A 102,360-nucleotide genomic window follows, 5' to 3' on the forward strand; every position below is an offset into this window, starting at 1 on the left:
TGCACACTCCCTCAAAACTTGAGATATCTGTGGTATTGTGTTGTGTGACAAACTGCACATTTTAAAGTGGTCTTTTATTATCCCCGGCATAAGGTGCAACTGTGTCATAATCATGCTGTTTAATCAGCTTCTTGATATGCCACACCTGTCCGGTGGATGGATTATCTTGGCAAAGGAGAAATGCTCACTAACAGGGATGTAAACATTTGAGGAAAATAAGCTTTTTATGCATAAAGAACATTTCTGGGATATTTTATTTCAGTTCATGAAACATGGGACCAACACTTTACATGTTGCGTTTATATTTTTGTTCAGTATATCTGGATTTCGCCTATCAGATAGGATTAAAGGCATAGAAATAGAATGAATAGAACAGGAGTCCCCATTCAAGTAAATTATTTGTCCGTTCTGTTCATCATTTTTTAATGCATTTATTCCTCTAGATAGACAACTTTTGAAAAACTGTGCCAAAACACAACTGACACTAGTCAACCAAAATGGTTTCAACCATCACACTGAATACCTTGTAACTCCAAACTAAGCCGCTAGAAGAAGCTATTGTGAGTCTGTGGCACTTTTTGGTAGATCGCTATATGACAATAAAAATCAATCTACCTAAGTGATGTTTGTTTCAATTAATTAAGGTCTTATCAACATTTTTATTATGAAACTAGTTAATTTATTATTCAAATCAAAGTTTTGGTCACATACAGTACACAGATTTGCAGATGCTATTTCAGGTGCAGCGAATTGCTTGTGTTCCTAATTTTTTTTAAAATTTTTTACCTTTATTTAAACAGGCAAGTCAGTTAAGAACACATTCTTATTTTCAATGACGGCCTGGGAACAGTGGGTTAACTGCCTGTTCAGGGGCAGAACGACAGACTTGTACCTTGTCAGCTCAGGGGTTTGAACTCGCAACCTTCCGGTTACTAGTCCAACGCTCTAACCACTAGGCTACGCTGCCGCCCAATTGTGTTGTATTATTGAATGAAACTAAGGAGATGCACTCAAACTTTGTGATTTAACTTACGTTATGTTAACTACATTACTTTAGTTGACTGCTTTGAGCAAAACTTGAATATAATCTAACCTAATTCTAGAAGCCTATTGTTTGTGTATGATTTTTATTTATTGTTCACTTGTTTTTCAACAATGTCAGGTACAGGCAGGGATGAATGGGGTAAGACACAGGGTAAGAAATAATTTGAACATCACATGTATAAATTCCCACTGTGACCATGATAAAATGCAATGTGAATTGTGATGTACTACTGAATGAAACTGAGGAGATGCACTCAGACCAGCCTTAGTGATTTAACTTACGTTAACTACATTACTTTAGTTGGCTGCTTTGAGCAAAACCTCTATCTAATATAACCTATTCTGGGAGCCTAGTGTGTGTATGAACTATGTGGAATAATTTTGGACCATTGGCTTCCCTGAAAACAGGTACTGGCAAGAGGAGCAATACGAGTCTGTCAGAGGTCATCATGCTGATGTTGGCTTTGGTGGTTCACACAATGAAGAAGCAGGTGTCCTGTCCAGTGATGTGGAACTGACCTTCGACCAGTAAAAAAAAATCATCTTCACGGAGGCTGTAAGACCCTTTCTCCTCGAAATAGAAATTCTTCGACTTGACTGCCTCTTCAAATGGTAAGGTCCTTTGCACCATAGGGATACTTGACCTCCACCACGGCTGTGGTGCCCAACAGACCATCCAGTGAGGCACCCAGGATCCCAGATCTCGTGAACCAAAGCCCTAACTCCTGCACACCCATCCCTGTAGCCATTTTCCTTGATGCCTCACTGGATGGTCTGGTGCCCTCCTCGTCATTATCTGTGCCCCACTATACAGACACCCCATCCAACGACTGATCTGAGGACCCTTTTTAGCAACGAAGGAGTAACACGCTTGGCCCTAACCACTGCTCCATAATTGCTGGCTGTCAACCTCCCACTTCTCATGGTGTGCCAGTTGGGGGTTGGTGCGCGGTCCAACTGTTGCCTGCCATATAGCCTTCTGTGCTCCACCAACAGCTCTATCCCAGCCAGGATGCCTGCATACTCCAGGTGCCCTTGTTTCTAACAATGTCTGGTACAGACAGGGATGACAGAGAGGGTAGCGGTTTTTCTGGTTCAGGTTCAAAGATCATTTGAAGTGTTTGTAATATGCTCTGTGAAAAATGAATGGTGGAAAGACGATTGGAACCATTTCCGTGTTTTACCACTAAGTTTTCAAAGCACATCAAATTGTATTTGTCACATGAACATGGTTAGCAGATGTCAATGCGAGTGTAGGGAAATGCTTGTGCTTCTAGTTCCGACCATGCAGTAATATCTAACAATTTCGCAACACCTACCTTATACACAAGTGTAAAGGAATTCATAAGATTATGTACGTACAAATATATGAATGAGCGAAGGCCGAACGGCATAGGCAAAATGCAGTAGATGGTATAGAGTACAGTATACAGTGGGGCAAAAAAGTATTTAGTCAGCCACCAATTGTGCAAGGTTTCCCACTTAAAAAGATGAGAGGCCTGTAATGTTCATCATAGGTACACTTCAACTATGACAGACAAAATTAGGAGGAAAAAATCCAGAAAATCACATTGTAGGATTTTTTATGAATTTATTTGCAAATTATGGTGGAAAATAAGTATTTGGTCAATAACAAAAGTTTATCTCAATACTTTGTTGTTGGCAATGACAGAGGTCAAATGTTTTCTGTAAGTCTTCACAAGGTTTTCACACACTGTTGCTGGTATTTTGGCCCATTCCTCCATGCGGATCTCCTCTAGAGCAGTGATGTTTTGGGGCTGTTGCTGGGCAACATGGACTTTCAACTCCCTCCAAAGATTTTCTATTGGGTTGAGATCTGGAGACTGGCAAGGCCACTCCAGGACCTTGAAATGCTTCTTACGAAGCCACTCCTTCGTTGCCCGGGTGGTGTGTTTGGGATCATTCTCATGCTGAAAGATCCAGCCACGTTTTATCTTCAATGCCCTTGCTGATGGAAGGAGGTTTTCACTCAATCTCACGAAAGAATGAATGGGGCCATGTATCCTTTACACAGATCAGTCGTCCTGGTCCCTTTGCAGAAAAATAGCCCCAAAGCATGATGGTTCCACCGCCATGCTTCACAGTAGGTATGGTGTTCTTTGGATGAAACTCAGCATTCTTTGTCCACCAAACACGACGAGTTGAGTTTTTTGGTTTCATCTGACCATATGACATTTTCCCAATCTTCTTCTGGATCATCCAAATGCTCTCTAGCAAACTTCAGACGGGCCTGGACATGTACTGGCTTAAGCAGGGGGACACGTCTGGCACTGCAGGATTTGAGTCCCTGGCGGCGTAGTGTGTTACTGATGGTAGGCTTTGTTACTTTGGTCCCAGCTCTCTGCAGGTCATTCACTAGGTCCCCCCGTGTGGTTCTGGGATTTTTGCTCACCGTTCTTGTGATCATTTTGACCCCACGGGGTGAGATCTTGCGTGGAGCCCCAGATGGAGGGAGATTATCAGTGGTCTTGTATGTCTTCCATTTCCTACTAATTGCTCCCACAATTGATTTCTTCAAACCAAGCTCCTTACCTATTGCAGATTCAGTCTTCCCAGCCTGTTGCAGGTCTTCAATTTTGTTTCTGGTGTCCTTTGACAGCTCTTTGGTCTTGGCCATAGTGGAGTTTGGAGTGTGATTGTTTGAGGTTGTGGACAGGTGTCTTTTATACTGATAACAAGTTCAAACAGGTGCCATTAATACAGGTAACGAGTGGAAGACAGAGGAGCCTCTTAAAGAAGAAGTTACAGGTCTGTGAGAGCCAAAAATATTGCTTGTTTGTAGGTGACCAAATACTTATTTTCCACCATAATTTGCAAATAAATTCATTAAAAATCCTACAATGTAATTTTCTGGATTTTTTTTCTCATTTTGTCTGTCATAGTTGAAGTGTACCTATGATGTAAATTACAGGCCTCTCTCATCTTTTTAAGTGGGAGAACATGCACAATTGGTGGCTGACTAAATACTTTTTTGCCCCACTGTATACATAGATGAGTAATGTAGGGTATGTAAACATTATATAAAGTGGCATTGTTTAAAGTGGCCAGTGATACATTTATTACATCCAATTTTTAATTATTAAAGTGGCTAGATATTTGAGTCAGTATGTTGGCAGCAGCCACTCAATGTTAGTGATGGCTGTTTAACAGTCTGATGGCCTTGAGATATAAGCTGTTTTTCAGTCTCTCGGTCCCAGCTTTGATGCACCTGTACTGACCTCGTCTTCTGGATGATAGCGGAGTGAACAGGCAGTGGCTCGGGTGGTTGTTGTCCTTGATGATCTTTTTGGCCTTTCTGTGACACCGGGTAGTGTAGGTGTCCTGGAGGGCAGGTAGTTTGCCCCCGGTGATGTGTTGTGCAGACCTCACTATCCTCTGGAGAGCCTACGGTTGTGCGCGGAGCAGTTGCCGTACCAGGCGGCGATACAGCCTGACAGGATGCTCTCGATTGTGCATCTGTAAAAGTTTTATAGTTATTATGCCGCATCCGCTGTGGCGGACTTTAATATTACTCAGCTGCGACTCAAACTTTGCATATGTTTCTGATTAATAAACAAATCCATGTTGGTGGGTGGTACCAATCAAATAAAACCCAGCCTTCAATTAAACATAGGCGAAAAATGATTTATACGTAATTTCATAAGACACGTCATTGGCACAATTTTGCATGAAGCAGGTAGTTCGGTTTTGCCATATCATACTTTTACTAAAACGCTAACTTGTTGACTTACATCATTGTGCAACATCATGGGTAAACTCTGGTCATCTTTCAACTCGAAAAAGTGGATTTCTAATGTTGTGGGCGTTTAATCTCTCCCAGTTTATATGTCCCACTCTTTCTGAATTCACCCTATATTGAAATCTAAAACCACAAGATCTCTTTGTTTCTGGGTACTACTGATCATTTATTTCCTTAGATTGTGAGGATTGTTCCTCCAAATAAAATTATTAAGAATCGCATCTAAATCCTTTACAAGTCAAGTGATAATGAAAGATAATCAACTGAAAAGGTTTGATTTGAGTGTTTACACGGGTCTTTTGACCAAACACATGCAATATTTTCACGTTTGCGCTTTTCAGAGATTATCTTATTTGTTAAAATACCAATTAGTGAAAAAAAATGGTCTGCCTGTATGAACGCAGCCTTTAAAACAGTGACGTCAGACATCGCACCAATGATTTATATTTCCACTTGATGATTTATAAGGGGCACTGTTTTGAAGCCCCTGCGCCTCCATCTTGGCACTCCCTCACTGTCGTAAAACACATTTTGGAGCTATAGAAATGCATTTATTAATGTCTCAATTCCTTTCTGCCACGTTTTATTATATTAAAGACCCCTTAATGCATACTTTTAAATTATATAATGTGAGCTAAACATAAACATAAAACCTGAAAAAATATATAAAAACCTTTTCCATAATGTATAATTATTAGAGACTACTAATGTTACGGTCGTCCCCAATACAACAAAATAAAAACTTAATGTAATTTTGTAAATACATGTGACACTTAATTGAAATACTGTGGAATTTCATTCATTCTTAGGAGGACTGCGCCTACAGGGTAGAGCCAATATGGCCGACCGGTGGCTTCAAGAGCCTGTCAATGGCCAATACATAGCATCGGCAATCCAGGGGTTATATACATAATTGCATCAAACTCGACTCAAACCAAATATTAACCTTAACCACACTGCTAATCTTATGCCTAACCCTAACCTTAAATTAAGACAATTTTTTGTGTTCATTAATTTTGACTGCCAATTTGTAGTTTGTGGCTGTGGTAACTAGTGGAAACCCCACAACAAGGGCATCGCTAGGAAACTACGGCACGTAGGGGCGGGTTCCAGATTTTTTTTTTATGACAGTACATAAGCAGGTAGAAGGAACATTTTTAGGTCAATGTTTCGGTGGGTTCATTGAGGTATAATAAGAACGGGTAGGTTACCGGGAGTTTAGTGCATATTATCCTGCATGTGAATTGATGGTAAATCGGGGCATTAGTTGTGATATGTCAGGCAGTCGTCGAATGAGGTATCATCTGATGCCTACAGTAAGATAGCGCACGTTGTAGGCTAAAGCTAGTATACCAATATAATTGTGTTTCATAAGGGAATTGAGTTGTCCAGATTGCCTGTAGCCTATTTGGTTTAGACATTTTACTCGTGCGCCTATTATATATTTCCTGCTATAGGCTTTGTTCATAATATTCAGTATTATCGTACTGATTTATTCTATTATAAAGGTTCTCGTTACATTTAGCCTATTGATTAAGCTGAAACTTCGACTGTTATCTGTTAGTAAGTGGCATAGTAGCCCATGACTTAATTGAAATTGTTGGTGAGAGTCAAGACTATTACACTTTTACAATGGGAGTGGGATCCGAAAAGACATCATCCACCACCAAGGGAGTCTACAAAGAGGAGACTGATATTGCTTTGAAAGCACCCTTAAACGTGAATGCAATGTTATCAAAGAAAGTGGGGCACGCGACAGCAGAAAGAGCCACCTGGGGTCGCCGCCTTGAGTTCGTCCTCGCGTCAGTGGGATACGCGGTGGGACTTGGGAACGTGTGGCGCTTTCCATACCTCTGCTACAGGAGCGGTGGAGGTAAGCATGTATATGTGGAAGTATACATCCAGAAAGATTTTTCGGTTTGTTTAATTTAAAAACGAGTGTAATTACTGAGCACAGTCACATGAAGTTTGCATTCCTGTTTGTTGCATTTTTTTATTGCAACATACACATGATAAGTGCAGTAAAATGTGTTGTTTTACGGTGTCAGCCATAGTAGTATAGAACCCATGGAGCAAATTACGGTTAAGTGCCTTGCTCAAGGGCACATCAACAGACTTTTCACTTTGTAGCATCGGGGCATTCAAACTGGCGACCTTTCGGTTACTGGACCAACATTCTAACTGCTAGTCTACCTGCCAACAGGTATGATCTATCTGTGATGTAGCCTACATAAACTTTACTTGTGGTGTATGTGCCTTTTGGTTGAACAAAAGCCTTACTAATTACAAAAAAGGAGAAGCTTTTTCACTCTGCAATAACAAGGTTGCTTTCAGAATAAAGATAATGTGTTCATTTATGTTGGATGTTTGTTTCTTGAAGATGTATGACATTTTGCTTACTTGCTGATTTTAATCTTACTTACTGATTTTAATCTTATTTGCATGCCTTTTATAGAATATAGGATTGAGCCAAATGATGCCATATGGATCCTGTTTTTAATAAAATGTTGAAACTTGGATCTCAGGGATTCTGTCTGCCACATCCTCTGAAATACACCACAAAGGAAGACTTTCAGGTTGAGATTAACGTCAAGATGTTATGAATATAAACTGGACTTCTTGAACGAGCCAGGAGCCACACCACTAGTTTTTCTGGGACTGTCTTGGAGTGGGCTAAGTGGGGAGAGGAAAACTGGCAGAGGTTTTAAACTCTTGTTTGTATTGGTCTATTAACGAATTATCACGAGGCAGGCAAAAACTCTATCCCAAACTCTATCTTTTCGAACAGCTCTTACACTAAAATTATATGATAATTTTCACAGTGTTATTCAAACCACATAGATGGAAATATATATATATATCATAGGAAAATTACATTTTTGACTGCACTGGTCCTTTATTGTTGCATCATCATCATCATCATGACTTTGCATTGCCTTGGCTTACAGCACAGCTGAGATCTAGGCATGTGTGACTCAGAAAAACATCAGACCTCCCCAAACAATAGACATGGATGATTATGTGTTCTGTTGTATTTCCTCGTTAGACTTGCCTGGTTCAACACAGGTTAAATCAAATAAATACAAATAGTTTACTTCTTCTCCTGCTTTTCCACGGACCTCACTGTATAACAGAAATGTGCTACCTTGACAGATACCATCACACTGGTTTGCTCAGGCACTTAGAAGGCACTAAATTAATCTGGCATACATTCACATCCCTGGTTTATGTAGCAGACATAAATTGGATGTATAATCTCATGGGGGAATTGCCTCTTGGTCTAATGGTCAAGATGTATGTTTCTCCTGTGAGGAACCAGGGTTCAAATCCTGTCTGTAACAACTACAATAAGGGGTCTGCATCTCATTCCCTCACCCAAGAGCTTAAAACAAGTATAAGGACATTTCTAGTTGTAGTTTAGGGAATTAAGACTGTCTTGATTTTAATACAGTAAGACACACCATGTGTTGCCTATTCATCCTCCTTGGTGTTAAGCTATCTATCATGGTAATTACCATATATGACCGTTTCCTGGGCTAGCAGTCCAGACCTCTATCTAGTTACTGAGATAGGGTGGATCTGCTCTGTAAACGGAGATGCTGTATTGGTGGTAGTAGTAGACAATAGTTGATGGTGCACTGCCTGGGTCGAGTTTCAATTGAATTGAACCAACATTGAGAGTTCATTGTTTATTGGGCCCCAGGCCTTGAAAAATACAAAATTCAACTGATTGAAAGTATAAGGGGATATCAGTGAGAAATGCCGTGGTCAAGGCTTCGACGGCGCCAGTGCAATGAGTGGAGCTTACTCAGGTGTTCAAAAACGCATATCATGGGCCTCCTTTGCTCTGACATGCACTGCCAACTGTGGGACCTTATATAGATTGGTGGGTGCCTTTCCAAATCATGTCCAATCAACTGAATTTACCACAGGTGTATTCCAAGTTGTAGAAACATCTCAAGGATGATCAATGGAAACAGGATGTATCAGAGCTCAAATTTGAGATTCATAGCAAAGGGTCTGAATACTTAAGGTATTTGTTTTTATTTTTGTATAAATTTGCAAAAATGTCTAAACCTGTTTTTACTTTGTCATTATGAGGTACTGTGTGTAGATTGATGAGGGGGAAAAAAATAATTGAATCCATTTTAGAATAAGGCTGTAAGGTAACAATGTGGATAAAGAGAAGGGGTCTTTATACTTTCCAAAGCCGCTGTATCTTGGCACGCATCATTCAAGACTAAGTTTAAGTTGTGTGCAGCGCAATTGACCTACAGGCCGTAGTGAAAACATTTGCACACAAAAAAAGGAGGACTTCAGGAGACCGGGGAGTCTCTTGTTGGATTTAATTGAATTTACCTTGAATATTGCAGCCCATTTGTGTAGGCTATTAGTCAGACAAAAGCCGCCGAGTTCAACAATAAATAATGGCTGAATTTATCCTTGTAATGGTTTTCTGTATGTGAAGGAGAGGCCTTGAGAAATACAAAAGTCAGACCAAAATGTGGCGTGGCTATTGCGATCCATGTTTAAATGAAACAAAGTAAACACGAATCAAATACAAAAACAATAAACGTAACACGAAAACCGAAACAGCCTTATACTGGTGCAAAGTAACACAGACAGTAACAAGGACAATCACCCACAAAACCCAACACCAAACAGGCTACCTAAATATGGTTCCTAATCAGAGACAATGACGAACACCTGCCTCTGATTGAGAACCATATCAGGCCAAACATAGAACTAGACAAACTAGACGTGTAACATAGAATGCCCACTCAGCTCACACCCTGACCGACCAAAACATAGAAACATACAAAGCAAACTATGGTCAGGGTGTGACAGTACCCCCCCCCCCCCCCCAAGGTGCGGACTCCGGCCGCAAAACCTCAACCTATTGGGGAGGGTCTGGGTGGACATCTGTCCGCGGTGGCGGTTCTGGTGCTGGACGTGGCCCCCACTTCACCGTAGTCTTAGTCCCCCACCTTGTCCGCTTCCGTGGCCTCCTAGCCACGGCGACCCTATTTAATGACACTGGACTGAGTGGCAGCTCGGGACAGAGGGGCAGCTCGGGACAGAGGGGCGGCTCGGGACAGAGGGGCGGCTCTGGCGCCTCTGGACAGAGGGGCGGCTCTGGCGCCTCTGGACAGAGGGGCGGCTCTGGCGCCTCTGGACAGAGGGGCGGCTCTGGCGCCTCTGGACAGAGGGGCGGCTCTGGCGCCTCTGGACAGAGGGGCGGCTCTGGCGCCTCTGGACAGAGGGGCGGCTCTGGCGCCTCAGACTCCGGCAGCAGCGCCGGACAGGTGGGAGGATCCGGCAGCAGCGCCGGACAGGTGGGAGGCTCCGGCAGCAGCGCCGGACAGGCGGGAGGCTCTCGGGCTTCCGTCCGCACCGCCGTGCTTGCGTCGCCAACCTCATTCTCCTGTAACCTTCTGCGTACTGCTCCATCGAATCCCAGGCGGGCTCCGGCAATCTCCCTAGTTCGATTGCCCACCTGTCTAGTTCCTCCCAAGTAGTATAGTCCATATTCTCCAAGTGGTGCAGCCTCTCCCACTGCTGCTCCTGCTGCTGCTCGTTACCGCGCCGCTTGGTCCTGTTGTGGTGGGTGATTCTGTAACGGTTTTCTGTATGTGAAGGAGAATGCGGCGTGGCTATTGCGATCCATGTGTAATGAAACAAAGTAAACACGAATCAAATACAAAAACAATAAACGTAACACGAAAACCGAAACAGCCTAATACTGGTGAAAAGTAACACAGAGACAAGACAGTAACAAGGACAATCACCCACAAAACCCAACACCAAACAGGCTACCTAAATATGGTTCCCAATCAGAGACAATGACGAACACCTGCCTCTGATTGAGAACCATATCAGGCCAAACATAGAACTAGACAAACTAGACATGTAACATAGAATGCCCACTCAGCTCACACCCTGACCAACCAAAACATAGAAACATACAAAGCAAACTATGGTCAGGGTGTGACAATCCTCAAGCCGACTACTTTTTTTTCTCGTTTTTTGGTTATGTGTTTCATGTGTCGTTTAAAAAAAGTGTATAAATAGCAGCGAAATACAGTATATAGCTATAGATTGTACACTGCAGAATGAAACAATCCCCACTAAGCTAGTGATTTTAGGGCGGACTGACTGTATTATTTGGCATTAATAGACTGGTTTCACGCACAACAACTTCCTATACAAGCTGGGAGGTAGCGTGAGGACGGCTCATGTCATGCAGGTTCAAGTAGCCTATACAGGACAGTTGTATATTAAAATTAAAATATATATTGGTAGCTGTTTATTATGTTGCATCAGACATTTATTTTACAATCAGCAATGTTTGAATTTCCAACATGTTATTGCCACCAGCCAACAATTTGTGACACTGTATAGCTTTGTGAAATGTTAGGCTTAACAAACTCCGGCCTTGCGGGGGTCCAGAAAAACTGCAAATTAAACAAGACATTTATTGTTTGTCTTGAACACTTCTTGTGTTACTAATCTATTTGGCTCCATATCTCCCTTCGTTTAGGTGCCTTTCTCATTCCTTACTTTCTCATGCTGTTTCTGTGTGGCATCCCCCTTCTCTTCATGGAGTTTGCTATTGGGCAGTACACCCGTCTGGGACCGGTGCATGCTCTAGCCACAATCTGCCCCTTGTTCAAAGGTGAGTATTATCCACAGGCCTATGGTTCCCAAGCCTTACATGTTTAGCCTTTATCCGCCATTTTCTGTTGGTTTTAGCCAACCTGGAAGAGTCCAGCAAAGAGACAATGATATTTTAATGAGCGCATATGTACAGTAGGCCTACTTGGCACGGGTAAAGGGATTAACATGTGGAGGTTCAGGTTGCTCCTTTGTTCAAAAGGGGAAGGGTTTAATAAACTGTTATCAGGTTCCGGTGTTACTCGACAATGTCATATGACTCAAAATTGGTTTTAAACAATAGTCTACATCTTTGTTGACATGTTATTAATTATTTAGACATTACACATGAATAGCCTATTGGGTTTATACTAGGTGTTCACAGAATAAAATAATAATAGAAGGATTTCTGCAATTAACTGCCACTCATAAGTATTTACACTATACCACCCATGCAATCATTTTGCACCATTACGTTCACCCTTAAGTGTTCTTCACTAATTCACTTTTTCTTTCAAAAACAAGGTGCACCCTGTTGTTTAGCTTTAATTTAAGCTCTCCTTCCCATGTTAGAGACTCCTGACCATGTGCCACAAGTTATAAAAGGAATGGCCTTTGTACAAACAGTCCTTTACAAATAAGATTGTTTCTTAAAAGCTGTGCTTGTTCACAGCTTGTTTTTTTGTTGTTGTTTTTTTCATCTGTCACATGTTCAGTTTCATACCTACTGTTCATGGATAACACTTCATGTGTCATACATAAGCTTTCCAGTACACGTAGTGCCTGATGGATTATTTTTAAATGAACTATTTCCAAATATCATTATTAGTATGGACAAAGCCTAAATCATTGTTGTAACTTGTTATGGAGGTTTATCACACATCATAATGTTATACGTTTTTATTTTGTTGTTAACGTTGATCTGAAAGGTTTATTGATGCCACTAGAAATGAAACGTTACCAATCATGTACAAAGTAATATGTAACAGACCCATCCTTATAGACCAACTAAGGAGAAATGTGATGAATTGTATCAAGTAATTCTTTAAAGTTTCAGTTTATTTTGGTTAGATGGGTTTGCACCTGTTATTTTCTGGAGTGAATAAAATCATCCTTCTTAACCTCATGTTCAATGTTTGATGTCTCAGGCCCCTCTGAAAAGAACATGTGCAAATGTGACGCAATACAGAGGAAAATCCACATTTGTGAGTTTTTTTTTTTTATCCGTGACAATTAACTGTTGGCCAGTCTTCTTTCCATCTAGTTAAATAGTACACTCACATGATGTTTGCCCCATTTTGGCTTCACTTCACAGTGAAAGGAGTGATCCTACAATGTGGGCCTAATTAGTTCAAAAGGAAACCTGTCGTGTGTGTGTACTTATGCCCAGTTTGGTTTGGTATTATAAGGGGATGTGCTGATAAACAGGAATCCAAGTGCACAGGTTAAAAAACATAGAATTAACCTTCCCACTGGGCCACAAACTGCCCAAACTATACGTTGACAAACTTAGATTGCACATCACTATACAAATTAAGTGGAAAATAAATTGGATTTGAAAAAAGTAATCAACTGTTTTGAGGGTGACATTTTAACCACAGGATTATGTCATCATGGTAATCATGTTTCTACAAAGACAAACCTTTTATAAAATATGTTGAATCTGTACCTTAAAACAATGTACTGGAGAATTGATTTGTCTACAGCTACCCTCTGGTCTCTTATCAAGGGTTTTAACCAAGCCCTGCTTCGCTATGATATTTTTCACTGACTATTACCAATGTGCTATTTTTACAAGGAGTAGGTCTAACAGAGCAAATTAATCATCAATGATGCCATTTAGGCCTATATAACCTTTTCAAAGTCATCAACAGCTATTGTTTGAATTCAACGCAGAATTCAACAAACAAAAGGCCTGTAATTATACTGGCGAAATGTAATTATATTTAGGGCTCGATTCAATCTAAATATCAGGTATCACTGAAGCGTTACAGATTTCCCAATTTTCAATTTCCAATAGAGCCTACTTACAGTGTCTTCAGAAAGTATTCATACCCCTTGACTTATTCCACATTTTTTTCTTACAGCCAAATTCTTCATGCTCTGTCAAATTGATTATTGATCATAGCTAGACAACCATTTTCAGGTCTTGCTGTAGATTTAAGTCAGAACTGTAACTCAGCCACTCAGGAACATTCACTGTCTTCTTGGTAAGCAGCTCCTGTGTAGATTTGGCCTTGTATTTTGGGTTTCCAGTGTCTGGAATTTGGTTTCTTTTTTTTATCCTGAAAAATTATTACAAGCATGCCCATAACGTGATGCAACCACCACTATGCTTGAAAATATGGAGAGTGGTCCTCAGTAATGTGTTGTATTGGATTTGCCCCCAAACATAACACTTTGTATTCAGGACAAAAAGTCAATTGCTTTGCCACATTTCTTTGCCGTATTACAATATTGCCTTGTTGCAAACAGGATGCTTGTTTTTGAATATTTTTATTCTGTACAGGAGTACCTACAATGTTGTTCCATCCTCAGTTTTCTCCCTCATGGTGAAATCCCTGAGCGGTTTCCTTTCTCTCCGGCAATTGAGTTAGGAAGGATGCCTGTATCTTTTGTAGTGACTGGGTGTAATGATACGCCATCCAAAATGTAATGAATAACTTCACCATCCTCAAAGGGATATTCATTGTCTGCTTTTTAATTTATTTATTTTTAAAACATCTACCAATAGGTGCCCTTCTCTGCAAGGCATTTGATAACTTCTGTGGTCTTTATGATTGAATCAGTTTTTGACATTCACTGCTTGACTGAGGGACCTTACAATTATCTGTATGTGTGAGGTACAGAGATGAGGTAGTCATTAAAAATCATTTTAAACACTATATTTGCTCAGAGTGAGTCCATACAACTTATTATGTGACTTGTTAAGCACATTTTTACTCCTGAACTTTATGCTTTCCATAATAAAGTGATTGAAAACTTATTTACTCAGGACATTTCAGCTTTTAATTTTGAATTAATTTGTATACATTTTGAAAAACATGATTCCACTTTGACGTTATGTATGTATGTAGGCCAGTGACCCCCAAAAAATCTAAATGTAATCCATTTTAAATTCAGGCTGTAACTCTTGAAAATGTGGATAAAGAAAAGGGATGTGAATACTTTCTGAAGGCCCTGAATGCAGCGTTTTCTGTGAATGTGGTCTCCGCTAACGAGGGAACATAACCTTTCAATTCCAATCAACTGAAGTTCAGCATTACAGCGTGATGATGCGTTGGTTGAGAGTTTTGGTTGAGATGGAGACGTGAATCCAACATATCAGTTATTAATTTGTACACTAACTGGAATTAAAGCCAGACTAAGTCAGTGGCACTATCCAAGCATAAGATATTAAAGCCAGATTAAGTCATTAAGTCAATGGAACTATCCAAGCAGAAAATACTTCTCCTTCAAATGTTGATATTTGGTTGGGTTGACGACCAAACCCAATTCAATATCACTTTTAAAATACAATAAATAGCCCATATCAAGTTAGATATGTTAGAGTCACGTCTCCAACTCAACCAAAAATACAAGTTAAAGAATGGGATTAAGCCAGTGACTTAATATTTGGTTGCGTTGTCAACCAAACACAGTTCAATATTACATTTGTAATACAGTAGATACCCTAAAGTTAATCTTAATGTAACGTTCAACCTTTTAAAATGAGTAACACATCCACGGCCACATTTTGAGTTTACTGTAACTGTATACATTTCTTATGTAATCATAAAGCATGCATGTTCAAGATAGCATGCATGTTCAAGATAGCATGCATGTTCAAGATAGCATGCATGTTCAAGATAGCATGCATGTTCAAGATAGCATGCATGTTCAAGATAGCATGCATGTTCAAGATAGCATGCAAAAGTCTGGGGAGATGGTTGCACCATATACTTTTAATGTAGACCAGTGATAACACAATCTGTTATGTAAATAAACAAAATATTCTCATTTTAACCTGGTTGTGCTTTTAAATGGTTGAAAGCGCATTGATAGGGTGACAACTAAACCAAAAATCTGACATTGTTTTTCCATTGGAATTTGGTTGTGCTTTTTAGATTGTTAAAAGCATAGTGATAACACATTGGAAATTCAACTGACTTTTGGTTGTCTTTTTGAGTGGGTGAATATACACTACCGTTCAAAAGTTTGGGATCACTTAGAAATGTCCTTGTTTTTGAAAGAAAATACAATTTCTTTTGTCCATTTAAAATAACATCAAATTGATCATAAATACAGTGTAAACATTGTGAATGTTGGAAAAGGCTGATTTAAAATATATATATATTTAATGGAATATCTACATAGGCGTACAGATGCCCATTATCAGCAACCATCACTCCTGTGTTCCAATGGCACGTTGATAAACCTGGATTATCTTAAACATTTTAAAATGCTAATTGATCATTAGAATCCTTTTGCAATTATGTTAGCACAGCTAAAAACTGTTGTGCTGATATAAAAAAGTTGAGTATCTGGAGCATCAGCATTTGTGGGTTTGATTACAGGCTCAAAATGGGAAGAAACAGAGACCTTTATTCTGAAACTCAGTCTATTCTTGTTCTGAGAAATAAAGGCTATTCCATGCGAGAAATTGCCAAGAAACTGAAGGTCTCGTACAATGCTGTGTACTTCTCCCTTCACAGAACAGCGCAAACTGGCGCTAACTAGAATAGAAAGAGTGGGAGGCCCCGGTGCACAACTGAACAAGAGGACAAGTACATTAGAGTGTCTGTCTAGTTTGAGAAACAGACGTCTCACAAGTCCTCAACTGGCATCTTCATTAAATAGTACCCACAAAATACCAGTCTCAATGTCAACAGTGAAGAGGTGACTCCGGGATGCTGGCCTTCTAGGCAGAGTTGAAAAGAAAAAGCCATCTCAGACTGGCCAATAAAAATAAAAGATTAAGATGGGCAAAAGAACACAGACACTGGACAGAGGAACTCTGTGGTCAAAAAAATGTATTTTCTTTCAAAAACAAGGACATTTCTAAGTGACCCCAAACTTTTGAACGGTAATCTAGGTTGCAATCTCATTGATCAACGTCTCAACCAAATATTACCCAATTATCCACTTTGAAATGACATATTGTGCCCAATGGATTGTCCTTAAATTCAGGTTAAGAAGTTGGGATGGAAGTTCATGTTTGATATATCAACAGTACATTTTATGGCATTGGCATCAGTATCATCACTTATTAGAACAATGTCAATAGAAGTAACAACAATGCAGTGGTTTTCTTAGAGGGGTAAGTCATTTAAACATATTGCACAAAAGACCGCTCAAAAGCAGTTTCCTGTTTAGGGTGACAATGTACAAACAAATAAGACCAACCACAAATTGTTTCAGATTAATAAACACAATTGTATTAATAGTGAATAATAATTAAGCACTACATTTTCAGGTTATACTGTAGTTCCATTACACTTTGAACTATTTGTCATGATATACATTTCACGGTGCATCTTCTGACCATTTAGAATTGTTCATGCAAGTTTGTGGCAAATTACATTTTTCTGTTTCCTTGACACATCCACGCTGTGTTATCCAACCTAATCGCTGAATGTGTATTAACATTATTTTATTGTATTATTATTTTATGAGCTGACAAACTGTTATTAATGGTAATTACGCGTGCCATGTTTTCCATATTTCTTACACTTGCTTCATAGCAGATAATTGAAGTGAAGTGTTTGTATGTGTTCATAGTAGTTATAGTAGGTTGGCTTCTGTCAAACTATCTTTCACCTCTCTTTGATTGATTGAATAGGGGGGTGGGACTTCCACCATGATTTGAGGGGTCCGTGTCCAGTTGTAATTAAATGAGACGCAAGTGGTTTCACCCATGATTTGGGAGGTTGGTAATTAGGTTTTGTTATGTTTAATTAAGACTATAATTAGGTTTGTGTGGGTGTTGTCTGTGATTTAATGTCTGTTTATATCATCTGACGTAATGTTAGGTAGAACTTGACCTGGGAGTCATGATTTATGACTCCAGATGTCAAATCTGGGGTTAGGGACTAATTTCTATAGAAGGATGTTTGTACTCACAAAAAGATAGTTACACATATTAACATATGTAACATTTAAAATATTATTACATTTGTAAGATCATTGAAGATCTCATGCCCATATGAATATAATTCTATCCACTGACGCTGCAGACAACAGTTTTCAACAAGTTACGTTGGTGATGAAAAATGTCTGATGTTCAAAGATCTACATCATCACACGGGATACAGTAGATCACCCGCATAAGCCTTTGCGAGGGTTAAATCTGCATAAACATAGTTGATTCTGGGTGGTAGATGTAGATGAGTCTGGGTGGTAGATGTAAGTAGGGAGAAACGGGGTGACAGGTTAAAGTGGATATTGTCTGATGGCACCAATTTGATAACCTTAAAGTCTGGTTTCACAGAATTGATTGATATTAATATTTAATATATTATTTGATCAGATTTTTAAGATGACAAAGGATCTCTCACACACACAATTATATCCACTGATGTTGCATCCATCCATTTTCTAGAATTATGGTTTACATTTTTACATCCCATACACTAATACTAGTAGAGGGGGGGGGGGGTAGATCAGCTTTAATTTTGCAGATTGTTGTTACGTCCATCGTCGGAATGAGACCAATGCGCAGCGTGGAAAGTGTACATCTTACTTTATTTTAGATGAACACCCAAAACCAACAAAAGATCAATGAACGTAAAGTTCTGCAGGGCTATACAGCAACTGTGCAAAAAAAACAAGATCCCACAAACTCAGGTGGAAAACAGGCTGCCTAAATATGATTCCCAATCAGAGACAATGATAGACAGCTGACTCTGATTGGGAACCAAACCCGGCCAACAAAGAAATAGAAAACTACAATGCCCACCCATATCACACCCTAACCTAACCTAACCAAATAGAGAAATAAACAGGCTCTCTAAGATCAGGGCGTGACAATTGTGGCTACACACACACACACACACACACACACACACACACACACACACACACACACACACACACACACACACACACACACACACACACACACACACACACACACACACACACACACACACACACACACACACACACACACACACACACACACACACACACACACACAGGTTGGAGTCATTAACTAGTTTTTCAACCACTCCACAAATTTCTTGTTCACAAACTATAGTTTTGGTCAGTTAGGACATCTACTTTGTGCACAACACTTAATTTGTTACGACAAACAATTGTTTGCAGACAGATTATTTCACTTATAACTCACTGTATCACAATTCCAGTAGGTCAGACGTTTACATACACTAAATTGACTGTGCCTTTAAACAGCTTGGGAAATTATGTCATGGCTTTAGAAGCTTCTGATAGGCTAATTGACATCATTTGAGTCAATTGGAGGTGTACCTGTGAATGTATTTCAAGGCCTACCTTCAAACTCATTGCCTCTTTGCTTGACATCATGGGAAAATGAAAAGAAATCAGCCAAGAAATCAGCCAAAATTGTAGACCTCCACATTTCTGGTTCATCTTTGGGAGCAATTTCCAAATGCCTGAAGGTACCACGTTCATCTGTACAAACAATAGTACGCAAGTATAAACACCATGTGACCACCCAGCCATCATACCACTCAGGAAAAAGACGCATTCTGTCTCCTAGAGATGAACGTACTTTGGTGCAAAAAGTGCACATCAATCCCAGAACAACAAGGACATTATGAAGATGCTGGAGGAAATGGGTACAAAAGTATCTATATCCACAGTAAAACGAGTCCTATATCGCCATAACCTGAAAGGCCCCTCAGCAAGGAAGAAGCCACTGCTCCAAAACCACCATAAAATGCCAGGTTACAATTTGCAACTGCATATGGAGACAAAAATTTTACTTTTTGGAGAAATGTCCTCTGGTCTGATGAAACAAAAATAGAACTGCTTGGCCATAATGACCATTGTTATGTTTGGAGGAAAAGGGGGAGGATTGCAAGCCGTAGAACACCATCCCAACCGTGAAGCAAGGGGGTGGCAGCATCATGTTGTGGGGGTGCTTTGCTGCAGGAGGGACTGGTGCACTTCACAAAATAGATGGCGTCATGAGGAAGAAAATTATGTGTATATGTTGAAGCAACATCTCAAGACATCGCAAATGGGTCTTCTAAATGGACAATGACCCCAAGCATACTTCCAAAGTTGGCTTAAGGCTTAAGGACAACAAAATCAAGGTATTGGAGTGGCCATCACAAAGCCCTGATCTCAATCCCATATAAAATGTGTGGGCAGAACTGAAAATGTGTGTGTCAGCAAGGAGGCCTACATACTGACTCAGTTACACCAGCTCTGTCAGGAGGAATGGGCCAAAATTCACCCAACTTATTGTGGGAAGCTTGTGGAAGGCTACCCGAAACGTTTGACCCAAGTTAAACAATTTAAAGGCAATGCTACCAAATACTAATTGAGTGTATGTAAACTTCTGACCCACTGGGAATGTGATGAAAGAAATAAAAGCTTAAATAAATCATTCTATCTACTATTATTCTGACATTTCACATTCTTCAAATAAAGTGGTGAACCTAACTGACCTAAGACAGGGAATTTTTACTAGGATTAAATATCAGGAATTGTGAAGTATTTTAGCCAAATACATTTAAACTCACTTTATGTAAACTTCCGACTTCAACTATATACATTTGATGTATATATATATATTTATTTATTTTAAATAGCTAATACTTCGATAGCCATAATAAATAGATTTTCTGACAGTGGACATCCTTGTTTTACTCCACTAGACAGTTGTTAATACTTTCTGAGAAGCAGCCATTATTTACTATTTTACATCTAGGGTTACTATACAAAAATTTAACCCATTGTATAAGAGATTGTCCAGGCGTTTATATATAAATTCCAGTCATACTTTATCAAAGGCCTTTTCAAGGTTGGCTATGAATACCAGACCTGGTTTCTCAAAAGTGTTCTATTGTTTTTAGTACTTGTCTTATATTATCTCCAATGTATCGTCCATGTTAAAAGCTGTCTGATTAGGATAAATAATATCTGACAATACCTTTTTTAATTCTTTGTGCTATGCATTTTGCTAGAATTTTGGCATCACAACACTTAAGTGTAAGGGGTCCCCAGTTTTTAGGTGGACTGAATCTTTATATTTAGAACCTGGGTCATGTTTCAGTAATAGTACAATCAGACCTTCTTGCTGAGTATCTGATAATCTACCATTTTTATTGGAGTAGTAATAACATCTTAATAATGGTAGTTTGAGTACATTGAAAAATAGTTGTTATGCCTCAACTGGTATACCATCAAGCCCTGGAGTTTTCCCGGACTATAAGACTTTAATTGCATCTAGAAGTTCCTCCTCTGTAATTAGGCCTTCACATGAGTCTTTACCTTCAGTCCAATATATGTTCTAACACTGTATCCAAACCGGCCACGCACCATTGTGCCCAAATTGATTTTTGTCCCCACACACCAAACACGATCACGACACGCAGGTAGAAATATCAAAACAAACTCTGAACCAATTGTTATTTTGGGGAAGGGTCGAAAAGCATTAAACATTTTTGGCAATTTAGTTGGCTATCTTGCAGTTGCTAGCTAATTTGTCCTATTAAGATAGCATGCTGTTTCTAGATAATTAGTTCTGGGATATAAATGTTGAGTTGTTATTTTACATGAAATGCACAAGGTCCTCTACTCCGACAATTAATCCACACATGAAACGGTCAACCGAATCGTTTCAAGTCAACTCTCCTCCTTCCAGGCTTTTCTTCTTTGGACTTTATATGGCAATTGGCATCTAACTTTCATAGTTACCACGACAACTGACCAAACTCAGTTCATCTTTCAATCACCCACGTGGGTATAACCAATGAGGAGATGGCATGTGGGTATCTGCTTCTATTAACCAATGAGGAGATGGGAGAGGCAGAACTTGCACCGCCTTCAGCGTCACAAATAGAACTGACTTCTACTTAAGCGCTTGGCAACGCAGACGCTCGTTGGCGCGTGTGAGCAGTGTTGATTCAATAATTGAATAACATGTAACATGCGATGGGAGCGGTATGGTCAGCATGTTAAGGTAAGCTTTAGTGTAGCTTAACTTCTTCCAGCATGAAGTACAGTACCAGTCAAAAGTTTGGACACACCTACTCATTCAATGGTTTTTCTTTATTTTTACTATTTTCTACATTGTAGAATAATAGTGCCGACATCAAAACTATGAAATAACACATATGGAATCAAGTAGTAACCCCAAAAGTGTCATAGTTTTGATGTCCTCACTATTATTTTACAAAAAAATAAAGAGGAAAAACCTTGAATGAGTAGGTGTGTCCAAACTTTTGACTGGTACTGTAATTGGTAGCTTGGTAAAATATATGTTCAGAGTACTTTTCTCCTAACACTGACTATATACAGTATATAACATGACTATCTTACAGACCTTCTCAAAGGCCCTCAACTTAGCATACCTACCTACATACCTAATTGTCTGCTGATGGTTGATGGGCCCCCAAATTGTATTCAAACTGGTTGGGTATATTTAAGCCCTAGGGCATTCACACTTAGCCCATTGGGCAATCAACAAGCAGTTGTCTGAATTTCACAGAGCCTTTGAAGTTAAACAGAAAAGGAACACTGACGCAATATTATTAATGTAACTTATTTATAAAACTGATATGATATCCACATCATATCAAAACATTTTTTACATATCAATATAGATTTTCCATCCCCATCACTAGTACATTTAAATCTTCACACAAATGGTTGTTGCTAATGTGGTAAAAAAGTAATGTTCATGATGTCATTATGTCTTCTGGTAAAAACTACTGCCATCTAAAGGGGTGGTACACCAACATTTTTACATTTACTTAATTTTATTAACAAAGTGATTCATCCATTGATCCCGAGAGACTATGACCAAAAATATGGCTGTTTTCATTATTTACTTACCTTTGGCCAGCATTAGCATCGCTGCTAGTGAAACAATAAGCGTGGTAGGGCCAATGGCAGGATGCTTCAAAAAGCATGCTCAAATCCTCAGTGTCACTTCAGGTCAAATGTTATAGCAACCCAAATACCATATCAAGTTGCACATATAGAATATTGGAGGACATTATAGGAAGTCTGGTAAAATATTTTTTTTTCAATATGTGTACATTCAGAGAATTGTTTCTCTGTATTACCATTCTAACGTATTCATAGCACTAACAGACTTTTATGAGCTGGTTTGACTGGAACTAAATGTATATGTAAAGTAATCTTTTGTTGTTGTACACGGTCATATGATACATGGTATAGAAAAGTACAATCTTAGAAGAGTCACTGATAAAGGTCCCCCTCTACTTCTGGTGGTATGGATTATTCATGTATCATGTCTCCAGAAAATAATATTTTCTCAAATGACTATAAACAGAATTAGGTGTTTTTGGTTGGTGTCAAAATGACCCCAAATGACTTGATTTGATACAGAAACACTAAACAATGATTTATATTTGTTATGAACAAGCAAAAACTTGTTTTTGATTAATCATTATGGGGTATTGTAATTGACTTAACTAGATCTAGATTGAAAAGTGGTTCACTACAATCCAAACTACTTTGACAAATTATGACATCTAAGTCTGAAATGTCATAGACTACAAATAGCAAGAACAGATCACTCTGGAGTCCAGTGTAAATTAAGCAGCTCTGATGCCGAAAGATAAAGGACATTCTTTCCTACTTCACCTACTTCACACATTTTATTTTAGCGACAGAAAAAATAGTGTGTAGCTTCAATAGTTATCTACACCGCTACGTGGGGGAAAAGTCATTAACTACTGAAAACACTACCAAAATTTGAATTTAGTTCAACTACCACCAAGCTACTGCAAACTGTATTTAAATGAGTAATATCAGAGTATGGGATGTAAAATAATCCTTAATTCATGAAAACAGATGTATGCAGCATCCAGTGGATACAGTTGTATGAGAGGGCCTGTCTTATTTTAAGGCAACAGTAAATCAACAATGTTTATGCAGATTTAACCCTTGCAAAGGTTTCTTGGGGTGACTGTACTGTATCCCGTGAGTGAAAAGACAATTCCAAAAAGTACCCCAACCTCCCATATACCAATGTCTCTCCAATTTTTCACCCTACCTCTGTTGGGATAAGTGGTCTATTCACTTGAAGGTTGACAGGGAGCCCTGCGGGATTAAGCCCTGTCAATTAATCACTGGCAGGACTGAGTTCCTAACATAAGCTTCACTGATGGCAATGTGAAAGCTGTGATGGTCTTTGAATATCTGACATTTTCCATCACCAATGTAACTTCTTGAAAACTGTTGTCTGCAGCATCCGTGGATATATATATTCATATATATATACATATATATATCCATACATATATAATATATTATATTCATATGTGCAAGAGATCTTCAATGATCTTACACATTTATTATAATAGTATTTTACATGTTACATATGATAATAGTACCTGACCTGGGAGTCGTGTGCAAATACCCTTCTATAAAAAATCTGTCCTTAATCCCAGATTTGACATCTGTGGTCATAAATCACGATTCCCGGGTCAGGTATTACCTGACATTATGCCATATGATATGAAAAGACATCAAAAGACATCAATCATAGACAACACCCACACAAACCTAATTCACACTAACTTATAGTCTTAATTAACATAACTAAACCTAATTACCAACCCCTTCCAAATCCGTCACCCACAAACCGGATGTTTATACAATGGTTGAAACCCCTTGGTTATCTCATTTCATTTACCTAATTTGATTACCTCTGGACATGCCCGCCTCATAAATAATGTCGGGCGTCCTGCCTCCTCATCAATCAAAAAGGTTTGAAAGATAGTTTGTCAGAAGCCACCCTACAATAACTACTGTTCATCATGGTAAAAAAAAATGAATTACAGAGATTCCCTAGGTTCTGATTCTGTGAAAGCACTCATTTGGCATTTTGCTGGACTGTGGTAGTAGGAACACATTATCCTGAGAACTGCCTGTGCCGTCTGCTTGTTTAATCAATTATGTGTATTGTATTGAATAAAACATCTGTCACAAAACCAAATGATTTCAGATGCTGTGTTGATGGCTGAGACCTTGTACAATTTACATTGTAGTGCCTGAATTAGTTTCTCAAATTCGTTGGCCCATGCTTTCTGGAAGAATTGTTTTGATCAAAATCTACTACGAAACAGTTGGGGCTACGTTTTTGAGTTGACACATGTTAAAATTACTAAAGGAGTGAAACGGTGTACATTCTGAACATATAAAAGTAGCAAATTCTAATCTTAATTTGGAATCAAATATGGGTGATTCAACATGTGTTCTTGATATTCACAGATTCACAACATATTGTTTTTATCAGAAAAAAACCTGACACATTTACTTTTGAAACATCAAATAAGCTTATAGGTTCAAAATCAGTGGCTCGAAACAAATCCCTTCAAAGTCCTCAGTGTTTTGAGAGAAGATGTTGTATTTCTAGTGTCAACTGCAGGGTACTACTTTCCATCTAAGTTAAAGATTTCAAACTTTCTGCCTGGATCTCGTTCTGCAGTCCAGTAGGGACACTGTTAGATAATACAACTTTCACTATTTAGAGAGTTGAATATTTTTCAAATCATACTGAAGAATTCTGATTGGTTAAATACAAATGCCTTTGAACACCAAATGGCCTCTGACTCTGGTAGTCTGGAAGATTGCACTATTTTTGACCATGGAATGTGTGGATCTTCAGGACACAAGCGGTCACCTAATGCTCCCTCAATGTACAAGGCCCAGCCATCAACAGCCTTTGATTATCTTGGGTTTGAATCAATGAGGTATTCTGTCACCTGTTCTAACTTCAGACTTTTCTCCATAGTTTTTATCTCCTCAAAAACAGAGATAGTCTACCCGGTCAAAACTTTTGGGTCCGTCCCTTGATTTATCGCTCATTTCAGCCTGGTAATGGCTCTGTGCTAAGCGAAGGCCAAAAGCAGGTAGTTCTTTCTGAATATATCTTTTTAATTTATATTACTATGCCACCACATAGTAACTGTGATATTTCTGTCATCAGTTCTCCCAATCAATTCCCCACAAACTTCTCCTCTGCTCAACCAACACAATTTTCACTCTGGACTTATGCCTACAGTATACTTACTCAGTAGTATATGAATGTATCATTGTAAAATCCTCTACCCCATTCCTCTCCTGACCCACCATTGTACCTTTTATCTGTGGGTTGTGTTTGTAATGTTATTTTGTAATTCCATAGAGTAATATACAATTTGTCACTTTTGTGGTTGAGATTGGATACAGAATGCAGCATATTCCTGTTGACCCCTAATGTGATTATTTTCCACATCCTATTCCACATGGCCTTATGGATTTTATCATACACCAAACTCATATTCTCACATTCTATACAACTACGTCTCTCCAGTTTCACAGCAGCTCAAACTGAGCTGACAGTTCTTCCTTTGCTAAATGCTTTCCTATGTCTAAACATCCACTGGTTTGTGCACACATGTTGTATTTTATTTGTTAGACCAAGATTTGCTTTGTTTTATTTATACTTTGAGTGGCCTCACGTGTACTGTATGTTTTGGCTGATTATCTCCTTGGTATCCTGGTGTCCCTGAGATGTGTCTTGTAATTCCTCAGAGAGTTTGTCTAAGAAGGCATGACCAAAATTAGATTAATAGTAATACATAGATGAATCTGAAGGTATACATTATTTGAGAATTAATTTGAGTTCTTTCCCAGAATAACAAGACAAACACAAGTTCTTTATACATTCTAGATACTTTTGTGTATATAGTGTATGTGTACACCCGTTCAAATGAGTGGATTCGGCAGAGTGGATTTCAGCCACACCAGTTGCTGATAGATGTATACTATTGATCACACCGCCATGCAATCTCCATAGACAAACATTGGCAGTAGAAGGCCTTTACTAAAGAGCTCAGTGACGTTCAACGTGCACCATCATATGATGCCACCTTTCCAACAAGTCCGTTTGTCAAATTTCTGTCCTACTGCAGCTGCCCTGGTCAACTGTTAGTGCTGTTATTGTGAAGTGGAAATGTCTAGAAGAAACAACGGCTCAGCCATGAAGTTGTAGGCCACACAAACTCACAGAATGGGACCGCCGAGTGCTGAGGCGTGTAAAAATCGTCTGTCCTCTGTTGCAACACTCACTACAGAGTTTCAAACTGTCTCTTGAAGCAATGTCAGCACAATAACTTGTTTGTTAGGAGCTTCATGAAATGAGTTTCCATGGCCGAGCAGCTGCACAAAAGCCTAAAATCACCATACGCAATGCCAAGCGTCGGCTGAAGTGGTGTAAAGCTCACCGTCATTGTACACTGGTGCAGTAGAAGCGCGTTCTCTGGAGTGATGAATCACACCACCATCTGGCAGTCTGACCCCAATGCATAGTGCCAACTGTGAAGTTTAGTGGAGGAGGAATAATGGTCTGGTGCTGTTATTAGTTTCAGTGAAGAGAAATCTAAACTTTACAGCATACAATGACATTCTAGACAATTCTGTGCTTCCAAGTTTTTGGCAACAGTTTGGGGAATGCCCTTTCCTGTTTCAGCATGACAATGAGGTCCATACAGAAATGGGTTGTTGAGATCGATGTGAAAGAACTTGACTGGCCTGCATAGAGCCCTGACCTCAACCCCATCGAACACCTTTGGGATGAATTGGAACACCGACTGTGAGCCAGGCCTAATCGGCCAACATCAATGCCCCGACCTTAATAATGCTCTTGTGGCTGACTGGAAACAAGTCCCCGCAGAAATGCTCCAACATCTAGTGGAAAGCCTTCCCAAAAGAGTGGAAGCTGTTATAGTACAAAAGGGGGGACCAACTCCATATTAATGCCCATGATTTTAGAATGGGATGTTCGATGAGCAGCTGTCCACATACTTTTGGTCATGTAGTGTATAATAACTCTAATCAAGATATTTACAATCATAATGAGAGGGATCATGAAAAGGTAGGAAATATATTGAGGTCTCTTGTCTTTCATTCTATCTTAATATTTAAAGATGTGATAGTCTGTTGTCCTTGGCTCTGGTTAGGCCGTATGGAGGTTAACAAAGGAAAGATGGCAGTGTGTCCTCATTTGTCCTGAGTTGAGGAGTTCCCTGGTGGTGGTTTCTTGCTCCTTTCCTCTGAGTTTGGATGGTTCCTCATGGACCGCTCTTTGGGTTTTGTCCCTGCTTGTTCTACCTGATGGCTCTTCCTTTGAGTTGCAGAGGCTGTGCTCTAAATGGTCTTCTCCTTCTTTCTTTGAAGAAGGTTAGCTTAAATGAAAACTCCATCTGAGACTGTTTAGTGCATGGGCTGTTCCGTCCCAATTTCTATAAATGTACTTTTCCTAAATTATCAGTTTACCAGTTCTTGCCATTTTAAGGCGAAGGTCCTTCCTTGTGGTCAGCCTACTGAAGATGAAGGTCCAGCAGGATAAGAGGCTAAAAGTGGGAGACAGCAGTGTCTTTTTTGTAGTCCTGTGAGGTCACATGGTATTTACCTAGGTGTGAAGGGCCATTTTTCTGACCCTTGTCTTAGACAGAGAGTGCGCTTGGAGGAAGGAACTCAGTAGTCCATAACAGTTCAACATTCTAGACAGACAGTAAAAGTATGTTTAGGGCTCCCGAGTGGTGCAGCGGTCTAAGGCACCACATCTCAGGTCTAGAAACGTCACTACAGACACCCTGGTTCGTATCCAGGCTGTATCACAACCAGCCGTGATTGGGAGTTCCATACGGCAGCGCACAATTGGCCCACCATTGTCTGGGTTTGACCGGTGTAGGCCGTCATTGTAATTAAGAATTTGGTCTTAACTGACTTGCCTAGTTAAATAAAATGTTCAACATATGACATTAAAATGACATGTTGCTACAATGGCATGAAAATGCACGTTTAAAAAATGCACTCTTAATTCAATCTGGTGGAACCTGTTCTTCTTCAACACAATCAGATGACCTATGTGCCTATTTTGTTGTTGGGCATGTCAGGTGAAATCACCAAGACTTAGCAGTTTTGCAGGTGCAGTAGCAGAATCTACACAGGGAGACTTGGGTCATGAAAAGGTTAACATTAACACAAAGGGTTAACATTTGAATAATAGGTGTACAAGTAGCATTGCATCAGAAGAGCCTTTGTGTTTCTCAAATCGTAAACTCAGCCAATTGGTTTTCCTTGCTGGCAATATCATCCCACAATATTGTTGCAATCTTGCTGTAGTGAAAGATAGAGATCGGCTACTGGACTAAAGAATTTGTTGGCTTTTGAGGTTCCCTAGCTTAGTAAAGATTAGTAAACTGAGAATGTATTTGACCTGATTTTACTTAGTTATTTCTTAACAAAATAATGATAACCGTAACTGTACATTTGGAGATCAACCCCTGATCCCTTACAATTCACAATATTATTGTTTTGCAGTACATACAATTAAGCAATTCTTCTTCAAATATTCCAATGCTTTTGACCACTCCCACGGAATTCTTCCTCGTCTGCAGTATAGCGGCGCTGGGTTGTTATTGAACACTGTAGATGAAACTCCTTTTGACAGGGAGAACGCAAACACCATTACGCCACTCTGGGTGTGTTAGGATGAGCAAATAAATTAGCGTGAAGGGAAAGAGCAAACTCGGGGATGAATGACAAAAGAAGAAGCTTATGGTGTACCACGTGTAGTTGTTCCAACTGATCCGGGAGATCAGTGGGGTTAGATTGGGCTCCATCATTGTGTTGATATAGGTGTTTTCCAGCCCACCCCTCCATATTGCCAGCAGCATTCCATAATTCTTTCTCTGCTAACAATGCCAAAATATTTTGTTTTCTTTTGTGAGGCACCAAACATGACCTGACCTTACTCAAGATGGCGCCGTACTGGATGTCCGCCTTTTTGCAAGCTCCGACCCAAATTTGACTTTATTTTCTCTAAATGTATCCACCATCATTTCTTTCAATAACTTTGAACATCAAATCGGCAGTTACCTCAATTCCGGCTTCAACTTTGACTTCGACTCATCTGCCCCGGGCTCTTTCTGTAATTCCAACACAATGTTCGGGTTACCCAAGAGGAAATGCTGGCATTACAGAGGCAAGAGACATCCTGGAGAGATTAAGGTGAAGGGGAAACCGGCCACCTCTTCCCTGCATTTTTTTACTGGCCTAAAATGGATGACCTCAGATCGCGGATTAGCAACCAATGGGACTCTAGAAACTGCAATATTCTCTGCGTTTCTGAAATGTGGCTCTCGGACAAGATGCTATCCAACTCAATGGATTCTCCATTAACCGTGCGGACAGGACAGTGGAGTAAGGGAAATCAAGAGGGGGAGGGGTTTGCCTCTTCATCAACAACAACTGGTTTGCTGACTCGAGCGCGGTAGAAAAGTCGACCCATTGTTCACCTGTCATGGAATACCAGATGGTCAAATGCCAACCCTTCTACCTCCTAGGGGATTTTCAGCTGTTATTGTGACTGTTGCATACATTCCACTTCGGGACAAGAAAATAACAAGCTGGCACTTAACAAACTGTATGAGGCTACAAGCCGGAAAACGTACCTCCATAGGCTGCTTTTCTGGTTGCCGGTGATATTAATTATGCGTCATTAAGACACGTGATACCCAACATCCATCAACACATCTCCTTCACCACTAGGGGAGATAAAGACTTAGACCACTGTTATTCTACCCACAAGCAAGCATACAAGGCCCTTCCTCATCCGCAATTCGGAAAATCAGATCATGTATCCGTACTGTTTCCTGTTTACAAGCAGAATCTCAAACAGGAAGTACTCGTGACTCGTTCCATTGACAAATTATCACCCAGAATCAGAGGTTATGCTACAGTACTGATTTGTTAGGGCTGATTGGAATATGTTTTGAGACTCCACAGATAGCATCAACAAGCTAACCACCTCCGTCACCAGCTTCATTAGGAAATGCATCGACCATGTTGCTTCCCCAATCGAAAGCCCTGGATTAACACTGGGATGACACTAAACTGGGGCGGCAGGTAGCTTAGTGGTTAGAGCGTTGGACTTGGAACCAAAAGGTTGCAAGATCGAATCCCCGAGCTGACAAGGTAAAAATCGGTCGTTCTGCCCCTGAACAAGGCAGTTAACCCACTGTTCCTAGGCCGTCATTGAAAATAAGAATTTGTTCTTAACTGACTTGCCTAGTTAAATAAAGGAAAAATAAAGTACATGGCTATCACAGACAACCCTGAGGCTATGGCTGAGGACTGGAATAAGTACAAGAAAAACCGCTATGACCTCCGCAGATTCATCAAACGAGCGAAAGGACAATAGAGGGAAATTGGAATCATAGTACACAGGCTCTGATGCCCGCCACGTGGCAGGGGCTACATTACGGATTACAAAGGAAGACCCAGCCTTGACCTGCCCAAATATGCCTCTCCACCAGACAAACTCGATGCATTTTATGCACGCTTTGACAATGACAACATCTGGTGTCCCAATGGACTAGGTGATCTCGCCGACGTGAGTAAGGTCTTTAATCAGGTCAACACCCGTTTAGGCCGTGGAGCCCAACGGTACCCCAGTGTGGGTCCTCAGAGCATGTGCAGAACAGCTGGCAGGCATATTCTCTGTCATTTTTCTCTCCTTGTCCCAGTTTGTAATCCCCACATGTTTTAAGATGACCACCATCATTCCTGTTCCCAAGAACTCTTCAGGCTTCATGCCACAATGATTACTGCCCTGTAGCACTCAAATCTGTAATCATGAAGTGCTTTGAGAGGCTGGTTATGTCACACATCAACTCCATCTCAGACACCCTAGATCCTCTCCAATGTTCATACCGCCCCAACAGATCCATAGATGATGTAATCTCAACTGCACTTCAAACGGCCTTCACCCACCATATAATATGAATAATGTACCTATGTGAGAATGCTGTTCATTGACTACAGCTCAGGGTTCCAACACCATTGTCCCCTCCAAACTCGTCACCAAGTTTAGGACCCTGGGACTGGACACTTCCCTCTGCAACATGGATCCTGGACTTCCTGACGGTGGTAGTGTAGGCCTGATCACCAGCGATGAGACAGCCTACAGGGAAGAGGTCAGTGACCTGGCAGTGGTGTGCCGGAACAACAACCATTTTTCCCTCAACGTTTGTAAGACCATGGAGCTGATCATGGTCTACAGGAAACGATGGGGTGAGCATGCCCCCATCCATATCGATGGGGCTGAGGTGGAGTGGGTCGAGGACTTCAAGTTCCTCTGTGTCAAAATCCCTGAGGACTTAATGGTCCACACACACATCCGCACAGTCATGAAGATTGTGCGACAGCGCCTCTTCCCCCTCAGGAGGTTGAAGAAGTTTGGCATGGGCCCTCAAATCGTCAAGTTCTACAGCTATATCATTGAGAGCATCTTGGCTGGCTACATTGCTACTTGGTATGGCAATAGCAGCGCCCTCGATTGCATGGTACTACAGAGGGTGGTGTGGACAGCCCACTACATCCAGGACCTCTATATCAGTAGATGTGAAAGGAAGGCCTGGGAAAATCGTTAAATAGACCAGCCACCGCACGGCAGCGGTACCGGTGCATCAAGTCTGACACCAACAGGCTCCTGAACAGTTCCTGTCTCCAAGCCAGATGCTAGTGGTCCTTCTGTAGCTCAGTTGGTAGAGCATGGCGCTTGTAACGCCAGGGTAGTGGGTTCGATTCCCGGGACCACCCATACGTAGAATGTATGCACACATGACTGTAAGTCGCTTTGGATAAAAGCGTCTGCTAAATGGCATATATTATTATTATTATATTACTAAAAAAGCTAGCCAGATGTCTACATGGACTATCAGAGTTGACCATTGTGTTTTTTATTTGATTTATGTTTTTGCACTGTCTCTATACACACTCACAGGGCCCTACATACACTCACAGGACCCTACATACACTCACAGGGCCCTACATACACTCACAGGGCCCTACATACACTCACAGGACCCTACGCACACTGACACTCCAACACACATACACTCTATGCACATACATTCATACTGACCCTACACCAGGGGTTCCCAAACTTTTTGGGCCCACGACCCCATGTTGATATCTGACAATTCTCGGAAGCCCAACAATGTGAAAAAAAAATGTAATTAACAGCCAATGTTTACTTTTTTATTCAATTGAAAAACATTCTAACAGTATTTCTGGTTGTCTTCTCAACTCACCATCACATAATACATTAAAAGTAAGTAGTTGACCGTCAATTGCAAATTAGTCTGACATAATGTATCTTATCTCACCACCTCTAATGAGATGGGTGTGCTTGATGCATGTCACGTCAGAGCTTCTCAAAGTCAGGGTGCGTGGTCGACAGTGCGCGCCTCATCTCTGCTGTCACATCCAACCTGGATCGATATTTGGTTTTAATGCAGACGAGAGCTCTGAATACAGCTTCACACAGATATGAGCTGACAAAGGCTACCATGGGTTTTATGGTGCTTTCAAGACAACTGGGAAAAATACGAGGTCAAATCATGACGTCCGTGATCTTTAGGTCGGAAAGTCTGAGCTTTAAAAAGAGGCCCGAGTCTGAATTCTGAGTTTGATGACCTTTTCAAAACGTTTTTTCCCACTCAGAGCTTGCATTTTTTTTAGTTTGGCAGGGTATTATTCCCTTTGAGTCAGGAATCAAAACTCCTCTTTAGTGACCTGTGAATGCATTCAGTCACATCACTTACTGGCATGTCAACTGAGCCAGGATCACAGTCAAACGGATTGGGAAGTATGTTATTTTTAGTATTACATTGTTATTGATTACTGCATTGTTGGGGTTAGAGCATTTCACTGTACTGGTCCACATGACATTAAAACTTGAAACCTCACAGATTTGTTTGTAAAGATTCAGTACTTCTTGGAGTACATTTTATGTATATTCTGTAATGCAGAGTCCCAGTGGAAAGATTTATGAACAGTATACACAGTCATTAAGACACTACTGCTAAAGTGTTGTCTCCACATATTTTAGGACTTTTTAAAATCAAAACTATTCAGAGAAGAGAAACTCAACACAGTTTCTGACAGTTAAGCCCAGCTTTCGGTGATGTCTTGTGAAAAATTGCACAATGTTTGGTTATTCAGTGTTCAACTGAGAGACACTTGACCCAGCACAGCAGGGGACCCAGGTCAAGTCCGGGTAGTGAACCTGAACTGCTTTAATCGTTAGGTCTGAAGAGCTCAGTGACTTTCAATGTGGCACTGTCATAGGATGCCACATTTCCAACAAGTCAGTCACATTTCTGCCCTTCTAGAGCTGCCCCAGTCGTCTGTGAGTGCTGTTATTGTGAAGTGGAATTGTCTAGGAGCAGCAACGACTCAGCCACGAAGTGGTGGGCCACAAATGCTCACAGAACAGGACCTACGAGTACTGAAGCGCGTAACGTGTAAAACCGTCTGTCCTCTGTTGCAACACTCACTACCGAGTTCCAAATGGCCTCTGGAAGCAACTTCAGCACAATAACTGTTCGTTGGGAGCTTCATGAAATGGATTTCCATGGCCGAGCAGCCTCACACAATGTAGTGTGTGTATGTACAGTTGAAGTCGGAAGTTTGCATACACCTTAGCCAAATACATTTAAACTCAGATTTTAACAATTCCTGACATTTAATCCTAGTAAAAAGTCCCTGTCTCAGGTCAGTTAGCATCACTACTTTATTTTAAAAATGTGAAATGTCAGAATAATAGTAGAGTGATTTATTTAAGTTTTTATTTCTTTCATCACATTCCCAATGGATCAGAAGTTTACATACACTCAATTAGTATTTGGTAGTATTGCCTTTAAATAGTTTAACTTGGGCCAAATGTTTCGGGTAGCCTTCCACAAGCTTCCCACAATAAGTTGGGTGAATTTTGGCCCATTCCTCCTGACAGAGCTGGTGTGATTGAGTTAAGTTTGTAGGCCTCCTTACTCGCTCACGCTTTTTTTCAGTTCTGCCCACACATTTTCTATGGGATTGAGGTCAGGGCTTTGTGATGGCCACTCCAATACCTTAAACGACCCATTTGCGACCAATCTTTAACGTCATGACTAATGTCTTGAGATGTTGCTTCAATATATCCATATCATTTTCCTACCTCATGATGCCATCTATTTTGTGAAGTGCACCAGTCCCTCCTGCAGCAAAGCACCCTCACAACATGATGCTGCCACCCCGTGCTTCATGGTTGGGATGGTGTTCTTCAACTTGCAAGCCTCCCCCTTTTTCCTCCAAACAAAACGATGGTTGTTATGGCCAAACAGTTCTATTTTTGTTTCATCAGACCAGAGGACATTTCTCCAAAAAGTACGATCTTTGTCCCCATGTGCAGTTGCAAACTGTAGTCTGGCTTTATTATGGCGGTTTTGGAGCAGTGGCTTCTTCCTTGCTGAGGGGCCTTTCAGGTTATGCCGATGTAGGACTCGTTTTACTGTGGATATAGATACTTTTGTACCTGTTTCCACCAGCATCTTCACAAGGTCCTTTGCTGTTGTTCTGGGATTGACTTGCACTTCTCGCACCAAAGTACATTCACCTCTAGGAGACAGAACGCTTCTCCTTCCTGAGCGGTATGATGGCTGCGTGGTCCCATGGTGTTTATACTTGCGTACTATTGTTTATTTATATAGATATATCTCTATTGTGTTTTAAATGTGTATATATATATATATATGTTGTCCTGTTGTTGAAGGACTGTGTCGCAAATGAAATCCCAACTCAATATATCCACAGATGCCAAAAGGCCTGGAACAAGATGTCAATATATGACTCTTCTTTAGTTCCCACAAAATACTGGAATTATTCTAAGTTAGGAACTGCTGGCCTACAGTATTTAGTTGTGACCCAGTTATGGCCAATGTTGCGTTCTCTTCCCACCTCTGGTTTTCATGGTTTGCATGGTTTTGAATGGGTCCCGTTACTGAACCTTTTTTTTATATTAGAGAAAGCTGGGATGGGCTGTCAAATTCATTCCATGTAGGGCCTAGTGTCGGCTGTTTTTGTTGTGGTTTTTCCCTTTCATTTAAGACCTAGACCTCCAGGTGAGTGGAGTTCTTTACTAATTGTAGCAACATGCATGTCTAAAATCCTATCATAGCAGCTATTAATCTTTCTTGGAACCTCACATTCTTGCTGGATGAATTTATCCTAGTACCACACGAACTGGAAGTGTACCACCTTTTGTACAGTATCTTTAAAAAAAAACTTTGTCCACAGCTAATTGTTAATGGGAACACTACCATTGTTGTTTACCCAGGCCTACCTTTACAGATCCACATACAGTTCAGTACACTGCCGAAGGAGGTCCATACACAAGAGACACCAGAGGAGAAAGCAGCTACTGCTGCTTGGCCATCACCACTGTAGGACAGGTATCTTACTTTGTCCTCTTTGCCCTCCCTTTCGCTCTACAGGTGTGGGCATTGCCACAGTCGTGATCTCCTTTGTGCTCTGCACCTACTACAACGTTCTTATGAGCTGGGCACTCTACTACTTCTTCAACTCATTCCGAGCCATCTTCCCCTGGCAGTCCTGCAACAACACCTGGAATGCCGTGGGTAACTGCTCCAGCGGTTTTCCTGGAAACGCCACCCACCTGCAATCAGCCAGTCAGCAGTACTTTGAGTAAGCACTGACCAACTGGGCACAAACTGGTTGAATTGACGTTGTTTCATTGTAATTTGTCAACGTATTGCCATGGAATCTGTTTTAAAATACATTGTAATTAACGTTAACTGTTGTTTTGAGGGTAAAATTTAAACCACAGGATTATGTCCTAATGGTAACCCATTTTCAACATTGACAAACCTTTGTATTAAATATGTTGAATTTGTCCCTTTGAAACAAACAACGTCAGATCTTCAAACCTTATATCCACTATCAAAAAAACAAACATTAGGCTGGGCAGCACCTCCTACTGAAGAGTTGATCTACAGCTGTTCATTTGGTCTCCCATCCAGGGTTTTAACCCAGCCCAGCCATGCTTATCTTTTATATCTGTCACTGACTACTACCAATGTGCTATTGTGAGAATGATTATTGAGTGACCTCTTAGCAGCAGTGAATAAATGTAATTATTATCAGTCATTCCAGAAGGGTAGGTTTAACAGAGCAAATGAAATGGAACCATAGTTTATAAGTCATATCAACAATGATACTATTTAAGCCTATATAGCATTTGCAAAGTCATCAGCAGCTATTGTTAAACAAAGAAAAAACAAATATGGCCTACGGTTTCAAGCTTTTCTCGACGTCAAATGTAATCTTCAAGTGAATCATTAATATGATGGATTCACATCTCAACCAACAGCCTAAGTTAAAGAACTTTATTTAAAGTGCATTTAAAGTTGGATTAGATTTAGTCCTATTCTTAAACTTCAATATTTTTTGTTGTTGTTGAGATGGAGACGGGAATCCAACAAATAAATGATTAATTTGTAGACAAACTGGATATTGGTTTGTGTTTGGTTGTCAACACAACCAAATATCAACATTTGAAGGAGATGTATTTTCTGCTTGGATAGTTCCATCTGTGCCATTGACTGTCTGTCTTTTTAATTCCAGTTTGTCTATAAATAAATAATTGATATGTTGGATTCATGTCACCATTTCAACCCAAAAAAATCTAAGTCAAAGAATAGTACTACTAAATATAACTTTAAATGCACATTAAATAAAGTTTGATGGAATTTAGTCCTATTCTTTAACTTTGGTTATTGTTTGAGATGAAGATATGAATCCAACATATAAATTATCAAATTCCAGTTTGACTATAAATTAATATCACCTTTGCAATACAGTTAATTGCCTATTAACTTTACGTCTCCAACTAAACCAAAATGAAAAGTTAAAGAATAAGATTAAACCAGTGACTGAGAACTTTTCAAGCGATAGATGTTCTTTAAATGTTAACATTTGGATTCATTGTCAACCAAACACAATTCAATAATATTTTTGTAATGCAGTAAATAGTGTAAAGTTAGGGCTATCTTACAAACTAATGTAACAGTAGTTATTCAACCTGAGTAACACATCCATGGCCACATTTTGAGATTAGCCTAATGTAACTATAAATGTATTTTTATGTGATCATAGAAAACGTGCATGTTCAAGCATGCAAAGATAGCAGAATCTTGAACAGCATTGATCACTTGCACTATGTACTTTGTCATGTGGTTGTGATATTAGATGAAGCACAGTGATGACACATTAAGTTATTGTGTTAATTCAAAATATCTGACATTGTATTCCCATTTGATCTTTGTTGTTGCTTTTTAATGGTTGAAAGCGCAGCCATAACACATTTAGATGATCACTAAACCAAAAATCAGACATTGTTTTTCCATTGGAATTTGGTTGTACTTTTAGATGGTTGAAAACACATTGGGAATTCAACAAACTTCTGGCTGTCTTTTTGAGTTGGTTAATAAGGGTTGAAATCTCATGGGAATCTTAATTTAATGTTTTTTTTAATTGACGTAGTGGTAGGACCTGAAAGTCGCAGACATGGGTAGGGCTCAGGACTTGTGGTTATTGTTATAGCTTGTTTTTATCGCAGCGGGTTTGTACTCTCTTTGGGTAATCATATGGTGAGAAAAGTAATGAAAACCCCAAGTTGGATGTGAATTGGAGCAGGAGGACAGATTACTGTAAAGTCATGGATTTTGTGTTATTGAATGATAACAGTATGATAAGCTATGAAGGTTTCTTTAGCTTTGTTTCCCATCCTGACCCTTCCTTCCTCTCTCAGTCACAGGGTTCTGGAGATAACCAATGGTATTGAGGATGCAGGAGGACTACGCTGGGAGCTGTTTGGCATCCTCATCCTGGCCTGGGTCATAGTCTACTTGTGCATCTTCAAAGGCGTCAAATCAACTGGCAAGGTCAGAGTGCATTCTCTTCCCTCACAACAGAAGCTGCTTATTGTTAGTCCTCCTCAGAGTAGTACACTCTTTGAAGAAAGTTGCTATCTAGAACCTAAAAGGGTTATTTGTTTGTTTCCATAGGATAACCCTTGTTGGTTCCATTTAGAACCCTTTTGGGTTCCATATAGAACCCTTTCCACAGAGAGTTCTACATGGAATCCAAAATGGTTCTACCTGGAACCCAAAAGGATTTTACCCGGAACCAAGAAGGGTTCTCCTTTGGGACAGCCGAATAACCTTTTTGGAACCCTTTTTTCTAAGAGTGTAGAGTATTTCGATGTAGTAATTTGTGGTATAGGTTAACTGAAGTGTATAGCTGTTGGTTCATTTGAAATGGTTGCACTCACCAGTGATACTCTTAGTCCTTAAATGTAAATGTCTCGTTAGTGTGGAATCATTATACATGTTTAAGGGTTTTCCATTACCTTGGGTGGCCTACATTGTGGTGGGAGTGGGAGGAGCACTGATGGTTGTCAAATATCATGTTTCTTTTCCTGGAGTTTAGAGGTGACAGAATCTGTTCCACCTCTGTTGTTTCATACATTTTCTTTTACATTTTGATCAAAAATATTAATGTGTTAACTCCAAACTGTCTATTCGATCAACTAACATATAAACTACATGACCAAAAGTATGTGGAACTTCTTATTCCAGAATTATGGGCATTACTATGGAGTTGGTCCCCCCTTTGCTGCTATAAATGCCTACACTCTTCTGGGAAGGCATTCCATGAGACATTGGAACATTGCTGCGGGGACTTGCTTCCATTCAGAGTCGGCATTCCAATTCATCCCAACGGTGTTCGATGGGGTTTAGGTCAGGGCTCTGTGCAGGCCAGTCAAGTTCTTCCACACTGCTCTCGACAAGCCATGTCTGGACCTTGCTTGTCATTGCTGAAATAGGAAAGGGCCTTCCCCAAACTGTTGCCACAAAGTTGAAAGCACAGAATCGACTAGAATGTCATTGAATGCAGTTGCATTAAGATTTCCCTTCACTGGAACTAAGGGGCCTAGCACGAACCATGAAAAACAGCCCCAGACCACTATTCCTTCTCCACCAAACTTTGCAGTTGGCACTATGCATTGGGGCATGTAGCATTCTCCTGGCATCCGCCAAACCCAGATTCGTCAGTCGGACTGCAAGTTGGTGATGCGTGATTCATCACTCCAGAGAATGCCTTTCCACTGCTCCAGAGTCCAATGGTGGCGAGTTTACACCACTCCAGCCAACACTTGGCATCGCGCACGGTGATCTTAGGCTTGTGTGCGGCTGCTCTGCCATTGAAACACTTTTCGTGAAGCTTCCGATTAACAGTTTTTGTGCTGATGTTGCTTCCAGAAGCAGTTTGCAACTGGATAGTGAGGGTTGCAACCGAGGACAGACGATTGCTGCTTTGTTGCTCCTAGACGTTTCCACTTCACAATAACAGCACTTAAAGTTGACCGGGTCAGCTCTAGCAGGGCAGAAATTAGAGAAACTGATTTGTTGGAAAGGTAGCACCGTCATAGGATGCCACGTTGAAAGTCACTGAGCTCTTCAGTAAGGCCATTCTATTGCCAATGCTTGTCTAAAATGTTGTGCAAATGGTGTGCCCGAAATAGCCGAATCCACAAATTTGAAGGGGTGTCCACATACTTTTGTGTATATATAGTGTACCTCTGACAGACATTCATATTCCACAAGGCATGCAACTAAAGGTCTCTTCATAGCCCCTAAAGCCAAAATGAATTAAAGGCAAAGCATGGAACTCCTTGCCATCTGAAATCTGAGTAAGCAAGCTGCAAAAGTAGCTTTAAAAAACAAATAAACCACCACATCACAGCACAACACCTCTGACCTAAATAGCTGTAGCATCCCCCTCCCGAGCACAGCTGGTGTTTGGGTTAAAGATAAGATATGCCCTTGGCATCAGGATATCAGGGCCTACTCAGAGAAAGCAATTGTAAGCAAAGCCTCAGTGTAAGGGCGTCCTGCTCCATATTATCAGATTACTGATGTTAGTCAGTAGAGAATTGATATATTTAGTATTTATTTTTTCCACAAATTGAGTGCACTGGGGCTTTATTATTCCGGTATGATAAGGCAATAATAGTCGTAAGTAGCACATGGAGAATAAATGATCTATTACCTGTATATTAATGTTATGTATTGTCATTTTATATAGTTCTGTCCTTCAGCTGTAATTGTCTATTAATGTTATGTATTTTGTCATGTTATATGTTTTGTGTGGAGCCCAGGAAGAGTAGCTGCAGCTTGGTTGTAGCTTATGTGGATCCTAATAAAATAAGAAATAAATACAATGCATTTAATCTAATATTATACTTAATTAATATGTTTTCTTCTCACTCTCTGTGATTTAGGTTGTTTATTTCACAGCCACGTTCCCATACTTTATTCTGTTCGCCTTGCTCATCAACAATGTCCAGCTTCCCGGGGCCAAGGATGGGATGCTCTACTTCCTGAAGCCTAAGTGGAGCAAGCTGCTTGAAGTTCAGGTCTGACATACTGTAGGAGAGGATCAATGAGGATTAAGGGGTGGTTTCCCGGACATACATTAAGCCTACTACACTCTTAGAAAAAAGGGTTCTTCGGCTGTCCCCATAGGATAACCTTTTTTATGTTCCATGTCAAAACCTCTGTGGAAACAAAAAGGGTTCTTCAAAGGGTTCTCCTATGGGGACAGCCGAAGAACCCTTTTAGGTTCTAGATAGAAAAAAAAGTGCTAAGACAACATTGTCTTGGACAACATTGAAAAATTATTTTAGTCCAGGATTTGGCTTAATCTGTTACTGGGAAACCACCTAGAAGTGTATTTGTGTTCTTGTTTTACAGTATGAGTAAAGAAATTGTGTCCCTCTCTCACCTTTATCCACTCACCTCTGCCATTCTGCAGGTGTGGGTTAACGCTGCAGCCCAGGTATTCAACTCCATTGGAATTGGATTTGGCTCCATGATCTCCATGGCCAGTTACAACAAGTTCAACAATAACATCCTTAGGTTAGACATGCAGTCTCCTATACCAACCACTACAGTACCACTTTGTCTTTACCATGATTGTCTGCAGATCCACAGTGTAATTCTATAGTTAAAAAATAATAACTGCCTCTCAGTAGTGGTGCGTGGGTAAAATCACTGGGGAAGCCAATTTTAGGAATAAAAGCCATATTACAACCTATGTGTTTTGATAATTGCGTTGTTTGCTCTATAACATGTTAGTTCATATGCCTTGACAATGTGATATTTTGGCCTAGGCCGAAACAATAAGAAGACACATTGGCAGAATAAATTTAACCACACCTTTGTTTCATCACAAAACCGGAGAGCAACATCTGTCCGGTGAAGTCCACAAAACATATTGCACGTAACAAACAGCTACATAACCTACAGCATGGTCAATCAACTTAATGTTTCTGACATTTTTGGACTACTAAACAACTATTGATTTAGAACATTGGAGAGTTACCGCAAGTCACAAAGAAAACAGGAGCGGCCTCCACTATTCCAGCACCATTTCAATATCATTAAATCCCCTATGTTTAGTCTAATAAATACAGTGACAACTAAAAGATTCCAAAAACGATTTAGTCCATTCAACGTAAGCTAAATATCATGTGGCTGTCCATGGTACTGATTTGTGTGTGTGTGTGTGTGCATGCGTAAGTAGAAAAAACATGTTGACTCAACCTACTTGTAGAGAAACGCCAATGCCATCCTCCTCTCTCATGTTGCTGAAACGGTTTTTAACGCTGTCATACAGTACACGCTTTTAGTTTGTGTTGTCCTAAGGTACCTGGCTAAAATACTTGCTAGTTAACATTAGCCTACTACATCTAGCTACATATTGAACTTCCATCCTCTCAAGCCAGAGGCACAATGTATGAATTTATGGTTGGATCAGAATCGTTGTTATAATTATTGGCCAGTACGGAGAATTACGTAAGTAAAACCACAAGTCCAAATCTCCGTTCATGGCTAATTTAGTAAAAGGACAATTTTACCTAGCTAGCTAGCCACCGGAGGACAACAATACAACGTAAAGCATCAATTCAAATTTTTTTGTTGTCAAATTACATTTGGCGCGAAGCCAAATCCTTCCCTTGATACTTTTCTTTTGTGCGCCAGGACTATTCACAGTTGATCTCACTCAGTTTGGCTCAACGCTGAATGGCTATTGTATAAAGGAAAATATCAACGGAGGCCAAATGCTCGCTGGCTTCCCTTGAATTCAATGCTACGGCGGCATCAATATCATACTAATTTTGACCAGATACTACACATACAGAGACCGAGGAAAGCTGTTTCGCTCGCTCGGATGCTTTCTCCGGTGAGATACATTCAGCCTCTTGTGAATTGAGAGAAAATTATGAAACACAGAGACGAAATATACATTTATTTTATTTTTCATTTGAAAAAAAGTCCATTTTTGGGGGAAGCCTGATTTTCCCTTGGCAACCACGAAGATGTCCCACTGCTGCCTCTCATGGTGACTAAGAGTAGTTAACTGTGTCTTCTCAATAAGTCCCACCATATTTTGTACATCCACAGATCCGTTAATACATTCCCGAATTGTGACCTTAAAAATGTGCCATTGTACACTGTAGTGCTGTTTCCCATGATTGGTATCAATAAAAAATGTAAACACAAAAGATCCCTGTGTGAGCATGTAATGTTATCAATGTCTAAAACCCCTCCATACATTCTTCTAAGGGAGGCACTGCTGCTACTCCTTTTAAAGTCATATCTAGTTCAAATCAGTGTTATTCTATCTTAGTTCTGTGAGAATAGCTAAATAGACGTAGCATGTGCGATGAGGATGTTGTTTTGCAGACTGAAATGGTATTTCAGAATTGAGAACACTATTAGCTTTGACGAAGGCGTAAAGCCTCAGTGGAACTGGTTGTTACACAAGTGCTTGGTTACTCCTCAGAAGCAACCAACCATGTTGCTTGTCCCTGGCCAGTTACTGTAGTTACTCACCACAGACTGTTCTTCAAACCAAATGGCTAGTTTTAGCCCTCAGAGCTAAGTGTTCTCCTTAGAGATCCACTTGACTCTGAGAAATCCCATCAGTCTGACTGTTGTGTTTGTTTTCTTGTCCTCCCCTAGGGACACATTGATTGTCTCTTTAGCTAACTCGGCCACCAGTATCCTGGCTGGCTTTGTGATATTCTCAGCAATCGGCTACATGGCTCATGTCCACAACCTCCCAGTGGACAACATCGCCACAGATGGTAAGTACTTCCTGTTTAAGTGGGACTTCTTTGATTGCTGTTCATCCATCTACTTCAGTGGAGGCTCCTCAGAGGAGGAAGGGGAGGACCGTACTCCACAGTGAATTTCATTAAAAATATATATTTTTAAAACATTTAAAAAGTTATCCTTTTTAGATAAAACTGTACTAAATATATTCACGTCACCAAATAATTGACTAAAACACACTGTTTTGCAAATAAGGTCGACAGTAGCCTCCAAAGCACTCTGTAGGGTAGCACCATGGTGTAGCCAGAGGACAGCTAGCTTCCCTCCTCTGGGTACATTGACTTCAATACAAAACCTAGGAGGCTCATGGTTCTCACCCCCTTCCATAGACTTGCACAGTAATTATGACAACCTCAGGTTGGAGAATGTCCTCCGATCAGAGCTCTTGCAGCATGAACTGACATGTTGTCCACCCAATCAAAGGATCAGAGAATGAATCTAGTACTGAAAGCATACATTACAGCTAGCAGTGCAGTGCATAAAATGTGGTGAGTATTTGACTCAAAGAGAGAGCAAGACAATAGTTGAACATTCATAGGTTGTAGCATCCTCATGATGGGTATAGGGAAAATGTTAGTATCATGTGGTACCCTAAACCTATCGTTGTTACATTGAACTGAGTTAATGGAATATGAATGACAATCATCCACATGCTGTAATAGAAATAAAGCCATGCTCATTAAAATAAAAGTCCTCCCTCATGTAAAACTGCACTGACTGCCACTGATCAACTGATATGACTTTTATTTCCAGAGTAGCTATTACATGTCTAATTGATGGGTTATCTCCTAAAACTTCCTCTCATGGTCCAGGGCATCATGATTCATCACATTTATTTCAGCACTAAGTTTGTAAATACCTTGAATAGTGTTAATTTGTAATAGTCAATAGGTATTGATTGACCAAACAACTCCTCCCATCATTGACAGATGTTTAGTGGGTATAAATGGAAGGAGGTCAAACATGACCCATGTCACTTTGAAGTATACACATATTGTGAACTCCTGGGAATGATACCCATAGAAGTCAAATTGAGTTCAGAACCAACACCTTCCTTCATTTATTAGTCCCTGGAAAACTTTGGAGTTGAGTGTTGCCTCCATCCCATGGGGATAAACAAGCACACAGAGTAGAATACAAAGGGATTCATTCACAAGGATGCACTTCTCTCTGGGATGCCGGAGTGGAAAACTACAGCGTTTGGAGTGGGTGTTTATGTAGAGGCAGACAGAGTCCTCCCTCCCTACCCAGCAGGCAGACGGACAGACAGACGGACAGAGCTCAGAGGCCTGGGCCAGGCAGCATCAGACTGGTTGCATCCCACTAATCTTGTTCACTTCCCTTGGTGGATTTAAAAGAAATGACTGGTACATGGAAATCGCTCCCTCCAGCCAATGACAACACCAATCTAATAGTTTTACATTTTTGTGGAGAAAGAGATTACTTGGACCCACTCACTGAGTGTACCTGGGTGACCAGTTAGCATGCCAGTGTGACCCCACTGTTTGAATCAACGTTGTTTCCATGTCATTTCAATGAAATGTACATTGAACCAACGTGGAATAGACATTGAATTGACCTCTATGACCGGTGGGAAAGCTTCACCTGGGTTTCCAAAGTAATTGATATCATGATGACTCATCTAAAGATGTTTAAATCAACAGAACAGTTCTTCTATTCTCAGTCCTATCCTAAGCTGTGGCTACCTGGGATTGGGTGAAGCTCCAAAAATAAACACAACGTTTTGGAACTATAAAACAAATCTGCAAAACACAGACACATTAGTGTCACTTCTGTCTTGTGGAGTGGGTTGTTTTTTCCCTAGTAAATTGAGAACATGACGCAGTCCGGAAATTAGCCTTATTGAAGTCTTGCTTTGCCTCTTTTTAGTTCTCTCTTTCATTCTCTCCTTTTCTCACTGCAAGTGATTATTACTGTCTGTTGTAACATTCCTTCACTCTGCAGTCCAACTCCTCCCAAACCATCTCAAGTGGGTTGAGGTTGGGTGATTGTGGAGGCCAGGTCATCTGATGCAGAACCATCACTCTCCTTCTTGGTCAAATAGCCCTTACACAGCCTGGAGGTGGGTTGGGTCCTTGTCCTGTTGAAAAACAAATGATAGTCTCACTAAGCCCAAACCAGATGGGATGGCGTATCGCTGCAGAATGATGTGGTAGCCATGCTAGTTAAGTGTGCCTTGAATTCTAAATAAATCACTGATAGTGTCACCAGCAGAGCACCATCACACCTCCTCTTCCATGGTTCACGGTGGGAACCACACATCCAGCGATCATCCGTTCACCTACTCTGCGTCTCACAAAGACAGAGGTTGGAAACAAAAATGTCACATTTGGACTCATCAGACTAAAGGACAGAATTCCACTGGTCTAAAGTACATTGTTTCTTGGCCCAAGAAAGTCTCTTCTTCTTATTGGTGTTCTTTAGTAGTGTTTTTTTTGTTGCAGCAATTCAAACATGAAGGCCTGATTCAAGTCTCCTCTGAATAGTTGATGTTGAGATGTCTGTTACTTGAACTCTGAAGCATTTATTTGGGCTGCAATTTCTGAGGCTAGTAACTCTAATGAACTTATCCTCTGCAGCAGAGGTAACTCTGGGTCTTCCTTTCCTGTGGCGGTCCTCATGAGAGTCAGTTTCATCATAGTGCTTGATGGTTTTTGCGACTGCACTTGAAGAAACTTTCAAAGTTCTTCAAAATTTCCAAATTGACTGTCTTAAAGTAACGATGGACTGTCATTTCACTTTGCTTATTTGAGCTGTTCTTGCCATAATATGGACTTGGACTTTTACCAAATAGGGCCATCTTCTGTATATCACCCCTACCTTGTCACAACACAACTGATTGGCTCAAACGCATTAAGAAGGAAAGAAATTCCACAAATGAACTTTTAACAAGGCACACCTGTTAACTGAAATGCGTTCCAGGTGACTACCTCATGAAGCTAATTGAGAGATTGCCAAGTGTGTAAAGCTGTCATCAAAGCAAAGGGTGGCTATTTGAAGAATCTAAAATATAAAATATAATTTAATTTAACACTTTTATGGTTACTACATGATATATTGACTACACTATGTGTTATCAAATAGTTTTGATGTCTTCACTATTATTCTACAATGTAGAAAATAGTAAAAATAAAGAAAAACCCTTGAATGAGTAGGTGTTCTAAAACTTTTGACCGGTAGAGAGAGAGAGAGAGAGTGTGTGTGTGTGTGTGTGTGTGTGTGTGTGTGTGTGTGTGTGTGTGTGTGTGTGTGTGTGTGTGTGTGTGTGTGTGTGTGTGTGTGTGTGTGTGTGTGTGTGTGTGTGTGTGTGTGTGTGTATATATATGTGTATATATATATATGTGTATATATATGTATATATATGTATGTGTATATATATGTATGTGTATATATATGTGTATATATATGTATGTGTATATATATGTATATATATATGTATGTGTATATATATGTATGTGTATGTGTATATATATGTATATATATGTATGTGTATGTATGTGTATATATATGTATATATATGTATGTATGTGTATATATGTATGTATGTGTATATATATATGTATGTGTATATATATGTATATATATATGTATGTGTATATATATGTATGTGTATATATATGTATGTGTATATATATATGTATATATACAGTGCCTTGCGAAAGTATTCGGCCCCCTTGAACTTTGCGACCTTTTGCCACATTTCAGGCTTCAAACATAAAGATATAAAACTGCATTTTTTTTGTGAAGAATCAACAACAAGTGGGACACAATCATGAAGTGGAACGACATTTATTGGATATTTCAAACTTTTTTAACAAATCAAAAACAAAAAAATTGGCCGTGCAAAATTATTCAGCCCCCTTAAGTTAATACTTTGTAGCGCCACCTTTTGCTGCGATTACAGCTGTAAGTCGCTTGGGGTATGTCTCTATCAGTTTTGCACATCGAGAGACTGACATTTTTTCCCATTCCTCCTTGCAAAACAGCTCGAGCTCAGTGAGGTTGGATGGAGAGCATTTGTGAACAGCAGTTTTCAGTTCTTTCCACAGATTCTCGATTGGATTCAGGTCTGGACTTTGACTTGGCCATTCTAACACCTGGATATGTTTATTTTTGAACCATTCCATTGTAGATTTTGCTTTATGTTTTGGATCATTGTCTTGTTGGAAGACAAATCTCCGTCCCAGTCTCAGGTCTTTTGCAGACTCAATCAGGTTTTCTTCCAGAATGGTCCTGTATTTGGCTCCATCCATCTTCCCATCAATTTTAACCATCTCCCCTGTCCCTGCTGAAGAAAAGCAGGCCCAAACCATGATGCTGCCACCACCATGTTTCACAGTGGGGATGGTGTGTTCAGGGTGATGAGCTGTGTTGCTTTTACGCCAAACATAACGTTTTGCATTGTTGCCAAAAAGTTAAATTTTGGTTTCATCTGACCAGAGCACCTTCTTCCACATGTTTGGTGTGTCTCCCAGGTGGCTTGTGGCATACTTTAAACAACACTTTTTATGGATATCTTTAAGAAATGGCTTTCTTCTTGCCACTCTTCCATAAAGGCCAGATTTTTGCAATATACGACTGATTGTTGTCCTATGGACAGAGTCTCCCACCTCAGCTGTAGATCTCTGCGGTTCATCCAGAGTGATCATGGGCCTCTTGGCTGCATCTCTGATCAGTCTTCTCCTTGTATGAGCTGAAAGTTTAGAGGTTCCAGGTCTTGGTAGATTTGCAGTGGTCTGATACTCCTTCCATTTCAATATTATCGCTTGCACAGTGCTCCTTGGGATGTTTAAAGCTTGGGAAATCTGTTTGTATCCAAATCCGGCTTTAAACTTCTTCACAACAGTATCTCGGACCTGCCTGGTGTGTTCCTTGTTCTTCATGATGCTCTCTGCGCTTTTAACGGACCTCTGAGACTATCACAGTGCAGGTGCATTTATACGGAGACTTGATTACACACAGGTGGATTGTATTTATCATCATTAGTCATTTAGGTCAACATTGGATCATTCAGAGATCCTCACTGAACTTCTGGAGAGAGTTTGTTGCACTGAAAGTAAAGGGGCTGAATAATTTTGCACGCCCAATTTTTCAGTTTTTGATTTGTTAAAAAAGTTTGAAATATCCAATAAATGTCGTTCCACTTCATGATTGTGTCCCACTTGTTGTTGATTCTTCACAAAAAAATACAGTTTTATATCTTTATGTTTGAAGCCTGAAATGTGGCAAAAGGTCGCAAAGTTCAAGGGGGCCAAATACTTTCGCAAGACACTGTATGTATGTATATGTATATGTTTATATATATGTATATGTATGTATATGTATATATATATGTATATGTATATATATGTATATGTATATATATATATGTATATATGTATGTATGTATGTATATGTATATGTATATATATATATATATGTATATGTGTATATATGTATATGTATATATGTATATATATCTGTATATATATATGTATATATATGTATGTATATGTATATATATATGTATGTATATATATATATATGTATATGTATGTATATATGTATATATATACACATATGTGTATGTATATATATATATATATATATATATATATATATATATATATATATATATATATATATATATATATATATATATATATATATATATATATATATATATATATATATATATATATATATATATATATATATATATATATATATATATATATATATATATATAATGTGTATATATATATATTTTTTTTTTTTACACACACAATACTCCATAAAGACAAAGCCAAATCAAATTGACGGTGCCATGTTGAAAGTATCTGTTTATTAAAAATAAAACATTTACCCTTTACTCATGACTTTGTTGTCAGCGATTACTACCTTGAGTCTTCTTGGGTATGACGCCAAAAGCTTGGCACACCTGTACTTGGGGAGTTTGTCCAGTTCTTCTCTGCAGATCCTCTCAAGCTCTGTCAGGTTGGATGGGGAGTGTAGCTGCACAGACATTTTCATGTCTCTCCAGCGATCAGGTTCAAGTCCGGGCTCTGGCTGGGCCACTCAAGGACATTCAGAGACTTGTCCTGAAGCCACCACTGCATTGTCTTGGCTGTGTTCTTACGGTCGTTGTCTTGTTGGAAGGTGAACCTTCGCCCCAGTCTGAGGTCCTGAGCACTCTGGAGCAGGTTTTCATCAAGGATCTCTCTGTACTTTGCACCGTTCATCTTTCTCAGTCTTTCCTAGTCTCCCAGTCCCTGTCGCTGAAAAACATCACCACAGTATTGAGCTGCCACCACCATGCTTCACCGTTCAGGTTTCCTCCAGGCGTGAACCTTGGCATTCAGGCCAAAGAGTTCAATCTTGGTTTCATCAGACCAGATAATCTTGTAGAGAATCTTATTTCTCATGGCCTGAGAGTCTTTAGGTGCCTTTTGGCAAACAAGCGGGCTGTCATGGCTTCCGTCTGGCTACTCTACCATAAAGGCCTGATTTGTGGAGTGCTGCAAAGATGGTTGTCCTTCTGGAAGGTTCTCCCATCCTCACAGAGGAACTCTGGAGCTCTGTCAGAGTGGTCACTTCCCTGACCAAGGCCCTTCTCCCCCGATTGCTCAGTTTTGGGCCAGGCGGCCAGCTCAAGGAAGAGTCTTGGTGGTTCCAAACTGACATTGTCAACTGTGGGATATTAAATAGAGAGGTGTGTGCCTTTTCAAATGATGTCCAATCAATTGAATTTACCACAGGTGGAGTCCAATGAAGTTGTAGAAACACCTCAAGGAGGATAAATTGAAACAGGATGCACCTGAGCTCAATTTAGAGTCTCATAACAAAGGGTCTGAATACTTATGTAAATAATTTATTTCTGTATTTTCCGAATTCACTGTAGATAGATCTATCTAATTGAAATGAATGATGAATTAAACTTGGGTTATCTTAAGGTGAACTTCAGGTGAAACAGCAAAACGTGTAATTGTTCACACGGTGAATTAGGACCTTTGGAGAAAGTAAAGTAGGGATTAACCAGTGTGCCTGCCAGGCACTGCTTATGAGCACCTGCTCAGGCTTGGCTCAGTCCCACATATAGTCTCAGATACCGGCTTTGAAACACACAATTGTCTCACTGCTGACTGACAATTCTACACCGACTGACATCTGGTGTATGGAAATTCAAGAGCTTGGGACTCTAAGGTTCTATTTGCAAAAAGAGGATTTTTGACATAATTGGCTTTAAAGTTCCAAACCCTCACTAGTTTGAGTGATGTCAGCAATTTTTGATCATGTATTCGTTTGAACGTAACAACATAAATTGGGCTATTTAGAGTACTAAATAGGTAAAGAACATGGAATAGAACAAGGCTATGTCAACAACTCAATTTTGACAAAAATGCAGAGAACCTTAGTCCCTAGCTCTCAAATTATTGACTTGATAGTTTGTTCTGTGACTGTGAAGTAATGGCTGTATACAGTCAGGTGATTGTGAGGTGTTCAGGACATTCTATATGATCTGGCTCGGTTTCATTCCCTTCATGATTGTATGAAGAGCACTTCTGTGCTCTAATGTTTTTTGTTAGGTCAAGTTACGGATGTGGTCAACTGCATGAATTATTGAAGTGTTTTGAGGGTGGAAAAGGTGACCCATGTACCTTGTTTTATTATTGAATGCTTTGACTTCCTTGTTTAAGTTGAGAATAACCACTGGTGTCATTTATCTCTAAAATGTTCTCAACAAAGTACCATTCTATGGTATGTTTGTGTTTTCGTGCCACAGGTCCTGGCTTGGTGTTTGTGGTGTATCCAGAGGTCTTCTCCACTATGCCTCTGCCACAGTTGTGGGCTCCTCTGTTCTTCTTCATGCTTCTCTGCCTGGGACTGGACAGCCAGGTTAGACACATACAACATTTTAGCTCATGAACAATTACAATACCTTTTTAAAATTTTGATTCATGGTAGGAGAGAGTGAGACAGAGGAGGGAAGCAAGGAAGTGTAGAAATGCCTGACCAGGGAATTTAACCCTGACCGCGCATGTACTCTTTAGTTGGCAGTGTTACCACTCAACCAAATTCTGGTACAGGCGGTGCTTGTGCAGTTTTAATTTATTTTTTAATAGCAAATAGAGAACAGAATCCACAGGAACCAATTCTACCTCTAAACTGAGTGAGAGAGCGATCAACATTTGCTGTATTTACATCACACTACCCAAAAACAGTCCCCAGTTTCAAATCCAGATCTCCGTGTAAATGTCCACTGTGCTGTACTGTGCCCTGCAGTTTGCCATGGTGGAGGTGGCGGTGACGTCCATAATAGATGGCTTCGGCCCTAAGGTGCTGCGTGTCCTGAAGAGACAGGAGGTCATTGTTCTGGCCGTCTGTGTTATGGGCTTCCTTCTAGGCATTCCTCACATCACTAAGGTAAGGTAATCCTGTCAGATATAATTACTATTCATGGGGTAATCCCCACCCCTCCTCCTCTCTATTTCTGTGACGTAGACTGTATGAACATGATTGGACCTGTTAACAGTGCCTTCGGGGAGTATTCAGACCCCTTGACTTTTTCCACATTTTGCTACTTTACAGCCTTATTTTAAAATGGATTAAATGACCCCCCCCCCTCATCAATCTGCACACAAGACCCCATAATGACAAAGCAAAAATAGGTCTTTAGAAATGTTTGCAAATGTATTACAAATAAAAAACTATAACATTTACATAAGTATTCAGACCCTTTACTCAGTACTTTGTTGAAGCATCTTTGGCAGCGATTACATCCTCAAGTCTTCTTCGGTATGATGCTGCAGCTTGGCACACCTATATTTGGGTAGATTGTCCTATTCATCTCTGCAGATCCTCTCAAGCTCTCCGGTTGGAAGGGAAGCGTCACTGCACAGATATTTTCAGCTCTCCAGAGATGTTCCATTGGGTTCAAGTCCGGGCTCTGGCTGGGCCACTCAAGGACATTCAGAGACTTGTCCTGAAGCGACTCCTGCGTTGGCTGTGTGCATAGGGTCGTTGTCCTGTTGGAAGGTGAACCTTCGCCCCAGTCTGACGTCCTGAGCAGATTTTCATTAAGGATCAAATCAAATCAAATGTATTTATATAGCCCTTCGTACATCAGCTGATATCTCAAAGTGCTGTACAGAAACCCAGCCTAAAACCCCAAACGGCAAGCAATGCAGGTGTAGAAGCACGGTGGCTAGGAAAAACTCCCTAGAAAGGCCAAAACCTAGGAAGAAACCTAGAGAGGAACCAGGCTATGTGGGGTGGCCAGTCCTCTTCTGGCTGTGCCGGGTGGAGATTATAACAGAACATGGCCAAGATGTTAAAATGTTCATAAATTACCAGCATGGTCGAATAATAATAAGGCAGAAGAGTTGAAACTGGAGCAGCAGCACGGTCAGGTGGACTGGGGACAGCAAGGAGTCATCATGGCAGGTAGTCCTGGGGCATGGTCCTAGGGCTCAGGTCCTCAGAGAGAGAGAAAGAAAGAGAGAATTAGAGAGAGGATATGTGGGGTGGCCAGTCCTCTTCTGGCTGTGCCGGGTGGAGATTATAACAGAACATGGCCAAGATGTTAAAATGTTCATAAATTACCAGCATGGTCGAATAATAATAAGGCAGAACAGTTGAAACTGGAGCAGCAGCACGGCCAGGTGGACTGGGGACAGCAAGGAGTCATCATGTCAGGTAGTCCTGGGACATGGTCCTAGGGCTCAGGTCCTCCGAGAGAGAGAAAGAAAGAGAGAAGGAGAGAATTAGAGAACGCACACTTAGATTCACACAGGACACCGAATAGGACAGGAGAAGTGCTCCAGATATAACAAACTGACCCTAGCCCCCCGACACATAAACTACTGCAGCATAAATACTGGAGGCTGAGACAGGAGGGATCAGGAGACCACAGGATCTCTCTGAACTTTGCTTTGTTCATCTTTCCCTCGATCCTGACTAGTCTCCCAGTCCCTGCCGCTGAAAAACATCCCCACAGCATGAGGCTGCCACCACCATGCTTCACCGTAGGGATGGTGCCAGGTTTCCTCCAAACGTGACGCTTTGCATTCAGGCCAAAGAGTGCAGCTTTTGACATTATCGATCATAGTCTGCTGCTGTAAAAACGTATGTGTTATGGCTTTACACCCCTTGCTATAATGTGGATAATGAGTTACTTGTCTAACAGAACACAGAGGGTGTTCTTGAATGGAAGCCCCTCAGATATAATCCAGTTAGAATCAGGAATTCCCCAGGGTAGCTGTTTAGGCCCCTTGCTTTTTTCAATTCTTACTAACGGCATGCCACTGACACTGGCTTTACTCAAAGTATGTATGCGGATGACTCAACACTATACACGTCAGCTACTACAGCGACTGAAATGACTGCAACACTCAACAAAGAGCTGCAGTTAGTTTCAGAGTGGGTGGCAAGGAATAAGTTAGCCCTAAATATTTCTAAAACTAAAAGCATTGTATTTGGAGCAAAACACTCACTAAACCCTAAACCTCAACTAAATATTGTAATAAATAATGTGGAAAATGAGCAAGTTGAGATGGCTTGGAGTAACCCTAGATTGTTAACTATCATGGTCAAAACATATTAATGCAGTAGTAGCTAAGATGGGGAGAAGTCTGTCTATAAGGCGATGCTCTGCCTTAACACTATCAACAAGGCAGGTTCTACAGGCCCTGGTTTTGTCGCACCTTGACTACTATTCAGTCATGTGGTCAGGTGCCACTTTTTTGGCTCAGATTGGCAATTGGCCCAGAACAGGGCAGCACAGCTGGCCCTTGGATGTACACAGAGAGCTAATATTAATAATATGCATGTCTATCTCTCCTGGCTGAAAGTGGAGGAGAGATTGACTTCATCACTACTTTTATTTATGAGAGCTATTGACATGTTGAATGCACTGAGCTGTCTGTCTAAACAACTGGCACACAGCTTGGACACCCATGCATAACCCACAAGACATGTCACGAGGTCTCTTCACAGTTCCCAAGTCCAGAACAGACTATGGAGGCACACAGTACTACATAGAGCCATGACTACATGGAACTCTATTCCACATCAAGTAACTGACGCAAACAGTAAAATAAGATTTAAAAAAACAGATAAAAAAACACCTTATGGAACAGCGGGGACTGTGAAGTAACGCTGGCGCACACACACACACACACACACACACACACACACACACACACACACACAAACAATAACATACGCACTATACATACACATGGATTTAGTACTGAAGATATGTGGTAGTGGTGGAGTAGGGGCCTTTGGGCACACGGTGTGTTGTGAAATCTGTGAATGTATTGTAATGTTTTTAAAAATGGTATAAATTGCCTTAATTTTGCTGGAACCCAGGATGAGTTGCTGCTGCTTTGGCAGCAGCTAATGGGGATCCATAATAAATACAAATACAAATACCTGAGCTCAATTTCGAGTCTTATAGCAAAGGGTCTGAATACTTAATAAACAGAAATACCTTATTTACTTATGTTTCATACTTTTGCAAAAATGTCTAAAAATCAGTTTTCGCGTTGTCATTATGGGGTATTGTATCTAGATTGCTGAGGAAATGTTTTTATTTAATCCATTTTAGAATAAGGCTGTAATGTAACAAAGTGTGGAAAAAGTCAAGGGGTCTGAATAATTTCCGAAGGCACTGTATTTAAGTTTTTATCCGTACACGACCAAAGCGACTCTGTCTCCACAGGGGGGCATGTATGTGTTCCAGCTGATGGACCACTACACTGCTGTGGTGTCGCTCATGTTCCTGTCCTTCTTTGAAGTCATCGCTGTCTGCTGGGTTTTCGGTAATACCCAGCCCCTTCTCTACCCTTATTGATGACATTCAACAGCCTCGAAAGGATTTAGGTCTTACAGTATTTGATTACACGTAACATCCTGATTATGAGTTAGATCTTACAGGACTTTATTTATACAAGAAAAATACACTATATATACAAATGTATGTGGGTACCCCTTCAAATGTGTGGATTCTGCTATTTCATCCACACCTGCTGACCGGTGTATAAAATCGAGCACATAGCCATACAATTGTTAGATACAAATATTGGCAGTAGTATGGCCTTAGTGAAGAGCTCAGTGATTTTAAATGTGGTACCATCATAGTCTGACAACTTTCCAACAAGTCAGTTCGTCAACGTCTCAGCCACGAAATGGGAAAACACGCATGCTCCCAGAACTAGACCGGCGAGTGCTGAAGCGCGTAAAAACCATCTGTCTTCGGTTGCGACACTCACTACCGAGTTCCAAACTGCCTCTGTAAGCAACGTTTGCACAAGAACTGTTTGTTGGGAGCTTCATGAAATGGGTTTCCATGGCCGAGCAGCCGCACACAAGCCTAAGATCACCATACGCAATGCCAAGTGTTGGAGCAGTGGATACGCATTCTCTGGAGAGATGAATCACGCTTCACCATCTGGCAGGCCCTTGGATGAATCTGGGTTTGACGGATGCCAGGAGAATGCTACCTGCCCCAATGCATAGTGCCAACTGTAAAGTTTTGTGGAGGAGGAATAATGGTCTGGGCTGTCTTTCATGGTTCGGGCATGGCCCCTTAGTTCCAGTGAAGGGAAATCTTAACGCTACAGCATACAATGACATTCGAGGCAATTCCGTGCTTCCAATTTTGTGGTAACAGTTTGGGGAAGGCCCTTTCCTGTTTCAGCATGATAATACCCCCGTGCAAAAAGTGAGGTCCATAAAAAAAGGTTTGTCGAGATCAATGTAGAAGAACTTGACCTGCCTGCACAGGGCCCTGACCTCAACTCCATCGAACACCTTTGGGATGAATTGGAATGCAGATTGCAAGCAAGGCCGAATCACCCGACATCAGTGCCCGACCTCACTAATGGTCTTGTGACTGAACGGAAGCAAGTAGCAATGTTCCAACAACTAGTGGAAAGCCTTCCCAGAAGAGTGTAAGCTGTTATAGCAGCAAAGGGGATACCCATATTAATGCCCATGATTTTGGAATGAGATGTTCGACAAGCACGTGTCCACATACACTTTGCTCTATATACAGTATGTACTGTATGTCTCGAAGTTAATTTAAGTATTTAATGCAATATGTTTTTACAGGATTGCGTCGGATGACCATCATGATCAAGAGAATGTTGGGAAAGGCTCCCAACATCTATTTCCGCTCCTGCTGGATGGTCTTCTCCCCTGTGCTGGTCCTGGTGAGTGCTTGGGTTGGCTGACGATGAGGAGGAGTACAATTAGCATAATTATGATGGTGATGAGGATTTAATTTATTTTCTATTTGTGGTGTTTTACTTTTTGTAGTCGTTATAGTAGTGATTGTCGTAAGGCTTCGAGGTTTCATCCAAGTCTAACCTGCTCCATGTGAGTTAAAGTGAGATTGTTTGCCTCTCCTATCCTCCCCTGCAGTGCATTCTGATCTCCAGCATCATCCAGTACACGCCAGCTCGCTATGGGAAGTCATACACATACCCTGTCTGGGCAGAGGTGGTGGGCTGGGGAATCTCCCTGGTCTCCATTGTGTGGATCCCACTGGGAGCCCTGCAAGAGATCTGCAGAAATAAGGGCTCACTGCTGCAGGTGAGCATTCTTTCAGTAAACCAAAACAAACACACATACTGATACTTACATAAATATAGCTCACAGATACTGTTGTAGCATCATGCATACATACTTTACTTATATACTTGAATGTATGTATGTATGTATGTATGTATGTATGTATGTATGTATGTATGTATGTATGTATGTATGTATGTATGTATGTATGTATGTATGTATGTATGTATGTATGTATGTATGTATGTATGTATGTATGTATGTTTGTTTGTATGTATGTACAGTGCCTTGCGAAAGTATTCGGCCCCCTTGAACTTTGCAACCTTTTGCCACATTTCAGGCTTCAAACATAAAGATATAAAACTGTATTTTTTTGTGAAGAATCAACAACAAGTGGGACACAATCATGAAGTGGAACGACATTTATTGGATATTTCAAACGTTTTTAACAAATCAAAAACTGAAAAATTGGGCGTGCAAAATTATTCAGCCCCCTTAAGTTAATACTTTGTAGTGCCACCTTTTGCTGCGATTACAGCTGTAAGTCGCTTGGGGTATGTCTCTATCAGTTTTGCACATCGAAAGACTGAAATTTTTTCCTATTCCTCCTTGCAAAACAGCTCGAGCTCAGTGAGGTTGGATGGAGAGCATTTGTGAACAGCAGTTTTTGAACCATTCCATTGTAGATTTTGCTTTATGTTTTGGATCATTGTCTTGTTGGAAGACAAATCTCCGTCCCAGTCTCAGGTCTTTTGCAGACTCCATCAGGTTTTCTTCCAGAATGGTCCTGTATTTGGCTCCATCCATCTTCCCATCAATTTTAACCATCTTCCCTGTCCCTGCTGAAGAAAAGCAGGCCCAAACCACGATGCTGCCACCACCATGTTTGACAGTGGGGATGGTGTGTTCAGGGTGTTGCTTTTACGCCAAACATAACGTTTTGCATTGTTGCCAAAAAGTTCAATTTTGGTTTCATCTGACCAGAGCACCTTCTTCCACATGTTTGGTGTGTCTCCCAGGTGGCTTGTGGCAAACTTTAAATGACACTTTTTATGGATATCTTTAAGAAATGGCTTTCTTCTTGCCACTCTTCCATAAAGGCCAGATTTGTGCAATATAAGACTGATTGTTGTCCTATGGACAGAGTCTCCCACCTCAGCTGTAGATCTCTGCAGTTCATCCAGAGTGATCATGGGCCTCTTGGCTGCATCTCTGATCAGTCTTCTCCTTGTATGAGCTGAAAGTTTAGAGGGACGGCCAGGTCTTGGTAGATTTGCAGTGGTCTGATACTCCTTCCATTTCAATATTATCACTTGCACAGTGCTCCCTGGGATGTTTAAAGCTTGGGAAATCTTTTTGTATCCAAATCCGTCTTTAAACTTCTTCACAACAGTATCTCGGACCTGCCTGGTGTGTTCCTTGTTCTTCATGATGCTCTCTGCCCTTTTAACGGACCTCTGAGACTATCACAGTGCAGGTGCATTTATACGGAGACTTGATTACACACAGGTGGATTGTATTTATCATCATTAGTCATTTAGGTCAACATTGGATCATTCAGAGATCCTCACTGAACTTCTGGAGAGTGTTTGCTGCACTGAAAGTAAAGGGGCTGAATCATTTTGCATGCCCAATTTTTCAGTTTTTGATTTGTTAAAAAAGTTTTAAATATCCAATAAATGTCGTTCCACTTCATGATTCTGTCCCACTTGTTGTTGATTCTTCTCAGAAAAAATACAGTTTTATATCTTTATGTTTGAAGCCTGAAATGTGGCAAAAGGTCGCAAAGTTCAAGGGGCCCGAATACTTTCGCAAGGCACTGTATGTATGTATGTATGTATGTATGTATGTATGTATGTATGTATGTATGTATGTATGTATGTATGTATGTATGTATGTATGTATGTATGTATGTATAATACGAATTGTATTCGTATTAGAATTGTATTCATATTATATATACATGCATTGTATTCGTATTATACATACATGCATTGTATTCATATTACACACAAACACCCCATCCTGGTCTCAGACCATTTCTTATTATTCTGTACGAAAATCCGAGACACACCATTTAGTATGATATATTACGTTTCGTATGGTATGTATTAATTTGTGGATGCCCAAAGCTCATTTTGTATAATATGTTACGAATTACAATTCGTATTATATGTTACAAATTTGCAAAACGTACAATATGTTACAAACCAAGACAGTTGTGAAGAGGGCACAACAAAACCTTTCCCCCTCGGGAGACTGAAAAGATTTGGCATGGGTCCCCAGATCCTCAAAAGGTTCCACAGCTGCACCATCGAGAGCATCCTGACCGGTTGCAGCACCGCCTGGTATGGCAACTGCTCGCCATCTGACTGTAAGGCACTACAGAGGGTAGAGAGAACGGCCCAGTACATCACTGGGGCCAAGCTTCCTGCCATCCAGGACCTATATAATAGGCGGTGTCAGAGGAAAGCCCATAAAATTGTCAGAGACTCCAGTCACCCAAGTTATAGACTGTTTTCTCTGCTACCGCACGGCAAGCGCACGGCAAGCGGTACCGGTACAAATGTACAAATGACCTGTACCACCGCACACTGACTCGGTACCGGTGCCCCCGGTATATAGCCTCGTTATTCTTATTGTGGTACATTTTATTATTACTTTTTATTTTAGTCTACTTGGTAAATATTTTCTTAACTCTTCTTGAACTGCACTGTTGGTTAAGGGCTTATAAGTAAGCATTTCACGGTAAAGTCGACACTTGTTGTATTCGGCGCATGTGACAAATAAAGTTTGATTTGAAATTCAAGCTAGGCGGCTAACGTAGCTAGCTGGCTAAATTTAGCTAGGCTAGGGGTAGGTTTAAGTTTAGGAGTTAGGATAAAAGGTAGGGGTTAGGGTTAGCTAACATGCTAATCAGTTGAAAAGTCCCAAATTATCCAAAATGCTAAAGTTGTCCATGATGAAACTCGAACTTGCAACCTTTGGGTTGCTAGACGTTTGCATTATATGCCAACCTGTCCTCCCAATCAACCACACTACTTTAGTTTTTGCCTTAAGTAACCATCTGTCTAATGTAACCATGCCAAGCGTAACATATCATACTCATTTGAATGCCCTGGATTTACTATTTCTATGTTACGTTTAGTATACGAGACCAGACTGCGCACACACACTGTACTGATACTGTACGTTTTATCCCACATGACAGTCATATAAATAACAAAAGTGCAGTCCGGGCATCAGCAGACACCATAAGAAATTAAATTATTTATGTGATTCTTAACCTGTTCTTCTATATATTCTATGTGCCCCCAGAGAATAAAAACAGCTGTGACTCCTACAATAGAGTTGGATCCTGTCAACCATCTGCCAGAGGAGCAGGGCGAAGACACACCGGAGTCTGTTTTCTTGTCTATCATCACTCCTCTGTAACCACAGCCAGTATGTCTAAGTGCTTGCGTGCGTGAGTCAGTGTGACTGTGAGTGCTCTATTGGTATGGGGAGGTGTGGGTTGTTAGGTAGTTTACAGTTTATGTAAATAGCATATTTACGTGTTTTACCCTTGTCCCTCTGGTAATCTCTTCAACCAACACCTCTCCCCCTGGACATAACATATTTTGTCTCCAAATTTGATTTTGAATTCCATGACCTCAATGGTCCAGATAGATCTTTGGCTGAGTAACTCTTTGAACCAACATTGCTATCTTGTGGCTGTTTCAAAGTTTTTATTCACATCGTGAGGTTCATTTGAGGCTCATGTGAATAGTGAACTCAGCAATTGACTGAACAAACACTAGGCTGGTCTAATATAAAAACATGCATATGATATTTATTCCTCTCCTAGAAAGATAATATGCAATTAGATGTATGGCGGTTATATGGTGTGCCTTTTACTGATAACTGTAAGGAGGGGAACCACTGCAGTGTTGCCATGACCAGTAGTGCAAAGTTCTTAAGTAAAAATACTTATGTTGTTTTTTGGGTATCTGTGCTTTGCGTTACTTTGACAACTTTTTATTTTACTTCACTACATTCCTAAAGAAAATGATGTACTTTTTACTCCATACATTTTCCCTGACACCCAAAAGTTCTCGTTACATTTTGAATACAGTACATAGCAGGACAGGAAAATGGTCGAGTTCCCACACTTATCAAGAGAACATCCCTGGTCATCCTTACTGCCTCTGATCTGGCAGACTCACTAAACACATGCTTCATTTGCAAATTATGTGTTGATGCGTGCCCCTGGCTATCCATAAATTATAAATAAAATAAATAAATTGGTGCCATCTGGTTTGCTTAATATAAGGAATTTTTAATTATTTATACTTTTTCTTTCAATTTTGATACTTAAGTATATTTTAACAATTACATTTACTTTTGATACTTAAGTATATTTAAAACCAAATACTTTTAGATGTTTACTCAAGTAGGATTTCACTAGGTGACTTTTCCTTGAGTCATTTTCTATTAAGGTATCTTTACTTTTACTCAAGTATGACAATTGTGTGCCTTTTCCACCAGTGGCCATGACATCTGTTAGCGGGGAAAGTCCAGGGTTCTGTCATTATTCATCTGCTTTATTACACTTTATTACACATGGTATCATTGAAGTCTTAAGGGTTCTGGTTGAAGTTTTCTATTTGAATTGCTCTGCCACAGTCTGGGCCTTTGTCGTATGTCATGTTTGTTTGCAACAATGACAATTGGAGCTCAGCATTACCAGGAGTGCCTTTTGTCATTAAAAGATCCAAAGACATTGGAAGTGGCTTTGGACTAAACGACTGAATTTACAATGAGGTGTCTTTTGAGGGGTCACAAAAATATATAGACGGGTGGGTCGTTTAGCAACAAAACCAATGAATGCTCAACTGTGGAGCAAAACAGTCAGGTTGACTTAGAATCAAAGGATTGACAACATGTAAACTATATTTCCTCTCCAAATCTTTATTGAAAACATAAATACAGTACATTTGCACAATGAGCACTTGTTGTCTCTCAAATACATTGTTACATTTGTAGTTTTAGCCATATTAGCATAGACGTGACAAAAGCAAAACACCTCAAAACAAGACATGGTATCAATACACAATGATCTAAAACGAGCTTCTTGTCATTGTTGCTAGCTATCTGACCGTCCAGAATCATAACACACAGACTTCGACACGGGTGCGTAATTTGTGACGTTGTCAGCTAACCCATCTATCTATAAGATCAATTTGGTATAGTGACTAAGTGTAGATAACTTTGCCACTGGCCTTGTGCCCTGTATCAACATTTCTTCATTTTTTTTGCATGATCAATATTTGATGAAGATACCCCGCCAAAATATCATAGAGAATATCACCGAACCAGGTTGAGTATAATTTACAAACGCAAAAAATATATATTTTAGAGGTGTGTTTACTCTCTTTTGATATAAAACAAGATCCTATTCACATTTAGTGAGCTATTAAGAATGTATTTTGTGCCTGTTTGTTTGACAAACAGCATTTGTTCTTCACAAATTACAATTAGTAAATTATTTTTATGATGACAAGCATATATTTTTCTACAATTACACAAACCACAATAGCAGATTAAAAAGATAATCATGGCTCTGATCATGCCTTATACAATTTTGTTAAGCTATAACAAGTTATGGTTTGTTTTATCATTTTGAATATGCTGTAAAAAAAATATGAACATGTCACATTGCTTCTCTGTTGCCCTAGCAATGGGAGGATGGCTCTCATGTAACATGTTAACACTCAATGCAAATTATTTTAGCCTCTGTAGAATTTTACACAACAGTGGTGAACAGTACTCTTAGTAGTCTGATATTGTTACAGGCTTTGTTTTTTCCATTTATGTTTTGAGGTTGGACTTAAGCACGTAGGGCGTGCCGATTGGTGTCACCTCATTAGTCAGTATGTGTTGCACCTGTGCTGGTTGCCATCTTGTTAGTGGGAAGGTGTTTCACCTGTGCTGGCCCAGGTGCTATATAAGAGTGGGTGGCCCAGTGCACCAGTAGTCTTGAAAGAGGTAAAGGTTTAACACCTCTAATTTGGGCTCCTTAGTTGAGTTCCAGACGAACAATACTTTGTCTGACCTTACCTGTTTTTTTGTTTTGCGTCCTGTCTTTAAGTTTGGTGTTGGTTTTTCTTCTTAGGCAAATTTAGTGGGCACTCATGGTGGATGTCTTTTAGGTTCCAGTTGTTGCTAGTCAACTTTCAGCGGACACCCCCATGAGTTTCTTTCATACCCGACTCCTAAAATCCCACCTGTTTCGTTTTGATTGTAGTCAGTGACTCTTTGTTAGTTCCCTTTCTCTTTGAGTGACATTTTGTTTTTCTTGCTGGGGAAAGTAACAGAGGGGGCTCATCCGGGATCTTTTTTCCTATGAGTATGGTAGTCGCTTTAGTCACCTACTCTGAAGCTCTGCTGTGCCCAGACATTTGAGTGTTCAAAATACACTTGTGGTAGAGTTGTCTGTCACTGACATCCACCTGACGATAAAGTTGCATGAACACACAGGCTTCTAAAATTAAAGCCATTGACTTTAAGTTGGAAGCATTTTTGGAAAACCCTACATGGGAGATGCTAAATAAATGTATGAAGGCGAATCTGCTCGTCATTGTAACGGTTTTCTTCCGTTGAAGGAGAGGACCAAAGCGCAGTGTGGTTAGTGTTAATCTTATTTAATAATAATCCAAACTGAACACTTCAAATTACAAAACAACAAATGTGAAAACAGTCCTATCTGGTGCATAGAGACAGAAGACAACCACCCACAAAGCAGGCTACCTAAATATGGTTCCCAATCAGAGACAATGACTAACACCTGCCTCTGATTGAGAACCATATCAGGCCAAACATAGAAATAGACAAACTAGACATACAACATAGAATGCCCACTCAGCTCACGTCCTGACCAACACTAAAACAAAGAAAACACAAAAGAACTATGGTCAGAACATGACAGTACCCCCCCCCCCAAGGTGCGGACTCTGGACGCAAAACCTGAACCTATAGGGGAGGGTCTGGGTGGGCATCTGTCCGCGGTGGCGGCTCTGGCGTAGGACGTGGACCCCACTCCACCATAGTCTTTGTCCGCTTTAGTGTCCTCCTAGGAACGGCGACCCTCGCCGCCAACCTAGGACTGGCAACCCTACTAAAGGGCCCCACTCCACTAAACAAACTCCTCTGGACTGAGAGGCAGCTCCGGACTGAGGGATAGCTCAGGACTGAGAGGCAGCTCCGGACTGAGGGATAGCTCAGGACTGAGAGGCAGCTCCGGACTGAGGGATAGCTCCGGACTGAGGGATAGCTCAGGACTGAGAGGCAGCTCCGGACTGAGGGATAGCTCAGGACTGAGGGATAGCTCAGGACTGAGAGGCAGCTCCGGACTGAGGGATAGCTCAGGACTGAGGGATAGCTCAGGACTGAGGGATAGCTCAGGACTGAGGGATAGCTCAGGACTGAGAGGCAGCTCCGGACTGAGGGATAGCTCAGGACTGAGGGATAGCTCAGGACTGAGGGGCAGCTCAGGACCAAAAGTATGTGGATACCTTCTCATTGAACATCTCATTACAAATTGTTGGGCGAATGCTCCACATTTTTGGTTTGTGTCCTGTCTTTAAGTTTGATGTGGGTTTTTCTTTTAGTTTGCCTCTTCTTGGGCAAATTTAGTGGGCACTGATGGGGGGTGTCTTTTAGGTTCCAGTTGTTGCTAGTCAACTTTCAGTGGACAACACCATGAGTGTCTTTCAGAAATGACTCCTGAAATCCCACCTGTTTCGTTTTGATTGTTGTCAGTGACTCTTTGTAAGTTCTGTTTGAGTGACATTATTTGGTTTTCTTTCTGGGGAATGTAAAAGTATACTTTCTCTCTGGTGGTTTTCTTTTATAGATAAGGATTTCACCTGGATTCTATGTTCCTTATACTCTAGCAATGGTGTCGTATCAGAGATTAGTAGACATAATATTGATAAAATGTTGAATCTTTTGTTATTTTGGCATCTCAAAATATTTTAGTTTTAGGTTACTGCTGCTTATTCTTTTTAATTGTTCTCATGTACCTTACATTTAGACCATACATTTATTTGACAATTTAGTTGTTTTTGTATCAAGCTAAATGGTTTATTGAATAACAAACACTATTTCTGCATTAACTGTGGGTGATGCCTTTTAATCTAATGGTATAAATGTTTATGCTCATTATGCCTTTGAGACAGTTGCTGTCTCTCCTTTTGAAATTTTACACAAGTTTGATTTGTTTCTTTCTTACTGTCTTAAAAAAATCTGAAACGTGTTTATTGCACAGTGGTATGTGTCAATAAAGAACATTATTGCCAAATAGGCTTGGTTTTCATGAGCCCTGTCAATTCATCAATAATGCGTCCGTTATGAAGAACATAACACTAGATGGCAGCACAGTGCAAACAGTAACATGCAGCTCAGGTCAGTGGTTTGTTGCCACCAAGGCCAGTACAAATGTCTACGATTCGTCATTACAAGCTAGTTAACTTATGTTATTGAAATGAAATTTGAAGCTTTTTTTTAGCTGTGGTGTCCTGCAAAACTCACTCAACCACTTTGTCTCTTGTATACAGATGATAACTACCAGCTAGTGTTTATACTCATAACAAATGTCTAGCTGTAAATCTATAGTATAGCGTACCTCGGAAGCTAGTGGAAAATTCTTCCACACTTTAGACCAATACTGTATACTATAGTTATGATTTGGAATGCAGAACAATGTATCTGGCTAACTGCTTAGAGTTATGCACCCACAAAATCTTCATTTCTCTGATTGGTCGAATATTTTTTTTGACAATTAAGCACAAATCGGTTTTCATTCTTTTTTTGAGACATTTTTATTGCACTCTGCAGGAATTCCGCAGGGACAGAGCTGTGCATGCATGGGAGAGCAGAGAAGAGTGGAAGTTAGAGTCTAGTTAAATGCAGTACCTTTGGAGAGTGTTAAGTTAATTAGCCTCACAATGGAGCAGTACAGTTCTCTGAGCATTCAGCAGGGTCTGTGCCATAGGCCTGTACTGTGATCAATATCCACCTTCCTGCCCCCTTCATAACAGAAATGTATTGCGGTCACTACTGCTGGCGGGGATGCTAGATCAATAGCTGGAACACCAGTTGTGTGCAATGAATTATCAGGTAGAATAGAAAACAGCAGTGGTCTGGACCTTGTAGGGCACACGCGTCAAACTCATTCCATGGAGGGCCGAGTGTCTACGGGTTTTCGGTCCATCTTCAAATCAAATCAAATCAAATTTTATTTGTCACATACACATGGTTAGCAGATGTTAATGCGAGTGTAGCGAAATGACTTTCTAGTTCCGACAACGCAGTAATAACCAACAAGTAATCTAGCTAACAATTCCAAAACTACTACCTTATAGACGCAAGTGTAAGGGGATAAAGAATATGTACATAAAGATATATGAATGAGTGATGGTACAGAGCGGCATAGGCAAGATACAGTAGATGGTATTGAGTGCAGTGTATACATATGAGATGAGTATGTAAACAAAGTGGCATAGTTAAAGTGGGTAGTGATACATGTATTACATAAAGATGCAGTAAATGATATAGAGTACAGTATATACGTATACATATGAGATTAATAATGGATGATAGCGGGGTGAACAGGCAGTGGCTCGGGTGGTTGTTGTCCTTGATGATCTTTATGGCCTCCCTGTGACATCGGGTGGTGTGTCCTGGAGGGCAGGTAGTTTGCCCCCGGTAATGCGTTGTGCAGACGCCTTACGGTTGTGGGTGGAGCAGTTGCCGTACCAGGCGGTGATACAGCCCAACAGGATGCTCTCGATTGTGCATCTGTAGAAGTTTGTGAATGCTTTTGGTGACAAGCCGAATTTCTTCAGCCTCCTGAGGTTTTGTACTTGATTGATGAATTAAGGTCACTAATTAGTAAGGAACTCCCCTCCCCTGGTTGTCTAGGTCTTAATTGAAAGGAAGAAACAAAAGCCCGCAGACACTCGGCCCTCCATGGATTGAGTTTGACACCCCTGTCGTAGGGTAACATTTGAATACCCCTGCTGCAGTATTTACTATAGATGTAGGATCTTAATTTGATCCTACATCTTTTAGTGTATTTGAGGTTTAATAAGGCTTCTAACATTTGTAATTAAGAAAAAATGAGTTCTAAACTACTCTGCCAATAACAGCTAGTTCTCAGTTTTCCCTTCCCCATTCAGACCACTTCAAAACAGTCCTAGCTAAATTCTTGCTTGAGAAATTTCTCTTCGCTAAGGACCTATTTTTGTTTCTTTTTGATCATTTTAATTGAAAACAATTACGGTAAGGTACTTGATTTTTACCCAGAAATGATATGATATTGAGACAATTTCCCCAGTCAGATTAAGTTCCCGTATAGGCCTAACCAGCCAATGATGTGTTTTGATAACAACAAACATTTCAGCAAACCGGGAACCTTCCCAGAACATTAGCTAACATTCCAATTAAGTTCTAGTCAGGGAGTGAGAACATTAGGATGATAACATCCCACAAACATTCCAAGAAGACTTTTGATCACCAAATACTTTTTTTTCTAAAAAAATGTTTGAAATATCCTCAGAATGTTCTACTAACATTCACTAAAATGTTGTTCACAACATCTGTAAAAACTATCACAGAACATTCGACTAAGGTTCTCACTCACAATGTTCCGGTATTGTTCTTAGAACATACTGCCTCAACGACATGTGGGAGCAATAGAAGTGGTTCTGAGGAAACATTACAGAAATGTTATGCTAATGTTGATGAATATGTTATTCAAAACACCCATAAATAACAATAGGCCAGGAATATTCCTACAATGGTTCCATGAAGTTATAATGCAACATTATAACTTGATGGTTCTAATAACGTTCCCTGAACATACCTCAGTAATACAATGTTGGAGCAATAGAAGTGGTTCTAAAATCATTCCTGGAATATTCAGCTGATGTTGACAGAGATGCAGTGCCTTTAGGAAGTATTCACACCCTATGGCTTTTTCAAAATGTGTCACAGCCTGAATTTAAAATGGATTAAATGTTTGTTTTTTTGTCACAGGCCTACATACAATTCACCATAATGTCAAAGTGGAATTATGTTTCTCAAAATATTACAAATTAGTATTCAAGCCTTTTGTTATGGCAAGCCTAAATAAGTCCAGGAGTACAAATGTGCTGTACAAGTCACATAAGTTGCAAAGATTCACTCAAAATAATAGTGTTTTAATATGATTTCTGAATTACTACCTCATCTCTCTACCCCACACATACAATTATCTGTAAGGTCCATCAGTCGAGCAGTGAATATCAAGCACAGTTTCAACCACAAAGACCAGGGAAGTTTTCCAATGACCTGCAAATAAGGGCTTTGACACGATGAAGTTAATAATTACACTTTGGTTGGTGTATAAATACACCCAGTCACTACAAAGATACCGGAGTCCTTTCTAAGTTGCCGGAGAGGAAGGAAACCGCTAAAGGATTTCACCATGAGGCCAATGGTGACTTTAAAACAGTTACAGAGTTTAATGGTTGTGATATGAGAAAACTGAAGCTAGAACAACATTGTAGTTACTCCACAATACTAATTTCATTGACAGAGTGAAATGTAAGAATCCTGTGCAGACTACAAATATTCCAAGACATGCATCCTGTTTGCAACAAGGCACTAAAGTAATAATGCAAAAAAATGTCCTGAATACAGTGTTATGTTTGGGTCAAATCCAATAACGCATTACTGAGCACCACTCTCCATATTTTCAAGCTCAAGTATAGTGGTGGCTGCATCATGTTATAGGTGTGCTTTTAATCGTTAAGTGCTGGAGTTTTTCAGGATAAAGAAAATACATGGAAAGGAGCTAAGCACATGCAAAATCCTAAAGGAAAACCTGCTTCGGTCTGCTTTCCACCAGGCACTGGGAGATGAAGGCACCTTTCAGCAGTGGCCGAGTTATAGTTTTAACTTAAATCTACTTGAAAATCTATGACAAGACCTGAAAATGGTTGTTGAGCCATGACGAACAACCAATTTAACAGAGCGTGAAGAATTTTGAAAATAATAATGCACAATCCAGGTGTGGAAAGTCAGTAGTGATGCGTGGGTAAAATCACTGGGGAAGACATGCCAGAAAGAAAAGCCATATTACAACTTGTTGTGATAATTGCATTGTTTGATCTTCAACCTGATAGTTCATATGCCTTGCAACTGTGATATATAGACCTAAGGCCGAGACAATAAGAACATGCAGTGGCAGAAAATATTCAACCACACCTTTGTTTATTCACAAAACCGAAGCGCAACCTCTGTCCGGTGAAGTCCACAAAGCATATTGCATGTAACAAATAGTTACAAGACCTACAGCTTGGTCAAGCAAGTTTCAGAAATGTTCATACTACTAAACAACTATTGATTTAGAACCACGAAGAGTTACCGCAAGTCACAAAGAAAACAGGAGCTGCCCCCACAATTCCAGCACCATTTCAACTTCAACATTTCAACATCATCAAATGACCTATGCTTCATCTGCACTGACAACTAAAAGATACCAAAAACGATTTAGTCCAATCAACGTCAGCTACACTGAACAAAAATATAAACGCAACATGTAAACTGATTCATGAGCTGAAATAAATGATCCCAGAAATGTTCTATAAACACAAAAAGCTTATTTCTCTCAAATGTTGTTCACAAATTTGTTTACATTCCTGTGAGTGAGCAATTCATATTTTCCAAGATAATCCATCCACCTGACAGGTGTGGCATATCAAGAAGCTGATCAAACAACATGATCATTACACAGGTGCACCTTGTGCTAGGGACACTAAAATGTGCAGTTTTGTCACACAACACAATGCTACAGATGTCTCAAGTTTTGAGGGAGCATGCAATTGGCATGCAGACTGCAGGAATGTCCATCAGAGCTGTTGCCAGATAATTTTATGTTTCTCTACCATAAGCCACCTCCAAGGTCGTTTTAGAGAATTTGGCAGTATGTGTAACCGGTCTCACAACCACAGACCATGTGTAACCATGCCCGCCCAGGACGTCCATATCAGGCTTCTTCATATGCGTTTTGGTTTGAGACCAGCCACCGGGAGGAACAGCTGATGAAACTGGGTTTGCACAACCAAAGAATTTCTGCACAAACTGTCAGAAACCGTCTCAGAGAAGGCCATCTGCATGCTCGCCGTCCTCACCAGGATCTTGACCTGATTGCAGTTTGGCGTCGTAACCGACTTCAGTGGGCAAATTCTCTCCATTGATGGCCACTGGCACACTAGAGAAGTGTGCTCTTCACGGATGAATCCGCTTTCAACTCTTCTGGGCAGATGGCAGAAACCGTGTATGGCGTTATGTGGGTGAGCGGTTTGCTGATGTCAACGTTGTGAACAGTGACCCATGGTGGCTTTGGGGTTATGGTATGGGCAAGCATAAGCTATGGACAACAAACACAATTGCAATTTGAATGCACAGAGATACCGTGAAAAGAGCCTGAGGCCCATTGTCATACTATTCATCCGCAACCATCACCTCATGTTTCAGCATGATAATGCATGGTCCCATGTTGCAAGGATCTGTATACAATTCCTGGAAGCTGAAAATGCCCCAGTTCTTCCATGGTCTGCATACTCAGCAAATATGTCACCCATTGAGCATGTTTGGGATGTTCTGGATCGACGTGTGCGATAGCATGTACCAGTCCCGCCAATATACAGAAACGTCGCACAGCCATTGAAGAGGAGTGGGATAACAATCAACATCCTGGTCAACTTTATGCGAAGGAGATGTCACGCTGCATGAGGCAAATGGTGGTCACACCAGATACTGCGTGTGTGTGTGTGTGCAAGTATTTTTTTTTACTCACCCTACTTGTAGAGAAACGCCAATGCCATCCTCCTCTCTTTCATAGAGTACATACTTTTATTTTCTACCTGGAAAGAATGCTTGCTCACTAGCCTAACTTCCTTTCACGTTAGCTAGCTACATATTGAACTTCCATCCTCTATGACTTTACGGTTGGGTCAGAATCGCCAATATAATCATTGGCCAGCACGAAGAATTAAGTAAAAAGTCCAAATCCCTATCTCCATCCATGGAAAATGTTGGAAAAGGACAATTTTCGAAAGCTAGCTAGCCATCGGTGATGCTACAATTCCAGTTGTTTCTGTCAATGACGTATTGCTCTCGATGTGATGTAATTGGAGTGAAGCGAAATCAAAACTGAATTCCATTGACACTTTTTATTTTTGGTGCGCCATTACCATTCACAGTTGAGCTCACTCAGTTTAGCTCAATGCTGATTGATTATTATGAAAATATATCATGTGATGCCAAATGCTTGCTGGCTTCCCTTGCATACAATGCTTTTTTTAAACAAACAAACGTATAATAATCTGCACAAATGTGATGACCCTACAATGTTCCCACCAGACTGTTCCCACAACCAATGTTCCCTCAAAAGAATCTACTCACAATACCCCAAAATGTTTAGCAAATGTTTTTTTTTAAATCAAATTAAATATCACATTTACATAAGTATTGAGACCCTTTACTCAGTACTTTGTTGAAGCACCTTTGGCAGCAATTACAGCTTCAGCCTTGGGTATGACGTTACAAGCTTGGCAAACCTGTATTTGGCGAGTTTCTCCCATTCTTCTCTGCAGATCCTCTCAAGCTCTGTCAGGTTGGATGGGGAGCGTCGCTGCACAGCTATTTTCAGGTCTCTCAAAGAGATGTTCGATTGGGTTCAAGTCTGGACTCTGGCTGGGCCACTCAAGGACAATCAGAGACTTGTCACGAAGCTACTCCTGTGTTGTCTTGGCTGTGTGCTTAGGGTTGTTGTCCTGTTGGAAGGTGAACCTTCGCCCCAGTCTGATGTCATGCGTGCTCCGGAGCAGGTTTTCATCAAGGATCTCTCTGTACTTTGCTCCGTTCATCTTTGCCTCGATCCTGACTAGTCTCCCAGTCCCTGCTGCTGAGAAACATCCAGCATGATGTTGCCACCACCATTCTTCACCGTAGGGATGGTATTGGTCAGGTGATGAGTGGTGCTTGGTTTTCTCCAGACGTGACGCTTGGCATTCAGGCCAAAAGGTTCAATCTTGGTTTTATCAGACCAGAGAATCTCCTGGTCTGAGAGTCCTTTAGGGAACATTGCCCACCACATAATAAAACTCTCTGAGAACAGACTAAATGTGTTCTGGGAATGTTCTTGCTACGTCAGGCAAAAGTTTTGTAGAAACATTGTACAATCATCAGCACAAATGGACAGTTTTTGTTTACTGGGTCTGCTATTTTCTATAACCTGCAGGGAACACAATATATTATCTATTCTTGGCATGTACAGTAGGTTTATCACTTATGGGTGTCACACAATTGAGATATGGGGAGGGGAATGTGCAGGGTATATGCAAATTAAATAGTGTAGTATTACTATAGTCTAAAAAACGTTAAACATTTAAAAAATGTTTTTAGTGTTTTTGCAGACATTACTGTAGTTTTACTACAATGTTTTTTGTTGTTGCTGATAATACTGTGGTATTTACTATAGTATTCTATAGTATAGTACACACATCTATAGTACTATACATGATTGATGGATACTACATTGTGTAATATAGTATTCTAGAGTATACTACAGTTTACTTCAGAATGTTATAGTAACTACTCTAGTATTCTAAAGTAAACTGTAGTATTTATTCACCTGGGTCCTTCCATCCAATCTAAGGCTCACAGCAACACTGCAGGTATTTGAGAAGTACTGTGTTTGTGTGCAATCACAGGGTTCACTCCCGGTGGAAGACTAGATCAGCAAAAATGAAATTAAAACGTATCTTTCCCAGTGACAGACAGACACAGGGAGGGCAGCACTGCTATATCCTGCCACTCACTGTATGTTTGCCATTATGGTGAATGAGTATCTTCAAACAGTGTTTCTGCAAAGGAATGCAGAACAATACATGTCACTTAAGATGTGAATTTGGGGGTGGCTGAGGATCATCATGACCTTCATATCCACAATGTGATAAGCCAAAAGGTTTGCTGAGCGAGTGTGGCTGAACTGATTAACTGTTAATGATAATAATGAGGTATTGGTCTGTGTTGACAATGATGTGTCATTGTGTGGGTTGTGTTTTAAAGAGCCTATTGGAGCTAAACTATAAAGATAAGAATATGAAATGTGTCTGCCCAGCACTCCTTTCTCTCAGAAGCACTGTCTGTAATAGAGTCTTCCTTTTATCCTCTGTTACAATAAATCTCAATTTATTTTCTTGTCCTTCAAAGCAGCAAATCATTTGCTGGGCTAAAATAAATGTCAGGGACATTCTTGCCCCCCAAACATCTTCATGTGGCTATGTGCAGAGTGAGTGAGGCTGCTGATGTGGCTCTGACAGATGAATTAATGTTCTGGTGTTACATTTAAGCCCTCCACCCTGTGGAACCAAATACATCTGGACATGGAGGGGGTGGTAAAGTGATGTCATCATCTGACCTTCCATGTACTGCCTTACCATCACTTCCCGTTATGTTTCTACGGGAAAACATTGCTTGGGTTTGAGCAGTTTCTATTTGTGTATCATACAGTAGATGTTGTAAAAAGTATCATGTACATGTCAAAGTACATGGCTTACCTCAGCTAGTTAATATTTTCTTATTCCTGATAATGATGCTATAACCACCATCCTTTTCATGTGCAATTAACTGTACATTTCTTGGTAAGGAATGTTGTAATGTAATTTGTGAATGCAACAACCTTTGTAAAAGTACATGTTGCAATGCAAATATCTAAGAAAAAATCCAGACCAAAGGCTTGGTGCTCACTCATCAGAGACCTGGGTTGACAAAGTGGAGGAGGAGAGGAGAGGTGCTGGATTGAGTATTGGTGCTTTACTATTTGTAGTATCAAGTAGTGGCTGAATTCAGTAGACCAGCAGCATATGCTCAACCTATTTTAAAAGAATCCCAGGTATCCCTTATGCTCACAGCTTTAATATATCATTTTTAAATAAGCATATTTAGTTTATTTATATGAACAACTATTCACATGCAGATATGAGCTTTAGAAGGCCAGATTCTACAGAGCTCTACTGCGGAATGTTTGTTTGTTCCCTTTTAGACTTTTGGGACGTGTATACAGTGCATTCGGAAAGTATACAGACCCCTTGACTTTTTCCACATTTTGTTATGTTACAGCCTTAATCTAAAATGGATTAAATGTGTTTTTTTCTCATCAATATACACCCATTACCCCATAATGACAAAGCGATTAAAAATTAAAAACAGATACCTTATTTACATAAGTATTCAGACCCTTTAGAATTATGCACGAAATTGCATCCTGTTTCCATTGATCATCCTTGAGATGTTTCTACAAATTGATTGGAGTCCACCTGTGGTAAAATTCAGTTGATTGGACATGATTTGGAAAGGCACACACACTTGTCTATATAAGGTCCCACAGTTGACAGTGCGTGTTAGAGAGAAAAACAAGCCATGAGGTCGAAGGAATTGTCCAAAGAGCACCGAGACAGGATTGTGTCGAGGCACAGATCTGAGGAATGGTACCAAAACATTTCTGCAGCATTGAAGGTCCCCAAGAATACAGTGGCCTCTATCATTCTTAAATGGAAGAAGTTTGGAACCACAAAGACTCTTTGTATAGCTGGCAGCCCAGCCAAACTGAGCAACGGGGGGAGAAGGGCCTTGGTCAGGGAGGTGACCAAGAACCTGATGGTCACTCTGACAGAGCTCTAGAGTTCCTATGTGGATATGGGAGAACCTTCCAGAAGGATAACCATCTCTGCAGCACTCCACCAATCAGGCCTTTATGGTAGATTGGCCAGACGGAAGCTACTCCTCAGTAAAAAACACATGATAGTCCGCTTGGAGTTTGCCAAAAGGCACCTAAAGACTGTCAAACCATGAAACAAGATTCTCTGGTCTGATGAAACCAAGATTGATCTCTTTGGCCTGAATGCCAAGCTTCACGTCTGGAGGAAAACTGGCACCATCCCTATGGTGAGGCATTGTGGTGGCAACATCATGCTGTGAGGATGTTTTTCTGCAGCAGGGACTGGAGACTAGTAAGGATCGAGGCAAAGATTAATGGAGCAAAGTACAGAGAGATCCTTGATGAAATCTGCTCCAGAGTGCTCAGGACCTCAGACTGAGGCGAAGGTTCACCTTCCAACAGGACAACGACCCTAAGCACACAGCGAAGACAATGCAGGAGTGGCTTCGGGACAAGTCTCTTGAATGTCCTTGAGTGGCCCAGCCAGAGCCTGAACTTGAACCTGTTCGAACATCTCTGGAGAGACCTGAAAATGGCTGTGCAGCAATGCTCCCCATCCAATCTGACAGAGCATGAGAGGATCTGCAGAGAGGAATGGGAGAAACTTCCCAAATACAGGTGTGCCAAGCTTGTACAGTGCCTTGCAAAGGTATTCACCCCCCTTGGCATTTTTAAATATTTTTTGGCATTACAACCTGTAATTTAAATTGATTTTTATTTAGATTTCATGTAATGGACAAAATAGTCCAAATTGGTGAAGTGAAATGAAAAAATGACTTGTTACAAAAAAAATTGAAAAGTGGTGCATGCATATGTATTCACTCCCTTTGCTATGAAGCCCCTAAATAAGATATGGTGCATGATTTGGAAACTAATTACCTTCAGAAGTTACATAATTAGTTAGATTGCACACAGGTGGACTTTATTTAAGTGTCACATGACCTCAGTATATATACACCTGTTCTGAAAGGCCCCAGAGTCTGCAACATAACTAAGCAAGGGGCACCTCCAAGCTAGCAGCACTATGAAGACCAAGGAGTTCTCCAAACAGGTCAGGGACAAAGTTTTGGAGAAGTACAGATCAGAGCTGGGTTATAAAATAATATCAGAACCTTTGAACATCCCACGGAGCACCATTAAATCCATTATTAAAAAATGGAAAGAATATGCCACCACAACAAAACTGCCAAGAGAGGGCCACCCACCAAAACTCACGGACCAGGCAAGGAGGGCAATAATCAGAGGCAACAAAGAGACCAAATATAACCCAACACCTCACATCACCCCGAGAATACCATCCCCACAGTGAAGCATGGTGGTGTCAGCATCATGCTGTGGGGATGTTTTTCATCGGCAGGGACTGGGAAATTAGTCCGAATTGAAGGAATGATGGATGGCGCTAAATACAGGGAAATTCTTGAGGGAAACCTGTTTGTCTTTCAGAGATTTGAGACGGGGATGGACGTTCACCTTCCAGCAGGACAATGACCCTATGACACTGAGCATACTTCTAAAGCAACACTTGAGTGGTTTAAGGGGAAACATTTAATTGTCTTGGAATGGCCTAGTCAAAGCCCAGACCTCAATCCAATTGAGAATATGTGGTATGACTTACAGATTGCTGTACACCAGCGGAACCCATCCAACTTGAAGGAGCTGGAGCAGTTTTGCCTTGAAGAATGGGCAAAAATCCCAGTGGCTAGATGTGTCAAGCTTATAGAGACATACCCCAAGAGACTTGCAGCTGTAATTGCTCCAAAAGGTGGCTCTGCTGCAAAAGGTGTCTCTACAAAGTATTGACAGTTTTCTGTTGTTTTTTTACTAGTTTGTTTCACAATAAGAAATATTTTGCATCTTCAAAGTAGTATGGATGTTGTGTAAATCAAATGATACAAACCCCCAAACATCCATTTTAATTCCAGGGCGTAAAGCAAAAAAATAGGAAAAATGCCAAGGGGAGTGAATACGTTCGCAAGCCACTGTATCATCATACCCAAGAAGACTCGAGGCAGCAATATAGCTGCCAAAGGTGCTTCAACAAAGTACTGAGTAAAGGGTCTGAATACTTATGTAAATGTAATATTTGAGTATAATTTTTTATATAAATGTGCAAAAATTTCTTAAAACCAGTTTTTGCTTTGTTATCATGGGGTATTGTGTGTAGATTGATGAGGGGAAACAAACAATGGAATCAATTTTTGAATAATGTTGTAACGTAACAAAATGTGGAAAAGGTCAACGGGTCTGAATACTTTCCGAATGCACTGTACATAACGAGCCGGGCCTAAAATAGAGCTCACTTCCTGATGATGAGGCCACAGCTCAACGCTTCACTAGGGCTTCCTTCCTTTTACAAGAAATACACGGTCTTCAGGTTATTTTGTACTCTGAATTTCCATGACTCCCTGCTGAGGATGCTGTTGTGTGTATGCCCAAGTAAATTCTGAGAACTGTGGACTGTATGTGAGAGATACAAAAAGTAAGGTAACTACTCTCATTTTAGTGTATGGCTAAGCCCAATTTACATGTGCATATATCAACATTTTACATGGGCTTTTACAGACTGAAGTTCTCCTTATCTGAAAATCAATGTTGCATTTAACATTTCAAGCTTGTTCACCCAGAGTACCCATATTTTCCTATTTGCTATGTGGTGATTAGGAGGTGTCCTCTCCAGTCCTCTCCATGCATCCTTGAGATGGCAAATTGTCTGTTTGCTGCTAACAGTCCTGAGTGCTCTTAGGGCCACTAGATTAATGTGTTTTTCATGTTCCCCCTGATTGAGTGGGAAGCAGGGGTTCTATCTGAAGCCTGGAGGCAGGCGGCAGCAGCGGAATATGTCTAAACTCTGGAGGAGCCCGATTGATTGATCTCCAAATAATGAGAACTTTGGTGAAGTGGGGGCGTGAATCTACCAGCCATCCTCAAAGGACCACTCAAAGAAGGTTGGTTTGTTCACAAGAAAACTGAGAAAATTATGTGGGGGTGTAGGATGATGGAATAACATAATGATGACATAGTTGTGAGGTGTTTGGTAGGTGTGAGTAGACATAGCTGTTATGTGTTTGGCTGGTGTGGGTAGACATAGCTGTGGTGATGTGTTTGGTTGGTGTGGGTAGGTTGATTACCACTACCCTTTCTACTTTATGACACTTTCTACTTTGTTTCATCTAGGCTTCCTTGTGATTGGGTAGTTTGGTCAGGTGAACTCCAGTGGCCTTTTGCCTTCTTCTTCACAGGATGACAGATATGAATGTAGCAGGAGGAGACGGGAGGTGACATGAGCCAGCTCACCCCCTGTTTCATAGGGCTCTGGTCAAAGGTAGCGCACTATGTAGAGAATAGGGTGCCATTTGGGACACACTAGACAGGACAAGAGTGGCCAATCAGAGAACTGTCTTCCCACATGAAAAAATACTATAGCGTATACTTTGGTAGGAATACTATTGTATTCCCTTTGTTTTTTTAATAGCAAACTTTTCTGTAGTATTAATTGTAGTATACAGTCAAAAACTGTAGTATTTACAGTTTACTATAGTATAAATACTGAGGTAAAAATCAAGTAGTGTATATACTATAGTAATTACTGTAGTGTTTTTGAGGATTGTAGTATTTACAGTACTGTAGGACTGTAGTATTTACTGTAGTGTTTTTGCTGACTATTGTATATTATAGTTTTTACTGTAGTGTTTTTGCTGACTGTAATATACACTGTAGTATTTACTGTTGTGTTTTTGGGGACATTACTGTAGTATTTACTAATGTGTTTTTGTTTCATTATCTTTGACATTGAAGTTGTGGGAAAGAATCAGAATTCTTTGAATTTGACTGCTACTGCATCAGATACTGAAGATTAAAATGTTTTCCACTCAGCTGATACTATTGCAGAGCTATGAGGGGGGGAAGTGTAACTTCTAACGTGGTCAGGTCAGTCGGAAGCAATTCAGTGTTAATCCGCAGTGCTTCTGAGCCAGAAGGAAGAGATGTGTGGTTGTTTACATTACACAGCAGCATTACGAGATGCCTCTTGGATTTCCACAGAATTCTTAGCATCAAATAAATTCACCAGTGTCCCAGACAATGCTAAACAAACTGACAGAGTGCAATTTCCTGTACGGAAACAAACCCCAACTAGCAGGATGGGTTTCAGTTACACTGCAGGAGCCAAAACAAAGACACAAGTGTCCTGTGTTTCAGTAGGTCAAGACACAAGTGTCATGTGTTTAGGTCATGATTCTACTGTAGGACGTACATGTAGAGCCACAACGAATTCCCACAGTGTTATCCAGTCAGTTAACATTTCCTAAAGGTGACATTGGATGTTAAGATAGAGAGTGAATATTGATTGCTTCAGTTAAGATTGATTTTCTAAAATGACAGGAGTCAGATCTTAAAAAAAAAAAAAAATGATACTACATCTTACTACACTAATTACAAAGCTGAGCAAGGTAAACCTTGAAACCTCAAGAGGAACCAGACTCAGGAGGGGATGCCTCCCTTTCTGATTTTTTGGGTAAGTTTGACCTACAATGACCCTGATCTAAATCATTGTGGTTGTATTTATTTTGATTTTTAAAAAAAGGTTGTTTATATCAAGGCTGTGTTTTATATTCATGTTATTGTTTATTGTTGTTGTTTTTAAAGTCTTGATCTTCAAAAAGTTTACTTCGATCAAGGTTTTGATTCCTTAGTGTAAATTCCTTTAATTTCATGTAGATTTATTTATTCTTAATCATTTTCTGTGACAAGTAGGTTCTGTATAGATTTCTTTGAGAAAGAAAATGCAGATAGCTTGGGAATATGAACAAAATATTTTGAGAAAGTAAGACGCTTCTAAATTCAAAGAACAAAAGAGACAGAGAACAGAAGCTGAATGTTGCCTCATTTAGACATATTTGTCACCTTCCCTGTTTCTGACGGAGTGAGCCATGGGCTATTTGACACCTTTCTGTATTCTCAGTGACATTCAAATCAGCATTGAAAAAAGTTGAAAGTGTTAAGTTTATTCCGCCTGTGTGAGTCTGACCACAAGTCAGAGACCACTATGATGACGCACCAACTGCATTTGATGGATTGTGGGAAAAGAGGAGGAATAGCCTTTTGTAGGCTACAGTTCAAGCTGTCTTCCAATGGTGCAACTGCTGTCGGCATCCAAAGATGATCCAATTTGAATGAACACTTGGCAGTAAGGATTACAGCAGTGGTGTAGCCTCCCACTGGAACAAACAAACATGTTGAATCAACATTGTTTCAACGTAATTTGTCAACATATTGTGACATGAAATCTATATGGAAAAGACTTTGGATTTGAAAAAAGTAATCAAGTGTTGTTTTGAGGGTGAAATTTCAACCACAGGATTATGTCATCATGGTAACCATTTTCCAACATAGGCAAACCTTGAAACAATGTGAGATCTTCAATGTTATATCTACAACTAGAAAAAAAATATAGGCTGGGCAGCACCTCCTACTGGAGAGTTACTCTATCTACAGCTTTCCAGTTGGTCTCCCATCCAGGGTTTTAATGAAGCCCAGCCCTACTTGGCTCTGATATTTGTCACTGACAAATACCAATGTACTATCGTGAGAATGATTACTGAGAGATCTCTTAATAACTAAATAGATTCACTGTTGCTATCGAAGTCATTCCAAAGTGTAGGTTTAACAGAGCAAATGAAATGTAACCATACTTTATCCATCAATAGTACTATTTACACCTTTATAGCAGTTACGAAGTCATCAAGAGCTATTGTTTTAAATTCAACCCAGGTTTCAACAAGAAATAGACAATATATGCAGTATACATATTCTTAATGAGTGATCATTTGAAACATGGCTCAATTTGGTGAGTCGAAAGAAAAATAATTAAGGGTTACAGAACAAGATCTTCTTTATGCTATACGGCAGGTAGAGTAGTGGTTAGAGTGTTGGACTAGTAACCAAAGGTTGCAAGATCAGATCCCCGAGCTGACAAGGTAAATATCAGTTTCTCTGCCCCTGAACAAGGCTGTTAACCCACTTTCCCTAGACTGTCATTGAAAATAAGAATTTGTCCTTGACTGACCTTCCTAGTTAAATGAATACAGATGTTCTTTGTAATTTTCTAAATGGATGAACAATTCCACATTGAACACTGCATGGTAATGAATTAGTTTGGTGAAAATCAGTTTGGGGAGTAGGCTTAGTCTGTATCAAACGTTTATGGCATATTTTCAGTGTGGAACCTGTCTATGTTTAGGAGGGTTATAGCCTAGGCTAACACATTCTAAATGGCACTAGCAGTTTGCAAAGTATCCTGAGCAGGAAAATAGACGCGGCACAATTATTCCAAAACTGCAGCTCGAACACATATTTCCCTACTTCAGTCAACCAGTCCATTTTGAATTTGTGATAAAACTGAAGTCATTTGGCAAGGAATGTAACTACTGTCTGTTTTTATAGGCATTTATTTCTGTAGGTCTAATGGGAGTGTGTGTGCGCACTCAGCACCTGTGTGTAGAGGGAGCAGTCAGAAAGCAATTGAGTGAGTGAAACATGGAGGGGAAAGTGAATTTAGGGAGAAGAACTGTCTGATGCTTAGCTTGGTTTATTTTTTGTTGTGCCCCCACTGGGGAAACAGGGTCCATATTAGGGGATATCTTTAGATTACATGTTTCTATATATTCTAGAGAGTACAGTGCATATTTCCAATGCATATTTAGAGTTTTGTGGATATGCACATTATCCTGAGAAATTCTGAATCCAGATGTGTCTTTTAGAAATATACAGTGCCTTTAGAAGGTATTCACACCCCTTGACTTTTTCCACCTTTTGTTGTTACAGTTTGAATATAAAATTGATTAAATTTAGATTTTTTTTGCCACTGGCCTACACACAATACCCCAAAATGTCAAAGTGGAATGATGTTGTTTTTATTTTTATTTTTTTATTTTTTTGTACAAATTTTAAAAAATGAAAAGTTGAAATGTCTTGAGTCAATATTGTATTTGTCACATGCACTGAATACAACAGGTGTTGTTCACAACCGTGAAATGCTTACTTAAAAGCCCTTAACCAACAATGCAGTTGAAAGAAAATAAGAATTAAGAAAATATTGATTAAATAAATAACCTAAAGTAAATAAAAGTAACACACTAATATAACAATGACGAGGCTTCAGTGCATTCAGAAAGATTTCAGACCCCTTGACTTTATCCACATTTTGTTGCAAAAACAGTTAAAAAAAATGTTTTATAACTCAAAAATAACATTTACATATGTATTCAGAGCCTTTACTCAATACTTTGTTAAAGCACTGTTGTGGAAATTTTCACCAGCAACACCTGAAGTCAATCTTAAATGAATCACTCTTCATTGACAGCAAGCTGGAAAGGTCACAGTCAAACTTAGATGCATAAAGCACCGGTCTGATGTGAGCTCTGCCAGGACAGTCCCGTTAGTTCTCTTATACACCTCTTACACAGACAAGCTACATAGGCCTGGTTCATAGGGTTGGTTCCTATATGTGTCTGGCCCCATCTCCTATCTTAATTTATAGAACATATTCTGGGCGCTCTGCCAAAAGGTCTGAGGAGGGTGTCATGACCGTCTCTCCCTCATATCTCTACCCAGCACCTACAGGAACCAATGACTGTATGAGACAATATGTACAATTCAAGGCTGTCTCCAGACTACATTTTTCCTCCACATTCCCTACTTTTATTACTTCTGTGATAATAATCGTTACATAATTAGTATAGTAAATGTATCATCATAATAAAGGCTTTACCTATATTAGCGGGAGTGAATTTATTTTAAAAATCACACACATACACATGTTAATAACACAATTAGGGAAACTAAGCAAAAAACACACGCTGCAGCCCATTTGGCTATTTGGGATCCCCAAATTCTAAACAGGGATTCCAACCAAGTTGCAAGTACCCACTTTGGTTGTGGGGAATTATTTTTCTCAGGTTTTCGCCTGCCATATCTGTTCTGTTATACTCACAGACATTATTCAAACAGTTTTAGAAACTTTAGAGTGTTTTATATCTAAATCTAATCCAATTATATGCATATCCTAGCTTCTGGGCCTGAGTAGCAGGCAGTTTACTTTGGGCACACTTTTCATTTCATCCGGACGTAAAAATACTGCCCCCTAGCCCGAAAAGGTTAAGTGAGTGTTTCTTTCCCTGTACCTCATACTCATTATTTAACGATATTTCAACCATTTCAAACATTTTGTGTATTAGGTTTATATTGGGTTTTTCAGGACATTTCTTATCAAGATAATTTACATGTGTGCAACCAAAACTCGGACAACAGATACTTCAGAAAATGTAGTTTGTGTGCCCTTTAAGATGCATCCTTTCCAAGCCGTGGAAAAACCCACTAAAACACCCCAAAAAGACTCCACACAATGAATCAAACACTGTATTAACACCACTAACAAATATTCATCAAAAGTGGGTTGTGTGTGGGTGCTGGCGTGTGTGGTAAAACGTATGGTAAAAACAAACAAAATGGCCAGGCCTTACTTAATTTGACAGCTACCTCAGCCGGATTTGGGTACCTTTATACTGTACAGTACACAGTCTTAATAACTGCTCTTCCAAGTCACCTGCCTCTGGAAGCCTTTCAATGGGAGAGCTACAGAATCATTGGTAAACATGTCAAAAAAACTTGGTAGCGGACATTGCATCAGTCCTGGAAGAAAGAAAATAAACATGTACTTAGTTATCACTATGCTACACTTTAATCAGTCCTAAAAAAATCTTCATCCTAATCGAGTTTGTAACAATTGAGCAGGAGAAGAAGGCTGACGTTTTACATGTCCCCAACCGAATGTGTTTTTTTGTTTGTTTATTTGCGTAGTTTGTAACTAAGTTTTTTACTTATTTTGTATATAATGTTGCCGCTACCGTCTCTTATGACCGAAAATAACTTCTGGACATCAGGACTGTGATTACTCACCACGGACTGGCAGAATCCTTTTTATCCTTTAATGAGTCTGACGAGCCCGACGCGAATGATATACTGCTTTCTCGGGAACAGGCCCAGATCCCTGTGATTTGCGTGAATAGGAGGCGGAGTAAAAGGGGCCAGAGAGCGGGCTGCCTTCTGAGAATTCGGGGTGTGATCGAATAAACCTCCACTTTCTTCCATTCTGCTTGCAAACATGCAATCTTTGGAGAATAAAATAGATGTCCTACGTGGAAGATCAAACTACCAACAGGACCTTCAAAACTATAATATCCTTTTTGGGCTAGGGGGAAGTATTTGGAATTTCGGATGACTGACGTGCCAAAAGTAAACTGCCTTTTACTCAGGCCCAGAAGCTGGGAAATGCATATAATTGGAAGCATTGGATAGAAAACACTCTGAAGTTTTGAAAACTGTTGAAATAATGTCTGTGAGTATAACAGAACTGATATGGCAGGCGAAAACTCGAGGAAAATCCATCCAGGAAATTAACCATATAAGGGTTTAATGATCCATTGACTATATAAGGATTTAGGGCCCAGATTGCAGTTCCTATGGCTTCCACTAGATGTCAACAGTCTTTACACATGGTTTCAGGCTTGTTTTCTGAAAAACGATGAAGAATAAGACCTTTTGGTAAGTGGTCTATGGAATCATGCAGTACTGGTTTGCACACGTGACTGTGTGCGCACTCTTCGTTCTTTTTCCTTTCTATTGAATACGCTATTGTCTGGTTGAAATATGATTGATTAATTAGATAATTGACAACCTGAGGATTAACTATAAACATTGTTTGACATGTTTCAACAAACTTTACCAGTACTATTAGGATGTATTTGTGTGCATGTTTTGACCGCCTTTGAGCCAGTGGATTAATGAACAAAACAACAAACAGAGTTTTTGGGATATAAAGAGGGACTTTATCAAACAAAACAACCATTTATTGTGTAGCTGGGACCCTTTGGATTGCCAACAGAGGAAGATCTTCAAAGGTAAGTGATATATTTTATTGCTATTTCTGACTTTCGTGACGCCTCTGCTTGGTTGGAAAATGTTTGTATGCTTTAGTATGCGGGGCGCTGTCCTTTTTGAAATCTGACAAAGCGGCTGGATTAACAAGAAGTTAATCTTTTAACCGATGTATAACACTTGTATTTTCATGAATGTTTATTGTTACTATTTTTGTACTTTGAATTTGGCGCTCTGCAATTTCACCGGATGTTGTCGAGGTGGGATGCTAGCGTCCCAATGAGCCCAAAGAAGATATCTTACACTTCACGGAGTCGTGGTTGAATGATGACACTATCAACATACAGCTGGATGGTTACACGCTGTACTGGCAAGATGGAACAGCGGCGTCTGGTAAGACAAGGTATGGCAGACTATGTGTTTTTATAAATAACAGCTGGTGAACGATATCTAAGGAAGTCTCGAGCTATTGCTCGCCTGAGGTAGAGTATCTCATGACAAGCTGTAGACCACACTATCTACCTAGAGAGTTTTCATCTGTATTTTTCGTAGCTTTTTACATACCACCACAGACTGAGGCTGGCACTAAGCATTAAATGAGCTGTATTCTGCCATAAGCAAACAAGAAAATGCTCACCCAGAGGCGGCAGTCCTTGTAGCCGGGAACTTTAATGCAGGGAAACTTAAATCCGTTTTACCAAATTTCTATCAGCATGTTAAATGTGCAATCAGAGGGAAGATACTCTAGACCACCTTTTCTCCACACACAGAGATGCATACAAACCTCACCCTTCATTTGGCAAATCTGACCATAATTCTATCCTCCTGATTCCTGCTTACAAGCAAAAAATTAAAGCAGGAAGCACCAGTGATTAGATCAATAAAAAAGTGGTCAAAGCAAGCAGATGCTAAGCTACAGGACTGTTTTGCTAGCACAGACTGGAATATGGATTCCTCCGATGGCATTGCAGGTCAACATTCACAAGGCCGCTGGGCCAGATGGATTACCAGGACGTGGACTGCGAGCATGTGCTTACCAACTGGCAAGTGTCTTCACTGACATTTTTGACCTCCCCCTGTCCGAGTCTGTAATACCAACATGTTTTAAGCACACCACCATAGTGTTTGTGTCCAAGAACACGAAGGTAACCTGCCTAAATGACTACCGACCTGTTGCACTCAAGTCTGTAGTCAAGATGTGCTTTGAAAGGCTGGTCATGGCTCACATCTACACCATTATCCCAGAAACCCTAGACCCACTCCAATGTGCATCCCGCCCCAACAGATCCACAGATGATGCAATCTCTATTGCACTCCACACTGCCCTTTCCCTCAATCTCTACATGAGAATGATATTCAGTCATAGACTGTTCTCTCTGCTACCGCACGACAAGCGGTACCGGAGCTCTAAGTCTAGTTCCAAGAGGCTTCTAAACAGCTTCTACCCCCAAGCCTTAAGACTCCTGAACATCTAATCAAATGGCTACCCAGACTATTTGCATTGCCCCCCCCTCTCCCCTCTTTCATACCGCTGCTATTCTCTGTTGTTACCATCTATGCATAGTCACTCAACTACCTCAACTAACCGGTGACCCCTCACATTGACTCAGTACCAGTACCCCCTGTATATAGTCTCGCTATTGTTATTTTACTGCTGCTCTTTAATTACTTGTTACTTTTATTTCTTATTCTTATCCATACTTTTTAAAACTGCATTGTTGGTCAGGTGCTCGTAAGTAAGAATTTTACTGTTGGGTTGCATTCGGTGCATGTGAAATTGGATTTGATTTGCGTTTACTGCATCTTGGGCAGGAAGATTTGATAAAACCATGCGTATACAGAATTAGACTTTAGACACATCAGATGATAGTGTCCCGTCAAGCGGAATAGGCACCTTCTAAAGTAAACAATTCCAGAACCCCTTTCTTGTAATCTTATCATTTTGACCTGTTGCATTGACATATGTCCCTGTGACATCAACTAGTCAAAATATGAAACTTGTTGTTTAACAAATCTAATAGGTCCTTCAAAAAGTTGGTGCTGACTCATCAGCTCAATATTCAGAACTAAAAACATTTACTTGGATCTACTTCAGTTCTGGACACAGTTCCACGTAATGGAACCAGATTATTGTTTTAGATGAAATGGCCTTCTTACTTACTTAAATCACTGGTATATTCAAACTACTGAATTGAGAAATAATAATGGAAATGGTCAAAAACATATCTTATTCAATTACTCATAACAAATTTTCCCACTGTATCCTTTACACCCTATTTGAGTTCAGTGAGTAAAGGGAGCTTATTTCTAACCCAAACAACAGATGCTTCTAATTTAATATCAGTCCCATTTCACAATCCCTCTGTTTGTCATGTGACCTTGTATTGAAACATTTACATCTTCAAGTTACTAAGACATTGCATTATTCGAGTGCTATCTGAATGCTACTGATATTACCATTCATTGTGCTACTTTCACTAGTCTCCATATCTGTTTCCTTCAACTAGGACTCTCAAGACCTTCCCAATCAATACTCCTAATACAAATGGATCACTCTCAAATGTTCTGCTTTTACCCCTATTGTAAGGTTTAAAAAACAAAACAAGCATTATAACTTTATCCTTATTGGAAGGCATTGTTCTACTTTTAGTTTACCCTAACAATGTTACTCTATATATATTTTTGACCAATTTCTGTTGGATATTCACTTTCTACTTCACACTTATTAAATGTCTTTAATTATAAGATTGACATGTAAATGTGATGAATTTATAAAAGACATCAGCCAATTCAAATGGAAGAGAAACTTTGGAGGAAGCTTCCTTTTTTAAGGTAGCTCTAGAGACTAGAGTCTCTTTCTGGGATCAACTTGAACTGTAACAGGTCTGGCACTGTCCATCAGTCCCCCATAGATGGCGTGCTATGTCCATAATACGTCTATACCTAGCAAGTTAAACAGTTGAGTAGGTGAATACAGAAAATCATGTTCAACATTCATTGTTTGCTTTCAACAGGGCATGGGTTTTATTTTAAAATATATTACAGGGGTTGAGGAAATCCCATAATCGTTTATAGTTTTATTGGTTAGGGGTAAGTCAGGTCCCGTACCTTTACCAAAAGTGGATATGCGCCAATCTTTGTCTGAGACATTATTTCACAAACCCTTTAGACTGGCTGGGCTCTGGCTGGGCCACTCAAGGACATTTAGAGATGTGTCCCAAAGCCACTCCTGCGTTGTCTTGGCTGTGCGCTTAGGGTCTTGTCCTGTTGGAAGGTGAACCTTCGCCCCAGTCTGAGGTCCTGAGCACTCTGGAGCAGGTTTCCATCAATGATCTCTCTGTACTTTGCTCCGTTCATCTTTCCCTCAATCCTGACTTGTCTCCCAGTCCCTGCTGCTGAAAAACATCTCCACAGCATGATGCTGCCACGCTAATGCTTCACCGTCGGGATGGTGACAGTTTTCCTCCAGACATGATGCTTGGCATTCAGGCCAAAGAGTTCGATCTTGTTTTCATCAGACCAGACAATTTAGTTTCCTTGAGAATTCTTTAGGTGCCTTTAGGTAAACTCCAAGTGGGCTGTCATGTGCCTTTTACTGAGGAGTGACATCCAGCAGGTCACTCTACCATAAAGGCCTGATTGGTCTTTCTGGAAGGTTTTCCCATCTCCACAGAGGAACTCTGGAGCTCTGTCAGAGTGACCATCGGGTTCTTGGTCACCTCCCTGACCAAGGCCCTTCTCCCCTGATTGCTCAGTTTGGCCAGGCGGCCAGCTCTAGGAATAGTCTTGGTGCTTCCAAACTTGTTCCTTTAAAAAAGAAATGTAGATATTTTTTTACCTTAATTTAAGTAGGCAAGTCAGTTAAGAACAAATTCTTATTTTCAATGACGGCCTAGGAACAGTGGGTTAACTGCCCTGTTCAGAGGCAGAGCAAGAGATTTGTACTTTGTCAGCTCGGGGATTCGATCTTGCAACCTTTCGGTTACTAGTCCATCAATCTAACCACTAGGCTACCTGCGCCTCATCTGCCACCCCATTTAAGAATGACGTAGTCCACTGCATTCTTGGACCTTCAATGCTGCAGAAATGTTTTGGTACCATTCCTCAGATCTGTTTCTCGACATAATCCTGTGTCGGAGCACTACGGACAATTCCTTCGACCCCATTGCTTGTTTTTTGCTCTGATGTGCACTTTCAACTGTGTGACCTTAAATAGACAGGTGTGTGCCTTTCCAAATCATGTTCAATCAATTGAATTTACCACAGGTTAACCCCAATCAAGAAACATCCCAAGGATGATCAATGGAAACAGGATGCACCTGAGCTCAATTACGGGTCTCATAGCAAAGGGTCTGAATACTTATGTGTCACGCCCTGATCTGTTTCACCTGTTGCTGTGATTGTCTCCACCCCTTCCAGGTATCGCTTATTTTCACAGTGTATTTATCCCTGTGTTTCCTGTCACTTTGTGCCAGTACGTCTTGTATGTTAGTCATTTCAACCAGAGTGTTTTTCTCGTTCTCCTTTTGCTATTCTCTTTTTGATTGTCTTCCCGGTTTTGACCCCTGCCTGACTCTGGACTACTTTCCCGCCTGCCTGATCATCCTGCCTGCCCTGACCTTGATTCTGCCTTCGGTACCTTTTGGACTCTGAACTGGTTTTGACCCTTTTTCCTGTCCAGGACCACTCTCTTTCCTTACCCTATTGGATTAATACAGTGCCTTGCGAAAGTATTCGGCCCCCTTGAACTTTGCGACCTTTTGCCACATTTCAGGCTTCAAACATAAAGATATAAAACTGTATATTTTGTGAAGAATCAACAACAAGTGGGACACAATCATGAAGTGGAACGACATTTATTGGATATTTCAAACTTTTTTAACAAATCAAAAACTGAAAAATTGGGCGTGCAAAATTATTCAGCCCCTTTACTTTCAGTGCAGCAAACTCTCTCCAGAAGTTCAGTGAGGATCTCTGAATGATCCAATGTTGACCTAAATGACTAATGATGATAAATACAATCCACCTGTGTGTAATCAAGTCTCCGTATAAATGCACCTGCACTGTGATAGTCTCAGAGGTCCGTTAAAAGCGCAGAGAGCATCATGAAGAACAAGGAACACACCAGGCAGGTCCGAGATACTGTTGTGAAGAAGTTTAAAGCCGGATTTGGATACAAAAAGATTTCCCAAGCTTTACACATCCCAAGGAGCACTGTGCAAGCGATAATATTGAAATGGAAGGAGTATCAGACCACTGCAAATCTACCAAGACCTGGCCGTCCCTCTAAACTTTCAGCTCATACAAGGAGAAGACTGATCAGAGATGCAGCCAAGAGGCCCATGATCACTCTGGATGAACTGCAGAGATCTACAGCTGAGGTGGGAGACTCTGTCCATAGGACAACAATCAGTCGTATATTGCACAAATCTGGCCTTTATGGAGGAGTGGCAAGAAGAAAGCCATTTCTTAAAGATATCCATAAAAAGTGTTGTTTAAAGTTTGCCACAAGCCACCTGGGAGACACACCAAACATGTGGAAGAAGGTGCTCTGGTCAGATGAAACCAAAATTTAACTTTTTGGCAACAATGCAAAACGTTATGTTTGGCGTAAAAGCAACACAGCTCATCACCCTGAACACAACATCCCCACTGTCAAACATGGTGGTGGCAGCATCATGGTTTGGGCCTGCTTTTCTTCAGCAGGGACAGGGAAGATGGTTAAAATTGATGGGAAGATGGATGGAGCCAAATACAGGACCATTCTGGAAGAATCTGCAAAAGACCTGAGACTGGGACAGAGATTTGTCTTCCAACAAGACAATGATCCAAAACATAAAGCAAAATCTACAATGGAATGGTTCAAAAATAAACATATCCAGGTGTTAGAATGGCCAAGTCAAAGTCCAGACCTGAATCCAATCGAGAATCTGTGGAAAGAACTGAAAACTGCTGTTCACAAATGCTCTCCATCCAACCTCACTGAGCTCGAGCTGTTTTGCAAGGAGGAATGGGAAAAATGTTCAGTCTCTCGATGTGCAAAACTGATAGAGACATACCCCAAGCGACTTACAGCTGTAATCGCTACAAAGTATTAACGTAAGGGGGCTGAATAATTTTGCACGCCCAATTTTTCAGTTTTTGATTTGTTAAAAAAGTTTGAAATATCCAATAAATGTCGTTCCACTTCATGATTGTGCCCCACTTGTTGTTGATTCTTCACAAAAAAATACAGTTTTATATCTTTATGTTTGAAGCCTGAAATGTGGCAAAAGGTCGCAAAGTTCAAGGGGGCCGAATACTTTCGCAAGGCACTGTAAATATTTTAAGACTCGACCCATCTGCCTCCTGTGTCTGCATCTGGGTCTCGCCTTGTGCCTTGATACTTATCTAAAAATAAGGTATCTGTTTTTGTATTCTGTTTTTGTATTTTTCATACATTTGCCCCACAAAATCTGTTGATTGATGAGGGGGAAAATAAATGTAATCAATTTTAGAACAAGACTGTAACATAACAACATGTGGAAAAAGTGAAGGGGTCTGATTACTTTACGAATGTACTGTATCTGTAAGGTTCCACAGTCAATCAGTGCATTTCAAATTAAGTTTCAACCACATAGACCAGGGAGGTTTCAAAATGCCTTGCAAAGAAGGGTACCTATTGGTATATGGGTAAAAATACAAAAATCAGAACTTGAATATCTTTTGAGAATGGTGAAGTTATTAATTACACTTTGGATGGTGTGTCAATACACAGAGTAACTACAAAGAAACAGGTGTGCTTCCTAACTCAGTTGCTGTGAGGAAGGAAACCACTCAGGGATTTCACCATGAGGCCAATGGTGACTTTAAAACAGTTGCAGAGTTTAATGGCTGTGATAGGAGAAAACTGAGGATGGATCAGCAACATTTTAGTTACCCTACAATACTAACCTAATTGACAGAGTGAAACGAAGGAAGCCTGTACAGAATAAAAATATTCCAAAACCTGCATCCTGTTTGCAACAAGGCACTAAAGTCATACTATAAAAAATTAGGCAAAGCAATTCACTTTTTTTCCCTGAATACAAAGCATTATGTTTGGGGCAAATCCAGTACAACGCAATACTGAGTATCACTCTCCATATTTTTAAGCATAGTGGGGGCTACATCATGTTATGGGTATGCTTTTAATCTTTAAGGACTGGGGAGTTTTCCAAATAAAAAAGGCTTTACCCTAAAGAAAAACCTGGTTCAGTCTGCTTTCATTGATTCAGGGGTGTGAATACTTCATTTTCAGTAAATTTGCCACGAAGAAAAATCTAAAAACATGTTTAATTTTTTGTTGTTTGACTACCTACAGTAACCATCTATTTATCACAAATACATTAAACTATTTACCTCAATAACATACTTCAAATTTTGATATAGCTTTCAGCTATTCATGTAATTACTTATGACATGACACTAAAATATGGTGGTGTACAAAACCACTAAAAAACACCCTTTTATGAAAGATTTTTGTATTACATTAAATGTTCCCTTTATACAGGCTAACAGTCAAATTAAATATAGAAGAGGCCATTGACAGCTAATAACAGAATCAAAAAATAGCTTGAGTGAAATAGAACACTAAGTAGTTGGCGTTTAGCTTAACTAACAAATCGCATACATTATAATGGGTTGAAGTACATATAATTGGCGTCTCATATGTACACATAACAATAGAAATCATTAGAGACTTAATTTGTTCAAACAAAACCATTAGGAGCTTAAAACATTCATAGACTAAATAAAAAATCATTGTGGCTGCCATTTTGTCTCACAGAATTGTATACACAACTATCCAGCTATACTCGCTTCATTATCTTCGAATGCAAAAATACTTTCAATATTCATTCAGTCATAACAATTGAACAATACGTCTAAATGACCCAAACTCATCAAAGTTATGTTGAACATGTTATCTGAAGATTTCAAAGATGAAAATATTCTTCTATATATTACAAATCTTTAAAATGGGATGAATGAATGACACGGGACAGTTAGCTTGCTTCTTTTGGAAATTACGTTGCTGCGATGTGTTGAGGAGGTAAGGAAGATGACCAAATGCAGTTGTTAAGATATTACCTTCAGATTACGTTGCCTCCAGTGGCGGTCGGTGACGTTTAACCTGGATTGGCCCTTTTTTTTCTCCAATTTTCACCTAAAATGACATACCAAAATCTAACTGCCTGTAGCTCAGGCCCTAGCTCAGGTACCATTTGAAAGGAAACACTTTGAAGTTTGTGGAAATGCGAAAGGAATGTAAGAGAATATAACACATTAGATCTGATAAAAGATAATACAAAGAATAAAACAACCATTGTTTTGTATTTGTTTTGTACCATCTTTGAAATGCAAGAGAAAGGTCATAATGTATTATTCCAGCCCAGGTGCACTTCAGATTTTGGCAGTGTATGTGCAACGTTTTAGACTGATCCAATGAACCATTGCATTTATGTTCAAAATGTTGTGTCAAGACTGCGCATATGTGCTAATTTGTTTATTAATAACTTTTCATGTTCAAAACTGTGCACTCTCCTCAAACTGTAATAGCTGTAATAGCTACTGTAAATTGGACAATGCAGTTAGATGAACAAGAATTTAAGCTTTTTGCCAATTTCAAATGTTTATTGCATTCAAAGTCTTGACATAACCTGCGGGGAGCAGAGAGCATTAAATGATGTTTGTCTGAATACCCGTTCTCCCTCACTCTTTTATCCTTACATTTTTCCATCCTATGTTGTGATAGGCTAACCTAAAGGTTATTACAGTGGCAATGGCGGATCAATATTTAGAGTCAGGGTTATGAGGGGAGGGCAGATGAGAAGGGTTGAAACAGGGAGCTCTAAATGCAGTTATCATGTCCTTCTCCTTAAATTCCTCCATCTTCTTAACTGGCTTGGTCTTAGTCACTTTAACGATACCTACATGTACATACTACCTCAATAAGCCTGACTAACAGGTGTATATAGCCTTGCTACTCTTTGTTCAAATGTCTTTTTACTGTTGTTTTATTTTTTTAACTTACCTTATATATACACACACACACACACACATACCTTTTTTTTCCTTTTCGCACCATTGGTTAGAGCCTGTAAGTAAGAATTTCACTGTAAGGTCTACTACACCTGTTGTATTCGGCGAACGTGACAAATAAACTTTGATTTGATTTGATTTAAAGAACACATCCTTGCAGGAAAATGTTTAAACGTTGGTACTGTAGATAGAAACTGATCTGAGAAATTATGGCTCCCTCCAAGGCTGATGCTTATGGCTGATACAATCTTCCTAGGGTGCTCTCTGCTCAAGTGTTGTTGTCTTACTGTGGGACATTATGCATTCACCATGTGAGCTGAACCTCTGAGTCCTGGATTGAGTCCCAAATGGCACTATATTCCCTATACTGAAGTGCACTATTTCTGACCAGGGCCCAGCACTATGTTCACTGTGAAGGGAATAGGGTGCATTTGGGACACGGACCCTGCTCCCATCTTGAGCAGCCTGAACAGCAAGACTCATCTGGACTTCAGTAGACAGCCAGTCCTTCTCAGGTTCATACATCAGACACAAGAGCTAGCAGCACTCATAGAACAATGATGATGAAATTAGACAACATCATGCTGTACACTGCCTGTGCCCCCTCCCATGAGAGTGAACCCAATGAGTGTAAATTTAGCAGCGAGGGCTACAGGACAATGGGGCGGCAGGGTAGCCTAGTGGTTAGAGCGTTGGACTAGTAACCGGAAGGTTGCATGTTCAAACTGACAAGGTACAAATCTGTCATTCTGCCCCTGAACAGGCAGTTAACCTACTGTTCCTAGGCCGTCATTGAAAATAAGAATTTGTTCTTAACTGACTTGCCTGGTTAAATAAAGGTTTAAAAACAATGTCTACAATGCCTAGGAAATGGGGCTACTGACCGATGTTAGACAATGTGGACGAGATACCAAAGAAAAGGAGATGAAAAAGCAAATATTAATTTAACTACAATAATTATAATTTTTCCGTGATCTTCACACAACCTAGAAGTACAGTATTGTTAGCTCATGTTGCATTCCCGAGAGACACTCCCTGAATGAGAACACAAACAGCCCTACTTTACTCTTCATACTGCATCAACCATTTTTCACCAAGTAAAATCAATGCCTGATCTTTGGTCTGTTGATTTCCCGAGTGTTATAGCTAGCGATTATAGTTGAGCACTTAGGATAATCTCATTATTCATTCATAACCCTGCTAATTAAATCTGCATGTCCCTTTAATAATGCAGGGTCTATTTTTCATGGATTTCAGAGAGAGGCTTGTGAATTATTGATGTTAACAGCCTTCACCAGGTCTAATAAATGTAGATTGCTATTTCAGTTTAGCCCAGGCCTTCTCCTCCTGCGCCAGTCATGACATACTCACTGTCAACTGCCTAGCTTCAAATCAAATTCAATCAAATGTATTTGTCACATACACATGGTTATCAGATGTTAATGTGAGTGTAGCGAAATGGTTGTGCTTCTAGTTCTGACCATGCAGTAATATCTAACAAGTAACCTTTACAAGTGTAAAGGAATGAATACGAATATGTACATAAAAATATATGAATGAGTGATGGCCGAATGGCATAGGCAAGATGCAGTAGATGGTATAGAGTACTGTCACGAACGTCATCAGGGAAATGACCAGACCAAGGTTGAGCGTGGCTAGCGTACATTTCTTTTTATTAAAAACATTGCCAACAAAAACGACCGTGAAGCTTACTAGGGCTATACAGGCCACTAACAAAGTCAACTACCCACAACTAAGGTGGCAAAACAGGCTGCCTTAAGTATGATTCCCAATCAGAGACAACGATAGACAGCTGTCCCTGATTGAGAACCATACCAGGCCTAAACATAGAAACAGAAACATAGAAGTAAAGAAACTAGAATGCCCACCCTAGTCACACCTTGGCCTAACCAAAATAGAGAATAAAAGCCTCTCTATGGTCAGGGCATGACAAATACAGTGTATACATATGAGATGAGTAATGTAGGGTATGTAAACATTATATAAAGTGGCATTGTTTAAAGTGGCTAGTGGTACATTTATTACATCCAATTTTTAATTTTTAAAGTGGCCAGAGATTTGAGTCAGTATGTTGGCAGCAGCCACTCAATGTTAATGATAGCTGTTTAACAGTCTGATGGCCTTGAGATAGAAGCTGTTTTTCAGTCTCTCGGTCCCCGCTTTGATGCACCTGTACTGACCTCGCCTTCTGGATGATAGCGGAGTGAACAGGCAGTGGCTCGGGTGGTTGTTGTCCTTGATGATCTTTTTGGCCTTCCTGTGACATCGGGTGGTGTAGGTGTCCTGGAGGGCAGGTAGTTTGCCCCCGGTGATGCGTTGTGCAGACCTCACTACCCTCTGGAGAGCCTTGGGCGGAGCAGTTGCCGTACCAGACGGTGATACAGCCCAACAGGATGCTCTCGATTGTGCATCTGTAAAAGTTTGTGAGTATTTTTGGTGACAAGCCGAATTTCTTCAGCCTCCCGAGGTTGAAGAGGCGCTGATGCGCCTTCTTCACCACGCTGTCTGTGTGGGTGGACCATTTCAGTTTGTCCGTGATGTGTACGCCGCTTAACTTCTAATTCATAAACTGGTCATAGGGGATTTTTTAACTGTATTGTAGTTTGCTTCTATATTCAGTTTAGCAATAACAGGTTGCTTGATTGACTGTCATTTCATTAATGCTGTTATGTTGCTGTCATCTGCCATTAAGGACTGTGTTAACAAATCAGTTTTGATATTGGCTAGAAAGCCGAAGACGTCGACCGCGAACGCCGCCCGATCAAGGAGAGGACAACATCAGGACAAGTCGTGACTGATGTGGAAATGCGATACCCTAGGAAGGAGACGGACTGTTGAAAGAACATGCATTTCTCAGCCTTGACGTACAGGTCATGCTCCAACAGTCGTCCATGTACCTTGCGCAGCAAGGACACATGCTCGGGGCGTGTAGCGGAGTATATCAGAATGTCATCGATATACACCACTACACCCTGCCCGTGCAGGTCCCTGTAAATCTTGTCTACGAAGGATTGGAAGACGTACAGCATGCCGAGGTACTCATAATGCCCAGAGGTGGTATTAAACGCCGTCTTCCACTCGTCTCCCTCTCGGATACACACCAGATTGTACGCACTCCTGAGATCCAGTTTAGTGAAGTAGCGCGCACCGTGCATTGACTCAATCGCTGGGTAACTGTACCTCATCGTGATTTGATTGAGACCTCTATAATCAATGCACGGGTGCAGACCTCCATCCTTCATCTTCAGAAAAAAGAAACTCGAGGAGGCGGGTGAAGTGGAGGACCGAATGAACCCCTGACGCAGGGATTCGGAGACATATGTCTCTATAGCCACCGTCTCTGCTTGCGACAGGGATACATACACGTGACTCCTGGGAAGTGCAGCGTCTACCAGGAGATTTATTGCACAATCCCTCGTCGATGGGGTGGTAATTGAGTCGCCTTCTTCTTACAGAAGGCGAGAGCCAAATCTGAATATTCTGGGGGAATGCGCATGGTGAAGATACCAACGGAAACCCCTACACACTCTCGCGACCACCCCATGAGAGCCCTCTGTTGCCAGGAAATGGTTGGGTTATGACGAGCCAACCAGGGAAGGCCTAGTACCACAGGAAACGCAGGAGAGTAAATGAGAAAGAGACTGATTCTCTTATCGTGACCCCCCCTGCGTCTCCATGGCCAGGGAGATGGTGGCCTCCCTGATTAGCCCGGACCCTAATGGTCGACTATCCAGAGCGTGAACCGGAAAAGGTCTATCCACAGGAATAATGGGGATCCCTAAACTAAGTGCTAATGCTCTGTCGATAAAAATCGACGAGTGCCTTATGCTGGGAATGCGGGGAGAACTCAGGGAAACAAACAGGTACAAACAGGTGGACAACAGAGGACTCTGGATGAGAGTGGCGCATACTCACCTGAGGTGACGGCACCGACCGGGTTACGTCCTCACATAAGCTGCATCGATAGTGGTCGATGAAGGCCCTGTCGTTCCATCCTGCTCCAGCGGCCAAAGTCCGGAACTCCAGCGCGAAATCCTGTGCGCTCCTCGTCCCCTGCCTCAAATGGAAGAGTCGTTGACCCGCCACTCTACCTTCGTGTGGATGGTCAAAGACGGCCCGGAAACGGCGGGTGATCTCCTCGAAGTGGTCCAACGCTGCGGTTTCCTCTACCCACATGGCGTTTGCCCACTCCAGAGCACTTCCTGAGAGGCATGAGACGAGGGTGGATACTCTCTCCCTTCCTGAGGGAGCTGGGTGAACAGTGACCAGATATAGGTCCAGTTGAAAAAGTAACCCCTGGCACTGCGCGACCGTTCCATCATACTGCCTGGGAAGGGAGAGACGTATTCCACTTGAGCTGGATCCGGATGGGACGGGTAGAGATAAACCCGGGTAAGCTGGTTGAGACTTCCTGTCTCTCCCAACGGTCCATGGTCTGGACAATGCGATCCATCATGGCAAAGATATGATGTGTTCCTCTACTCATATGAATTGATTGGGGAATGAAAACCAGGTGTGCAGGGAACAAGACAAAAGAAATGGATACATGAAAAATGGAGCACCGATGGCTGGAAAGCCGGTGACGCCGAACGCCGCCCGAACAAGGAGAGGAGCTTCTACTGAAGTAGTGACATGCGTGCATGGCCTCTAACAGTTGATGTCGATTAAGATAAATAATTGAATGCAACTAAGCACATGAGCTTTTGTTTGTGCTTCAGGAGACAAGAGCAGCTTAGCGGAGTTTACATGCACTGTACAGTGGGCTCCAATATTATTGGCACCCCTGACTGGCAATGCACAAACAATACTTTAAAAAAATATAAACAAAATACAACATGTGAGAAATACTGTACTTTATTAATGTTTCAATGGAACCCACCAAAATAATTTATTGATTTAATAAAAAATCAATGTCCTCTAAATCAAGGTTTCACAATTAATGGCACCCTCAAAACCTCTCTGGGATATGTGGGACGCTAGCGTCCCACCTGGCCAAAAGCCAGGGAAAATGCAAAGCGCCAAATTCAAATAAATTACTATAAAAATCAAACATTCATTAAATCACACATGCAAGATAGCAGATTAAAGCTACACTTGTTGTGAATCCAGCCAACATGTCAGGCTTTTCGACGAAAGCAAACGATGCTATTATCTGAGGACAGCACCTCCGTAAACAAAGAGAGAAACCATATTTAAACCCTGCAGGCGCGACACAAAACGCAGAAATTAAAATATAATTCACGCCTTACCATTGACAAGCTTCTTTTGTTGGCACTCCAATATGTCCCATAAACATCACAAATGGTCCTTTTTTTCGATTAATTCTGTCGATATATATCCAAAATGTCAATTTATTTGGCGCGTTTGATCCAGAAAAACACTGGTTCCAACTTGCGCAACGTGACTACAAAATATCTCAAAAGTTACCTGTAAACTTTGCCAAAACACTCAAACTACTTTTGCAATACAACTTTAGGTATTTTTAAACGTTGATAATCGATCAAATTGAAGACGGGTCTATCTGTGTTCAATACAGGAAGACAACAAACCAATGCTACTTTTCAAGTCTTGCACAACTCTCAACAGTGTTACCCAGTTCCTAGATGGCCGTCCTTCTTCATTGCACAAAGGAATAACCTCAACCAAATTCCAAAGACTGGTGACATCCAGTGGAAGCGGTAGGAACTGAAAACAAGTGCCTGAGAAATATCGTTTCCCAATGAGAACTCAAAAATTCTGAACAGTTAGTCCTTGGGGTTTTGCCTGCTACATAAGTTCTGTTATACTCACAGACATGATTCAAACAGTTTTAGAAACTTCAGAGTGTTTTCTATCCAAATATTCTAATAATATGCATATCTTATATTCTTGGCATGAGTAGCAGGAAGATTAAATTGGGCACGCTATTTATTCAAAAGTGAAAATGCTGCCCCCTATACCTTAAGAAGTTTAATTAATGGACAAAAAATGTGCTTTTCTTTCAAAAACAAGGACATTTCTAAGTGACCCCAAACTTTTGAACAGTAGTGTATATAGTAGCAGGAAGATTAAATTGGGCACGCTATTTATTCAAAAGTAAAAATGCTGCCCCCTATACCTTAAGAAGTTTAATTAATGGACAAAAAATGTGCTTTTCTTTCAAAAACAAGGACATTTCTAAGTGACCCCAAACTTTTGAACAGTAGTGTATATATATGTATTCTCATTTCATCAACCTATTTCGTGCTTATTGTGTTTATTTAAAAAAAACTATAATGGGATTTTTTATTTTTTATTTAACCAAGCAAGTCAGCGGAGAACAAATTCTTATTTACAATAACGACCAAGGAACAGTGGGTTAACTGCCTTGTTCAGGGGCTGAATGACAGATTTTTATCTAGTCAGCTCAGGGATTCAATCTAGCAAATTTCGGTTACTGGCCCGATGCTCTAACCACTAGGCTACCTGCCGCCCCAATAGGGAATAGGGTGCCATTTGGAACGCACACACTGTTGAATATTAAGCATAATTTAGTCGACCGGGCATCTGAATCTTAACAAAGCAAGGTGCAAAATATAAAAGCCAATTTACCCCTGGTGGCTGCATATTAAAGCTTCTCATCACTTTCACTTTGACACTGCCCCCTGCAGGGATACAGAGAGGGGCGGACTGAAGGAACATAATGAATCAACATAGACATGTATCACCATCACAATGTTGTCTGAGGAGCATTGAGTCAGTCCTCAGATTACTGTCAAACAGAACTATCCCACTCTACACACCAGTAATGGCTGATGTAAACAAAGAAGAACTATGGGGAGAAAGAGAGGCACACTGCTGCTGCTGCTAGTCTTGTGACATCAGCTGAGAGGTTTAAAGTGAACCGAAGTAGCCTGGAGAGGAGCTGCTTTTAATAAGGACAATGCCAAAACCTGCGTGTCATGATGAAATTGTCTTTATAGTGCATCAAAGCTTAGAGTCAAGGAGTAGTTGATTTACAAAGTCTCCTCAGGCATTTATGAACACAACACATAGCTGAGCGGTCTACAACTGTTTCCTGATGTATGCCATCCCAGACAGCCATGCTTGTAAGACACATTTAGGGGTTTTCACTTTCCATTTGTGTTGTTCTCTTTCTTCATACCTGTAGGTTGATAATAATCTCTACTTCTTCGCATGAACAAGCCGACTGAGTGATATGCACTGTGTAACAGTGACAGATTATCCCAGATATAATCCATTTTATAGCATTCCAATAAGGAAGGCTGTGGAGGCTGCAGAGTAGAATGCCCTGAGCACAGCTCTCTAGTAATTGTGCCACCAAAATAATTGCAGAGGATCTAAAGCATTTCATAGAGGTAAACTATTATGGTCCTGACGGTTTCACAATGGTGTTGTCAGTGCAATGCCATTCCCCAAAGGTCAAATCACACTGAAGCTGACAACTAGATGATTGAGTTTTTTCCACAACTGCTAATTTACTTGTTTTGAGTCAATGCATGCTATTCTGGAAGAGGAAGGAACTAGGGGAAATAAGATATCCGCTGAACGAATGCAACCCATCTCATTATTCTATATAAGGTTACCACATCCTCTCCAGGCAATGCTGGAGGGAAAACATGGTGAAACAGTTTCCCCCTCTAGAGACTTTCTCTTCTTTCCTCTGACTCATTAAAACTCATAGTGTCTGTGCCAAATGGCACCATAAACATCACTATCCATCCACATCCTGTTAGACCTTACTAGACGTTAGCTAGTACACAGCAAGTCCCAGTGAGGGACACTGATTGGGCCAACAGACACATGACGATACAGATAATCAATAAACATGACACATGATTACATAAATCACTTTGTGACAACTGCCGATGTAAAGAAAATCTATTTCTATTGATTGAATTTGATTGATTATCAGCTGGAACTGACAAGACCAATGATCAGTTTCAACAACATCATCATGGAGAATGAAAAAAGGTTGATTAATTCAGGACATCAGTTTATGTACAGTGCATTCGGAACATATTCAGGCCCCTTGACTTTTCCACATTTTGTTATGTTACAGCCTTGTTCTAAAATTGATTAAATCTTTTTCCCTCATCAACACAATACCCCATAATGACAAAACAAAAACAGGTTTTTAGAAATTGTTGCAAATTTATAAAAAACAAGAAACTGAAATATCATATTTGCTTAAGTATTCAGACCCTTTACTCAGT

At 40.4% G+C, this 102,360-nt stretch overlaps 1 protein-coding gene across 1 annotated transcript; it reads left to right on the plus strand.

Moving 5' to 3' along the window:
- Positions 1 to 5,909: 5,909 nt before the first annotated feature.
- Positions 5,910 to 65,683, plus strand: si:ch211-225b11.1 (uncharacterized protein LOC561694 homolog). The gene is made up of 13 exons (XM_035785802.2): positions 5,910 to 6,677; positions 11,346 to 11,480; positions 35,992 to 36,202; positions 38,328 to 38,460; positions 40,863 to 40,997; positions 41,396 to 41,499; positions 43,609 to 43,733; positions 51,545 to 51,657; positions 52,045 to 52,185; positions 55,487 to 55,586; positions 56,878 to 56,978; positions 57,190 to 57,360; positions 60,658 to 65,683. Exons 1-13 carry the CDS (start codon positions 6,437 to 6,439, stop codon positions 60,772 to 60,774), a joined length of 1,827 nt encoding a protein of 608 aa, XP_035641695.1. The 5' UTR covers positions 5,910 to 6,436; the 3' UTR covers positions 60,775 to 65,683.
- Positions 65,684 to 102,360: the final 36,677 nt, after the last annotated feature.

The sequence above is a fragment of the Oncorhynchus keta genome, chromosome 14 (assembly GCF_023373465.1).
Source record: "Oncorhynchus keta strain PuntledgeMale-10-30-2019 chromosome 14, Oket_V2, whole genome shotgun sequence".
NCBI classification, from domain to species: Eukaryota; Metazoa; Chordata; class Actinopteri; order Salmoniformes; family Salmonidae; genus Oncorhynchus; species Oncorhynchus keta.

Excerpts from the sequence above, each read along its gene's own strand:
- si:ch211-225b11.1 (XM_035785802.2), top strand. The coding sequence starts at position 6,437 with ATGGGAGTGGGATCCGAAAAGACATCATCCACCACCAAGGGAGTCTAC. Across the intron at positions 40,998-41,395 it reads GCAAGCTGCTTGAAGTTCAG|GTGTGGGTTAACGCTGCAGC; the intron begins GTCTGACATACT and ends GCCATTCTGCAG. Across the intron at positions 51,658-52,044 it reads GCCTGGGACTGGACAGCCAG|TTTGCCATGGTGGAGGTGGC; the intron begins GTTAGACACATA and ends TGTGCCCTGCAG.